General features: G+C 47.1%; 1 protein-coding gene, 1 long non-coding RNA gene and 2 pseudogenes across 3 annotated transcripts in view; 1 reads left to right on the top strand and 3 right to left on the bottom strand.

The window, feature by feature from the left end:
• Positions 1-40,335: 40,335 nt before the first annotated feature.
• On the bottom strand, positions 40,336-116,583 carry LOC144158570 (uncharacterized). Of its 2 annotated transcripts, none has more exons than XM_077689530.1 (11): positions 116,538-116,583; positions 88,403-88,546; positions 86,268-86,475; positions 78,707-78,813; positions 77,930-78,129; positions 74,564-74,732; positions 73,184-73,355; positions 63,155-63,255; positions 59,045-59,189; positions 57,545-57,817; positions 40,336-42,057 (listed from the first exon to the last, which is right to left on the bottom strand). In XM_077689530.1, the coding sequence occupies exons 1-11, from the start codon at positions 116,544-116,546 to the stop codon at positions 41,921-41,923; spliced, it is 1,665 nt and encodes a 554-aa protein (XP_077545656.1). In that variant the 5' UTR covers positions 116,547-116,583; the 3' UTR covers positions 40,336-41,920. The 2 variants fall into 2 exon arrangements, with proteins under 2 accessions (XP_077545656.1, XP_077545657.1); XM_077689531.1 differs by lacking the exon at positions 116,538-116,583 and adding an exon at positions 90,443-90,669 and having other exon boundaries at positions 40,337-42,057.
• A 7,034-nt stretch (positions 116,584-123,617) lies between these two features.
• LOC144159844 (uncharacterized) lies at positions 123,618-126,753 on the bottom strand (annotated as a pseudogene).
• A 1,070-nt stretch (positions 126,754-127,823) lies between these two features.
• Positions 127,824-129,057, bottom strand: LOC144159843 (uncharacterized; annotated as a pseudogene).
• Positions 129,058-138,579: 9,522 nt separating this feature from the next.
• The window catches only part of LOC144158568 (uncharacterized), a 6,665-nt gene continuing 1,065 nt past the window's right edge, over positions 138,580-144,179 (top strand). The window contains exons 1-3 of the long non-coding RNA XR_013320129.1: positions 138,580-139,006; positions 140,523-140,792; positions 143,665-144,179. The exon at positions 143,665-144,179 is cut by the window's right edge and continues 1,065 nt beyond it. This is a non-coding gene — a long non-coding RNA (uncharacterized LOC144158568). The remainder of the gene's footprint in view (positions 139,007-140,522; positions 140,793-143,664) is intronic.

The raw sequence follows: 144,179 nt of genomic DNA, 5'->3' as shown, positions 1-144,179 counted from the left end.
CATTTTTCTTTGTCCAAATAAGCAGTCTAAGCTCTTAAAATCACTTTGGCGAAATCCTGAGCTTCGCAAGCACACTGCACACTAGGTACCATCGTTCAAAGTAGCTCCATGCAGACGACGTTTGCACCTGGCGGAGAGTTGCCGAAACAAGTTCCGAGCAGCCTGTGGCGGAGGTTGGGGAACCTGTCCCGTGAAGCTCGCATTTCTCCGGCGAATTGCAGGGCGCTCCGCCAGGTGCACGGATGTGCTCGCCCGGGGTTTCTCTGCTCCACCAGCGCGCTGTACCGTCGTCGCCATCACATGTTTAAACTAACCTTATAGGCAGGCGAATGCGGCATTTTTTTTTCAATGGAAAAAAAAGAAAGAAAGATGAGAAGCCTACAAACTATTCACGCGCTTGCGAATGTCTTGGTGTTAGCAAACTTCTTTTTACTTAAAAATAAAATTTTTACTCAAAGATAAAAATAGCGCGAAATGAGCACATGCCTTACATTTGTCATTCCTATTTCATTTACCACAGAAAAAAAAATAATTTATAACTTTTTGGCCGCTTGCATCCCGCGTCCAATATGGGCCATATTTGGGCTGGCCCAACGCCACCTCCATCCTTTAGACCTTGTCAAAAGTTTGACGACCTAAATAGAGTTGTTGTACACGCGGCTATAAACGCGTGTGTGACTTTTGCCTCACTCGCTAAGTGAGCCAAAATCAGCCTTTCTCTAAGTAACAAATACATCAGCACAAATATCGGCCGTCGTCTTCGTCAAGTGCGAAAACTAACGAAACTTCTCCTCTCCTAAATAATAGACTAGATTTTTAAAAGTTCAATTCCCAAGTGAAGTATTTACTTTGAGCGTTAGATTTAGTTTATTTGAAAGTAAAATGTTTTCAGCAGCACCTGTCTCTGGTTAAAGTAGAAAACAGTGGCAGATAGGAAATGTTTTCGTGCTTTAGTGCATCATTTAGCTGTGGAAGCTGGCTTATCGTTTTAGATCCGTTGTATAATTCGTTTCCCGATGGGCAGCAAGGCAAAAAATACTGGGTTGATATTTACGAAGCTGTTTGCACATAATGTATGGTAAAAATAGTGATCGATCGCAGCCCGCGTGCGGTTTGTTCCCTTCAAAGAGAGCGACGTGATAGCTGAAGCGTCGGCTATAACAAAAGCTCCTTTTCGAAATCGTACGGGCAAGTAGCGTTGTAAGTCAGGGTCCGCTTTTTTAGTAAAATATGCTGTTGGGCTAGTTGGTTCATTGCTTAAGGAAAATCAAGCGCTACAAACGAGGACAGAAAAAACGAAGAACGACGAGACAGATGCGCTACTAACAACTGATTTATTCCAAGGAAAGACAGCGATACAAGTAGCTTGTCTACAAACGCACAAACATACACAAAGGATAATAGATCTGAAAAAGATACTATAAAAACAAAATAGCCACAGCTGAAGACAACAATCACACCTTTTTATCGCATGTTGTCTAGGATCCGGTACTCCTTCGAAAACAGGGATAGCGATACTTCACTGATACAGCCTGGGCTGTTTTTTTTTGGATAAAATACGCTTCGCGCAGTTCTTGCGCCACGGTGTCACGACTCTTTCCGATAATGATTGTCTCTGTCAGTCTCGGAAGGCATCCTTTGCCACACTCGCGGCAGTGATGAGGCAAATGGGACCCGGTGCCATTCTTCATGGAAAGATCATGTTCCCTGAGGCGGTCATTTACGCATCGGCTGGTTTGTCTGATGTACACCTTACCGCAGAAGCAGTCATCGAAGTATCTCAGGAACACCTTGGGTATCGGCTAAAATAATTCCAATGCCTTGCTTTAAATTGCTTCCATTGTAATATTTGCAGTCGTGACTGAAATAGATGCTCCCATAGCGGTACCGAAAACTTGCCTGTAGAATTCGCTTTTGTGCGAGAAGCAAGTGTTAGACAGGCAAAACCGTAGCAAGGTGCAGAGCTCAGTGACATCGAACGGCGTGCGATACACTAATGTCATGTCCTTGTGGAGGAACTGCCTGGAAGTGGAGCCCTTGCTCGTGTCTTCAGAAAACGTGGTGTGCAGATCGCGCATGTGCAAGCAAGCAAGCAAGCTCAAGGGTGACTTGCTTAACATAAACATAAAAGATCCTCCCTCGGCAACGTTTCCCTGGTGTGGTCTACAAAATCCCATGTGCCGACTGCGAATCGGTATACATTGGTGAAAGCGGAAATTTCTGCCGGCGTCTTAAACAGCACAAAAATGACGTCACCAAGGGCCACACCGTGGCGAATGCACTTGCAGAGCATGCCGAGAAGATGGGCCACAAGATAGAGTGGGACCACGCGCGCATCATAGCCACGGAGTGGAGTGGATAAACTTTATTAAGACGAGCTTCAGGTTCCCGCCAGGTGGGGGGCCTCCTGTAGCCCGGGAAGCTCTGGTCCGCGCTGGCTGCCCTAGCCCTCTCCACCAGGATACGCTGGACTGAGAGGTCGGAGCTGGCCAGCTGGTCCGCCCACTGCTCGTACGTTGGGTGAGGATTTTGGGTAAGAGATGGGGTTTTCTGACACTCCCATACCATGTGGTACAGGGTGCCTGGTTGGGGACAGAAATTACACGTTGAGTAGTAGAGGGTGGGGTACATGGCATGGAGGAAAGGCAGTCACCTGTGCTCTGGATAAATGGGGATGTGGTGGCGGGAAGCGTCGTCGTTCGTGGCGGTAATGGGCGAGGATGTCCGCGTATGAATTCAGAGTAGCGGGCTTGGGAGAGCGAAGGGGCTGCGTGACTTCGCCTTATTGAGAAACGGCCCGGTGTGTATGAATGCGGGCAGCGGCGTGTGCCGCCTCGTTCCCCTCGAAAGACTCATGTCCGGGGGTCCAGATGATGTGCATTTCCGGGAGCTGGTGCACACTTTGCAGAATGTTTGAGGCCGTGGGTGTTATTCGACCTAGCAGGAAGTTGCGGCAGGCGGATTATAGTGAAGTAGTCGTTTCCAGTGGTGGCGGCTAGAGCGATGGCAAGTCCTTCTGCTGCCTAAATAGATGTCGTGTCTACTGTAGCGGCCGTCAGTTCTGCACTGTTGGGTCCAGTGACACTCACGGCATGTTCCGGTTGTTGGTGGTATGGAGAGGCATCCGTGTAACGAGTACAGGGAGAGTTGAGGAAGCGTTTTCTAAGGGCTCGTATCCCGGCTGCTCGGCGTGCCTTGTTATAGATGGGGTGCATATTTCTGGGAATGGGTGCGATTGTGATGTACTGTCGGATGGTTAGAGGGATGCGTTGCCTCTGTTCGCATTTTGGGGGAGGCCTGTAGCCGAGCCGGGTAAGTGTAGCCCTGCCGGTTGGCGTGAGCTTAAGTCGCGTGAATTGGGAGATGCGATGAGCTTCTTCCAGTTCCTCCCATGTATTATGGACGCCGAGCTGTAGAATTTTTCTTGTTGCTATTTTTGGAGGCAGAGCAAGGGCGGCCTCGTAGGCCTGGCGTATGGCGATGTTTAGCTTATCTTTCTCTGCGGCTTTCAGGGCCAAATACGGTGGCGTAACCTGGCTAATAAGGAGGGCGTGAATGATGCGCAGGGTGTCAGCTTCTTGTAGCCCAAGTCGCTGATGGGAGATCCTGCGGATGAGGTGAATGAGCTGGCCAAGAGTCCGTTGCAAGGGAAGGATAGTCTGAGCGCCTGAGCCATCTTTTGGTATGGTGAGGCCTAATATGCGCAGGTGTGGGACATTGGGGACGCGTTGCTCATTAATGGTAAGTTCTGGATCTGGTATGGGATCTGGACGCTTCTTATATGTCCTTTTGCACAGGGTTAGAAGGGCAGATTTTTCGGGGGCACAATCGAGTCCTCGGGCTTTCAGGTATTGTTGGGTGACCTGAATGGCTGCTTGAAGTGCATCTTGCTGGTCGCCCGGAGATCCAGTGGGGACCCAGAGCATTAGGTCGTCCGCGTATATTGCGTGGTGAAGATTCGGGATGGCTTTTAGTAGGGGTGGCAAGTCTTTCATTATGAGGTTGAATAGTATTTGGGATACTACCAACCCCTGCGGAGTGCCCTGTGGCAGGGTTTTAAATGCGTCGGATCGACGGTGCCCGATGCCCACTGTTGCTGTGTGCTGGGTTAGAAAGGAGACAAAGTATTGGAATGTGCGCTCGCCACAGTTTGTAGATGCGAGGCCTTGAAGGATGGCTTGGTGAGAAACGTCGTCGAATGCCCCCTTAATGTCAAGGGCCAAGATGGACCGCTTGCTGTGGCTATTGAAGTCGTCCAGCACTTCCTCCTTAAGCTGAAGTAGTATGTCTTGGGTTGACAGATGTGGGCGGAAGCCGTACATCGTGTCAGGGAACTAGCCGTTGTCTTCAACGTGGGGCGAGAGCCGGTTGTAAACCAGGTGTTCAAACAATTTGCCGACACATGAGGTCAGAGAAATAGGCCTCAAATTCTTGGAGTTCAAGGGTTTGCTGGGCTTGGGGATGAAAGTTACGTCTGCGTGTTTCCACTGTGGGGGCAAGGAACCCGCCAGCCAGCACTCATTGATGTAGACTAGAAGATTTTCTAGGACGGCATGGTCGAGGTTTCGCAATAATTTGTTAGGGATTTTGTCTCGACCCGGAGTGGTGTTTCGGGTGAGGTTGTACACTGCCGCCTCGATTTCAGCAATGGAGAACCGCTCGTCCATTTTCGGATTCGGATCGCCTGTGTAGTCAGGTGCATGGGTGGGTTGGACGTGAGGTGGGGGTGCCAAGGCTTGCTTAATAAGTTCGTCCAACAAGTCTTCTTCTGTGCCCGGGTAATTGTGGATTAATCGGCGAAGCTGGTCTGCTGCGACCGCCTTATGTTCACCGGGGCCCATAAGGGAACGGAGCAGGTACCATGTGCGGCGGGTTCCCAGCGTTCCTTGCAGCTTGTTGCAGAACTGCGTCCAGTTGTGTGGGCTCAGCTCACGGGCGTACACTTCAGCTTCTGCCGTAATTTCCGCAATGCGGATCTCCAGCTTGCGGTTCGTCTTGTTCTTTTTCCACCGCCTGATTAGCCCTCTACGGGCGTCCCAGAGGTGGGGGAGATGGGCATCGATGGCTGGGTTATCCTGCGTAAAGGAAAGTTCCTTGGTGTGTTTTCTTGCCTCTTGAATGAGCTTGGCAGTCCATTCCTCGAGACTGTTATCTGATCAGCGGGGGTGGTTTCTCGGAAGTTCTTCCAATTTGTTATGCACGCAGTGCCAATTTTTTGGCTGCTCGCTCTTTGATGGGAGATTTGTGACTGAATTATGTAGTGGTCGCCGGGAAAGAATTTCGCAATGAGGCTCAATCTTGAATCGCTAATAATTCAGACAACAAGCAACACAATCTACAGATAATCTGGCACTCTAAACCATGTGTACTCCCGTACATTACGTCATGCGCTCAACGCTACTTAGGAGCCTGCTGCTAAGCCATCAATTCATTATGAACAAGGGATCCATACGGATCCCGAAACGTCAATTTTGTTGCACCATTTATACAAATGCCTTTACCTGACCAGATGGCATTCCGTCGAACTCTCGACAAAGACCGAGATTGGCTTATAGGTTTATAGATGATGCAGCTACACTCTCACACCTACCGACAGTGCTACTTGGGAATGCCACATCAAAGGGAACATTAAGGCGTCTCTCGCAGCAGAGCGCACATGCAGCAAGCTACTCTGTGAAGCACAGCTCAATGGGTAGGCCACGCATCACACATCAAACAGCAACTGTATGTCACAGCTTTGCTTGTTAATCATCTGTACAGACTGTGTAGGTGAATGTTTTTGCCAATGCACTTAGTGAGAGATGTTGCTGTGCTTTGTTTGTGTGGGTGCTGCTACAATTGCTGAAGTTGTTAATGTGAATGTACTGAGTGATAGGAGTATGCATTAGCCTGAAGTTGTGTTTTTATGGTTCGCATAATGCCACCTTTTTAAGGCTAGGACGCAGGCTCCTGCTTGTGATTCTTGCTTTTGATGTTTTGTACGTGCATATCTTTGTGGTGCAAACAAATAAACTTTGTTGCAAGTCAAGCACTTGTCGTGTCCTTCTTTCAGGCCTGTGGGCAGCAGAAATGCCACAAGGTGTAATATGCGCAGAATGTAGCTCACTCATTTCAAGCACGAAGAACTACACTGAACTTTTTCATGTTTCGACACTTTTTGCACCTCAAAGGTTGCTGCTATGCTTAAAAAGAGAGAAAGAGGAAGTAAATGTATTGGGATGCAAAAGCGACATAGCACAGGAGCATAGTTCAGCACATCTGCCCAGGAGGGACCTAATGAATTTACGGTACAATACAGACGCCTAAAGAGACACTAAAGTGCAAATGCAAGTTGGCCAGCATCAGTAATTACAGTGTTGTGAATACAAATAATATGCGACTTGCAGCAGCAGTACTTTATTAGTGCATGAAAATTCGCAAAGCGTCGTGAAAACAGGCACGGCTGCCCTGTACAATGTTCTGTAGACAACTTGTGGCATCACTGATTGCGAATGGCAAGACAAGACTGGTGGGACTAGTCGAAGCGTTCTTCTGAAGCAAACACTGATGCAGGGATATGAATGTGTGCAAGAACTTTTCCTGGTCTTGTGCTTCTTCAAAGACAAAAACCTCATCTAGCAAACATAAAATATGATGCCTCATCCCACACTTTGTTGCAGTGTCGATTTCATCAGAATGTTTTGCCTTGCCTACAAGCACAGCCACAAAAATGCATGCATGTGGGTGCACTAGAGACTAGTACTGTACCTAGCTAGTAACTTAGCCCATACAGATAAAGCAGCTAGTGACAGCAGGGGATTATGAGCACAATCAGCAGGAAACAAGACGGCTGTGAAATACTTTGATCAATGGCGCAGGCATGTTCGCGTAGCAGCTTTTCCTAGGTGGTGCCACTGCGGGCGTTCCTAGGGAAGCTTTGCCGATGTCACAATGCCCTGCCAGCAAAGAGATGGGGCTGAGTGGCCTATTTTGCTGTACGCCGCCACACCAAGGTAGTATTAGGCAGAATGTAACAGAATGACAGAACTTAAATTTGAAAAGTGATGGGCAATCAGAAAAGTTTTTAAGAAGGCAGTAACAACTGAATTGTCGGGCTTGGCTTGCTCTGGGCGCTTTGTGACGTGCCCTGATATGTTTCCAAAAAGCGAAAGAGAAAAAGCTAGTTCGATGAATAAAAGAAAAGGCTTTGAAAAATTGTGGTTTTTCTGCAGACCAACTATTACAGCCATTTCAGCACTGTTAGCTGGCCTGCAGCAACACATGCATGTCTATCCAGTTGCCGTATCATCCTGGTTTTGTATATTTGTCTCACGCGCGCGCAGTGTTCTTATTGCTTTGTGTTATGTGTTTATATTCACCCTTCTTGATATTAAACTTTAATTATTAAACCATCGGCTTTCCTTGTGTTCCACTTCCTTTGTGTTTGTTTTGTTCACACTGGTTTCATACAAGATTAGTCCTATCTGTCACCTCCACCTATCTCTCCCTGTCATCGTGCCGCTGCTCCGTGCCGGGCGGTTGCAGGAGCGGGTTTGGTTTGGCCTCTAGCTCTCAGGCGAAAAACTGGTCACCCCGCGAAGACTGCCTGATGTAGCGTAGTGTAGCTTTCGCTACAAAAGTCGAGCTCCGCTTAGCGCTTCTAGGGGTGCAGCACCCGCAAAGTCTTTCACGCATGTTAGCTCCGGACGTTCGGCTGCTCCCTCGTCTACGGCCGGACATGGCTTCCCTCAGGAGGAGAGTCGACCTGGCCGTGCTTCGGCGGGGTGGTTTTTGCCGCGCTATTCTAACTTTCGATGTTGAAATCGTCGAATTTCCGGTTGTTTGGCCCATGCATGCGCCTTTTTTAAAGGTCATATTGCCGCGAAACATGTATGGGTTTGTTTATTTATGGTTTGTTTTCACTGCCCGGCTGCGCCTGGCTCTTTTATCTGTGTCCCAAGCGAAGCGCGTGTTCCTTTCTTTATTTTTACGGCAAACGGGCTATGTCATTCAGAAAAGGAGACTGTTTCGCCCTAACGTCACTAGGCTGGAATAATCTTCTTTAATCTACAATGTGTTCGATGTATATCGACGGTTCGACAACCACTCGCGCTGAAAGATAAAAAGCCTTCAGAGCAGATGCCGTGGTATTCGACTCGCCGACGCTCGCCTGCACACGTCACTTTGTTGACTGCTGCTTAGCCGCCTGTGTATTCTTTGAGATTTTAGGGGAGCGCAAGTTCGCTCTAAACAACTTGTTTTCCTTGAACACAACTGCGTCGTCTTTACTTCGTGACAATTTATTGTTTCTTGCATTCTTTGTAGGCAGCATCCACCAAAGTGGAGTATTGAAGAGGTCTAAATTTCCAGTGCAGCTGGTCTTTAACCTAACGGCCCATAATGCGTTACGGCGCTGAGTTAAAATGCTTATTTCATAGCCCGCAGGTTTCGATGTGCGGGCGACCGAGCATATCGGAGCAAAAGAATGCGCTGTCTTCGCGAATCCCATTAGCTATCTTATCAACATGTGCAGTGGCTTGCAGAGCCAAGCCTCGTGTCCCATAACCTGAGAAAGTGTTTTGTGATCAGGCATCGAAGATCGCAAAACACACAACCCTATCAAAGACAGCACACGAACGCAACACTGCCAAAAGGTCTATCCGTCATCTTTTTGCGTTTTCTCGCACTGATTTTCTCCTAAATATATCCCAATCGGCCCAGCTTCAATATGTGATGCGTTATCATACCGCCACCATGTAGCCCTCTATTTTTTATGTATACTTTGACACAATTCCTTGCCGAGTTAAGGACACACAAAGTGATTTGACTGTTACACTCTCACAGAAATTGCGCCAGAGGTTTCTATCCAGCAGCTAACAGGCTTGACTGCTTGTTTCGCCATATTAGGAACGAAGATGAACGCAGTTTCCCGCGGGCACATCTAACCAGTAGGGTGGCACATGCCCGCTCGGGGTGTTCGGATGACCGTCACGGCGGCTCCATTGAAATCGTTCAATTTTATTGGAAAATCACCCCCTGCGACTGCAGCTGACCACCGAGCGTTCTTTCTAACGTCACCAGGAACACCAGGATACAATCCACATCTCTGTGAGTTCAGAATTCGCAATTTGACAAGCATCTAAAGAGGACAGGCGCTAAGCCTAACGCCTCGCCAGCGAGGCAACCACGCCGCAGGCTCATTTGCCGGCAAGCATGGCGTCAGCACGCCCCCCCACCGACGACCCAGTTGCAAGTTTGTCACCTCCTACAGACCCACCTGAAGAAATAATGGAAGCGAATGACACAGACACTACATCCCCGGCTACCACGGAAACCGAAGAAGAAATCCCCAGCCCATGGATTGAAGTAGTACGCCGCTCGCTTCGACGACGTACTCCTCCCCCGTGCAAGCCTGCTCCCGAATCGCCACTGCCACCAGCGCTCCGCCATCGCCCGTCAACGCGTCAACCCAGGCAACCACCTCTACCCACGGACGACTTTAAAATAGGCATCCGCCCAAGAAACGGCCTACAGCTTTCCCGTGCAGACCCGATTTCTCTCACTGCGTCAATCGCTCGGGAGATCGGGCTCCCCACTTCACCAGCACCTTCCCAGCTCCGCGTTGGCGCGGAGCAGAACGTCATAGTGGTCAGCACACCTTCTCCAGCAGCTGCGCGAGCGCTCAAGAGCCTCCAGAAGATTGTGGTCTTCGGCAGCAGACACGAAGTATCAGTCTACCCGATCACTCCGGACAACTCCTGCCATGGCGTCTTATACAACATCGCACAAGAACATAAAGAAGAGTACGTCAAGTCGCTCATTACCGCTCCCGGCTACGAGGTGCTTACAGCTCGTCGACTCGGAGACTCCAAAGCCTTCGTCATTACGTTTCGAGGCAAGCGAGTACCGTACTACGTCAATGTCAATCAAGCCCTCCTCCGATGCTACCTCTATCGCCGCACGGTCGCCTTTTGCACCCTCTGCCATCAAGCGGGCCACCGAGCGGACGTTTGCCCCACGTTTCCCGCCACGCCCAAGTGGAAGGCATGTGGCGCCTCCCTCAACGAGCTTCAGCACATCTGCACACCGCGGTGTGGGCTTTGTAAAGGCCCACACACAACCGCATCTAAAGACTGCCCTAAACGGTACCTTCCCACCGTGTAGAAGGCCAAGAAAACTGCAAACAAGTCCACATGAACGAGTACTGCCGGTCGCACTCCCCCTCTCCTGGCTCGCGGCGCAACCACGGACGTCATCGTTCGAGCTCAAGACCGCGCCGAGACCAGGGTCACGGGCCACAACACGGGCGTTCAGCAACCAGGGAGCGTCCAACCACCAGGGAACGCCCGCCCAGCCAGGCACGCAATCGAGGTACGACGCCAGCGACGCAGCGCAAGCCACCCATGGACCAACGCTCGACAAGCTGCTCAGCCAACACAGGCACCGGGCACAAAGAACCACACCAGGAAGACTCTCCCAAGGATAGGGGTAGCGTCCTCCAGAGCTGAGGATAAATACAGCGCAATCATAACACAACTGCAAGCTGAAAACGCCGCTTTAAGACAGGAGCTCGCAGAACTGCGGGCCTTGTTAACAAAAACAACAGCTAACTCCCCTTCGCCTTCTCCGCAACAACTCTCCCCCGCTATCAAGCACCCTCGCACTTCCCTCCCACCAGGCGGTGGGGAAACCCCGCCTCTTCCCACAAACCTCCCCCCCACGTCGGGCCAGGTAACGCCATCAAATCCCACGTCATTTATCACTCGAGACGAGGTGATGGGTATACGTTCTTTCCTGCAGCAGCTGACCTCCTCGCAACAAATGATTACGGTGCAACTCAATCAGACCATGCAAGCCCTCAAAGATTTGCATGCCAGATTCGACGAACGACTCGCGAAAATTGAAGCTTCTCCCAGACAGTGCAGTCGCGTCACTAACTGCCTTCCTCCTCCACCCAAAGATGCCATGGAAGAAGATGGGTCCTCCTAATAACGATAGACGGAACCGCGGCGAAATAGTAGTTTGGAAGTGGAGCTGCCGCGGTTTCCGCGAAAAACGCGCAGAACGTATCCAGTATATTACAACTCAGGAAAAACCCCCGCACGTTATCGCCTTACAATAAAACAACTGATGCGCTTCGCTGCCTGGATATATCACCTTTCATGCTGATGGCACTCGAGTGTTACACACGCTGGTACCCAGGTCAGTCACCGCTATACAGCACCCCCTACCCCTCGCAGGAGCCACAGGCATACTCCTAGAACTACTGCTCGCCAAGGGCTCAAAGAACTCCTTACCCATCTTCCATCTCAACGTATACTGCAGACCCAAATGTTCCCCACAGGCCCTAAATGACACGCTAGAAGTGGCTCGAAAGAAAGCAGGCAGGCATCAGCTTATCGTAGGTGGAGACTTCAACGCGGCGCACCGCTTTGGGGTTACGCTTACGCGAATCCAAGGGGCAACTACCTACACAATTATATCGACGGGAAAGCCTGGGTGATAGTTAACGAGCTCAACATACCCACTCGCACGGGCACAAGCACCTGCCATGATACAACGCCAGACCTTTCCCTGAGCAAGAAGCAGGTGACGTGCGTATGGCGAAACAAGCAAGCGGCACTTGGCAGTGATCATTCTATTATTGAAAATGTCATTTCAGGCGCTGAGCTGGTCCGCTCAGTGGGACGTGCCTCCTTAACAGACGGGGTTGGTTTTAGGAAAATGAGGGCACCACAGCACACAGAGGACATCCCAGATCCGATGGAGGAAGACCAGTATTCCGCGTGGATAACCCAACTCATTCAGGACCAGGCCGCTTGCACTACTAAGTTACATACAAGTACCGACAATCCCTGCGTGGACGCACACCTTCTACACATATTGGACGCTAGACGCAGCCTTCAAAAGCGCTGGAAAAACAACGACACAATAGAAAACTCCGCAAGCGCGTTGCGCAGCTCACTGAAAAGGAGCAGACTGCGCACGTGAAGTTTGCCGTGACAGTTGGCTCTCCCTTTGTGACGCCATGGGTAATCATGTCAGCACGCCAAAAACCTGCAAAATTCTTCGCTACCTCCTGGACCCCTCTACCTCTAAGACAACGTCACTGAACCAACTACGGGCCCTCCTGCACGAGCACTCAACAGACACACTTCTGACGAACCTTGCAGCAAAATTCTTCCCACCTGGTCCTCAACAGCGCCACATAGACTACGATGGCGAGCCAAACCCCACACTGGACCAAGAAATCCTCATCTCGGAGGTACGAGAGGCGCTGGCTCGCTTACGGAAAAACACTGCACCGGGTCCCGATGGAGTTTCCAACAGGCTACTAGCCAACCTCGATGACGACTCCCTCGTGTCCCTCACCGCGTGCCTCAATAGAGTGTGGCGAGAGGGCAACATTCCTGCCGAATGGAAGCTCGCCGACGTTCACCTCATTCCAAAACCGAACAAGCCCCCTCCATTGACAACCTCCGACCTATCTCGTTAACATGCTGTGTCGAAAAACTCATGGAGCATATCGTCCTCGCTCGCCTCCAGCGTCACATAGACGATGGGGATCTCATGCCGGCCTCTATGTTTGGCTTCAGACCTCACCTCACCACGCAGAACATCCTCCTCCAGATCAACGAATAGGCCATGACCTCGGCCACCCGGCACTCCCCCACAGCGATGCTGGCATTAGACTTCAAGGGGGTATTTTACAATGTGTCTCACTCAGTCATTTTGGCCCACCTGCGAGAGCTGCAATGCGGGGAACGCACGCATGCATACGTGCGAAAATTCCTCACAAACAGGCAAGCAGTGATCCACGTCGGTGAAGTAAAGTCCCACCCCATCAACCTGGCGAGCAAAGGCACTCCACAAGGAGCAGTACTCTCACCAACGCTCTTTAATATCGCCCTAGTCAAACTGCCAGACCGCCTTGCGGCTCTTCCAAAAATTAAGCATGGTATCTATGCCCACGATGTGAAAGTCTGGACAGGCACAGGCTCATGGGGGGACATGGAAGCTCGCCTTCAAGAAGCGGCCAATGTGGTCACTGAGTAGGCCAAATACTGCGGACTCTCTTGCGCCCCGAAAAAGTTGGAACTCGTCGTGGTCCAACCAGGGAGACCCAAACGGGACCCACTCCCACCGGTCGAAATACATCTAGAGGTCCACACTATTCGCCCCACACCGGAAATCAAGATCCTTGGAATGATCTTCCAGCACGACAAACAAAATTCCACTCTCGTAACTCGCCTCAAACACACTACGGACGAGGTGTCTCATATGCTGCGCAGGATCGTCACGAAGAGGCGTGGCTTTGGGGAGCATGCGGCGGTACGTCTCGTGCAGGCCTTCATTTTTTCCCGCATCACTTACGCAGTCCCATATGCTCTGCTCAACAAGCACGAATAACAATGCGTGAATACAATAATCCGAAGATCATACAAGCGCGCACTGTGCCTTCCCCCGAACACACCCACCTCACTCCTCCTTCAACTCGGCATCCATAATACGTCGTCGGAACTAGTTGAAGGACATATGCTACAGCAATACCAACGGCTCTCTCTCACCAAGGCTGGCCGATGTGTCCTGTCAGAATTACAAATAAATACACCAGGCTACAACGGCTCACTTCCAGAGCCCCTACCCCGATATACTCAAGAACGCATTCAAGTCCGACCGTTTAACATGCACCCGGAACACCACAGTGGACGACGCAAGGCTCGCGCGGAGGCCATCTCACGGCAGTACAGTCAAGATGCCGATGCCGTCTTCACAGACGCGGCGGCATACCCCTCCTACCCAGCGTAAGCCCTGGCAGTAAGCCCCGCCCAACGAGGACCGACTATGACTACCTCTATAAAAACACGCTCACCAGCTGAAGCTGAACAGGCGGCAATCTCGCTTGCCATCTCCTCAACCAAGGCTACTACTATAGTGACGGACAGCCAACAGGCCTACCGGCACTTCCAGGCCGGAACGGTACACGCTGCTGTCCGCGAAATACTTCTATGGCACCCCCCGCAGCGACAGATCCAGATTGTATGGACTCCAGCCCATCTGCGAGTGAGAGGGAACGAGACGGCCCACGACCTTGCGCGAGAAATGACACGCCGCACGAGCAGTGAAGACGCCGCCTTGGAGAGATTTACTCCCCTTCTGGCATACAGAGAAATGACCCAACATCTACGCCTGGCCCGACGCACCCTTCCCCCACCCCACCGACACCTATCTATAGAGCAGGCACACCACTACCGTGCCTTGCAAACAAACACTTTTCCCCACCCAAAAAGACTCTGCCACTACTCGGAACAAAATACGTCCCCTAGCGGCCCCTTCTGGGGAGCAGATTGTACTCTTTTCCACATGGTTGGTGGATGCCCCTTCCACCCTCTCCCCAAACCGAACCCGCACAACCCTCCCGAGCTCTGGAGGCACGCCCTGTCCAGCTGATGCCTGTCTGATTAGATTCGACTGGTGGAGTGGGCTGTAGCGGCTGGCAAAGCATATGGGGTCCTGGACTGAGAACTCCACCTCCTGAAGATGCCACACAAAATTTACTACACAATAAATATGTTTATCCTGCTCCTTCTCTAACCAGTCGTTTATTGGCATGTGAATACCAAACCGCGGTCCTGTAGCCTGTAACCGTAGTCTGTGCTAGTGTCACTATGTAAAGTGTCAGGGTACCGCTACTGAGGCCCGTAACTCAGCAACGACAGTCAATTTGTTGTTTATAAGTATTGCGAGATTGAAGCATCCATAGCCTCACCGCCGGCTTCGACCGGGTCGTTTGCTAGCAACACTGCGGAGGATGCAGTAAACGAGATTCTTCGGACACACTTCAGCGGCTGAAATCTGCTATACGTGTTATCTTTGATTCGCGTTCGGAACGACGTCTATCGCGCGCAGCTGCAGCGCAGGGAAGACAAGCTAAGCCTACTTGAGTAGACCGGCTAATAAGCATAAACAAAATGGCGGCACCCATGAACCGTCGCAGTGTAAACAAAGTTCACGTAATGTGAACTGGCAAATGATCATGGCGGCGGCAAAGAACAATAGGAGAAAAGAGTGTCGATACTCACTCCCTTATTCCAGTGACACTAATCTCTGCGTAGCCTGTTAGAAAGAGTGCCTAATCATGAAATAACTTCGCTGCACCGAAGAAGGTGAAGTGCGGATGCTGCGGTTGCGAAGAAAAAAAAAAAGGTGTTAATATATATAGAATGGTGAGCTGGGGCTTGGTCTGGTAGAATATTAGAAACCGGTATTAGTTCTTCAGGAGAGAAATGATGCAGCCTCGCGTTAATTAGGTGAACGTCTTCGTTACCCGCCTACAAACCGTATACATTAAAGGAGTTCATTCTCTCTTTGACATTAAATTGTTTGAGCTGTAAAGCTACTGCGTAAAATATGTCTCTGGTGTGTTAAGTGTGTAGTGTGTTTGGTAGTATGTTAAGTAGTATTTTGGAGGTAATTACTAAAACGTCACCTTTTGTTATGCCTGTTTAATTGCCAGACACCGGTCATAACTACACCGGCCAAGTCGCCTACACGGACTACAGCACGTGCATGGTTGCTATTCTTCCCCTTCCACCGGACACCGGTAAGGTCGTTATCCAAGATGCATTCACCCACAGACGTATATTTTGCAAACATTTCCTGCTTTTTAAAGAGAAAAAAATATAGTATTAATGTCTGAATTTTTGCTTCTACCCACCCCAAACTTCGTAATAAGTTGAGAATCAAATCTTACATTGCTGTAAAAGTTTGAAGAGATGAGAGTTCATTTTGCTCTTTTTACCCTAATTAGAATACACTGGACTCCGTGAGAAAGATTTTATTTCAGTCGGGCTTCTCGCAGTGTATAAAGGAGAAAAAATGAAATATCAAGAGAAAATAAACTCGAAAATAACCCACCGTTGTCTAACCAGTCGTAGCTTTTGACGCGCTTGCGATTCGATGCGCGATTTGAAATATCCTCCCAAAAGATTACATCAAGTAATTGCAATTTTACTGTTTCCACAGATAAGGTGAGGAACTATAAATTGCCAAACTATACTATTCTATCACAAGTTTTATCCCAAACAGAGTTACCCTCTTCAAACTTCCGTCCATTCAGGAAAGCTTCTCAATAACTTCCACCGCATCACAAAGAGGCATAATATTACTCCACACCTTTCAGTATTGATTTCATCATCCCTGCATACTTTGCTGACATCCCTGCGAGTAATGCACAAATTCCCCAATGTTTTAGCCACGGTGGTGCACACAAAGCCCGGTTCTATGACTTTTCGTTGCCACAAATCGGGCATGCGATCCCTAACCAGTCGTGCGCTTCACGAGAGGCAGGGTGTCTGCATTAGAAATAGCTTCGATTCAAACGTGCACGGCACACTCGCAAACGATAAAACCCTTGCGAGTCTTTTCGATTAACTGTGCAAGAAATCATTGTTACGATGCACCAAACACGTCATTATATGGCGGCTAGTGACTGCTACTTCCTATTGTTCGATAAGACCCTGCTCCTGGCCCGTTGGCCCATGTTGTCGCCCATTTCTCGATACAAATGTGCTGAAATTAAGAGGACTCTCCATTACTTCACACCGTGCTTTCTTCGCTCGTCTTATTATGACTCTCTTTATAAAATTATTTGGTTATCAACCGACATAGGCTGCGTTTATCCACTATTTTATGGTATCCCTTTGTGAAAATAGAAAGAGTTGCATTATTATAGCAAATAATCTTTTTAGCTTCGCCAATTGTGTATTTTTGTGCTGATACAAAGCGAAGAGAGCATGCTTTGAGACATTTTGCATCTTTTATTCGTAATGCTGCCGTTTCTGTGCTGCATTGTTTTTTTTGTCTTCCCGTCGTAGGGCAGTGTGTAAGATTCCCATGTGTGATTCGTATTTTTCTGTATTTTTATTTTTCGCTTTTTGAAACAACCTTCGACCGATTATTACCGATTTGCGCTATCCTGCGGTTGGAATGTGTTAAGTCAACCGATTATGTGCTGATGTGCAATGGTAGTTGTTCCGTTTTCTAAATTTGTAACCGTGTTTCCGCCGACTTTTCTCGAGGCTTTGTGGTGTTTGTTGTGTGGGGGAGATAGTTAGGATGCATTTTTTTTTTAAATGTAGAAGTGACTTTTACACCTCTTTATATTTTTGCAGTTCTTTCTGGTTAGAAATGTCGTGAGGCGAAGTGTCTCCATTTATGCTATTATAAAGGATTGGGTTAAGTTCCCTATTTATACATTTTTTGTTGTAATGCTAGGCGTTACATGGCTGGTTCATTTTTAAAATTTGTTATTCGTGTTTCTCTGAGTGTTTCAAAGATTTTTTAAGTGCAAAGCACTTTATGACCTCGCAATGTCCGGGCCGTTCTCTGGAGTTGTCCGTGCGCACAGCGTTGTAAGCCATCTATCGAGAGCGGCGCACACTGATGATGCTTAGCGGCTTCCCCTTTGTAACGGGGCGGCGTTGCAGAGCGGCCTTAGTCGCAACGCCACTGCACAATCACCTCGCCAAAAAATACAAAAACACAAAGAAATAATATTATATAAATAAAAAGAAAATACAATAAAAATACTTCTACAAAATTTTTGTGCTAGTCTGACTTCTTTGTCCACATGTTTTCGAAGATTGTTCTCTGCTCTTTTTCCACCAACATTCTAACCTTCTTTTACTAACCTCTACTGCTGTCCAATTTACTTTTCCGCTAACCTTAAAGCGAAGGGCTTCCGGAAGCCGGATGGCTCCCTCACTAAGGACAGTACGAATATTTTTGCACTCCGTTACAATATGTCGCATGGTTTCTGGCTTCTTTCCGCAGCCTGCGCATAGTTTTTCCTGTACCGGCTCGCGAATAAGGGTTTTTGTCCGCAAGCAACCCGCCCGGGCTTCAAAAACAATGCACTTCCTTTGGTATTATCGAATAATTTTTCCCTTCGGATCTCCTGCTCCCCAATCCTGTAGATATCTAAGGACTTCTTCGCATCCATCCTCTTTTTCCAGGTCGTTGTCTCTGTTTCTTTTACTCCATTTTTTTTGCCTTGGTCGTTTCCCCTACACTTCCAGGTTTCATATACTTTGTCCTGAGCCTTCTGGTTCTTTTCCTCTACTGTGTGTCCACGGTTTTTATGTAAAAATACCGTAACACTTTGGCCGCCCATCTCTGATCACCCATATTTTTAAGTGTTTCTTCAAAACGCATTTTTCTCTGTGCTTCTCTCACTTCGAAGGATGCCCATCCCATGTCTCCCTGCACTGCCTCATTTGTTGTTTTATTGTGTGCTCCTAATGCCAATCGATCTACGGCCCTCTGATTTACTTCTAGCCCTGATTGAATCTCTGATTTGACACACACTACTGCGCCATCTGTAGTGCCTACTGTAGTGCCATTTGCGTGCCATCGGGGGAGAGCGCCAGAAACTACAGTAGCAAAGAGCGCGAATTTAAATCTATCGAGAGCGGCGCACGCTGTAGTACCATCCGCGGCCATCTGGGGAAAGCGGCGCCAACTGCACTACCAAAGAGCGCGAATTTCAAAGGGTACAAAATGCAACTTGTGTCCCTGTGCTTTGCACCTTCGGCATCGTTCATGCCGTGGAGATGTGTGATATTTGTTTTTTTTGTCTTCATTTTGGGGAAGAGATGCATATGACTCACATTTTGAATTTCGTGAGTTCGCTGGTGTACGTTTTGCTTTTTTTGTTGTTCTTTTTGTTTTTAAAGTTATGTGTAACAGTTATCTACAGCTACGATGCTATATGGATTAAATGCGTCCAGTCCGACAATGATGCAGTTTTGTAGAAATACAGGACATTACACTATTGCGGGGAAATGGGATAGTCGGCAAATAGTCAGTCGCAATGAAATTTGCATGAGAATCACTCGCACATCTTTTGCTCAATTATTCTTGTAACATCCGCCTTTTTCTCCCTAAAATTATTGCCGGGGGACACGAACGCACCCTTGTTTTCAAACATTTTGCAGAAAGTTTAGAGAGGCCACTGGAGCAACATGGTGGCGTAGCGATCTGTGTCGTGGGCCGCTTAGGAGTTCTATTAAAAAGGTTTCGAGAGAAATGAGAACCAACATGAAGAACTTAGGCATAATAATCATATTCTATTGCTGGCTGGAACTATATCCTATAGAATTTATTAACTTTTAAGTGAACCAACCGCCTATCTAAATGTCAGGAAGCACAATATGCCCCTGTTTGTCATTTTCTAAACTTTCATTTCCTATATTGCGCTTGCATTTCTGTAATCTGCGACGTCAGAAAAAACTGCAGCAAGAAACTGCTGATGTATTTTCTCGTTTGTCCTTTCAGTGTGCGTGTTGTGGGTGAAGCGGTTGGCGGCAACCACCATTTCTCAGAACTGCCTCGATGCCTTTCATAAAACGTGTGGGGAAGGATATGCTGACTTCAAACCGGAGCTCTGCAACGGAATTTATGCCAGCGGAAACCAAACGACCAGAGCTGCCGGAAATCAAACTTCTTTAAATTAGTCCGCCCGAATATGTGTCATACACCACTTTTTCTTTCCTATGCTGCTTGTTCTGCGTTTTAGTGTTTCCAAAGGCGCCGAGAAAAAAAAAACGCTCTGAAGGTTTGTACAAAATTTTGACCAAAGTATGAAAAGGTAATTCTCCATCAGCATCTTACAATCAAGCCCGTACGAAGTCATGTTCCGCTTACATTATATTAGCTGAAGCGTAGACAGTTTATGACAGGCCTAATCCCCACATTGCGCAAACCAGACTTTTGATGACAGAAGCTGTCACCACAAATCGCTGCATCGCAACAAAACCTTCCACATAGTACTTGCGGGTCCTACTTCACTTTTCACCAGTAAGAAAAGAATTCAAGTAGCGCTAGGCCTAAAACATCGGTAGCAGTTGTACCACCGGATATTCCACAACCGACCTAGAGAAGGAATGAAGACTTAATAGTTGTAAGTGTCTGGTATTTAAAAAAAAACAACTAGCGGACATTACTTTCGGCACTCTAAGCCGGTTGGTTGCTGATTGAACTTTTTTCGTCTCGTTTCCGGATCTTTTACAATTACAGTTAGCAGCTTTGCTTACTTGACAATCTCTAACGAAGAAAAAACTAGAGCAAGAAGTAGAAACCAGAAATTCTCCCCTTAAACTCGTGTACGGAAACAATGCAAATCATCAAGGGATGTGAGGGGTAGCAAAATGAGGAGAATGGGTGCCACAGAGTGGAAGCAATTATATTATTATGCCTGGAACTGTCATGAGCTGCTGAATACGCCGATTCTCGTGCGATCCAACCATTAGGGTAGTAGAGAAACGTGAAAAAAAGAAGTTTCACTTAACAGGAGCACGCATCATAGCTGCACTACAGGAATGTCAGTGAAATCAGAGCCGGGAGGGCGAATTTGATTAGCGCATGCCGGAGATTTTTGAGGCTAAATGTTCGCAGAGGGTGGCGAAAATTGTGTTATACAACCCTATGTTGCGATGCTACAATCAGCCATGAAATACATTGATTGCGTATTATAGTGATAGCAATATCAGAGTGCTGTTGCTTTTGGCCTCGTGGACGTCGTTTTTATGTCTGCCCTTTGTTTCTTTTTTTATATAATTTTGTTGCTGTATTTAGGGTTGTGGCATCATTGACGTGTTCTAAGTATTGCGGACCTCAATAAATATGCTCAGTTTTTGTCAGCACTTGTACTGTCCATGTTTTTCAGACTCGACGCCGCGTTGTTTTCACCGACATATCAAGCAAACAGCTTGCCCATATTCAAGCTGTGATCTACATTTTGATCGGAATGTTTTTGAATTTCCGTGAAGCGTACACTTCGATTTTAGAATCGATAGGGAGTGAATTCTCTGACGCTGTCATGACTGCAAATTGTATTACAAACGAGACCATTGATTAAACGTTATTCACGTACTCATGAAGAAGGTGGCGTGGCATCTATGCAATCAAAGATAGCGTTGCTTCTGGTTTGGTACTTTTCGGCATATTCTTCCAGTTTTCTTTTTTTATGACATGGTACCAGGTACTCCACTACTCGAAGTGCGGGATCAATGAACGTAGTTTAGCCTTGGTTGAAAACGCTAGTAATGATTGAAAACAAGCGTGAGTCCAAGAAAGCCCAAACGCCCGCTGATCTCGGCCATTTTCTACTCCTCCCAATTTTTGTGTAAGCTTTTCTGTAGTTTTGCTTTTAATTAAAACTTTTTCGGATTGAAAGCAGGGAAGCGTGCTATTTTGACGCAGTTCTCAACGCGTAATGCAGAAATGAATAGAGTAGTGTGACTTAACTTGAGGCAGCCCAGGATTTCCAATATAGGCTAGCAGCACTGTGTTGGCCAAGACAAAGAGAGTAAGCCCTATAACGTAAAAAAAGGCTGTTGTAGCTACAAATGGAGATTTGTGTGGAGGAACGACTGGGAGGAAATGGGCACAGCTCGAACTAAGGAGGTTATAAACATATTAGCAAGGCCACCCGGAGTACAAACAGCCTTTTCGTAAAGACAGAGTGCGCCTGCCTTTGTTTAATTTAAACGCAACTTTATAAAAAGAAGAGCATTGCTGCCCTACTTTATTTTAATTTTTATTTACTGTTTTATTTATTTTATTAACCAGAGCGCGATATGGCATTACAGGGGGGGGGGTGCAACGAAACATACAATAAGCAATACAGCCTAAACTTGAGCAGCTTACACAACCTGGTAACGCAACTTCAATGTTTCAATAGAGATGTTTTAAAAAGTGCTAACTACGCAGCAAGCCATCAAGGAGGTAGGCGTGTCAGCAATGTAGCAGGGCGTTTTGACATTGCCAGAGCCCGCATGATAGCCCATTACTGAATGAAATTCGAACGTGGCGATGTTCACCACTACCACGCCTACAAGTGAGGGTGGCTCCGTAGTGTCAATATTTGAAATTTACAACAATGAATGGGGATCTTCAGCTTGTGATTTACTCAGGGAATTTCAGAATGGAATTTTACTCATTGTACAACATATCCTTAAAAACCAGACTCCCAATGCCTTCTCACAAGCGCAGCAAAAATTACGTAGTTCATCTGTGTTTTAACACCATCATGTTTATGTATTCCCAAAAACTTGAAAAAATTAAAAAACTTGAAATTGGTCCCGGGACATGCTGGGATTGCTGGAAATAAGGTGGAAGATAAAAGCGCCACTTCTGAAGCACTCAGAAACAGAGCAGACATATTAACGGCACCCTACTTTGTCTTCAAACCACACATCAGACAACACCTTCGTGAGACATGGCAAACACACTGAAGTGAGCAGACAGACAACCAAATACGCGTAGTATGAACCCCACTTGGGACCCTACACCAGTCACACACGCACCCGATACACAGAAATCGCCTTGGGTAGGCTATGGATAGGGAACACACATGAAACGCGCTAGTATCTGCTCACGGGACATTAAGGACCCCTGCGTAGCCGCTGCGGAGAGGCCCTACACGTAGTTCATATATTAATTACATGCACGGCACTCGACATCACACTACAAAAACACTTTCCTGTGCTATACAGACAACATATCCCGCTACACCCATCATTCTTTTCGGGCGGCAACCCGATGTTTTCTATTAAGCGACATTTTCCAGTTTTTAACCGACTACAAGTTTTTACAGCTCCTATGCGTAATCGTCCTGGCACTATACAGGAGCCATCTTATTTATTCTGTTTTATTTGCGTCACAGGTGTTAGAATTTACAGTAATATCGCTAATTAAATACTGTATTTGGCGCTATTGGCCCTAGTTGGGCTTGCGCCATAAAACATCAAGCATCATCATCATTCAGCTGGTAATGAGGTTATCACAGGCTTAGCTTTATGGTCTTAATAGGGCCGCATGCTCGGCAACTGACGAGATCCAAAAAGAAGCAAGTTTCTGGTCATATCTTTCAGTCCCGAAGGAATACCACAAAATATTAGGGATTGTGCATTCGTGTGAGTATTGTGGAATTAAAACAGGCCAAAACAATGTATTATGAGCATCTCTTTTCCTGTGGACAAAATAGCTCCAAACAGATCTTGAGGGCCATTAAAGAAATAAACAAAACGCAGACCAAGCGATTGAAGGGTATGAACGTTGATCGAAATAAAACTTGCGCCCATGAATAAACACTTTGTGCATGCGGGTGAGATGTAAGGTTAATGTCATAGTGAAAGCTGGCCAATCCGCACACGCGATGCGGAAGTGGCCAGTGCAATTTTATCCAGTATACTGATGCAGCAGAGGTACGTCCTCGGATAATTGAACTGAAGAATACTTCTGCTCCTGGTCTTGGTGGCATTACACCAGGGTTCATTAGGCACCTGGCAAACGAAATCAGTGATATGCTTGTCCACATTAACAAACTTATATTATCTACTGGAATGTTCCGCGACAAACTATAGCTTGCACGTGTGACACCCAATCACACAAATGGAGGATTAGACGAAATATTACACTATCGGCCAATATCCATCCTGACAGTGTTGTGTAAAATGTTTGACGGAATAATTTTTGACAAAGTATCGATTTTCTTCAAAAAGCACAACATTTTCGCCCAGAGCAAGTACTAGCTTTGAAAAAAAAAACAAATCTGCTAAGAGCACTTGTCAGCTTAGAGACAAAATAATGAAGAACACTCAAAAAGAAAAATGTATGATCTGTTGCTACTGCTCTTGAAGAGAGCACTGGATACCCTAAACCATGAAATTTCCCAAACTAAGCTAGAAAAGTATTGAAGGCGGAGTATTGAAAACAGTCCTTTTCAAAGTTACTTATTAACACAAAAAGTGGCAGGTGACGTTTACGTTGAGGTCTTAGGATGTATGACGCAATTATGTTACTTCTCGTTGAGGGAGCTTTCTGAAACGGAGTTGTTGCAGTTGCCGTTTATGTTTTCCCAGCACTCAGGCTGAATGACGAGAGCTAGAATAGCCACAGCAGTTTTTAATCACCGCGGTTGAAGAAACTCAAAGGTCATCTCCACTCGTGTGGCTCAAGATGTGACCGTGAAAAGTTGCGGCGATGGGGTATTGATTACTTTGGTCAAGAAGGCGAAAGTGTCAGTGTTTAAAAGTGTTTATTCTCTGAAGCATATTTACCCGCTGTCTGCAACTATATCCCATAAAATTTACTCACTTTTCAGTTATCCAAGCACATAACTAACGGCAGTGAGCAGAGAATGCACGAGTGTTTCATTTCCTTAACTTTAATTTCCCATATTACGTTTGCAGTTGTGTTTTCTGCGAACGCCAGAAAGCATATAGCAAGAAAATTGCTAATGTCTTTTCTCGTTGGCCCTCTCAGTGTGTGTGTTATGGATGAAGCGGTGGGCAGCAACTTCCATTTCCCAGAACTGCCTCGACGCCTTTCATAAGACCTGTGGGAAATGATATGCTGACTTCAAACCAGAACTCTGCAATGGAATTTATGCCAGCGGAAACCAAACGACCGCAGTTGCTGGGAATCAAACTGCGATGAAATAGTCCGCCTGAATATTTGTTTCTTTAGCTACTTATTCTTTACTATGCTGATTTTTCTGTTTTGTAGTGTTTCGAAAACCGCCGAGAAAAACGTTCTGAAGGTTTGCACATAATTTTGACTAGAATACGAAAATTGAAGTCTCTCGCAACATCTGCCAAATCAAATCCGTGAGAAGTAAAGCGCTAATTACATTATATTAGCTGAAGCGTAGACAGTTTCCGACCGGCCTGATCCCCACTTTTCGGAAACAAGGCCTTTAATGTCACTAGCTGTCACCACAAATCGCTGCATCGCAACAAAATCTTCCATATACTGCTTGCGGATACTACTTCACTTGAAGTCAGTAGGGAAGTAATAGAAGTTGTGCTAGGCCTGAAGCGTCGGTAGCAGATGTAGCGGCGAATATTCCTCAACCGATCTAACGAAGCAACGAACACACAAAGGGATCATTCAAACAAAATACAAGTTTTTTTCTTGGCAAGATTAAGTGTCTTACTGGGCCCTAAGCACTCATTCGGCAGCAAAAGGTGCTTTATTCGCAGAGAAATTAAATATTTGAAGTCGAAAGTTCCATTCTACCGCTACATCGTGTGTTTTTGTCACGTCGACAATGGCGTACTAAGAGCGGGGCCTTAAAACTAACTATAGCCTGCTGACCAGGGCTGCTCGCATCTCACAGGCGCCTGTTCGAGTATCGTGTTTATGGATAGTGCAGCAATACTGCTAAGTGCTAGTGATCGACCATTACTTCTGGGCGGAGTTATACACCTGGAGTATTGTTATTACGGTTCATACCAATGGTTTCCTAAACCTTAAGATATGACTTGAGAAACATGGTGATCTAAGCGACCATACTGCTTGTCTCAGTTGCTCAGTATTGTTGCAGACAAGTACAGCGCGTCCGTCAGCTGTGTTAGCGGTCATTTGGGAAAGTGCCGCACTAACGGCTTCGGTGTTTCCGTGTTCGTTCGTAACTTCAATTGTTCTCCCCACAATTCTTACAGCTTTCAAAAAAGAATGTGCACTACATTAAAGCGCAAATAGCCCCTTCGGCAAGGTTATCAACCCTGCGTAATTTGCATTTGCTTTTGCCGGCCTCAGCCAATCGCAGAACAGGGGTTATGATATGATAGGTTCTGTAACAGGAAATCAGCTAGTGGGTCGCATGACCATTCCCTTTCCCCCTAATAATGTAGCTTATTTGAGCGAAGTTTACTTTAAAAGTGTGGTCAGTATGATTCTAACCAGGATCTTTGGAATGAACCAAACTCGCGTTTTGTCTACATGGCTCCTTTAAGAGTTGTAAGGGCCAGGTATTTTGAATAACCAACCAGCGGCCAATTCCTGCCGCAGTCAAAGCAGGTTGGTATATGATTTAACATTCTTTGCCCTGTTTCCAGATCTTCTACGATTTAAAGTTGGAAGATCTGCTTACTTGACAATCTAGGCCGAAGGAAAAAGTAGAGCAAAAAAAGAAACCAGAAACTCTTCCACTATACTCGTGTACGGATACTGTGAGGGCTAACAAAATGAAGAGTCTGAGTGCCCCGGAGTGAAAGGAACGAAACTTTGATGCCTTGAAGTATAAGAAGTTTCGACCACGCTGCTGTAGAAAGACGTCAAAAGAAAAGCAATTTCACGTAATAGGGGCACGTATCATTGCTACAGTACAGACATGTCAGTGAAAGCAGAGCCGGTACGGCGATTTTGATTAGCGCATGCCGGAGATCTTCGAAGCGTAAATGTTCCTCTATTGCGAAGTTCCTCTATTGCGTTCCTACAAGTTCCTCTATTCCGAAGGAAACGCGTTCCAGTTCCACTTCGAACATTCTAACGTGTCGTTACATTTAAAACTCAAATCGAACTACGTATAATATAGGGTTAAGAACAGAGCCGACCGGAATCCAAAGAAACGCTCCTAGACGATTGTTTTTTGAGGGACTACTGTATAAACTCCAAACATGCCTAACTGCGATTTTGGTACTGGTTTATTATAGGTGACATATATGGCACTTCCCACTTCGGTCTTACAAATGCGTAGTAAGGTTACTGCGCTTCAGATATGCGGATAGAAAGTTACTCACAAGCGGGAACGCAATTCAATGCCGTGCATTAGAAACCGCGTCGGAAGGAAGAATACATAGGCATTTAACGAATGCTGATTTAATATTACAGTTTATATAAAATACCTTAGAGGCCCCTTTCCAGGAAATTTAGTAAGGGGGTTACAAAAGTGGATCTTTGCGGATCATACAGCAGAAGTTTGCGAGTAACAAAACAGAACATAACAAGTAATGACTTCGAGGTTCACAATCCAAGTTTAGGTCGGAAGACGTAAGAAGACGTAAGCAGAAAAAATAAATAAAAGCCAACAGCGTAGTCACACACGATATCTACGCGCAAGAATTACAAAGCATGCCGAACATGACCAGGGTAGTAGGTAAAGGAAACAACCAAAGATAGCCAAGTATGTGGACCCGACGCACGAATCAGTTGCGGCGGTTTGAAATACGCATAAGGGAAAAGCCCAGGAAATATGCTCCGGAACGATCGCCGGGTGGCGCTGCACCTTCCTTCCGCGGGAGTACGCCGGGGCTGCCGGCGCTTCAGCACGTGCTTTTTTCGCTGCGCTCGTGCTGCATTTATCGCGCTACGGTGAGGTCCGCGTAATATTTTCTTTCGACTTATGAAAGCATGCACATTAGCACGTGTCCAGCAAGTTCAGTTTACACGTAGAGAAGCTACTGGGTCCATTTTTGCCGGTGCTTGTCTTGTCGTCTGCTAGAGACGCGTCGTCTGCTACGCGCCAGTCGAACGGCCGAGCGCCCGGGCGGTTTCACGGGATAAAGAGTGCTCTTGTGGGCGACCCTTGGCTGGTCTAACCACCTCACTCATCGCAAAATGACTGCGTCTGGTGAACGGCTTTTCAGCGCCCTAAGCAGACGCCCCCGGCCCGCTCCTCCGCATCTGGCAAGTGCACGTGCAGTTTGGGGTGGACGCTGTATCCCGCAGCGCCTGAGGCATCCAGCCTCCTACTCACGAATGCGAACAAAGCGACCGCCGGCTGCGCGAGCCACTTAAGCCAGCACATACAAAGGGCGGCGGGAACACTCCTCACTCCCCCGAAACGAAAAGATGAAACTGAAAGCGAAGCAAACCCCCCATATTGTTGCATGGTAAGCTGCCACGACAGTAACACGGCGAAAGAAGATGATCCATTCGTTAAATTCTGCAGCATATTCCCCGCGAAATCGCACTAAAAGGACTTGGATCACTGCGGTTCGAAAGGTGCTATAAGTTGGCACATTTTTGTTTGTATCTGTGTGCTTTCAGTTAACATTACCCGGCTTTCAAAATGCGAACTAGTGTTCTAACGAGTCCTCCCCTTTTTAGTGCATGCTGCCAATGATTGTTTTCCGCTATAATAAATGAACTTCGGAGTTGTTTAGCTGGTGCCGTTCGATATCGCCTATATATAACACAATAGGTTGACATTTTGCGTGGGGGAAAAATAGTTTCTAGCGATTTACCTGGCTGTAGTATCTCTGGTCCGTCTTGTCATTGTGACTTGTGTTCTGAACGGGATTGCTGTGTTGTTCGTTTTTCCCCCCAAATTTACAAATACTGGTAATTAAAAGAGGTATACACCAAATTTTGTATAATAATAGTAATTAAAAGTTATACGCCCCAAGCTGGTCTGTTGTTTCCGCGAACTGTCACTCTGTTGTTTCCGCGAACTGTCACTCTAACCCATACTTGTGCTCCAAGCGGGTAACAAACATTGCGAACAAAAATTTCTTCAAGGACAAGTAAAATGGAAATGCGGCGCTGTCAGTTCACCTCTTAATTAGCGTGTGCCTTTCTAATGCGCTTTTCTAAGATGCAGCTGATTGTTTCAAGAGTAAGAAATAACCTATTACCATAATCAATCACGTTTATCTTACATTTCTTGCAAGCCTCAGTGTTGCTGCAGTCCAGAAAATCCGGATGTCCGAAGCGCGAGCATGGCAAGGGAGTAACAAACAAGAGAAAAGTACTCTGTGACAAGCTGAACAGCTGTCGCCTTGCAGACGAAAGGACAACAGCCGGCGACCGCCGAACAACGCGTTTCCCCCTTAAAATCGTCGGGGCACTCTGCCGGTCGATCGGCGGGTCTGTAGCAGACGACAAGACAAACGTCGACAAAAATGAACTCAGTAACTACTCTATGTTTAAACCGAACTTGCTGGACACGTGCTGAAGCGTATGGTTTTATAAGTCAAAAGAAAATTTTACCCAGCCCTCTTCCTAGCGCGAAAAATGCAGCACGCGCGCAGCGAAAAAAGCACGTGCCGAAGCGGCGGCAGCCACCGCGTACTCCCGCGGAGGGGAGAGTGCAGCGCTGCCCTCGCTCGGCAAACTTTAGCATCGCCTCTCTATAACGCGGAGCCTAATCACATGCGTAAAAGCTTTTACACTATAAAAATATAGCTGGACAAAAAGTGCGACACTATAAAGTAAAAGAAACAACCACACAGAAATAAAAAGTGATTGGAAAATTAGAAAACACGTGCCGTGGTAGAGAAACGACATTTCATGTGGTTCTTCAAGCATAAAAAAAGTTAAGTACATAACGGCTATGTAACCATCCTTACCTACTCTCAGCAATCTTGCTGGAACTTTCTGACCGGATGCCTTTCACCTCGCGCCCTCAAGCTTCTCCAGACAATAAAGACTTTGCCCTACATCCAGATTATGTGAACCCCAGGTCATGCCTCACTGTCAGGGAATGAGGCGGCGCATGCCGCTGCTCACGATATCCTTCTCCGGGCATTCCCATCAGGGGCGGGCGACTTGGCAGCACCGTCTTACAACCTTCCCGTTACCAGTCGCTACACCGATATACTGCACCACGACCGTCAGAGCCGCCGCCTTACCCACCCCGTCATACCTCCCTCAACACTTGCGACGCCCGAATATGGCGCAGCCTCCTTACGGAAACATATTTAACACCCCTATTCTTCACCATATATCCCCCACTACATACCCTTACAATTGCCTTACCTGCCATACTCCCAATACGATTTACCATCTTGTATGGGCATGCGCCGACCACCCGAACCTCCTCACATTCCCCACCCTGGAGCAGTGGGAGTGCGCGATGACCAGCTTTGACTGAGGAGCTCGGGGCTCAGGAACACCTGATCTCCCGGGCTAGAGCAGCAGCAGTCGCTCGCGGCTTTCTGGAAAGGTTTGCCGCCCGAAGAAAAATATCCTCGGGAGCGGACCACGTGGGAAAATCTGCGCTGGATGGCTCGGTCTCCGCAGCCAGCTGTGTCTTTATGTCGTTGGTTGCCTTTTCTCGCATAGGGGATTCATGATAGCTTGGGATTAAGCAACTGACGACAATGAGCTCGTGCTTCCTTTTGAGGGGTTCAAACCTGCAATCCCGAACAATTCTCTGTGACCCGGTGACCGTTCGAATGACCTCACAGCGAGTGCAACTCCCACGACGACAACGCAACCGCGGCTTGCTCGCACTAATGCGGTAAATACCCCTGAGAATATACTGTGGTTTCTCAAGGTACCTGCAGCGCTATTCGGACGTAGATACCTTTCCCCGGCAGGGAACAATTCTATCCGCCAGACGCACATCCTGGCCTCCCCAGACACACGATGAAAGGGGAAAAGAAGTCTCTCGGCTACGCTATTCACCCGTCGAACGCCACGCAAGCTCATTCGGCATGAAAGCAATCACAAGCTGCGGCCCGCTGCGTGGTTATTCTTCTGCGTTTGACCTTCTAGGAAGCACGTTCCGCTGAAGGGCGGGAAAACTGGCCATCTTATGTGAAGAGGAACACCGTAGCGACTTGGGGATTGTTGTACTCGAGCCTTGGCCTCAAAGACAGCCAATTCCTAGTGATGTAACGTTCGCAGAAGGACCGCCGTTCCTTCCGTTCTTTCAAAAACCTAACGAGTTACCGTTACAGTTCAACCTACCCATAATGTAACGGTGGCGTTCCTTCGTTCCTCCAAAAAGGAACTAGTTCCAAGAACAGTGTTCCTTGGAACGCCGTTGCGTACAACACTGGTTGTTACCGACATGTCACGCAACGAACTTGCCTATATTTAAGCTGTTGTTTACGTGGTGATGGGAATATTTTTGAATTTCCGTGTAGCCTATACTTTGATTTTCGCATTGGCAGGCAGCGAAGTCTCTGACACAGTAAAAAGTGCACATTGTATTCCACACGAGGCAATTGAATAAACGTTCGCGTAATCACGAGGAAGGTGGCGCGACGGCTTTGCGAGCACTTAAAGCGTTGCTTCTGATTTTGTACTTTTCGGCATAATCTCCTCGTTTTACTTTTTGAATGACACGGTATCTTCAACTCGAAGCCTGGGATCGATTGATTTAGTTCAGCCCTATATCAAAATGCTCGTAATGTTTGAAAATCAGCGTGCGTCGAAGGAAGCACACATTGCAGCTCACCACGTATATGTTTTACTCCTCCCGTTTTTTGTGTAATCTTTTTCTCTAGTTTTGTTTTCATTTGAAATCTTTTCGTATTGAAAGCAGGGAAGCGTGCTGTGTTGAAACAATTCTGAACGCCTTACGCGGAAATGGATAGTCTGGTGAGTAGTGCGGCTTAACTTGCGGCAGCGTGATTGCTCGTTTGCGCTAGCAGCGAAGTACTGCTGAATACAAAGAGAGGAAACCCTGTAAAGTCAAAAAGGGTGTTGTAACTACAAATAAAGATTGGGGTTGAGGAACGATTGGGGTGAAATGGGCACAGCTCGGACTAACGAGGTTACAAACATACCAGCAAGGCTACCCGGAGAGCATACACCCTTCCCCTACGCCCACCCTTGGTTTATTTAAACACAGCTTAACGGAACAGTGGTGCTGCGAGACGTTATTTTTAGTTTTATTTCAGTACGCACAAGGTTATGGGTATTACAGTGAGGGGGGGTACTAAGAAATGTGCAATATTCAATATATGCATAGTCATAAACATAAACAACCTACACAACCTGATAACACAATTTGAATTTTTCAACACAAATGTTATAAGTACCCACCACACAGCAATCGAGCAAGGAGGTGGGCGTGTCATCTATAAAGCAGGGTGTCTTTACAATGCCTGAGCCCGCCTGGTAGTCCATCACTGGATGGAATTCGAACGTGCGGATGTTCGCCACTGCCGCACCTCGGAGTGAGTGCGGCTGCTAGTATCAACATTTAAAATTTACAGTAATAAATGGGGTATCTTCAGCTTGTAATTTACTCAATAAATTTCAGCATGGAATTGTACTCATTGTACAACACTATCTTAAAAACTAGATTCCCCAGTCCGTCGTCCATACAGATTATTAAGTGTTATTCGCGTGCTGTCATCTCACAAGCGCAGCAAAAACCATGTTGTTCATCTGGGTTTTAATACCATCATGTTTTTGACTGCCCAAAAACTTGAACTTGTACTGCGCCGGGTCTCAGGACACTCTGGGATTGCTGAAAATGAGGTGTTAGATGAAGGCGCCACTGCTTCGGCACTCAGAAGCAAAGCTGACATATTAACAGCACCCTACACTGAGCTCAAACCCCACATAACACAACACCTTCATAAAACATGGCAAACAAATTCTAGTGAACAGGCAGACAACCACTTACACCTAATAAAACCACACTTGGGACCCTACACCAGTGACACATGCAAAAGATACACACAAGTGGTCTTAGCTAGGCTACGGATAGGGCACACATGCAACACACTCGTATCTCCTCACGGGGTCTTCAACACTCTGTGTAGCCGGTGCGAAAAGAACCTCTCCGTAGTTCATATCTTAATTACATGCAAGGCATCCGACATCACACGAAATAAACATTTTCCTGAAATATAAAGACAACATATCCCGCTACACCCGTCATTCCTTTTGGCCGGAAACCCAATGTTTTTCATTAGGAAAGTTTTTTAGTGTTTAACAAACTTCAAATTTTTACAGCTCCTTACATATCGTACATAATCGTCCTGGCCCTATACACCAGCCATCTTATGTATTCCGTTTCATTGAAGTCACAAGTTTTATAATTACAGTGACATCTCTCATTAGACAACTGTATTTGGACCCTTTGCCCTTTGCCCTTTGCCCTGTGCTTGCGCTATTACACATCAAACATCATCACCGTTAAGCTTGTCACGAGGTTTTGACAGTTGACAGCTTCAGGGTGTTAATAGGGCCGCCTGCTCGCCAGCAGGCGGCCCTATTAAGGCGGTGAAGACGCTGGTGGCGAAGACAGCTAGCGGCGAAGACGCTGGCGGCCCTAAAGGGCCGCCAGCGTCTTCGGCGCGCGCAGTGGCTTTACCAAATAAACTTGAAAACACCCAGGGAACGAGAAAATGGCGATCGTCTCGAACGCTTGTCTCTCGGCGACCCCCCCTTTCCCCGGCAACCGCAGTGGCTTTAGCCAAAAAAAAAATCCTTAGGGCTGTCAGCACGCGCATGTAACAAAACTCCAGCTCTAATGTTTAAGGATGGAAAGACATCCTGCTCGGGAGAAGTCTACACGGCAGCTACATTCTCTAGAAGCCACTAGGGATTATTGGAAACATGTCTACGACTGTGCCAATCCTTCCCGACACGACTTGCAAATACCACCAGCGCTGTCTCGAGTCGATGAAGACCGGGTTGACGTCCGCAATGCTGAAGATGACTGTGCATTCACCACTCACCGCCACGAAGACAACGACTTCCTCGTTGGCTATGACAATGGCTACTAACGCGGGAAATATGCAAATAAACAATGATACGGGCACTTAAGCCTGTGTCCGGCAATGTCATTAACAACAGCTTCGCCATTCAAGTCTTGCGAGTGAGTTCAAGCTTTTCTGAATATTTTCCTTCCTGTCCGCTATTCGGCACTAAGTTGTGATCAGCGCCATCGCCAATTTGTGACGCCTGCTTTAGTTCACATCTGCGACAATAGTCCGTGCAAACTTGGTGTGTGATTTGGGGCAACCTAAACTCCAAACATGGGTTCAAGAAAACCAAAGCAATCTAGTGGTATTCCTGAGTATAAAAGCCATATTGTTTTGCTCTCCACGCTGTGATCTTCACGCCATGAAAATGAGCCTTACTCTCAATCCTGACCTTTCTCTTGGACGCTGCTGGCTCTGCCCTGCTTGTCTTGGCACCCCAAAGACTACTCTGGCATGGTTGAAGCAATGCTCTACGTTGCGTCACCGTGTAGCAGGCACCGGTATCACCAGGTCTGCTCTGAGTAGCCGCCAAGGAGAATTTTTTTTTTTACAAATATAAATGTAATGGATCAAGCCAACTAGGCTCTGCTTCTTAAGCGGGTACTGCGCAGGTGGCAGTAGAGAAAGCGACCTTGCCATGCCTGAAATCCCAGAGCGAACAATTTTGCTTTTGGTTGTGCGGCGTTTTTTGAGCTCTATTTAACCGCACCGCAACAACAGTCAGGAATTCTGCTTTTGACTTTCCTTCTACTTTTCTGTTGCCGAAATGAACACACTCTCTCTCTCTCTCTCACACTCTCTCTGTCTCTGACTCTTTCTCATCATTTTTCTCCGGTATTCGTCGGTAGAGTGCGCCCACTCAGCCCAGCATGCATCCTCTACAGCTGTCGTGCACAGGTGCAGTGCACGCGGCTGCACTATTAATAAATGTTTTCCGTAACAACCTTTCTTTCATGCCCGATGTTTCAGCCATAAATACCACTGGTTTTTTTTGCTTTCAGGGCTGTGGAGTTTGCATTAAGGGTGTTTTATTTGTCAAAAAAGAGACGTTTTTATAGAAAAGTAATTGGCATGCCAGACACAAACCGGTCTGTTCGATATCTGTGCACATCGTCTTAAAACACTCCATCTTTGAAACCATTTTCGTAGACAAAGAGAGCCCGACCAGAAAAAATGCGGCTAGGCATAAAGCTAAAGGGGATACATTTTCTGAAAGTGTGAATAAACAGGAACATGGCAGCATCACCACTCCGTCAATGATGGCGAGGGTGCGGAGTACGGGGACTCGAAATGACATACAAGTTGTACCCCGAGTGACCCCCCACTTGCGCCCCGACCGTCATTCAATTTGATACGTGAGTTGCACCTTGATTATGCCCTAAATTAAACTTTAACTCAGGGCTAAAATCGACTTTTGCTTGATTTTCCCTTGATGGTCGTGCGCGCACGGATGGACGCGGACGGACATTGGGAGGTCTTAAGGTACTCCACACCGTTACAGGCGAGGGAGTACTAAGCGAGGGAGTACTCTCTGGTACTAACTCTAGGTGGTAGCCCAATGCGTAAGACGACTGACGCTAATTCTGTCTGGTCTACCAGAAATAGGCTCCAATCCTGCTGGTGCCTATGTGATTTTTTGCGATTGTAAATGCTATGCGCACGGGCGCGGATGAACATTGTGCGGTCCCAAGGTACTCCGCACCTAATTTCTAAGACAACATACTTAGCGTGCGCTTATTAAATATCGTTTCTCTGCCTTTTACGGCGACGGTGCCCTACGTGCAAGACAGTTTTAAAGACAGTTAAAAAGAAGTCGCGGCCATTTGGCCATTTCCAAGTCCATTTCCTATTCTTTTTTATTCCTTATTGTCCTATTCTAATTACTACATTCGCCGAGCGGGCATTTTTTAAAGAGATACATACAAAATTTGCAATGTTCGGAATCAGAATCATCAAGCTCGCACTGAGGCGAAAAATACACGACCATGAAAAGCAACACAGGAATTTTTTACAGGCTTGAAGCCAAGAGCATTGTAGAGCACGAAACGACAACAGAGACAAAAGAAAAAAAACAGAAAAGTAAAGCAAGACAAAAGGCAATGTGAGAAAAAAAACAGACATCCCATAAAACCAGTTAAAGTGGGTATAATGTATCGCAATGAACAGCACTACACAGCAGCAATAATGGATACAAAAAAAACAAATACAAGGCACGAAACAGACCACGGCAATTCAAGTAAAACTTTTTTTTTGTCGCCACATGAGCGCTTTAGAGCGGTGTGAAATCTAACAGCGGATGCGCAAACAACGTTTTCTGGCAGCCTATTCAAAACGTTAATTGTGCATGCAAAAAAAAAAAATAAGTTAAAGAGCGAAATGCGGCAATGAATTTACCTTATGTTGTTGCTACTGCCTCTCCTTTTTATACTGGAGAAGGCGGTTGTAATTCAGTCAGGCTGTTAATACCTGTTTTTCCGCTTGGTCTGTGGTTGATGAACTGTTGGTGGCATACTGTGCGGCGAGTTTGTAAGCAGTGCCGGACCCGTGCCTTTTTATTGCAGAAACACAGGAATTCCTCCCGAAAGAACAAGTGACAAAGCGGGCAGCACGGTTATGAATAGATTCTAGTTCGCTAACGAGCCCCTTGGTGTCTGGATCTCATGCAGATGATGTGTATACCAGTATGAGGAGCAGATAAGTCACGTACAAAGTCTCATTTATTTCCCGTGGGGCATGCTTGAAATTTCTTCTAATAAAATTAAGTTCCCGGCCAGCGTTAATTGCTACCAATTCAGTATGTTTAGTTGGTATGTTTCAGTATGTTTAGTTGGTATGTTCAGTAGGTTGGATGAGAACGTGAGGCCCTGGTACTTAATATCATCTGAAGATTCAATGCTTTCCCACTTTAAGTCGTAATTTGTTACTATACCTGACTGCGTCTGGCAGAGATGCACGGAGCTGCATTTTTAGACGTTTATTCTCATGTTCCATGTATCGCCCCAGTTAAGAGTACTGTTTAGATCAAACTGTAATTGAGCAGCGTCATTATTTTGAATACAGTCATTCAGGAATACATTCTTTTTCGGAAGAATGTATTCAAGTTTCAAAGGTTATTGCTTTCGGCGAAGGCAACCAGCGTTTCACCGCGGCTGTTTCAAACATCGAGGCCGAATTTCTGCAATAGCAATTAAAACAGGCTGTATGTTTTATTCGTCTCATAAAATAAAAATCTCCTCTTTATTTTTCCTTCCTCTCCGATAGGCAGCTGCGGAGTCCGTCAAGATAACCGACCTCTTGGTGTGGTTGAGTGCGAGTGCAATGGCCAGTGTTTCAGCAATCTGCGAAGATGTTTAATTGACATGTGCTAAGCCCCATCTTGACAGTAGAGTAAACTTGAGCTTTAAAACTTGATGTTAGGCCCAAGGCACACTATGGTGCCCAACGTCGCCAAGCGGTTCTAGTCTTTGAACAGCTAGTCCTTTTACACGACACTGTAGGTATCGTGTGTCGCCCTAAGATCTGGAAGTGACGTGTTCGCCAAAGCCGGCGCTGACCTGATAGTCGCTCTTGTCATTCCAAGAAGGTGATACTTACCCACACAGCAACACATACCCGCGTCGGATAGCGAACAATGCCCTATAAGCCTACGTGGTTTCGCACCATCTTTTGTGGTTGTTGCCGCCAAACGATGCGTCTGGTATTTTAGTTTACGAGATCAGTAATTCTTAGTCTCCGGAGATTTGCTTTCATGAGTTTATATTGTTATTTAGGGCTTCACGGCTTAGCCTAATTATTTTTAGATGTGCTAGTGACACTTCCTTGCTCAGAGTTTGGTGTATTAGAACGGCGATGTATTTTTGCTCACCGTGCCTTTTCCATTGCAATATTTACTGCTTCTGTGAAACGTATTTTATCTGTTATCTTGTCGGGTTAACAAATAAGCTGATTTTTAGAGTAGCCGAATAAACAGTTCTATGTTTGTTAGTAAACAGTTCTTCCTGCTCTAGTGAGCCTTAGCTTTTCCATGTACCGTCCGGTTTTTTCAGTTTGGTGCTGTTGGCGTCTGAAAAATACATTTGCGAGAACCAGTGCCGGTAGAGAATTTCGCGTTTTTTACTCATAACTGTGTTTTGTAATTCAAATATTGTCCTGGAAACACCGTATTTGAATTTCCTGAGAGCACTTACGTGGGCTTTCTTTCTTCAAATCCTAAACAATATTGCACGGAAAGTGGTTCATCGGCCGCGGGTCAGTAATTCAAGTATTCACCTTTACAGGCCAGTTCCTCTTAGTGGTTATGTGCTGACGTCCCAGCCAAACTGGAGAAAGTGAATCATCTGTGAGCTGCAAGGAATAAATCCTTCATGCGTTTTAGGCAGTACGAGCCCCTTCACCAGCGACCCCTCCGATGCCGTTGGAAACTTGAGTGACAGCCCGCGCGAAACCATCCGCGCTGTGATCCGGAAAGAATTCCAGAAACTCTTCCCGACGACACAAAAAGCCGAAGTTCCTTCTCTCGCCGTAATTATCAGCGGCGAAGTCAACAAGCACTGGGGAGTTCCCCGTCGTTGCAGGCAATCCACAGAAATATACTCCACCACAACAAACATATGCACACGTATACGGCTGATGGAGATGCAGAGGTCGCTTCAAAACAATCAACTTCCGTGAATCACTTGGCAATGCCCGACCCACACTGATAGAAGTTAACTGAGCTAATGCACTGTTTGAAAACACCTGTATTTTGCGGTGGTACAATGGTCAGTGGAGGAGAGAGGTAATGGGGCCAGTTCACAAAAAAGAATGGAACGTAAGTGTGTCAGCCATGCGTCTTCGACGCTACATCGAAGAAGAATTTGTTTTTTTCTTTCGAAAGCGATGAATTAGTTTGTTTTGATCTTGTGTGTGTGTCTTTATTTTGTGTATATCACGCCGCAGTATCAAGTTGACCCCCTGGGCACGCGTCTGTGGTGGTAGTATGTATTTGCTTGTTTATGACCAATAACAATCTGCTGCGAGTAAGCGCCGTTGCGTGTCTCCGGTTCTATCATCCTCGTGCACCGAGGACAATAAAGAACTACCCCAACTGTCCATTCCAATGTACGGTCGTCCTATGCTCCAGCCCCAACATCTCCGTTGTAACACATAACCCCTAAGAAAGGCGACGTGTGGATAACACTCGATCGCCGTCCGCTGAGCTACCATTGGGGACAGGACAGTCACATCTGCTGTCAGTGCTACTACGAAAACTGTCTCCGAGCTTTCTCAGTCGACGTCCCACGGCGCCTACTCCTGCACCGCCTGATTAGATCGAAAACCAATATAACAGGCGCTAAAACAGGGCGGAAATATTATGGAGTTCGACACAATATAGACGCATACCCCTCCCGGACGGCCTGTTTTCCATCAGGCAGCAGCCTGTCCCCTCCGCCAAATCCTTACGAATGGCCCAGCGGCCGCTGAAATGCTAACTTTGTGTTTGGAGGGTCACTCAGCCCACGCGTAAGAACTGAAAGAAGTATCTCCGGGAGGTAAATTAGTAATGCTGCGAAAAAACGGAAACCTCCAACTACGCAACCACGACATAGACTTAATCCCCACGACGCGTCAGCTGCCCTCGACGCCATGGGCAAGCCCTGGCGTAGAGTCAAACACGATTATGACTACATGCTGGAGGGCTAAATTAAAAGAGACCAAGTCCTCCAAGACTAACACAGCGGCGCGCAGTTACCGCTCAGCAACAAGAACAAGCCGCGCTGGCTCAAAAACTACAACCACACAAAATCAAAAACTACAACAGACATACGGCTAAACGTTGACGACTTCGACATAGTCGCCTATATCAATAGGGGAGCCGACTACCTAGTGACGAGTGGATCATGCACAGAAAAATTAAAAAAAAAGTTGGAAGTTTTCACAGACCACACACACACGTGCAGCGGAACGTGTAAGTGGAACGTGTAAGTCTGAAATAACAAAACACGGCAACGCGTTTCCTGCTGAATTTATTATAATTCTTAACGCTCCGGTCAAGATATTGCTACGTTGCGCTGGACATGAACAATGAGATGAGGACGATGTTTTCTACACTATTTACGTGCCGGCTATCGCCGAGCTCGCACCGGCTGCGCGTCAGCCACCTCCTCGTCGTCGTCGATGGTGGGACATCGGGAACTGTCCCGTAACAATATTCTAAGAATAGAGTCTCCGACGCGCCGCGGTGCCGTAATTGATCTATAGGTGCAATCAATTACTTTTTCCGCAGACGAACTTTGCATCGAAAGAAGACAAAGTACAACGATCAGAATGGCTTCTGACCATATCATCCCGCTTCTACGTGCACGCATCGGGATCGCTGCCTGATATCAACATTGTTTCTCACACCGATGCTATAGGTCATTCACAACGAAGAAGTTAGATACACTTTAACATGAAGGTGCAAACACAGCACTCGCCATTAGTAGAATTTGCGCACTTGCAGTTTTCCTTCCCTCTGTGTAGTGCCATGGTTCACTGCCAATCGCTTCCTTCCAAAAACATGGAGGGCACGTGTAGCGCCATATTTTCCTGTTAACGACGCCGCCGGAGCTCATGCTGGTCATCGCGAAAAGGAAGAGAAAAATCTTTGGAGCGTTCCAGAATACAGGAACATGCGAAGGCCCCATCGCGCTGCCCCAACTGGCGTGATTCTTTCATTCACTCGCCCTTTTCGGTTTTACCGTAGAGCCGGCCTGTCGCTCTATATATGACAAGTGTGAAAACGCAGAAAAAAAGAACGTTTGCATTTAGCGAAAACAACCTTCGCTCGGAACGTATGTCTCGGTTTGCGTTCCATGGGAGCACCACGTACGTTGCTAATGCCACTCTCGAGTACAGCAGTACCTGTGAAATCTTGAGTTAAAAGTTTGTGCTGCGCAAGCGGATTGTTATAACAATACGTTTTCAGCGTACGCTGAAGCAGCACCACGAAGGAAATCCTACAACATATGTGAGGTTCGTAACTTCAACTCTCAATAAATATACCGTACGTAAAATTTCAGTCATCCACAAGTATGGTAATCGCAGTTAAGCGATCACGTCAAGAATAAAGGAAATTTATTGCAGAAAATCTACCAAGTAAAATACACGATAAAATAAGGAAACGTAAGAGGTAAAGATTACCAAAAGTTTTTATCTCACATATACGCCCGGAGAGAATTCTGCAATGCATAATACAGAAATAACAAACAAATTCTTGCCTCAACACTTTTAGCCCTAGCTCAAGAAAACATTATATGTGCTAACAATGCTTGAACACACTATGTGAGCGTTAAAAATCTTCACTGCAGGCACTAAGTTTTATTTTGTGATTCACGTGCGAGCATGCTAAGCGTTAATTGCCATGCATATGCGACTGCATGTCCGATTGACAACAACCAACACATGGCCGCGCCACCATGTATATTATACTGTCGCAATGCAGCGCACATCAAACAGACCACAGATGATTACGTGGAATAGGTGTGCGACACTTCGCGCGTCAGCTATAAGGGAACTTGCATAACGCTGAGCACTGCAGTTCTCTCATTACAGATCTCATTATGAAGAAGCAATCAGGGGAACATACGACTTCCGCACTGATGAAAAGGTCTTGATATACACAAATTCTTGCGCCCACAGCAAACCATTTTAGTGTATGCTAGAATACCGTCTTACCGTCTTAGAATACCGTCTTAGTGCATAGCGTCACAGCCACCAGGCTTTGCTGCTCTAAGAGAGTATAGAAATACAAAAAGCCTCTGGGCAGTTTTATGTTTCATAAAACGCATGAACAGAAAACCAGACAAAGCACATCACTCAAAACAGCGGCTAAGTACCTTATTGTGGGATTTTTGTGTTTCCATAATTTATAAAAAATGTCTTACACCACTAAGTGGTATGCAATGTTCCCATTCCAAACGACATGCGAAAATTGTCAAATTCGCCAACAAGCCGCACTGCTGGCGATCGCCGATGTGCACAGGACCAGCAAAAACCGCAGTGGGAAACTCGCTTTAAAAGCCCAGCAATGGCGAGTGACATCGCGTCATCCCACATGGTCGCGCCCCGTAAACAGTGTAGCCATACAAAAATATTGTATGGTCGGTTATAGAAAATCCTTTTTATGGTCGGCTTTAGCTATTTGGCCCAATATTCTTTAGACGTTTCTATGGTTGTCTTTAGCGAATCGTATCGCCATTCCTATGGGTGTCTTTAGCTTCTTCTATAGCCAGTTCTGTGGTTGTCTTTAGATATTCGTATCGACATTCCTATGGGTGTCTTTAGGTTCTTCTATAGCCGGTTCTATGGTTGTATTTAGCGATTCGTATCGCCATTCCTTTGGGTGTCTTTAGGTTCTTTTATAGCCGGTTCTGTGGTTGTCTTTAGATATCCGTATCGACATTCCTATGGGTGTTTTTAGCTTCTTCTATAGCCGGTTCTATGGTTGTCTTTAGCTTCTTCTATAGCCGGTTCTATGGCTTTCTTTAGGTCTTCTTTCGATATCGCTATGGCTATAGAAGAAGCTAAAGACACCCATAGGAATATTCATAGAAATGGCTAAAGACAGCCATAGAAATGTCTAAAGATAATTGGGCCAAATAGCTAAAGACAACCATAAGAAGGATTTTCAATAGCCGACCATACGATATTTTTGCATGGGTATAGCTCTTGGTGCTTTAGGATAGCACCGACGACTCGTTCTGTGCGTAGGCTTCCTTCAGTTTTCGACGGCACGGTTTTCCTGTCTCCGTCTGTGGAATCATATCCACGAACTGGACGCCACCGTGCAGCTGCTTGTGAACGGCGACGAGATCTGAAAAGATTGATATAGTAGTAGACAGTATGAGATATTTTCTGTCCTCGACATCAATAAACTATGACTCGGCGAACACCAACGACTTAGAATATTAGACTGAACAACCTCACTGGACAAGGTATTCCCATGTTAGTGAGGTTTGCCTAGCTTTAGGATAATAAGCTTGGGCAACAGATCAAGTTCCTCAACGTTTAAATGCGAAAAATGGCTTGCAATCGCAGCTTTCGTGAAAATCTAAAAAATTCCCCGCATTTCCCCGAGGGGAAGAATGTGAAAGTGCGAATGCACAAGTTGAATTTGCGCGGTTCGGTAATGTTCGCGAAAGAGAGATCACAAACACACACACACAACTACAAAGAAAGAAAGATGCATTTATTCACAGACACCTATTTGTGTTGTCGTTGTACTTGATTGCTAGAGCGGATCTCAGCTTTGAAATTTCGTGTCAGTACTCCTTTAAGCAGGTGCATTAGCCCTTCTCACGCCCGATTCTTGGCCAATCCCCCACGTGGGTATGTGCCATGTCAGCGGCCAGCATAGGTCGGCGTACTCACTCGTGAGTACACTCATTTGTACTCAAACTCATGAGTGAGTACGATGAGGAGTGATCACACACCGAGAAAAAAACAGTGAGTACGATGACGAGTGAGTACAGGGGTAAGTCCACTACTCGTGAGTACAGTACTCATGAGTACACTACTTATGAGTATGAGTACTCATGAGTACAGTATTCATGAGTATGAGTACTCATGAGTTTGAGTACTAATGAGTATGAGTACTCACGAGTACACAGTACTCACGAGTACACAGTACTCATGAGTACACAGTACTCATGAATACACAGTACTCATGAGTGTACAGTACTCATGAGTACACAGCACTCATGAGTACAATACTCATGAATACTGTGTACTCATGAGTACTGTGTATTCATGAGTATATGCACTCCTGAGTACAGTAGTGCAAACAAGTTTTATCACGAGCTCGAGTCCGGACGCGCGTGTACGAGTCGCAAACATTTAGCGGTGCCGCTGTGCAGCTTAAAGGGACCCAGAAAAGCCTTCTGTAAAAGTTACAAAAGGCCTGTATGGTCACGTAGCACCAATATAGCGATGCAATGCCGTTGGAATTATTGATCTACATTCAGTATTAGCTGCGCCAGAAGCAATTAAATGCACCTCTCCCCACTTGCCGATCGACTCCTCCTCCCTCTCTGCCTCCTTCAAAGCAGCTAGCTACACTCCTGCGCCTACATTCCTAGGCTCGCGTCAATCACTGCGGACCCGCCTTTGCCGCCTTTGCCTCGGGATCGCGCAGGAAGGAGGAAGAGCAGCCGGAAGCCAATGGCAGTGACGCCGCCGGCGGCCGACCTTGCCGGCGATTGGGCGAATCAGGGGGCGCCTTCGCCGTTGCGTCAGCAGCGATCGCCGTTGCGTCACCCGCGGTCGCTGTTGCGTCAGCCGCGGTCGGCTCGCTGTGGCGTCGCGCTCATCGGCTGAGAAAGGCGATCTTCAAAAATTGTTTACAAATTATCTGTACAACGTATGGGGCTCACACTTGGCTCAAAAATCTCCCGTTATGTGTTCTACCACCTGAATGCATTTGATTGCCACCTTCACAAAGCTTTTCGGGGTCCCTTTAACTGTCAAGGATGGTAAAATTAGACAACGAAAACTGCACTTCCCTCCTTTCCCGGTCCCTGTTTGGCGCGTTTTTCGGCGTGCGCTCGCAAAGGGGTCAGTCACGGTGAAGAGGGAAAAAGGAGGGGGTGAGGGCCCGGCGGGAAACGCGGCCTCAGTTGCTCTTCTCTGATGGGACTTGTTGACTGCCGCAGTTATTTTTGTTGACGCGGCCTGTGAACGCGTGGCGGCTTCATTGCGCTTGCTCCCTTGCAATTGTTTTATGGGGAGAGGCGGTGGACGCTGCTAACAACGCACGAACTAGGCGCACTGAAGTCCCTCTTTTTCGGTCTTCAGAAGTTTCCGTAGACGCATGTCACGCTGAGTAGTATTTTCGTGAGCCGAACCGCTCATTTCAACAGTCGCAGTTAATTTACGTAACTCGCGTCAAACCGACTGCGTGGTTTGTAACGTTCGCTGTGCGTATTCGAGCGACAGTTTGGCTGATGTACGTGCGCCCATATGGTTTTATTAGGTTCCCGTTTTGAAACATTTTGCTCAGGTTCGCTAGTAATATGGTCTCGTGTAGTGCCATTTACAAGTGAGCATATAGCCCCACCGTGCACTACGGCGTGCACGCGCGGCGATGGAATTTGCCCCAGCAATGGAAATAAAATATCCGAGTACACCTAAGCACGTTTGTGAGTTGCGAATCGGACATCATAATATCCAGTTCAACGCGTGCGGCGCCTTGTTTAGCCTCACATATTTTGTCGAAGAGCTGTCATCTTGCCGCTGGAAGAGTGTTTTGCTTTCGAATGGCTTTACTTTCGAGTGGCAACCCGATTCGCCGCTTCTCGTTTATGCCACCGTGTAATGAGGGCGCTGACGATGATGGTGAATTTCGGTGGTTGTTATTCCCCTACCTTCACTACTGTTTACAGGCGGGGCGACCACCCCTCGCTAGAACTATACCGCCGAGTTTAAGCTCGCACTGTGAGAGGCCTCGTGAAGGAATTGTTTTGAATTGATGAACGCCAACGCCAGACGCCGGGATTGTCGCTTAAGCTCTCATTTTGGAACGTCTCGTAAAACATGTAAATTGCACATAACGACGTCACCGCACTTTTTGATCGATCGCTGCCAGCTTAATCCGCGTTGCTCGAGATAAGAGCTGCAGATTTCCACTGTGCAACCAACCCACCAACACGGCAATACAGTGACGTCAGTGCAAGCTATCACGCCTCCGAAAAAACTCCCAAGCATTTCCCCGAGGGTGAACATGGTTAAGTGCGAATGCACGGGGTGATGCTATGAGGGGGAGTAAAGTTAAAATCCGTTGGCATTCGCCCGTGAGAGCGCGCGAGCCGACCCACGGAGGTCTGGCAGTTTATCGCTGCATATATAGGGGGGTACGCCGCGCCGAGCGCGCCGAGCCAGGTGGCTGAGAGAGGAGGCGAGCGCAAGGGGAGAGGGACAGCGGCGCACGGCAGCTGCAGCCGAGCGAGGGGGAGAGGAGAGAGTGTGACGTCACGGTGGAGAGAGAGGCGCGCGGCAGCTGCTGGGGAGAGGAGGCGCGCTGTGACGTCATACTATGACGTCACGGCGCGAGGAGCGGTGCGGGGAGCGGCGCGCACCCGCGCAGCCACGGCGAGGAGGCGGAGCGAGCGCGGTCCCGTGGTGAAGTGACGTCACCGCGCCGTTGCTACCGACGCTCCTCTCCGCTCCACGCCGTTGCTAGGGAGAGGAGGACTGCGGACGCCGCCGCCGCCACCGCCGCCGGCGGTGGAAGGTTTGGGGTCGCTTATAAAGTGCATTCGCACTTGAAACGCGTCTACAAACTTTGTTCTCGAGTACACGAAGCACGGCAGAGCAGTTCGACACTGCTTTAACGGCTGCCAAGCACCGGCAGCAACTGGGTGCCCTGCGGCCCTCGACTGCGACCGATACCCTCTCCCCCCCCCCCCCGAACACACACACACACACACTGTTGGGACTGGGCCATTCTAGCTCAGTCACCACTGTTCGATTCACTTCACTTTATTTCCTTAAAGACCCCACAGGGGGGTGTTACATAAGGGGCGCGTTGTACAACATAGATACAAAAGCCACAGGTTAACAATACAGATGCATAGATGTTGCGACGTTGCCCTGCTCAGTCCGCCATCGACGCGGCGCAGAGGAGAGCGATGAAGTTGTCGAGCCGACGGTGATTTTAGGCTGCATTCATATACAATATATACAAAGGTAGCAAGAGCGTTATATGGCTCGCGCAGAGGCACTTCTCAACTCAGGGCCTCCGATGAAATGCCGCCGCACAGCCGCTGCTTCAAGGCTGGTTTTATACCCCCGGGGTTCCGCCGCAGCCGCGTGCAGTTCGAATCTTTCCAATCAGGACTATCACTGGCCGCAGTTTGAATCCGGCGAAAGCAGGCGAAGTGATAGCGTCAGCCGAGCCACGAATGGGAAAGGGGAGGCGAATCAGCGGCGCCGTCTCCACAGTCTATTCGTCGCTGCGTGTCTTTTGCGGGCCGGTCGTCCCAAGCATGATTTGGTGCGGCCGTCTCGATGGGAAAAGGAGAGTAGACTCGGCGGCGCCGTGTGCCGCCAGTTGCGGCACGTCTGCCGCGGGCTGGCTGACCGAGGCGCGAATCGGGCCCATCGTCGGCGCGTCGCCAGGTGCAGCAAATTTGTGTCGGGTGCTCTGGTTAAGCGCACACACACGCATAGAAAAATTAGTAAGATCAGACCCGTGTGGGTTTTGGCCTAGCTGTTAACGGAAATAGACACAACGACGCGTAGCGCCCGTCCAGTCCCTTTTTCGCGGCGGGACCTCCCTCTTTGGCTTTTCGCGCGCTAGCCGGTTTTCGTCTTTCTGTTTATCTCTTACTTTGCGGGCTGGCGGCGGTTGTGAGGGGTACGGTTGCGCAATGTTCGCAGAATTCGGAACAGCGGCGGCAGCGTCTCTTTCCAGATGGTTTTAAAGGAGCCATGAAGAGAAAATACAACTTCGTTTAATTTGAAAGAACTAGGATTCAGTATCTCACTCAGCTCCATTACAGCCACAAAAGATGTTTTTTTAACGAAAAAAACGCAAGAAGTATTTAAAAACTTTCAAATTTTGCACCACAGTGACGTGTTATGAGCAAGAATGACGTCATACGGGCCAACAGTAAAACAATTTTCAGTGCGTTAACTGCACGTTAGCATCCAAGTGATGCGCTCAAATGGAACTAGAGGCCCCATTACAGACGTCCAGTCATGTGTCGTCGCGACAGTTCCTTTTCACCCGAACCACCTAAGAAGAAGAAGAACAGGTCAGTTAGGCGGCCGCCAATCGCACAAACAAGGTTCCGTAACGTCATAGAAAAGTTGCGGGAAATTGGCTAGGGGGTCGCGACTGCTTCACACGTTTTCTTTAATATCTCCGTTATTTGTTCGAAGATTGCGATGATATTGGTATCATTGTTATCGGGACTAAGCCGTCTTTCTAATACACCTAACTTGTATTTTGTCTTCATGGCTCCTTTAAAGACGATAGTCTTTCTTCGGCCACTTGAGCGCGACAATGTTGGCCTGTCAGTCTGTCTGTGTCCGTCATAAAGATAATTCATTATTGCAACTTAATATCACGCCCCGCTGTACACATGGGAGCTACTGGGGTCACCGTTTAGCTTCATGTACATAATGCGCCCTCTCTACAACTGGCCAACTGCCCCGCGATTCAAAACGCGAGTGCGTACGTCCCGTTTCGCTCTCTCCCGTGTACGTGCCTTCGCGCAGTGGGAAGCCCTACGACAATGCACCGTGTAAGACGTTTTCTTCTCGGGCTCCTCTGTCCTGATGTATATGTAATCTCAGTATTTCTAGTTAGTGAAACATTTTATTTTTTTCTGTTAAGCCTTTCATTCGAGCCACGACCTAGCTAAGATGTTGCAGTCAACAGGATCATGATTTAAGGCCACGGGAGGACGAACGGACGAACAACCTGGACGGACCGCACCATGACTACGAGAGTGCAGCACGCAGACATGGGGCACCGACGCACTCCACGCCAGCGGTGGTCGACACAGTGCTGACTTCAACGGAACGCTACGTCCTATGCTCTGCGAAGAAACAGCAGTTCGTGAGCGCACTACGATTACGAGGGCTACCCTGCTCTGGCCGTAAGGACGACATCATCTTGCGTCTTCTAGAGGACAACGAAGAACGTCGCCATCTCTCCAAACGAACGAATGTGCCAACGCTACTTCAGGCTGCCTCCGACAACAAACGGCAGAGGACCATGCAAGCGGCGCTGTTTGAGCGCAGAAGGCTGCGTGATGAACGAGAAAGTTTTCTGAGACAACTGGCGAGAGTCGGCCGCACGTTTTCCACGGTGCCTGGACTGCACGAGATCCGAGCACAGGCAGAATGCACGACGGCACGCACATGAACGAGACGACGCATGCAAAATTGTGATTGCGTGCGCACCGGACCTTTCCCAGGTAATCGCCACGATTACGGAGACGCATCGAAGGTCAGCGCATTTCTGGCGAGATGACGAACACACGTTGCTCTGCTACATCGCCCACGAGCTACATCGCCCACGCGCAGGTCATTCCAGCAACGAGCCACGAGACGCGCAACGTACGCAGCGCGCACGAGCCAGAAGGCACCACGTTCCTAGCACCCGCTCTTCCGCCACAGACGTACACGAACGGAACGCTGAGAGCACGGAACGCAACGGAGCCGGTACGTACATTTTCCGCACGTGCTGTCCCGGCGCGGGTCCACGCAACCAACGACATCGCATCCGGATTGGTGGATATGGCCACGACAAGCGAGCAAGACGCACGGCGCCCGAAATGCACCATACGTGGCGAACGACCGCACCCCAATTATAGGGGAGTTTCCTAGATAAAACGAGACGCACAGCGCACGAAACGCACCAGAAGTGACGAACGACATCCAACTTCAAACCAGTGGAGCTGACCACGGAGAACGAAATGCACAACGCACGGAACGCCACCAAGCCGCAGCACACACGGAGGAAACGAGGAAACTGCTGTTCGCGACATCCTCCGCTCCCACTGCAGGTGCTATCCGGACTTGGCCAGCGAATGTTACAAGCGCAGAAATCACCTGGCTACAAGCAACAAAAGACCCAGCGCAGGCGGTTTAACCCTACCGGAAAGTACGAGCTCTCCGACACCCGCTGCTCCCGCCCGAGTCCAGCGGACGAACGACATGACACTCGTGCAAGTGGGTCCGTCAACGAGCAACGACACGGCCAGCGCATGCGGCATGTCCGAGCCAGAATTAACAAGATCACCGGCACCCGCGCTCCGATCGAGACTCACATGACAAACAAAATTTCGTACAAGAGGACACAACCGCGAGCAAGCGGACTCGCGATAAACGGATCCTGCTTGTATGGGAGAGATAGCAATTATAGCATTCTCGAAACAACGGGCAAAAGACGAGGTCTTGAGCGACGACACGGACACGGCAAGAACGGCAACGAATGAACCCGATCCAGACGAAGCATCGAATGCCCTGACGATGAAGTCACGCTTGCGACGCCGAGGAATGTGGGACCGAACGGACGGCACGAACTACGCCCGCTTCCCCACCACAACGGTTTCACTTCCGAAACAACCACGGCGACTGCGAGCACGGAGCCACAACGACTTTGACCGATCAGCCATGCCACCCTACGAAAACGCCCCGCTACCGCACACTAAACGAAAAGCCAAACGGCTCCCGCACCATACGCAACGCACGCGTCAATTCAAGCAACGTCCTCAACGCGCCGAACTATGCCATCCCTACACAGCGCAGCTCGCCACCGGACAAACCAGACGTCTACGCCCCCACATGCATCAAGCACGCAACGAGCTACACGAACACAATCGCCGACGGAAGCGGCGCAACCAACGCAACGCTGTAAACACTGTCAAGTTCAGGTCTGACGAAGTGAATCCCACGGCACACACACAATAAAATCAAGCAGATTTGAAATTCACCGAAGCTCAACGAGACGAACACCCTCTTAACGAAGTTTCTAGTATCTGGAACAACAAAAAACAAACGCCAGCACCGAGCATCTGTGAACAAGCGGACAGTGATCTGGATACGAACGGACGTCAATCTACGCGAACGCTTCATTGTGCCAGGGGGCAGGCGCATTTCGGATTCAGAGCACGATTAGGATACGTATCAGCGCGCCCGGAAACGAAAACGGGCGACAAAAGCTGCCACCCGAAGACACGCAGAAAAACAGTTTACGGCCATGGCCGCACCGACAAGCCCCGAGCTCCCCTGAGCCCGACCCGGCCTGAGAACAAGACGAGACGCCAGGCGCAACGCGAGTGCTTACGTTCCGTTTCGCTTTCTCACATGTACAGTGTACTTGCCTTCGCACAGTAAGTCGCCCAACGACAGACGTTTTCTTGCTCTGTCCTGATTTATATGTAACCTGTGTTTTTCTAATCAATTAAACAATTTATTTTTTCTACTTAGTCTTTCATTCGAGCTACGACCTAGCTAACAGTGCAGATAAGTTGAGTATTCGTGAGTAATACAAATTGAGTACTCATGAGTACTGATTGAGTACTCATGAGTGCAGAATGAGTAGTACTCATGAGTGCAGAATGAGTAGTACTCACGAGTGCAGAATGAGTAGTACTCATGAGTAGCACTCATGAGCAGTAGTACTCATTGAGTACTCATGAGTACAGATTGAGAACTCATGAGTACAGATTCAGTACTCATGAGTACAGATTGAGTACGAATACTCGTGAGGACAAATGAGTTTGAGTACAAGTGAGTACGATTACAAATGAGTATTTGATGAGTGAGTACGAGGGATTTTGTGAACAGACGAACTTTTTGAGTCTGAGTTTGATTGAGTACAGCGTAAATAAAAAAAAATGTGATTGAGTTTGAGTGAGTTCTTTCTGTTTTGCCGACCTATGGCGGCCAGGCAGCGCGCGCCCATCTCCCCCCGTTGCCAAGGAAGACGAGGAGAATCCTGGCCACTCCCCCACGTGGGTATGTGCGATGTCAGCGGCCAGGCTGCGCGCGCCCATCTCCACGTGCGCAAACATCGCCGGTGGACGCAGGTTCAGGGTCGCTTAAGAAGTGCATTCGCACTTAAAAACCGCATTCCTCTCCAAAAGCTTTTTTACCACACGGTTCATAGTCTGTTCGTGCGCTGTTACTACTAGCAATAATAATAACAACGAATTAGTTATTTTTTGATTGTTTTAGCTGCTTGGTTACGATTAGTACAGTATTTTAGGCGAAAGCAATAAAATGAATATTGAGCGAGAAATGCGTCGCGCGGGGCGCCTAGCAGCAAACAAGCTTCTACATTTGCGTGAGTATAGCCGATGGCGTGAATGGAATAAATGAAAAGTGTTTGAGTCGTAAAGGCTATTAGATAAATTAAAGACTGGATGGAAATGTACTCCCGGGTTTAAGGTACGTCGGATGAGTCACATCTCCGGCACCAGTACAGCATCATCGATCTCTCGAGTATGCTCTGTGGCGTGCGATTTAAAAAGAGGGTAAGGGTACGAGGTAACTTCCGCGTTCCGATAATGGTAGCAGCACCGAACATTTTTTTAAACGTCTTGTTTTTTAGGCGATACGAAAACTGGCACCTGTTAAGCTAAGGAGGCGCGATGATGATGGTGATGATGACTTTAAAAGATCGTGCATTTAGCCAATAATTGATTTCTTTATTTAAAACCTTAACTGAAAATGTTAATTTGCATGAAATACGCCACGATGAGGTATGTCCGTTAACTGCGCTTGAGTTTATTGAGGACACACTGTTTAAGGAATACAGACGAAGGACATGGACAGCGTGAGCGCAAACAACTGGTTTATTAGAAATGAAACATTTTTTACTTAGACATCATAACGTGTAGAAAGAGCTACAAAGTACAACTAGAAATATGAGGAGGGGGAAATGAAAGCACAGTTATAATAAAAACAGGCGCTAAACGTCGTATTCTGTTCAAAGGCTGTTTATCTCTGTTTATATAAATCAGCTCCAGCGTAATCTTCGCTTGACGAGCTTGGTTACCATGCCTTCTTGATAAAAACTGCTCTTTACCAATTTTATTTCAGGCGGGGCCAGCACGATTGAGCATGAGCTCACGCACTCCGTCTGCTGTGCTGATATGAAAAAGGCTTTCCAAATTTCGCGTGAGGTCGTGTTGTGTTATTTTGCACAACTGAAGTTTCCTCAAACATTGCGTTGCACTCGAATTTTTTGCAGTGGGTCATCAAATTGCCTAAGGGGGCCGTCTGCTGACATGCGTAATGGTGCTATCTATGCCTCTTGTTCAGGCACCTCCCTGTCTGCCCCACTTATGCTTTGCCGCAGTCCGGAGGATTGTTGTACACTACCCCTGCTTCACATTCAACGAGCCTATTTTTATGTTGGGTTCTCCCAACTGTTTAGTGGCTTCCGGCACAACGTTTACTTTTTGGCACAACTCTTTAAGTGTGACTGCGCGGAAAACACTGTATTTTTAAAACCGTATTTCTAAATCGACTGAACAATTTCCCCGCAATTACTTCTTCTAATTTATTCAACAGTATTCTTGCACGCATACACACCATAGCACTATTACTGGCTTGTGGTGTTAGTGCATGTGCAAGAATGCTAACATATAAGCCGACATGCGACGACATTCGACACTCAACAGCCGACGAGAGCCCCCAATCGATCACAGCCGACATTCGCGCGGTTGTATAAACAAAAAATACATTTTATACTGCTGCACGTGTCGGTATGTTCGAACATGCACTATGAGCTTCCAGCTCTGAAGTCATTAGGAGCTTCTAGCAAAGTTCATAAAATTATCTTGCGCGTTTTGTTTTATTGTGTGTCTGGTGTGCTACAGCGATCGTAAACATAACCAAAAAGCGGTAGCAGATTTGGCCAGCTGTGAGCCAATACAAATGATCCCACCACCACCAGGTAGCGTTTTTTGTCATCTTCTTTCGCATAGAAAGCTCATTACCGTAGGGGTGCAGGGATCGTACCAGGATATTAGGTGTACCTTTCACGACATTCTTGCAATTATTTATCAATGGAGCAAAAAGTTATTTGGAAGGCAATCAAAGTTGCCTGCTTCACTCTAAGGCCAAGAGAATTTAGAGCCATGGTTTTTAACATTGTTATTTTCTCTTGTGCTTCCGAGCTATCGACCTTATTTTGCCCACACATTATTTTGATGTCCGAAAACTTAAACTCATTATCTCTTAAGAGCTTCCGGCGGAGGCATGAAATAGGCGAATATGTCACTCAGGTACTCAAGCTATTTTGCCGTTCAACATTAATAGACTGGAATTACTTCCGTACATAACTAAGAAACATTGCGGGTTGTGTTGTATATAGGAAATGTTTAGGTAGTACAAACGCAGCATAGAGCGAGTTGTGTGCTTCTGTTGCATTTGTAACAGTGCTCATATCTCTCACGTTGTAGCTGCCCCTTCCTCTTTAATTTAACCCATCATTGATGATACAATAAAAAACTGAAATTAGATCAAATGCATTTATTCTTTAAAGGTTTGCACCAGCACTACGTGGATTTTTAATGGAATACAACAATACCAGTATTTGCAGTGTTACCATTTTTGTTAACTTAGATGGGGCTACAATAGCAATAAATTCCAACAATTGCTGTGCGTTGGCAGTACACAAAAAATGCGACGTACACAAGACAGTTACTCTTAGTCACCGATTTATAGATCATGTAAAAACATCAGCAGGATATAAAAACGTTCGCCATCGTAATCTCATTTTTCGTTTATTGGTGACAAAAAATAAGCTATACTGGCCTATCAACTCTTCATTGTACCGTTGTCAGTAAGCCATGCAGCTGCCTCTGTTAACAGAATGAGACCTCACTGCACCTCGCACTACGCTGTGTATTATCTAGACACAGTCTAAGGACACTTCCGTAAAACGGTTTGTTAAAAACATGAATAGAGTTAAGGCGGGTCCTTTCTCGCCTACAGTAAGCCGATCAATGAAAGTGGTGCTACCTGTGACACAGTTCGGTCGTTGACACAGCAAAGCACAGAATGCTTGACAAGCCATGCAGTCCAATAAGTGTTTTGTGGTTGATATTGTTTGGTACCTTGCATAGAGTGCTAGGGCTCTGGCTGAAGCAGGTCATACATGCGGGAATGTTCTTCTAATGCCACAGCCAGAGCGCGATTAAGGAGCATGTCATATTTTCGCGAGACATTAAGAAGCAAACTCTGGGCCGCAAGTCATTGTGACGGGTACTTAGCTCTGTATATTCGCGGGTCTTCGACCGATGCCACCACGACAACCTTCCACCAGGAGGGGTTCAGCTTGTTTCTAAGATTCAGATAAAAGTACAGTACATCTTCCGCACACTCTGAAAGTATGTAACACTTGCGGGTTGAGGGTTGCATGTAGCAAGCCGGAATGGTTTGCTGCACGTCGGTCTACTAAGCTGCGGAGGGCCGTTTGAGGATCCGCGTGGGTTACAGTGCTTCAGCAGATGTTCCCATCAAAGGAGGTCATAAGTTAAATTTTTATTAGACACATTTTCACCCAACTATGACGACAACCAGTGATGTACGGTGCGCCCACACCGCCGCACATTTTTAGACAGGAAAGAATAGGTATTGTCTTGGTGCAAGTGTATGGCTACAAAAAAGTAATCTAAAGGAGCATTGCCAAAAGAACCGGGCACGTAGGCTCAGGTACGCGCTATTTCAGTGAAAAGTACATACGCTTAATGCAGCGCAATAGGCTCCACACTGGAGCCGCAAGTAACGCTAGGGAAAGACAAAAATACCTTAATTCTTCCCACACAGCGCCGTTTTCCTCCGGTGTTTTTCTTCCGAGTGAGCCAATAATGCGCCCTCAATTGTTTGGCCCACGATTTCAGGTCTATGACACGAAGTGTTTCAGTAACTTGAGTCGCGTTCGAGCTCCGGACTTTCTTGTTGTTACGTGGTTTCTAAGGGGGATAGCTCGGCTCTGTATGTTTGCCGATTAGCAACCGTTCCGAAGGTAACACGAACGTATAAAAAAGCCTGCTGCAGAAACGAAGATCCGAACGACATCACTGCCTATTATGTGTGGCACTACCATTCACTCTGTCATACTCGCTGCAAGTTAGTGCATTAAGAAGAAATGCAGGTTGGGCTTGTTGGTATGGGTTCATGATGGGGACAGCGCAAAACTAGCTGCTAGATTGTAATGTAGAAGTTGTCATGACGATGGCTTTCATTGTGTGTGTATATATGTGTGTTTTTACGATGAAACGTTTCAGTTGCTAGCAGTGCTTCGTCCCGTGGTCTTTCTTGTACAAGTTTTGTTTACCGCTGTCTCCATCATAAAAGCTAGTGCACAGGGGATTGCGTTGGTGGAATTTGTAAGCCCAGAGAAGAATAAAACGGCATTTCTTGCGAGCGAGAAGTGGTTTGGGAGAGTTTCAAGGTGATGGCGGTTGTTTGAACGAGCGACACAAGACGCGGCACAGAATCATAAAGTTCGCTAAACGCCGTCATCTTATCTATGGCCAGCGTGTTCTCGGAGTTTCTACTATGCACGTGGGACCAATCTCTCCATAAAAATGCTTCGCGTTGAAGACACCACTCCTAGCATGAAAGTATACCGACGGGTGAAGAACGTCTGCACAAAGATATTGTTTTTGGAGAGGAGGTACACTGAGAAAATTATAAATTTTCGGTGTACACTGCTCCCTCAGAAACTATATCAGTGGCCTGTGAGCAAAATTAATGCACAGATAAAGCAACGCCGTGTATTTCACACCGAATGCAAAAAGCAGATTTCTTAGGTGAAATGTTAAAGGGTTGATACTTTTGTAGAAAAAAAGCTAGAAGTACACATTTTTTCCCGGAAATCCGGCAATGTACAAGGAAATTAAATGAATTTGTGGTGCTGCAGGAAGAGATGGAGATTGCCAAACGGTGTACAATTACACCGCAGTTTTATTCCATAAACTCGAAGCACAAAGAAAACTTTTTGTTTAGTTCACTGAGGATGACTGCCTACAATAGATGCTCATCTGACAATCTGACAGATTCGAAAATGACTATGGTATCAAAAAATTCAGTCATGCTTGAAGCTGTTAACAAAGCATGGCATCACCATAGAGCTTCATAGAGGTTGTGAGACACGTTCCTTTAATAACATAACGTGATGATCAACTGAGTGTTGTTCACAGCAGGGTTTAATATACGTCCAGGTGAACTGTAGAAATGTGAACTTATAGGTGGTGCGTCGGTTTTATGTTCAAGCAGGCTTGGGTAGTTTTTTTCATTTCTTTCCGAAAATTTGGCGTAATTACATGGTCTACACTGATGAATGGAGTATTGGTACCTTCGATGGGTCCCGCCGTGATCTGTAATACGTAACGCGAAACCGCCAGAAGCTCTCACTTGAGGGGGGGGGGGCAATACAGAATTTACGGTGAACTATGACGGACCCTGATATACGTTGATCTAGACAGGCGCACATAGCACTACCTCAGCTAGCACAGAAATGTTTGCCTACAGTACAATTCTGGAAGTCATGCATTCCTTCTCCTTGGTTGTTCGTAAACGATGCTGTGTCGTTGTATACTTAGCAGAAACGCATTCAAAGTGGCGCAAGCCGTGGTTTTGAGCCATAGAACACCTGGAACCTAGTGTACAATGTTTATATTGTTTTTTGGCCTAAGGACTCCATGGAGGTTATAAGCGCCCCTTGAATACCACTTAAACATTGTCTAATTACGTGTGTTATAAGAAGTGTGTAGCCAAGTCCCGAAAAGCGATATCTCCACCTGAACTGCGTATGCTTCACGCAACAATATTTTACCTTGTTACTGCGTATAAGAGGAAGATAACTGAAATGGTGAACTGAGTGAGAACTGGAGCGTTGCGTAACAGTGACTGACACGATATTAACGGTACCGTAAAGTTTCATTCCGGAAATCATAACTGCGGTTGCTTGGAGTCACAGTTCAGGTATGCTAACTGTACGCTTTTTCCAGTTGTTCACCAACTCGTGATTCTCCTCGACAACATCCCCAACGATGGTTTTGTCTTTACAAGATCAAGGGCCACAATTATTACTTCGGCTGTCCCAGGTTTTATTTTAACCTAATGTGGGCTCTTCCAATCAACAAAAAAGCTGTTCTGAGACACAGGTGCGGAGAAATTCCTGTACAGTTATAGCTTGGGCTTAGAGGACTTGTAATTGAGGCTGTTTCTGCAAAAGACGTTTCCAGTACTTACAGAACGAGACCTCTGTTGAGAGGCAGGTTTTCTTAACAAACCATGGGGACCTAATAACCACTCCTTAATGCTGGATGAAATACAAGTGAGCAGACCAACCACCAAGTCAATCCGAGGGCACGGTCCACCCGCAAGCACATACACAGCATCTTGGATGCTTGAGGCTACTTTTCTCTGCAGTCGAAGCACCAAACTTTCTTGAAATTACGTTCATTTGAAATATACCCCATAATAGAAAACCCATCATTGAGGCTTAGTAATTTTAAGCATTTGGTTATTTTGTCATCTACGAGAACAGTAAAATGAAGGTGAGAATATCCAGAAATGTTCCCATTGCCCGGTACGTGCACTTCATTTCACCTGGAAGTAAACCGTATTGAACGTTATTCTCGTAACACGAGGTTAGGATAAACATTTTCCACATTTTGCTCACTAGGTTGCGGTATTTGATCTCAACTCACCTACCCTCAGGTGTTGGTATAGAGGATTGCATGGCTTGGAGGTTTGTCTAATGATGCCACTTTTTCATTGCCCGGTAAGTTCTTGTGTTTCAGGGTTAAAAGCATGCAACTTACTTTTCACAAACTCCTCAAACTCCCGCCTCTTTTTTTCTGTAGCTGCTTCAGTAGAAGGTCTAACTGCTTCATTTAGCACAAGAAAGGCTCTGGCTGCTTCTCCAAACTCGGGATGCGGTACTCCCACAACTGCTGCCTGCGTGACATCCGGGTGCCCGTGGAGAAGTTCCTCGAGTTCCGCAGGCGCCACTTGCTGGTCGTTGCACTTGATGAGGTCTTTCATTCTGTCTAGTACATAGAGCTGCCCGCTTGCGTTGTAGTAGCCAGTGTCGCCTGCCATAATGAAGCCTGTGCATTAGTACGGCGCTTTCGGAGTGCTGACTCGCCAATCGCAATAATGAAATGTCGGCAATGCCCAAGGAAAGTGCATGCAATTTGAAGGTAGGCACGAATATTCTGAAAGCGAGGTCATTTAATCTGAAATTAATACACATGTACTTAGGGAAATCAATTTATGCATCACTTGTCCGATTTTAAGGCGGAAAGAATTACCACTCATGCCCTTCCGCTGGTACCTTTGGCGCGTGTGCTAGAGCAAGCACAGATAAAAGTAATTTCTTATTTTAGTATTTGCCTCAATTCAAATATACGATTTTACACTCTATTCAGCTGGGTGGCAGACTCCTTTGTGGCACTTCCTGTCATCATGAGGACCGCGCCGTAAATTGTTGCTCTGATGGAGATATTTACTCTTCAACAAATAATCATTTTTTATACTCCCTGTAGCCAACAAAAGCACAATTCCAAATTATCACTGGAAAACTCGGACTCTCTTCTCTATTTGAAAGGTGGTTAGACCTCAGATATCCACGAAATATAGCATACGGACACACGTTTTTAGGCAAACATGTATTTCAATTACCTTCCAAAAAACTCCAATAAAACTTAAGTGTTTGGCTTCGAGACATGTATAAGGGCTACCCTTAGAATAGTTAGGCCACGTATTCTGCGACATCTTTTGTCAATATCCTCTATCATGTGCACCTGCTAATCGCTTCAGACAAAGAAAAGCCAATGAATCAAGTTGCATCGTCCTTGTTTGTGTTTGATGACTTCTGACATGAAAAATGCATTGTTCCTCAAAGTTTTGTTTTTTCTTACTAAGAATATTACTTTTTTAAAGTGATTTCTACCTGTTCATTTCAACTTCAGAATGATACTATACGAAAGAGTTTTGTGTCTAGCGTGGTTCTTAACCTATGCATTCATATGTGTTCTCGCCTATTTTCCTGTACTATTTCTAGTGTACCTATTTTGGTTCGTCTTTCCTATTCTCAAGCTTCAGAGCGGTGAACGTAAAAAAGACAGGTATAAGCAATTTGGAAATTACAAAGTACTATATACCCCTAAAGTCAAAAATATATTTGTAATGCTATCATATTACAGGCGATTAACGAGCTAGAGTAATAACAATGTATAGTTAGCAGGTTTCGGACATTTGGATGCTTTGCTATGCTGTAAGATACAAAAAGTAACACGCATTACGAAACCAGCACTTGCCTGTCTTGAAAAAGCCTTCCTCGTCAAAGGCGGTGGTCGTGGCTTCAGGCATGCCAAGATAGCTTTTGAAACAAGTAGGTCCCTTGACGCAGACCTCCCCATGCTCGCCAGGGCCAAGCTTCTTGCCCGTGTCTATGTCAACAATCTTGAAAAAAAAAGGCCATTGATAGCGCCAGGTGGTGTACTACTTTGTTATGACGAATTTGCACAGACGCTTTCCCTCGGTGACCAAATACTGCGAGTTCATGCCCCACAAGGCATCCAACTGTACCACACAAGCCTTTTCGCTTGACTATGACCCTTCCAATTGGCGGCTAGACTATTGTGCCTATATGGACAAAACCACCCACACTGGTGGTTAAATTCCAAACTATAATTATGGCCGTACACGCTAAGAAGGTTGTCTGGAAGTGAGGCAATTCTTCATAGTCCGCAAATGCCTGAGGTATCTTCTTGATGGCAAGTGTGACATCTAATGCTGTGTGGCATTTTATCAATTTAGTTTTGTCCTTGGGAGGTCGAAAACCTTGGCTGCCATTCATGGGTTTGAGCCTACCATTGCAATGAGCTCCTATCGCACTATAAGTGTGATCACTGGTTTGGAACTGCACAGTTATCAGGGCCTGAAGCTAAGCGGACATTGTTGCTCACAGGAAGTAATCTCATGGCTTTGGCCAGTGTTAGAATAGTCATCATATTCACTAATCTCCCAAAAAAGGTTCATGCATTTTGCAGCTACCCAGGAAGATTTCCCATACAATCCCAGTTGTAGTCCCACACAAGGAGTCCGGGGAGTCGGTTGTACTTGTGTTACCGTTTGGTTCCCGGCGCCACTTAGGCAGATTATGACTTCCACATCCTCGGTGGACGCTCATCTCGGTAACCGTCTGTGGCAGGACAAGCCGCCAGACTCATTTCTCCCCACAATGCGACAACCCGGCACGATGGCCGGCTGCACCGCTAGAGGAACAAGGGTCAGGGTAAAGGCAGCTTTACAAGCGTGAAATATTTTCCTTTTAAGGGTCCGCAATCGACCAGGAGTGCCTCTACCCATTAAACAAACCGGTGGGTGCCCGGCGGCACGTATATTCGAACCAGGTACCTCCCGCTTGCGGGTTAGTGCCGTACCTCTAAGGCATCGCTGCGGTTTAAAGTTTTGGCCCCTTTACCGGGGCAATAATTAACAATGGCCATTATCTCCACCCACACTTACGATATGCGCACTTATTACTTAATAACCGGCGCCTTGTCCCCGCTCTTTCTTCTTGAACGTCATTCAAGTTCCTGTGTATTTACTCCGGGAACATTGTTTAGCGAGTTCATGCTTTCAAGTGGGTCTGCGATTCAGTTCTGGGAGCGTTAGAAACAACACCAAATGTTAAAGATACGGTAAGTGCACATTCGAGGATGTACGTTACGCTGAAATATTTTTCGACTTTAGGGTTAGTTATCGTTTTTAGGCAATTTTTTCTTCGCTTCTAAACGCTGTTTTGAATTGTTATTTTTTGTATTCTTGCAATATTGTAAATAAACTCGAGTAACCTTATATGTCAGGCTTTATAAGCCAATGTAAGCAACGCTGGGTTTACTATTGCTGAACCTTTCTTTGGTTTATTCGTAATATTCCTCACGTGATTTGGAGGGTTGCGCCAAGCTTTGGCCCACAACTGCCATTGAACCTGAAAGCTCGCGCTGGGTAAGTACGCAGTTTAAAATCAGGTACTTTTTGGAGATATTGAAGCGTACACATCCATCTCCAACAGCCGCAAATCCAGAAGGTGGGAACGCACAGTATATTTTCTATGCAATACTATGTTGTCTTATCTGCATTTCATCTTGCAGTATGCAAGCCGTCTTTCTTGTAATACAATGCGACAGGCTTCCTGGAATAAGGCCTAATTGTTTCTCAAGGTGTGTACTTCTATCACTAAATTTTCCCAGCAAGGGTAGTGCTATTTGTTCTCTTGCTGGAAAGTTCAACTCGCTGGAGTTTGGGGAAAGAATTCTTTATGTATATGTGTAAGCTTACAAAGTGATGGGAAGTTTAAGAATGTCTTCCGGCAGCACACCACCAAACTGGGGCATCTATCTCGGGCATCTTGGGCATCGCTTCTATATATTGGCCAAATCATAAGGGCTGGTCGCAATTATTAAAAGGAAATAACCCGCCGTATAGGCATGGGGTGGGCTGCTTTTCATAGGAATGTTATATCCTGAATAGTAACCTCCCTCCGTCACTCAGAGAGCTGGTATACATTCAATGCTTTCTTCCAGTGCCGGTGTAAGGGACGAAACTGTGCATCTCAATCAGATATTTCAAAGAAAAGTTTGATTGGCTCAACGGGCTATGGAAAGAAGAATACTCGGGGTCACGCTTAGGGATAAGATAACGGCCGCTTGGATTAGTGAACAGATTCGTGTAGCAGAAATTCCAGAACATATTAGGCAAGCAAATGGGCATAGGAATGTCACCTGATGTTCACAAGAGACAACAGGTGTACCATCCGTCAGACCGAGTGGCTGCCAATTAACCATCAACGTGATAGGCGTCGGCAAAGCATCCGATGGAGGTACGAGCTTCTAAACTTTGGGGCCAAAGGGTGAACTGAACTAACACTTGACACACGTGGCTGGAGATCTTTGTTTGGTAGCGGACACAACCAGGCGGATGACGATGAGAAAGAATATCATCGCAACGCTGCTAGTTAATACATCGTCATCTTAAAATCGCAATAGAGTAAATTTGTTCAACTCAGTTATATGAGGCACTCAAATGAGTTAGAAATACTGTTATAGTACTTAACAAGAATTAGGCTTCAAAAGCACGAGCGGTTTTCGACGTTCTACGAGCAGTGGAATCGCAGTATTCATTAAAAACAATATTTTGACTTGCCTTTCTATCTCCCACCACAATCTCGCCTTGGCATTGACGTTGGCTCTGATAATGCGGTAGTAAGTCAACACAGCTGGCTGTTTCGATCAATAGCATATGTTTAACCGGCGTATCACTTGCGTTACTGAGCAAATCGTGAGAACCAACGGTGAAGTATGTGAAAACGAAAGGTCGAAGGCTGAGGTAGCATTAAAGCACCTTGGAAACAGCTGTGTGGCCTGGCGCTAGGTTTTGAAGCCACCCATAACGGAATATGGCATGTTTTGGCAGCTTCAAGCGGTACATTCCGGTAATTATTCAAAATATGTAACCGCTGACTGACCAGTGGTCTCTACAAGTCAGTGTGATAACCTGGACCGACTTCTGTCATAAACGCGGCACGTATGTCTCCACGAAGTCTGCGAACTTTAATTTACCGGAATCATAGACTCTCAGATGCTATTCGCCATTTCAAGTGATTTGAACCTTGAACAGTGATATTTCTTTCCATTATTCCCTCCCTTCCTCCGTGTCTCTCTCCTTCCCGACCCGGGCATTCATGCTACTTCTGACAATAAAGGTATTCCTTCTCCTTCCATCTTCGTTTGAGGCAGTTTTTTGTCGCCATCATCATCCCCATCGGTATTGCCAACGAAGTGTGCGGCAGGACGAATGCACCTCTTATTGACTTAGAATTGCTCCTGTCCTATGGCGGCCAAATCAACATTTTACCCCCCAAGTTTATTAGCTTATTCCTCCATCGAGATTAAGGCGTCTCCGCCATATCAGTTTCGTGTCTCGATGGCCATTGGGCCATCCTGGTGGTTCACCTGTTGTCCTTCTATTTCACTACATGAACAGCCCGAGCCTTTTTTTAATTTAAAAAGAATATATATTCCACCGAGTTTATTTCTTGATCCAGGGCATTATTTACTATTTCATGGCGTTTCTCCCATTTTAATTCGTTGCGTTGCCCGTGGAGTCGACCTAAGCTCTGTTTCCACATGTTTTGTGAGGCACCATATTTCTGTCCCTAACGTCATTACTGGCAGTACGCATGGGTTACGACTGAGTTAGCTTACTTTGCTTAAAGTGAGAGCATTTGCAGGGTGCCCCACCCATACCTGTTCTGCTACATTTTTTTCTTCTGGTTAGGATTAGCGTTGGGAAGGCTCCCACACTAATTATAGTATCCTACTTGTAGCATTTTGTTAAAATTATATAAACATAAAACCTACCTTTATATTCACGTAAGGTATTGGTGTTCCTATTGTCTTGAAGTCATGACAAGTGTCTCTAGTGTACGTTACAGCAAGGCAAGTTTCCGTTAAGCCGTATCTTATAATGGGATCAAGACAAGACAAAAATTAGGTTGGCAGAATTTTTCTTGAACTGCTGCGAACCACCAAGTGCAGCATTGTATGCCCGATTAACTCCTTCCTGAAGACCACGGAAGAGGCGAAGTGCTCTTGCTATAGCTACTTTTTGATTGACCGCGGTAATGAGGCGAATATTCTAACGAAAAACAAGCAGGGTTGACTGTTTCGAGGTAAATGTTCGTTGATGGGTTTCATTGCTGGTATCTGCTTTATTGTCGAAGAACAACATTCAAAGTACGCAAAATCAAAAGCCATCGCCAGCCCAACAAACACGTGTCACCTTCTCTGGCCAGTCCATAAAATCATATCGGTATCAGCGAAGTGTGCAGCCATAATTTTCTCTGCACAGCTTTGCAACAAGATGCACCCTTCGACATTTGTTATAACGTGATGGTGACTTTGTAGGAAAGAACTGAACAGTTACATATTCCGGAGTACCGAAATTTTTAAATATGAGTTTTTCAAGAAGTTACAATTTTTAAAAGATGTTCGCGTGCCTGTACACGATGCAGGGTAATTCGGGTAGTCACCCTGTTTCATCGCTTTCGTAAAGCATGTTGTGCTGTCTTTCCGAGATTGTGTTCGCCTTCAGAGCGAGAGCCGAACAAGTTTGAAGTTTGAAAGTAGTTTGAATAACCAAGCTCTTCCGGTTTTATCAGTTCGATCTGTTCAATGTTTCACATTTTTCTTCAGCAACATTTGTAGCAGAAGGTGCACAGTGCAGAGGGGCAGACATGAAGTAATTGTTGATATCCCGGAGCCGAAGCCTTGAAGTCTAGAACTGATCTTCTGCTATGAGCTTATCGCCCGGAAGGAAATTCTGATTTGTCATTTTAATAGGGTTGAGCACATGCAGGAAGGTTATATGCGAGTGAGAGCAGCTACTATGCTTGTATACAATATTATAGGCTTCAGTAGATGTAAAGAGTGAATCTGCCACGCGATACCACATGAGAAATGTGCAGTGAAGGAATGGCTAATAGCATATTGCTTTAAATGAGTAGTCTTATTAACTCATTTTTGAACTTCCCCAATAGTTTGGCTTAATTGAGAGCGATATCCGTCTTCATAGATGTGCCTATAGTTTCCATATAATGCATTTTTGAAACCACAAAAAGTGGGCCCGTGTAATTTTTTGGAAAGGTTCCCTACATAAGAGGCTATCAGTGGAAATGGTAAGCAGATAACTTCCTCGTAAGCAAATTTTACTCAATTTACGCCATCTTCGTGAGGAATGCTTTTGTAAATGGATTAATCATGTGGCGCCAAAAAGGCTTTAAGGATATATGCATACAGTAATTATTTGAGAAAGAGAGATTGGGCTTCGTCGTTAGGGAGACAGCCTTAGGTTTCTCAGTAAAGTGGAATAGCAAGCACAGCAGCTGTCACCGTAGGAGACAACACGAATGGTAACAGCATGGTCGCCGGTGTAAAGAGAAAATGAGTAGGGTTTCTGCCCGATTTGAACTTGGGTTGCCAGAGAAGCAGCGATGTGCTTTAACCACAGCTCTAACCCGGCACGCACTGCCAGAAAAGGGACTGAATAAGCCTGATACCGGCCCTTGGTCAGGGAATTGTGCTTTCACGTGTGTAGAAAAAGGGCACGCAGGGTGGAGCTTTTACTGTGGGGAAGCAGGAGCGTTAACTGCCGAAAGGCTGCCTGACCGACAAAAAATAAAAAAAAAGAGACACGAACACGTTTATCTGACAGAAGCATTCATTATCGCTGGGCTTTACCCTTCAAACAAAGTCAGCAGACTTGAGCACCAAAAGAAGCCTTTGTAGGAGGGGGAGGGCATGGTATGTTTTTTATCAGTCGGGCCACATAACCGCCTACGTAATCAATGCGGGGAAAATTACTGAGTCCCCTGAGTGGCCGGGGTTATTCTGGTTGTCCATTATTGGCAGAGGGATGTATGGGCCTCCTGTTAGACGTGTAGTTAAAGCGACCGCACACAATTTCATTTTTTCTCCCTAATAAATAAATCAATTGTTATTTTATCATAAGGAAAAAACGTTTGGATGATAGGTCCAGTACAAGTTTACAGGAGACATTCCTGTCCAGATGTATTTTGGCTGTGTTCAGTTAATCTGATCCGTTCATGACTACAGTGCCTTTTTACTGGCCTACTATTTAGCCCTTAGGGTGTGTAGACGCTTCATTACCTCTTTTACACCAAGGAAAATGTTTCTGCCACAGGGGAACATTTTGGTGTACGACGCGAGACAGTGTCAATTCAGTTTATTAATTTTATTTTACCAGTATTTGTTACTGGGTGGGTGAGATAAAAGCTGTAATATCAGCTGACGACGCCCAGCAACGAGGCCCCACACTGCAGTGACACTCACTATCTGCTCAGAAATGTTGTTTCCCGTGTTTTCTTTGTGATTATCATGCTATTGCCATGAACACGCTTCTGTTGCGATCTGCAGATATCGAGACCAACCGAGGGCCTGATAGCGTCGCTGAAACTTCCACGCAAACGAAAACCATTGAAACTTCTGTCCTCCTGGAAGCGATACAATGCATTCAGCAAGGACAACTGCAGCTACGAACAGACTTGTGGGAATGGAAAAAGGGCATTGAATTTAAGCTGAAAAACAGAGGAAAGGCTGTAGTGCCTTGAACAGGAAAAAGCCAATTCCTGAGGCCAATTCTTACGGTGTCTAACATATTCTCAGGGCAACGCCCCCACTCTAAAACAATACTTAGGGTTGCCAAAGCGGCGGCGGATGAAGCCGAGAACCGATTGCGCAGGAACAACCTTTTATTCTTCGGGATTCCAGATAGCCAGTCAGAGACATGGGCTGAATCGGAGAACGCCGTCGTTGGCCACAAAACCGCCTACGTAATCAATGCGGGGAAAATTACTGAGTCCCCTGAGTGGCCGGGGTTATTTAAACAGTCTTTAAACATAACGATTGACAAATGTCAACTGGAAAGGACGCACAGAATCGGTAGTTTGCAGCCGCATAAAAATCTACACTTGTTGCAAAGTTCGACCGCTTTAAATATAAAAATTTAATCTGAGCATCCTGTACTAAACCAAAGGATACATACTTTGCTGTTCGCGAAGTCTTCGCGGCTTGAGTTCGGCATGCACGATGGAAACTTCCTGAGTGTGCAAGACAGCAAGATGGTAAATTTCAGCTACGTTTTCAGAAGCTACTCCAATGTGGGCGTACGTACGTCTATGATGTAGAAAGTGACATGGTGGTTCAGGCAAAAAGATAGCTATATGATCGTGCAAACGTATCTGATACCACCGTGCGTGCGTGAAGTACCTCGGGTCGAGATGGCCGAAACCATCAAATGAAATTAAAGGTTTTAGTTGTAAACTGCCGGAGCATTAAAAATAAGAACGATTCAGTGGCTGCTATATTCGCTACAGTTTAGCAGATATTGTAATCGGCACCGAGTCTTGGCTTGACGATACCTTAAGGTATTCTGAAGTTTTTCCATCTTCATTTGATGTTCACTGTTGCGACCGTAATGCGCATGGTGGTGGCGTTTTCCGTCTAGTGGATAAAAGTTTGCACAAGACCCCTCTGGCTCGTGCCAACAGTTGCGGATCTGTTTGGTGCAATGTTTCACTCGCTGATGGCGAACATATCGCATCTGTTTCCTTCTTTGTTCCGCATTTGTTTCCTTCATTGTTTCATATCGCATTTGTTTCCATAGCCCTAGCTGCACTTCTTTAATGTCGTTTAACATGTTATCCCGAAAATTCACATATGAACAACGAAGTTTCTTCTTGGCGGCGACTTTAATAAGCCTAAGATCACTTGGGTAGATATCCTCCCCCGTACTATCCTCTAATTCGGAACTTTCCTTGGAAGTCATGAATCTGATGGCTATTAACGGAATATACCAATATGTGGACTGCCGGAAACGTCGATATAGAGTTCGCTTCAACGCTTGATCTCTTCATTTCGAATTCAGACGATTCAGTGCAATTGCACTGAATCGTCCGAAGGCACAGGACATATGCATTAATGCATATGTCCTGTGCCTGGTACAAGTGACCATGATGCGGTGTTAGCAATAGTCGCATGTGTGCGTCCGTTATCTGTTATCGGACATCGCGCGTAAAGTGTTCATGTACGAAAGAGTTCATTTACGACCTAATGATACGGGCCCTGGAAGAGTACCTTCAGGTGTTTGTCGAATTCAGTTTAACACATAACATAGATCAGGTTTCGAAATGTTTGAAGGACAAGGTATTGAACTACACGGATTCTTCAGTCCCATTCAAAACGATTACTAATACACCCCAAAAACAAATCCCTGGTTCACCAGGAGAGTTACAGCTCTACTAAGTAAAAAAAAGCGTGACCTTTTTTTGCAGGTATAGAGCGGACACGAATGAAGAGTTGTTTTGCACTCTTGTTGACAAAGGACAACAAGAATAATGTAGCAAAACATGCGTTTTTTTTTCATCGTTGGGTAACAAGCTCAAACAAAGCCCTAAAAATATGCGGAACATTGTGAAACCGAACGGCAAAGGGGAAGGTTCTATACCGCTAATATCATGTCCCTAGGTGGCATCTCTGGTAATACTCAAAAAGCTAATCATTTAAATGACAAGTTTAGATCGGTATTTTCCGCCCCTATCACTGACGTATATGCTTTGCCCCATCCCAACTATACTGAATAATGCCTGAAATCTCAGTGTCGTTTGAAGGAGTGTGTAAACGTTTGTTTAAGCTAAGGTAAAACTCAGCCACTAGACCAGATCATATCCCGTGCTTCGTTCTCAAAACATGTGGTTCCGTGATTTCTAGCAACATTGTTGTTTTGTTTAGATTGTCTCTTGAATCCAGTGAACTTCTTTGGGGTTGGAAAACTCCGAATATCATTCCAGTTCATAACGCGGGTCTCCTAAACATGCACGAAATTATAGACCCACATCCCTTACTAGTGGGTATTGGAAAATATTAGAGCATGTGTTATATTCAACCATTTTTCGCCACTTAGAGGAGAACAATTTTTTCAAGCATGCCCAGCATGGCTTTCGTGTGGGTTTTGGTTCAATTCTCCCTTTTTTTTCTTCGCTTATCTTTTCTTCGCTTAAAGCTGTCAACAAGTTCACTGCATTTTATCAGACTTTAAAAAAAGCCTTTGACGCTGTCCCTTATTCTCTATTACTCCTTGTTATGACCTACATTCGCCTTCCTGATTCCGTACCCGGCTGGGTGCGAAATTATCTGTCGGGTCACTCACAAAACGCGGTTATCAAAGGCTCTGAATCAGATCTCACGGCTGTCACTGTGGGGGTCCCACAAGGATCTGTTTTAGAACCACTTTCATTTTCCACCTACATCAATGACATCACCGTGAATATTACATCCAAAATAAGGTTATACGCTAATGATTGCCCGGTTTATAGGGACATAGAGAAGGACGTCGATGTTTCCTCCCTATATTGTGATCTTGACCGAAAGCTTGCATGAGGGCATAAGTGGCACATGTTCCTTAATCCCAAAAAATGTAGTAATACATTTTTAAATATATTACTTAGGCAGCGTTCCAATTGAGAAAAACTAGGTCACACAAGATATTTTGGTGTTCTTTATCAGAACTTTTATAGAATAAACATGTTGAGTATGTAACCTTGAAAGCTGGACGTGTTCTTACTTCATTAAATCAAATTTCTTAACTTCATTAAATCAAAGGAGTCGAACAAATATTGTACTTTTCTAACAAACGTTCGATTTTAGAGTACACTGAAGTAGTATGGGCGGCATGCAATAAGATTCTTATAAATGAACTGGAGGCAATTCAAAATTGTGCTGCACGATTTGCACTAACTCTTACAGTTATGAAATCAGTGTTACCGACCTCAAACATTTACTCGCATGGGACCCCCTACAACAGCGACGAACCTTTTATATGTGTTGTTTTTTGAAGCATATTGTGTGTGAGGACGTGGAAATAGATCGATATCAGTACCTTCATCCACTCACGTATATATCTAAACGAAGGGACAACACTAAAAAAATAGCCGAATGTTCTTGCCATACATCTACATTCCAAGCGTCATTTTTCCTAGATCTCCTAGATCTCTAAAGAGTAGAACGCCCTACCCGACATTACTTTTGCTGCTCCCACGGAATTGTTTTCCGCCGCACTCTTGCAGCACTTCCGCACGAGCACAACATTAGTTGAATTGTTTTTCTTGTTTTTTGTTGCTGCTTTATGCTGTTATCTACGTTCACCTGCTCTGCCCGCTATAATATCTGTATGCGAAGCCATGAGAGCACTTCAGTATGGTGACATTACCTGAAACGTGCTTTATCCCTCTTTTGTGTTTTTTAGTGTCTTACTGTCGTCTGTTGTTTCCGCTGTTTTAGGTGCGGAGTACCTTGGGACAGCACAATGTCTGTCCGCGTCCATCCGTGTGCACACCACCATCAAGCAAAAATCAAGCGATCTTCCGTTTGATTCGTGAGTGGCAGTTTCATTTAGGAAATAATCAAGGTGCAACTCACGGCTCAAATCGAATGACGGTCGGGGCAAAAATCTGATGTCTCTTGGGGAGCAACTTGGATGTCATTAGGAGTCCCCGTACTCCGCAACATCTCCATCATCCATGGAGTGAAGATGCTGCCATTTTGTTTTCTTTGCATTTTCTTTTCTTGTTATTATGCCGTGCCTGTGATTCTTTGTGTTTATTTTTCAATATAACACCGTCTCAAACAATGCCTTGTGGTGAATATAGGTATGTTAATGCATAAAAATGAGTAATATAAATACCCAAGGATTCATCTCTTCTTCTAGATATTGTAAACTGTATTGTGAATAGAAGTTTCACTTAGGCCTTTGATTTTCAAGACCTTGGAAATGTTTGCTGACCCGTAACGACCGAAAAAGCTCTGTACGCTGTTGCACATAAGAAATGTATTGACAGGGTCTGTCACAGGCCATAAATTTAGGCGTTTGAAACCTACTGACATGGATTAGTACCAACATTTCCTTAGATCATAGGCCGACATTGACAAACTGCAGTTACGTACATCCAATGTTCGCGATTGAAAATATTGTTACAAAATTCACTATCGCACTAAAACATGGTAACTAATACGCTGCGCAATCTACCGCCGGCAATCTTTCTTTGGGTACGTGCACCTTGCTCGGGCTGAGGAGTTAGGCAGCGGATAGCCTGGGCTACGGAGCAGCAGAAAAGGTATTTCGGCTGCAGACTCTCTCGAGCTCAGCCTTTTCTTTCGTATCTCAGGTGCTGTCACTCGGCTGTGTTATTTACGAATAGATTCTGCATTTTGTAACCAGTGTAAGAGCCCATCAACTTTGTGATTTATAATGGCGTTTCAAGTGCCAATGCTACACGGGAGGTTAGGAGCGTCATAGTGCGTGGCTCTTGATTAATTCTTAACACCTGCTGATCTTTAACGCCTGCCGAATCTACAACATATGGGCGTTTTTGCTGTTCGCTTCCATCAGAAAAGCGGCCGCCACGGCCGGGAATCGAACCGATGCTCATCAACTCCAACGTAACATTACTTTGGTGGGGGTGCTGGGTAACGCGACAGACAGCCGTCGTATCTGTGCAATCTCCCAGTCTCATAGGTCACCGAATAGCCATACTCTTGCAGGCACAAGACCCATCGTCCGAGTCGTCTTTGGGATCTTCCAAGGTGGAAAGCCAGCACAGGGCATGATGATCTGTTACTCTGGAATTCGGCTTTCTGTACAAATATGAAGGTACTTGATAGCGGCCCATACAAGATCAAGGAATTTGGCGTCTGTGATAGCACAGTAACGCTCGGAGGAGGGCAAGAGACGGCTGGTACAGGCTATCACTCGGTCGTGGGCGTCTTGCTTCTGGCCCAGTACAGCACCTTTCTCTCGACACCGCTGTCTGTGTGGCCTTCAATCGCCGCTTTATTATCAAAGTTGCAAATTTCTGGCTGCACTAGGCAGTCCATGGGATTAGAAAAAGTGGAAGCTTGCGCGGGGCCCTACCAAAACAAGGCATTGTAGTTAAAAAGACCTGACGGCACCCAACAAAACACAAGAGAATTCATCGAAGCGGTGAGAATGGCCTTCCTAAGAAAATATGCGCGAGCGCAGCCTCGTTGGCGCTACGCAAACAAGAGATTGGCTTCCAACGGGGGAAAGCTTCCACATTATTCCATGGCTTTTGGGCCGCTTTTTGAATGGCCGCTTTCCTTGTGTGCATAGTCACGGTGTTTTCTTTGTCCTTTGTTAGGCGAAATGTCCCATTTATTCTGTTGTTTTTGCGCATGCCTGGATAAAACTAAGTCACAAGAGACCTACAAGTCATTTGTAGGTCTCTTCTTTTCATAATCGTCGCTGTTCACCACGCAAAAAATCACATATTCCTTGTCATTGTTGTCAGGCGCCGGACCTCTGGTCGATGGCTCTTGAAGGTTGTATTGCTGAGTGCACGAGTTACATATCGTATCGCTCCAGCAAACGACCGCAGCGCCATTTGGTTAATGCTGAAATATGTGTGCTTAGTAATACTGAACAACGTATTCCCTCGTCTTTGCATGTGACTTAGCGAATGCATGTAAGAAAAACAGTTCGGTAATCAGTCGACCGCGTTCCGACTCGAAAGCATTATATTTGTAGTGGAGAAATTCCACTGGCTTTTCCTATCCGTCTCTCATCCTTTTCTCATCCTTTCTCATCTGAGGGTCTGAACAAGCGGCGCATTAAGCATTCAACTGGTTCCTAGGATCATTTTTCTCCTTCCGCCCAAAACGAGTATGCCTTCACTAATTTCTTGCGCTTCAGGAAACGGATGGCACCGCACCTGTATAAAGCGCGCTAGGATACCTTCTTTATTGTAATTTTCCGAGTTGCAGTTGTTATCTTTTGTTGTAAATATATGGTGATACGTTGTCTGCCTCCTCTCGAGCAAGGCGCGTGACGTCTCAACGGAACGTCACTTGTTTCTCTCTTGCTTGACTTTCCCCGCCGTTTCTTTATCACAATACACGGTTGCTTTTCTTTTCGCTATACTAAAACGCGCTGTTCGCTGTTTGCGCACGAATAAACAGTTCAGTCTCAGTGCCGGGGTCCAAACGCGCCCACCAAGGTACGCGCTGTGTGTGGGCTGATTAGGAAATATATTCCTCTTACTATAAACTGTCACAAAATCACGTCATATTCTCAACACTTCTGGGATAACGAGAACCAGAAGTTTTCGTATTGCGTTTGAATAATGATAATTGAATGCACATGTTGACGTCGAGACAATATTCTCAGGCTCATAATAAAAAATTGCCTAATAAACACAATTTTAACCACAAAAATATAATACGTTAAAATGTTACTACGCATAAAGGTTACAATATCTGGTGCGATATTCCTATAACAAAATTCGTAGAATGATAACGCCTAAACAAAGCGAGCAAGAAGCAAGAAATCACTTTTAATATTATTGATTATGAAGTTTTGATGCGCCTACGCTACACTGATGACAAGGAGCGCCGTATTTCATGGCTCCGTATTAATTTTGACCGTATGGGGATTGCTAACGTGCGCCAAAAATGTCGAACAAGCGGGCGGTTTCGCTTTTCGGCACAATCAGAAAACCGGCCGCCGTGGGCGGAAATCGAACCCGCGTCCTAGGGCTCAGCTGCATTATATACCACAACTGCTTCACAAGTTCGCGTTTTCTCAATGTGTCAGCATTCTCGGTGCTTATGATGAAATCCGCGCACGGGCCATTCCGTCTCTGCATTTCAAAGGTACGCATAGTCTTGTAAAGCCGGCTCGTTCTGAATTCTGAGATTAGGTGTCCGTATTTTACTGGGTCTCTATAAAGAGGACAAAAATGACTCAGGATGTTTTAAACCAAAAGCCCGCTTGGGATGGGCTCAAAGTAAAATTCTCACCGTGAATGATTTTGCAGCCGTTGAAGAGCTGAGCGAACGCTCGCATTGCCTGCTGAGGGATCGAGCTTCCTGCAATCAGCACGTATCGCACGCTGCTTATGTCAATGACAGGCGGCAAGCCACGCTGGACGATTTGGAGGGCGTGCGTTGGGTAGATAAACATATTGTCCACCTGGAACGATCAAGCACCGCACTGTTCAATCGAAAATATTACACGCCTTGTGGGTTGATACGAGCTTCATATATAGTTCAGTTATAGCTTTGCAAAGCAGTTGAAACATTTTTAGCCATGCACGGCGCTAAGTGATGGGTTAGATAAAAATTTAAAATAATCCATTGGTAAAAAATCTACGGCTAAAAAGCAGTGGCCGCGGTATTTATCTAAAGGTTTATGACGAAGTTATCAAAGTGTTCTCGAGCTCCGTGGCGTGGCAAAATTTCTCTCCCCTTGCGTGCCCCTTTATGCAAATATAATGAAGATACAGAGGCCTTTCGCTTGGGTGTATTATATGTAAGTGAAATGATTTCAATGCGACTTTGCAAAACCGCCATCAATGGAAAGGCTTTGTCGTCGGCCCGACGTTGACGCCTTCGCTTTGCGTCGCGGGCCCGATCTTCAGCCGTGTCGGTGGAACGACGATGGCAGGTGGACTTTGGCGCTGTTTGCGGTGCCGCTCTTCGTACGCGGCGTTAACTCTCCACTTCCGCCGTCAAGCCTGGCTCCTGCTCACTCCTCGCATCTTACGCTAGTCAACACCACTCTTGAAAAGAACCAGACTTTCTTTCGACCTTGTGTTCATGAGCGCCTGTGCAAACCCTAATGCTGCAGATGCTCGCGTTTGCACGACTTTGGTTCGAAAGCATGAGCTAGAAATGAAGTTTCTACGCAATTTGAAGCCGTAAAGAGCGCGTTTATTCTTGTGCACGGTGCTCTAAAAGAAACGTCCTGCCTTCGGGTGACTTTACTTGGGAGAGGGGCCTATTTTTGCAGTAGCGGCTGTCGAAGCAGTGCACTTTGGATCCTGGAATGCAGCCCACTGCACAGCTTCACAGTAGTGTCGTTATCTAACCTCGCGCATATGGTTTCCCACTGTGTCAAGGCGATTCTCCATCGCAATTAACTAACGTGCGATAAAAACGCTGATGCCGAAAATGTGTTGGTACGGGGCAGTTTAAAGTGCAGTCAACATGCCTGTGGAGGAGAGCTTGATTCGCAGGGTCCCGTAGAGTTTACTTATAGTGTCATCGTTGAAACCTTCCAACGCAAATATTAATCTGACTTGGCAAAATCATGAAAGAATGCCATTTACACACACGCAAATCGCAGAGAAGCATACGATCGTAGCTCGGTCTTCGCTACTGAGGGCGGAAACTTCTCACCTGGTACTTTTCGATCAGATGGAGAACAGAGTTGAGGTCTCCGGGCGAGGGAAGAACCAGTTCCACTTGTTGCGCAAGCATCATGAAGAGGAGCCAAAAAGGGGCAGCGTGCATAACGGGCAAGTAGAGCAGGAACACTCGCGAATCCCGCACGCTCCTGTTCTTGTACCTGCGGGGAGCAGCCAGAGCGTCCGGGAACAACGAAGCATTCGCAATGAAATTAAAGGAATTTGTGCCCATTATACCTACCCAACACGGTGGTTTGGCCATAACTATAACACACGAACATACATTGTTATACACACGCAGTATATTATGGAAAGCTTCCGAGTTATTAGAATTATAGGCTACCGGAACCTCGGAAATTTGGAACCTTGGTTGTGAGTGTCGTATTTATTTCTGAGAACAACGTTTTCTTCATCCCTGATCTGTCATTGCAATGCCGGCTCCTTACAGAATGTCAAAAGAATGGTTTCTGTTGTCTTCCTTGCTGCAGTTTTTTTGTCATGCCCTCATTGCTGGTGGTTCTGTTACACCTATTATTGTAGAAAAGTGGTAGAAAAGCACACGCAGCAGTGTGTTGGACACAATCTTTATAGAATATTTTTTTCTGCACTGCGCCTCGCTGCAGGGGTTGTTTCCCGCGGTTGGTGACGCATCCCGCACTTCAGCATTTATTTAAATAGTGCGCAGCCAAACCCTAGGGGTGAAAAACAAGCACTCTGTGCCTCCTAATGGAATCTCGTGGGCATGGCGCCAAAATATCAGTGTTACATACCGTAAAAGTACTAGAAACGCACAGATGGGCATTGGTGATCGGCTTCTAGGATGGAAGATATCACACCACTTTGCGGGATAATTTTTTATAGGTGCAGCCCAGCTGTCTGCCATTTTTTTATTTTCGCTTACCCAAAATTACAATACAGTCAAAAATCACAGCCCTCGGTTTCTTCACTATGTGTGAGCAAGGAGTACATGGTTTCCAAAGCAAATATTGTTACCAGTGGGCACTTAATTAGGGGAAAAAAATTGGGTCCAATTCATGCTGCAAAGGTGCTTGGAAAGCAAAGAAGCTGCAACCCAAAACACAACAATTTCCCAACCGCAACACCCACAACACTTTCCCATGAGATGTCACTTGAATGCACATATGTGGCTTTACAAAGAATGATACCAGAGATACCGCCCAGCGCTCAATTTTCGATTGGGAGCAAAATCAAGGTTTGTCTGTCCTCGAAAACCGTGGGACTGCTGATCGCTTCCGACTCTTCCTGATGACGTCGTACCACGGGCCCAATGAGGGCAGCAAAACATTCCGCGCTCCGGAAGCCTTAAGCCCGCGGCTGTCTGTCCTGCGAAGCTACTTTCGCGTTTCTCGACGTCATCGTTCGGCGGAACCATGACAACTGCTCCGATACAGCGCCGACAAGTCGGAGAAGGCGGAGACCGGGGAACCCACCTGCCCGTTGCTGCGTTGACGTGTGTTATTAGGGCTATTGATACGAACTCTGCCACATCTTTAACTGTTGGTTAACAAGGCGGCAGCTAATTGCAACATCTACCGCGAACTTATGCCCAGAGTGAGTATAAGCGAGATAAGCCTGATAAAAGAGAAACAGTCCCATTAAAGAGTTTTTCACAACGGCCAGTTTTAAAAAAGAATGCTAACACCGAAAAAGAACTCGGCCATCCAGCAACGCGGCGAATTTCAAGATTTCGGCATACAATCTCTGTGCGTCACCCAATATATCTATGCGTCTGTAGTTTTGGTGGTTGTTCAGAAATTTTGGCAGTGATACGGTTTCTTTATCAAGAACCGATCACGCAGATGAGCCCCGTGAAGCTTTTACTACAAAACAGTTCGCCCAAGCTATGTCGTTTAACTCATAAAAAAATCATGCCATATCCACTAAGTGAATGATGTTGAGCGGGGCGAAGCTAAAATGCTTATCAGTGAAACAGTGAGACATTGTTATAGATCTTCTTGACGGCGCGCACCATCTGAATGAGTGAAGGACGTAACGGGCGTTCGTAGCCATGCTCGCGTCTCGGTTTGTAGTGCAGTGGGAATTGTGCCACGTACCTCCCGTCGCGCCAAGATAGTCGTGGCATCGAAACCAGGCGCCGCAGCGTCAAAACCACCACTCCTCGATCGCAAAGCTTGAGACTTCCCACCGCTCCGTTGACAAGCCCGTCGACGACGTCGATGTTTGTGGGGATTATGTAGGGCTTGTTTGGGACGATGAGAATCTCCATGGGTAAGTTGGCGATTTCGGTGTGTGACATTTTAGCCACCTTGGGCGTCGCCTTCTGCAGAGCGTCTTGCATCGCGCACCCCCGGTACGTGTTTTGAGCTCGCAGGCGACGAACGACAACCTCTTCTTCTTCCTCTCCTCCTTGTTGTGTAGCAACAAACGCGTTGAACGTTTTGACCTCTTCGGCCAATCTTTGGTCGGCCAATCCCTAGGGGGATCCTGCCACAATTATCATTAATGTGCCGTGTACAGCAGCAACGAGGGACGGGACACGGCCCGAGCAAGAGGAGCTTCGCCCCTAAAAGCTATCTAATGATCGCTATCCCCCCACGCAGGTCAAGTTCATCATGAAAGGAATGGACCCTAGAATTGCAGTTGTATTTGGAAACAGCTTTGCAGCAAAATTATCTTGGTTGAATTTGTCTGATGGGCGCCGATTGTTGCTGTAGAAGAAAAGTGTCACTGTTCTTCGATGAACGGAATGGCGCTTCACAGTGCAAAAGCCCGACCCCACACGTTTATAAGCTCGAGACGAAGTGAAAACCCTGAAGCTGCCGTTCACTCTGCGATGCTCACTGACTTCACAACTTCTGGCGTCCACGCCGATATCGACCAAAAATAGACAACTCCACATTAAACGCATAAGCACGATTTTGCACGCGTGTTAGGGTAGCGCGCCACGCCGAGCAATGCTGAGAGTCGTCCATATTATCACGGCCAACGCAACTTTAAAGGGCACACAAGCGCAAGAAGCAAGCAGTAATGTCTATCCTCTGTTAGCACCTCCTGTTACGTTTTTATGTTTGCATTAATGAAAAATTCGACACGAAGCATCAATTACGCTCGTTTGATACAATGACATATAGAAGGTATTGCAAGCTCAACAATTCGAATGGTCCGTGTAGTCTTCACGTTGCGTCGTGCTACCCGTAGCATTCAGTTGTGACGAGACGTAAAAATTTAATAACGTGTTTATTTCAGAACAGATCCTGATCATTGTTTTGCGTAATTGTCTGAACGGTACGAAGAACAGAGGCAAGGCCCGTAAAGCACCTGAATTAAAGCAGTTGCAGTGGTCCTTAACAAAGCATGGCCAAATGTTGCTACTTACGTGAAAGCGACGAGCTCAGCTACAAAATTTCGGTGAGTTATAAGAGATCCCTTGGGCAAGCCAGTCGACCCGCTGGACTGGAATACTGTGAAAATGCTGTCTGGACCAACACATGGCGGCGTCGTGAAGCGACCGCGAGGTGTAGTCTTGAGTTTTGCGAAATTCACCATTCCGTCGCAGTCGCCTGTTGCCACAAGAACCTACGCAGCGCGCCACAGATCAGCGTACCGCTGAAAATATCCGTTTTTTTATGTTCGTGAAGCATCAGCCTTGTTTTCGGAATAGCTCCTTGTGATATTGTGATATTCAGAGTTGAGATGCGTGGACGAAATAGTTATGGGAAAAAAATTGAGAAAGTAACCTAACATAGAGTAACGAGGGGCTTTCCAGTGACTTTTCAAGGCGGAGGACAAGGTTTAGGCCAGCTTACGGGAAACACCTTTAATAAATAAAAATCAATTCACGACAGGTAATTTATAGACAGAAACGCAACTTTTGGTATGAAAAAAAAAGGCGTTGAGTAAGACAAACGCGGAAAATATTGTCCTGCTCTTCTCTTGTGCCTACGTCCCCCAAGACGAAAGCTGAGATGTGGGGAACGACAACGATGTGGCTTGTAACGGTCTTTTGAATACTGGTGTTATGGGGTAAAACTATCGAATTGTTAAATGAGAAAGTCATCTGAAAGCGTCACAATTTCAGATGCTTAGCGAAACCGTTTCTAAGCTTGACTGTTAATGCGCAATAATATTCTCAGAAACGATAATGGTTACAAACCTTCACCGACGCTACATCTTGGCAGGCCTTTCTTGCTTTCTCGGCACTGTTCATGTCGCAGAAGACCAATGAAGGTTTTGTTAGGTTTAGCACAGCCTCAATCTCCCCTGTTAAATAGAGAAAAAGTTCACTATCATTAGGACGATACAACTAAAAAAGTCGAGGCAACTGTATTGATTCATCAAGGACAGTAGTTATAATGTTGCGTCCCCAACCTGTGGTATGAAAACCTGTCACGAATTAACACGGGTACTGCTTTGTTGTGGGTTCGCGTCTAGAAGATCCATGATTTTGTGTATATTGTGTATAACTGTGTGTAACTGGTAACAGTGAAACTGAAGGCAACTAGCATGTTGCGTGCCGACAAAATTTCAACTGCCATCTAAGCCCTCTCATCGTTTATTCGGCGGTGAAAGATGGGTTAGGGCGACACTGAAGTGATTTTTAAACATTGCGGGATTACTGGCGCAAATTGTATTCTTGAGTCTGTAGGCCATGTTTCTACAACTGTGGCCGCGTTTACGCGGCTTTATTTAGTGTAAAAAATTCGACAGCGCTGTCCTCCTCGCTGCATCCTCGTTGCCAATTTCCTATGCTGTTTCGTGTGACGCCAAATCGATGTGGCTTGGCTTGACTATGCTACTGCACGGCTCACCGGGCCTCCAACTTCTAGAATGAGTCAACCGGGCGTTTAGTCGGCCGTCCGCCGGCGGGTCTTTTAAGTTCCTTCCCTCAGTTGAAAATAAGGAACCACACGATTCGTCCCTGGAGGAATGTGCCTTTGGTTTGCTAGTTTGTAGTCTATCACGTTCTAATTACAAGTAGCTCCACAAGAGCGCACATGCGACGTTCTCTGACTGACATGCTAGTAGAAACGTCTAAGGCCAATCAAGGGTGGGAGAAGAGTCAGCGAAGCCAATATAAGTGTTAAGGAATCAAATTCAAGCGTAAACCTAAAGTGCGGGAAAATTGGGCATCGTCGAATCAACAACGCATCTCGTATTCGCGTCACGGCTGTTAGTTGCTGTGGCCGCCGCAATACTCGCATGGTATTATTTCTTCTTTCGGGATTTGTTAAGTTCTGCTTTCCCGACCGGATAAACGCCGAAGAGTCGGTTCGTGTGAGCCAGTCAAGGCAATGCCAAGAAAAACAGAAGTTTGGCAAATTCACTTGTGCCTTTAGTGTTAAAGCCGACAAATTATCCAAATGTAAAGCGCTTATCATCCCTCGCGCCATTTTATGTCGTTTCGCTTGAAGAAAACGCAGCACGGAAGCCAGTGAGACAGCGGTGTGGTCTAGCAGGAAAAGAAAAACCTACTATGTGAACCATCGAGGCCGCAGGAGGCGCTGGTCGCGCGTTGGGCGCACACTATAAAACAGCTGGGCCGCTCTACAACTGAGTGTACCTGCCGCTCTGTGCGCGTACATACTGGTGCCTCAAGGGACGTGATATGGTGGTTAAACAATGTAATTGTGCTGTACGGCATTTCACATTACATACGAAACGTCCAGCGGACAGTGCAACCGCAGCAAGAACGACAACATGGCCGCTCTTTTGCAAATGGTAGCCCTCTCTTCTTGAGATTTGCGGCCCGAGCCTCATATGACTTTACCCCGGCGCAAGCCAAGAAGTGTTTTATAGCGCGCACTACATACCCGGTGCGGGATTGTATCGTCATCAGTGATCATTCAGAAACATAGAAGCACAATTCAACCAGAGGTGTGCGCCATCTAATTTCATCGCGAAGCAAACGCGAACACATCAGATACACAGCTTCGGTCCCCTGCCGTGGCTGAACGCTTTTTTCGGGCAGACAGCGATGTCACGGCAATTCAGCTGTACTTGAGGGCACTGGGAAAACAACGCCCCGCATTTAAAAAAAAACACAGGAGCAACAACTTATTCAATCAGACGAAAATAACTGTCCAAAGGAATGCGGAACCGTAGAAGGCCGACTCGCTGCTTGCTGCCATGACGTCATGGCGTCCTCGTATACGTCTGCCGACGGCACGTCCAACATCAGCACGGCTTCAATTATACCTGTACATTTATAATTGTTTAGGACTTATAAAAGTTGACGTGCGAAGAAAGATTTTACGTGTTTCTTTGAGACCTTGCGTGCGCGCTTCTTGTTCTGATGTTTGTCACGTGACTCTTGGCACACCCGCTCAGTCTCTGTTTACGACAGCTTGCTGGATGACTCATAGCTTCACGTTTTGAATATTGTCGAGATTATTTTAAGCATACGGTCCCAGACACTGGTATATTGGTTTTATGGGTGCGCCAGTTTATCTATCTGGACAATCTTCTGTTTCCTCTTTAGCGTCCTGTTGGGCTATGTTAGAGAGGGCAAGTATACTACACACCTACATCTCGGAAGTAAAAGATTGAAACCAAGTGGCAAAACTAGAAGCATCGTCCTATCAAGGTTCAAGAACGATGGTGTCCGCACTATTAGTCCGCCTGGACACGTGGCGCCATCTCTGAACTGGCTTTGTGACAAGCTAGAAGCAAGACGAGATCCCTTCAATGCTTTTTTATTCCCAAAACGTCTGCGTAACGCTATGGGTTATCTTCGTGTAGTGCCTACAGCTCCTGCGCATCGGCTCTACGAGTCCGGTTCAGGTAAAGTAACTGGTCCAGGCGGCTTCGACGGCTTCGACTGCGTTATAAGTGTGCTGGGTCGTGATGTAGCTGTGGTGTTTGTTGCGCGATATACCTTAGGTCGCTCATCGCGAAGGGCAAACCATGCCAACTACGATGCCTCAAATGGGCTGCGTGTCTGGTTTCCAGTCTGCGTATCAAAGGGCGTAAGAAAAGGCGTCACTGTTCGGCTTCCCTAGCGACCGCAAACAGCGGGATACGTGGAAGCGAGCCATTCCACGACGGGAGACGGCAAATTTCAGTTGTGAGTCGAGGTACGAGCGCGTGTGCAAGAAACATTCCGACTGAACGGATCTTATCGAGGCGATGGGCTCGCAATAAGCGCCCGATCTGTCTTTCTCCACCGCGAGAAGCCCAAGCTCCGGGTTGGCGCCATCCCACGAATATACGAAAACGTGCAGGCGTCTCTAACGGACTCAAAAGGCGGTTGCGTAACAAAGAGTAAACCAACATGCATAACAACATTTGTTGTCGCGCCTAACAATCGTGAAACTGGAGCTACTCCACAAGTGGTCTCTTGTGTGATATTTCTATGATGTTTTTTCAATTCCATACATCCATCGCGTCGCTATTGCCATAAACTTTTGTAAATAAACACCTGTACAGAAGAGTCGTGCTACGATTGTACAGTCTTTTTTCGACGCGCTTGGCAGCTTCAAGCTCCACCCAGCCAGCGGTGAAAGCTTGCCGTCGTCTGTGTTGCGCACCCGAAATCTGCGGTGGCCCCATTTTGATAGCCCAATCAGTTATTTGAAGTTCTGAAAAGTGGAACGCGGATAACTGTGCCTTCCTGTTTCTTTTTTAACTTGCCTGTTGGGTGGCACGCGCCCTACGCGCGAGGTTTTTGTTTCTTAAGGGCAGCCTACATGCAGAGAAATTTGACGGTGAAGTGCTCGCGCCGGGCGCCGAAGATCGACTCACCCCGCAGCTTAACCTCGGCCCCAACCTCCACGCAACATGAAGTGGCGAACGCAGTCAGTAGTAATAAGTTAGCTCTATGGGCGAACGTCCCTGCCAGCGAGGTTGTTGCATCGAGGTTGCCGGATGTAAAATTCAAAACACGATGCGCGTAAACATAACCCTGCTTTTGAGTTGTCTAAGACAAAACGTGACTATTGGCCAATAAAATTCGCTTAAACGACATAAATATATTTCATTTATTTCTTTATTGTGGGAGGGGTGCCTTTTTAAAAACGGCTGTCAGGAATAGCAAATAAACTTTTACAAATGGTAACAATGGGTATAACTGTTTGCGCTGTGTGTTTGATTACTAGCTTTGCAGCGACTGTTAATGTTTTGCGCAGTGAACTTCGCTGCAATGACCCTCTTTTTTTTCCATTTCGGCTACAGTTTTACCCATTGCTGTTATGTGGATATTTCCTGGCATGTTTCTGAACGTGGTGTTGACGAGAAAAAGGGAAAAAAAAGACGCGAAATAGTGCATGCATATCGCCTCCGGACTGCGCAGGTGCTTTGGGCAGACAGGAAGTGAAAAGCTTTGGTTGGCTGCAGCTGCGAAATAAACTTTTCCGCGTCCGTTCGGCTTCGCCGCCACGCGCGCGACATCTAGACCACACATATCATCTACAAACAGCTGTTTTTACGACGACGCCGGCTCATCGGCCCCCGCGGGGAGGGAAAGAGAGAATGCAGTTTAATGATGCTGACGAGGTGTGTCCAGCAGATAGCCTAACATGCCTAACACGCCCAACATGCCCCGCCGGGAGTCGTTCGCCACACCTTGGCTGACATTTCGGTGCACGGAGGTTCCCCCTAAGATATCGTACCTATGCTGTGCCTGGCGATTACCCCAGGCTCTAGTATCGGTCCCTCCTCATCCTACGTACCCACTTATTTAGTGTGTTTTTTCTGCCGTACATGCTGACTTTACAACTACAGATTTGTATCATTGTTTTACTGTTAACGCTCTATAAAATCACGAAGATATAGCGCTACACAAACGTGCGAAGGGGTCGGGTTATTTGCTCAGCGTACCCCATCACGGAGGGATCTATACCGCTTTAATTCCAGCGCTAGTTAACTGGTACCATCTAGGCTGGAAATCAAAGGCTAATCGACAACAAAAACGGCAACTGTTCGCCCCCACACAGCGGAAGCTTAGCCGTGCCTGTTGCAATGATCGAGCACCGCAACATGCCTTTCCAACACGCTTAAACTTGCCGCTATCTCTCAAGCAAGCTAAGTGGCAATAAGAGGCTTATAACCATAGATAGTGTGCTCGCGTGTTTACTTGTGGAAATAAAGAGCAGAACAATGTAGGCGTGTTGCCAATGGAAGAGAAGCCGACCAGCAAGCGCCGCGTAAAGCAGGCGGAGCCTCCTCATTGACTGGGGCGATTCTAGCGGCAGCTCTCGTTCCTGAATTGACCTTTGTTACTAGAAAAAAACTTGGGCAAGACTGCCAAATACAGCGGCACTAAACGCACATCACCTTCGTGACTTGACCTGACGTTAACTAAATTGTACCTTTTTAAATTGTGTTAATAGTACATCTAATGTTACCTGGTTCGAGCAGCTTTGCGCACTGTTTTCACCCCAACAAGCGCTGTAAAAAGTTCTCGAGCTTTGAAAACGTTGCATAGTCAGTATAAAACGAAGTATGAGTATTAGAACCGTGTGTTGCAGCTAATGTAGATAATTTATTACTGATTTTCAAGCGAATTTGGTTTACGTATTCGCATGATTCACAACGAAAGGTCGCTAACCGCAGTGGGTCCGTAAGACCTATTCAATGCTCCGCGAAGCCCTTCCGAAACTGTTCTCATATCCTTTTCTTCCTTTTGAGAAACCTTTCCTGTACCGCAAAAACATAATTGAATTACCCGTTAGTTTACCGACTCCATTTGCATAAATTTTCACTTCGTCTCTTTTGCACAAGCCATCTGTTTCGCAAAAGGTAAAGATACCAAAGCTGCGTATATAACAGATGTTTGGGTGACTTCGACTGCAAGAGAAAATTGTTTGTCAATATTACACCTATCACCGCAGATGTTAGAGACAAACACCGGACGTCCAATATGTGCATGGGCGACTTAACGTGTAAGGCAAACTGTTGGGGACTGTGACACGGATAAAGATAGCTCATGCAGGGGTCCGATATCACTTTTGCAAGGCCAAAAGGTGTCACCTGCGAACCCTCGGTAAAGAAACCACTGACATAGGCCTTCCAAAAACCAACGCACAAAATCGATTGATTGATTGATTGATTGTGGGGTTTAATGCGCCGACGCAACGCAGGCGATGAGGCGCGCCGTAGTGGAGGGCTCCGGATTAATTTTGACCACCTGGAGATTTTTAACGTGCGCCGAAATCTAACGCACAAAATCGGCAAAGAGGTAAAAAATATTTCATGGGTACTTGCTACTACAGAAATATCAAACATATATTGCAACGACATAGGTTACACTTTTCCCCGTTATATAACAAAGTGGAAAAAGAAACTTTGCTGCTTTGTAAAATCTTAATCGCACACGTGCGTCACGAACAATTTTAGTGACGCCCATGGTTCGGATATGAAAAAATTGCTTGCGCGAGTCAATTTCTCGCACGCCATGATTCAGGCGTCAAGAATTAAATCCAAATCACATGTACGCGGCCTGGCAAGACGGAGTTAATTGCAATGTACTATCCCTATAATTTTCAGTCAGCTTCTTCTTGCGGCCACCTTCTGTCGCTTCGACGAGGTGGATAAGGTGATCTGTATTTCCCATGAAATGTGAAGAATGATCTCTTATTGTGGGCGCGCCTTATCAGAGGTGAACCCCCCCCCCCCCAAAAAAAAAAAAAAAAACAAGGCTAAAGAGTCAACGCAACTTGGCTCGCAGGAATTAGTTGAATTTTATGAGGTCGCATCAGCGGAAATAACAAGGACAGACATTAAGATACCCGCAAAAGATAATACTGCGAAATCTCGGTAATTTGAACTTCAATAATTCGAATTTATGGACAATCCCAATCGTAAGATTTCGTCAGGCCAAACTCCTTTGGAAGAAAATGTATACTAAAAGGCGTTACTTCAAGGCTGGGGGGTTCAGCTGCCAATAATTTCGACTAGGAGCCACCGTGCCGTCACATTGAGGCCTGGCCCATGGCTATAGGAACGCACCCGCTGCCTACACGCCACTCTGCAGCACCTCCGGAAAGGAGAGAAAAGCGGAGATAACAGGAATCATGTAAAAGCAACCTCAAACACACATGGCGGATCTTTTTCGAACAAACTTTCTTCCGGACGGCGTCGATGTGGACAAAACGTAGGAATCTGGGGCATGTTAAAAAGTGCCATCCATTACGACGTTAGACGAGTGTAATCCGTGGCTGCCAGAGGCAACGCGGAGGGTAAGAGATGGCGCCAGTGCGGCCATCCTTGTAATTTAATGACCGGTTAGAATGACGCCCATATTTTTCGAAAGCAGGCCCTCCGCTACATCCTTTCGTTAGAGGAAAAAAAGAAGTTCTGGCATTTGCATTCAAGAATGAAAGGGAGGCTTCAGTCGCGGACTTTCTTATTCAATTCAGTGCTGACGTGCTCTGCTGCTCCCAAGTCCCATTGTACGCCTCTGTTCTTCAACTTTCAATAATTCGAACGGCGGTGGCGTTTTTTTACCGTTCGAAATAATGAGCGTTTTCTGCATGTTTTCTGCCTGTAGTATATGCAGCACTTGTGTATGGGTACAACCCAGAACAACATTGCTAAGAACATAGACGGCGACAGGACCTTGAGGGGGCCGTTTTCGGGATCAGCTCACACTCAAGACTGTTTTACCAATCGGAGACCTTATGAAACTACCTATGTAAAATTTCTTGTACTTCCAAGGGCGAGTTAGCTGGGAGAGGTACACGTATTTGAATTGTACAAAACGTTTTTCCGTATCTTACTTTCATTAAATGTAGCTTTGGCACAGGCGATTGTGGCACCGGCGAGCGTCGTAGCGACAAGCGCCATTACCAGGTCTACGCTGTTAGACGAGACAAACGCAACAGTATCTCCGGGCTTGACACCGAGGTCCTGGAAACCAGCTGCGATACGTTCGGTGGTTTCTTCTAGTTGGTTGCAAGTAATACGGTCTCCGTTGGCAGCGTCAATCTGCAGGAAACGGCCAGAACACTAGTTTTAGATGAATACTACGAAGAAAAACAGCGCAAAACACAGGGCAAACTAAGCAACCACCTACCACAGGCGCTCACGAACAATTGAGCCCTTTATTGCAGCAGGAACACATGTATACAAAGCGAAAAAGGATCAAAAGAAGAACAAAAACATCTCACAACCAAAAAGCGATAGCCCGTGAAACAACGTCATCCACCAGGTGCCGATATAGCATCAAAAAGTCAAGTACCATTTCCTTTACCAAAAGTGAAAAAACAAGTGACCAGACTTCCGTGCGTTATATCTTTGTAGTACAATGTACCACCTGGCCCTTCAGAAACCATTCTGTAAGATGAATTGTTTGGTAAGGTTTCATGTGAAATTTTTTTGTAAAAGGTGACGTAACGTTACAGGGGGTCCTAAATACCCTGCTTTCCGAGTAGTAACATGTAAATGCATTCCGGCGTATTTGAATTAGGAGGAGACGTGAAATACACAGAAGGACAAGCAGCGCACAATACGCTCTCCAGGAGAGGCAAATATTGCACAAAGAATATTACTCATGACTTTATAACAGCGGATTAGGGCAAAGCCGTTCCAAAAGGAATATTTTTTTCGAGCTAACTGAGGAAGTTCCAACAGGGCGCTTGCTTTTTAGCCGTCCATAAATGTTTGTACAAGACAGAAGACACGCAAAAAATGCACCGCATGATCAGGTGCATACATTTGGTTTGAACTCTTCAGTGTCTTACGAAAATGCATAGGATACACAGCCGTATGCTTGCCTGTCAAGTGATGTGCTTATCACTAAATAGCCATGCAGTACCATTTACGGCGGATGTGTATTTTGGTCAATCACAGGAAAAAAGGACATAAAAAAGCATATAATATCAAATTGACGCTCTTTTTTGCCTTCGCAATCGGGAGGTGAATACATATTTCTTTCTGCCGCACGATTTTAATTGTTTCCGTGTTCAATATTTTATTCTGCGTTGTATAACTATTGAGCGATAGAGAGTGTATAAGCACTATTATGGAGAAAAGTGTTGTTTACGCATTGTTTATGAATTTTAATTGCCGAGATGTCAATTGGGTGTGCCTCCCCTCTTAAGGTGGAAGCCATGCAGGTGCTTAATATTTGTATTGTAACTGCATCTTGACGGTACTCACCTAAGGGCCAGAAACTTGGAGGCTCACAAAGAGGATTCCACTTCAATTGAGAACGACTCAGCGAGCAATGGAACAGAAGATTATAGCAGTAACATTAAAGGACGAGAAGAGAGCGGAGTGGATCAGGGAACAAACGCGTGTTAAGGACATATTAGTAGAAATTAAGAAGAAGAAATGGACGTCGGTAGGGCATTAAATGCGAAGGGAAGCTAACCGTTGGTCATTAACGGCAGCATTGTGGATCCTTAGAAAAGGCAAGTGTGCCAGCGGGCAGCAGAAAGTTAGATGGGCAGATGAGATCAAGAAGTTTGCGGGGATAAATTGGTCACAATTGGCACAGGACCGGGGTAATTGGAGAATAATGAAGAAGGCCTTTGCTCTGCAGCGGGTGTACCTAGGCTAGTGGTGGTGATGATGATTGTAACGGTTTTAGCCAACAATGCGCCAGCTAACATCAGGGCGACCCTGCCTCCCGTTCCTCGTATGACAAATGGTGATGAACTCACTAGATATGCATTCGAAACGTTAGTGGGAAGAACGTTTAATGGGCACTGTTTCTAAAGAATTAAAAACTTTCGCACCACCTACTGTTCATTCCTCTTGGCTCGCACACCAGGAGGTGGATAGAAGGTTTGCGCACTCATGAACAGAAAGACCACCATTTGTTTTATTCTCGCAATCACTCACCCGAAATATAAAAGCCTATTGTCTTCACCAGGAAACATTATATAGATTGAGAAAAAGCTTCACTTACAATGGCAGTCGCTCCGGGAGCTTTCTTCCAGGAATTTCTCAAAAATGTTGGAACGTCGACGACCGGAATCTCCAGATTTCTTACAGTAGACTTCACAACGAGGTCCTCGATGGCGACATCATCTGCCAAGCCTTCCATTTCGTTCTGCGTGCAAAATTAAATAGAAACATTTGGAAAATAAAGCGTGTGCTACATTTGTGCCGTAAGAGTAGTTTGCCTGCGAGAGCAGTACGACACCATCGTAGTTACAATGTGCCTGAGTAATGCTCGTAACAAACTGGGGTAAACCGAATGGCCGGGCAGATATTCGCGCTCATGCACACACACATTGAAAACACACGGTTAAGTACAGGTAAAAGGCTCAACACACAGAACACAAATAAGCCGGAATGGGAGTAAATGGCTTGTTCAATACCTCAGTACCGATTCGGAGTTTTCAAAACTCCTTCCAATGGGAGTTTCGCCTTACTCCCATTATTTCCCCAGTTTTTTTAGTAGTATATGCGAGTTTCCAGGGGTACCATTGGAAGTGTATTGTTTCCACCAACTGGGAGTTTTCAGGGGGCGCGTTGGGAGCAGTGTTGACCTGCATTCGAGGTTTTTTTTTGTCTTTGCGCGCTTGATATAAGCGCTGCAGAGGAATTTATTACTGTATTTGGGAGTTATTAATGAGCGCACAGGCCGAATTTTCATTTCTCGTTTAGGATTTCGTAATTTCTAGTCTTTTTTCGCTTCAAACGTTGAATGGCGAAACGTGAAAAGTTTGTTTTCTGCACAGTCAATTTATTGCGTAAAAATTACATAAACACGATTTACGTGTGAACACGTTAATAAGGGAATAAAAACACTGGATCAACAAAACAACTACATCAAGAACACAAGGTATCTTGGTAAGAACTTTCTCTACAACACTCCTAAACGAAAAAAATTTAAGCAATTTGCAAACAATGAGGTCAGCATGTGGTCGGTGCGCTGTTTGCTTGCACCTGCCTCCCAAACGCTGACGTTGCTTCACCTCCTGGAACGTTCCCCAGGAAGCGATAGCAGCACATGCATTAGAGGGATAGCAAAACGCTTTAAATCTGCGGAAACAAATACCGAAGCATACTGGGCATGTGACCTGAAAAAAAAAAAGAAGCGGCACTGTAAAGATGCTTAACTTGTCACTCTTGTGTCCAACGGTCCGTAACGTCTGAATGTTTATTTAAAGCTACGCAAAATTCCACTTCCGTCCGAGAAACCTGAGCTCCCTAGTTCGTCAAAACAGAGTGCTCTGCTGTTCAAAAGGGAGCGCGACTCTTGTGCCGACCAACTTCTGAAAATGCTTCCTTTCCCTCTTATCCTTGCGTGTAGTGTTCTGGGAGCGAGCTTCAGGCTTTATCACCCGCACTGCCCCTCTCTCCCCTCACCAAAAGTTAAGGAAAAATTTCGGTCGGTGTGACGCCTGCGCCTGCACCCCCTTCAAAAAAAAAATAAATAAAATAAGCAGTCGTCCGTCGACTCTACAGAATGCTCCCTCGAATGGCGTTTGTTGGTTATAGTTACACGCGCCGAGCGTACGAAGAGCTCCCACGGGGCCCCGATCTTCCGCTTTCCAGTGAAAGCCACTAATCGCGGGTGGCAAGCGGCAGTCCCCCTCCTCGTAGCAGGCCCGGCTGGCACCACACGTACTTCTGAAGAAAAGCGGCCGCCTGCGTAGTTTGACCGGCCAACTTCACATTCGCCTGTCAGTAAGCCACAGGCACAGCCTAACAAAAACACCTAACAGCCGTTCAAAGTTCGGACAGTTTTCATTCTGCTCACGAGTGTCAATGAGTGAGCGTTGTGCTCGAGACCCGCGCAAATACGCATTGCTTTCACACCAATCGGCCTCCCCAATGACTTTCCGAGCATGGCGCCGTCTTTCACGAACAACGCTCACCTCCAGTGGCGGAGAATCGCCCGTGCAGTGGCGCGGGAAACACGCTGAGTTTATTTGACACTAGAAGGCACACAAGTCTCCCAAAATGTTGGGTACAATAAAAAACGTGAAAATCTTACCTTCAACCACCTCGCAGAGGCACAACCGCGTTGTTTGTAACGAGCCACTTTCAGCGATCACTGCATTTAGGCCTCGCGTCGCCTCGCTGGCGTATTCCGTCGGCTCGAAGGTCGGTAACACGGAGGCGACGTTGCAGTGTGTCGCACGTCAGTGTAGGCTGGTTCCACAATGTTCGCAACGAGCTTCGATTGTCGGGAAGCACTTCACATCTGTTCGTGCGGCAGCAAGTTCACATCGACAATAAATGTTCGGGTACGCTGGAGCTCACACGACACACGACCCCAACTGGCAGCAATTTTGTAAGGAGGCGTAGAGGAGGAAGTGGTGAAGCAGGAAGAGAAGGAAATGGACGAGGCGTGGGAGTTTTTAATACTCCCATTAGGACAAACGCAGTATTCACAGCTAGATACTGCGTTTTGTGAAAAGGTGCAATCGTCGTAAATGCGCCTATTTGCGACGGCTTGTGGCCCTGGTGTAAACTGGCAGTTTTTCAACTATCATACTACCACACATGGGAGCAGGCCTCCTGCAGAAAGGAGTTTAAAAGACGTATTCCAGCCGAAAAACGCCCATTCAGGCTAACTTGTGTTTTGCGTGAACGTTCTTCTGAAGCTGCGCTGTTACTTAAAACCAAGCGCTATTATCACGAAGCTTTTTTTTTAAATTTTCTTCGTGGCTCTTGATACGCTGGTGCAGTCCTGTGACTAGGCCTACCATACGCATGGTGTAAAAGGTTGTTTGGATGAGGCACTGAATCTTCAGCGTTCCTCCTAAGTCTTGCTAGATGTGAAGTCTTTGTTTGCTGATAGCTGGGACTATGGCACGTCGCTGCATTTACGGTTTAAGTGTATTTTGTTGGGCTGTAGTGTCTTGCGGTGCGGCGTGGAACTAAGAATTATGAGGTCAGACTACACCGGAGAGCTATAAGACCGCACTGACTGCATACTACTTGACTGCGTCCGACCGCGTACTGTTAGTGCGTCCTGCATGTCCCGTCTGACCCGCTAGTAGTACAAATCTTGTTGTCATCTCCGCAAGGCGCATGTTTTGTGCCCCAAATGGTGTTGGGATGTTGCCGGAGCCTTATTATGACTATGCTAAATATTATTGGGGGACAAACGGCTTGTTGCGGTATGCCCAGGCTGAGCATGGTTAACAAGGCCGTTCCTAGTGTTCTGAGCTTACCGTCGCCACGCGATCTGTGAGGACTGCCTCAACGCTTTGAACACGTGTTCGCCACAGCTCACATTTTCGAGGATGGAACTTTTATGACCATGCGGCACGGCTCACTTTGTGAAGCGGTCTTTTCAAATCGAGAGCAAGGACGACCCTGGGGGAGCACGGGAAGAGTGCGCCAAGACGCCTTTTGTTTGAAGGGGGATGTCATGAGTTTACTGATGGGGCCGGAATCTGAACAGTGTGGGGGATAAAGGAATTAGGCTTCCATGTATGATTATAGGCGGGCGAGGATTCCAACCTTAAAAAGCTTCCCCTCGCACGCCGTTAGTGATGCGACGTGAGTTGTATACGGCTCTGTAGTTCGGTTTTACTTCAGAATAAGCCCCATTTTGTCGGGTTTCAATTGCGGCGGTATTGTGTCCTGTTCCCTACGCTGATTTAGGTACTTCGTTACGGCTTGAAGGCGTGTGTCGTCAAGGTCGTGAGGAGCTCGTTTCTGACCCCATCGTTTCCTGGACAAGTGTGGCAGGTCAGGACTTTCAGTGCCTGCGATTAATCCTGGGTCAATATTGACTTCTCCATTTAGGGTTGGGAGGGCCATTGTACGTTGGAGAAGCGCGTGAGGGGAAGCTGTGCGAATGTATTTGTCTTTAAAATCATTCAGTGTCCCGTTGTCACAGCTACGACGGTAGTGTGGGGAGAGCTGGGTTTCTTTCTGATTCTCTACATTACCGTTTGTGGAGTCCAGCATATGGTGAAAGAGCATCCTTGCCTTTGGCGACCGCAGCGTGCCTGGTAAGCTGACGCCAGTTTCGTGGCGTGAGCTCGGCTGCGATCTCCGCTGTCTTTCGCATAAGCTCCGCTACCGTAATTATGTATTCTGTTGATGTTTTGCCTCTTCTGTCTTCGTTGGGAGTGTCTGCGTGCTTTCCCGATTCGGACGAGGTGAAAGACTACTGCTGGCGCCTGTGTTGAAACTGCGATGTCTTCCAAGTAATTATTTACGTTTTGATGAACGGCTACAAAAAATTACTCAAGTGAGTTCGTGAAGGTTATGACACTTGCGGTTCTGTGCTCGCGGAAGGTGGTGCGGTGGGCTATTTTCGTGAACTTTCATCCTTCTTCGTAAAAGAGGGTGGGGTTGATAGGCTCGATGCCGTAGTGATCGCTACCGGTGGCTCTTAAAGTTGCCACTCCTCTTGGATGACAATTTTAATCAGCGTGATGTCGGAAGTAGTATTCTTTGTGACGCTGTTGTCTATTTGGGTTGGAGACGTTGGATCAATAAGAACCGTTAGGCGGTGTGTCCGAGTGGTAGTGTCCAGCTCGCGATACTGTGGCGAGCTTATAGCTCCACGCAGGATCTGGTGCATTCAAGTCTGAGTATTGCAAGCTCGTTGCTGCCCGCCGCGCTTCTTCTTTTATTTTGTTTCAGTATTCTGCTCAAACCGCTCAACATAAGGGGGTAGTAAAATTCAGGGGGTAGTAAATACGCCGCGTGTGATATAGCGAAAGAATTATATTTTTTTACTCTGTGTGCTCCTGTATGTCTAATGGTAGGTGCGTAGTGACTATGTCCTCTTCGGTTGGGACATTCAGTAGTCACAAAAGGGGCCTATATGTCGCCCTTTTATTCTTTGCGCCGTAACTATGGTGGTGTTGTCAGCTGGTTGTGGTTTCAGCTACGGCGAGGAGAAATATGTCTTCCTTCGCAGTACGGTTTTTTTTGTATTTCCTGGCATCTTCTTCTGAGGCGTGATTCCGCGGGCGACCATGTTGCACAGCTGCCCCCTTGCTAGTCGCTTCAGAGTGTATAATAGTAGAGACAGCACGTAAATATAGGAACGCTTTCAGTGTTGTTACTGGCCTATCATTACCATCGTCATTACCTTATTTCGAATGCGCCGTTTTGTTCCCTCCAGTATCATGACTGAGTGCATCGGTCAGTCCAAATTTTTAGTAAAGCATATTGTTACGTCCCGATAGACGCAGGCAAAATCGGCTGTACGGTGTTACACCGATTTATTAAGGGCGGGGCGCCTAAAATGGGAAGGCGAGAGAGCACGTCAAATCTCAGCAAAAAATGGCTGACCGTCTCAGAGAAGCGCGCGGGGCCCGGGGCACGCGTTTGCGTCGTCGTCTTCGTGCTAGCCGGCTGTCCTAGAAACACGGCGCGTATCCATCACTTTGAGATTGTACCAAGTGCAATGACCCTTACATACCTTAAACAGGGGATTGGCCTGCTTAACACACAATTCACGTGACATTTTGCCCCCCGTCGAAATAGCATCGCCCCGATGCACGCAGAGTTATTTAAAATGGTAGATGCACTTATGGTGTTGCCCAAAATGAGTCCGTCAACGATCGAAGTATGGCTTCATGCGCACTACATGAACGACGTCAGGGCAGCGGTTACGGCGGCGTCGAGACACGAGGCCATCGTCGACAACTTCGTACGTTACGTCTGTAACCTGGCGCAGCACCCGATATGGTCCAAAGTACCGTTTAAGAAGTTTTTCACAGAGTCCTCGACGTCGGACGGGAGTCCATACCCAGACTCTGTCGCCAGGTTTGTACACAGCAGTCCTGTGGCGGAGATTGTAGCGGTGGGAGTCGTACAGCTGTTGCCGTCTTGTTCGAACGCGCGCCAGCTGCCGCGCTTCCTCGGCTCGTTCCGTGAATTCGTGCAGTTCCGTGTTGTCGCCGGTGGTGTCAGGGGGCAACATTGCAGCCAGCATGGTGGTGACAGGTCGGCCATAAAGAAGAGAGAACGGCGTCATTCTTGTCGTGTCTTGCTGAACCGTGTTACAGGCGAACGTGACGTATGGCAACACAGCATCCCACGTCTTGTGTTCCACGTCGATGTACATGCTGAGCATGTCCGCTATTGTCTTGTTTAGGCGCTCAGTAAGGCCGTTTGTCTGCGGGTGATACCCGGTCGACTTACGATGGGAGGTACCGCTGAGCCGCATGATTTCGTCGACGAGGGCAGCAGTGAATGCTTTTCCTCGATCAGTAATAACGATAGCAGGAGCACCATGGCGGAGAAGAATCTTCGTAACAAAAAACTGGGCGACCTCGTGAGCTGTTCCACGCTTCAGGGCTTCCGTTTCCGCGTACCTAGTGAGGTAGTCCGTGGCAACTATAGTCCACTTGTTACCAGCGAATGACGTCGGAAATCGTCCCAAAACGTCCATTCTCACCTGCTCAAAAGGTTTTGCTGGAATCTGAACAGGGTGCAGTACACCCGCTGGTCGGAGTGGCGGTGCTTTACGACGTTGGCACTCGTGACACGTGCGTACGTAGTGTCGCACCGTGGCTGCCAGCTTGGGCCAGTAATAGGATTGCTGGATCCTGGCCAGGGTACGGGTGTAGCCTAGGTGACCCGCTGTCGGCTCGTCGTGGCAAGCCCGCAAAACGTCGTTCCTGAGGGCAGCGGGAACCACAAGAAGGTAGCTTCTGCCACGTGGGGAAAAGTTTGTCCTATAAAGAACTCCATTCCGGAATCCGAAGGATGATACCCCTCTCGAAAACAGCTTCGGTACGGTGGAGGTCCGTCCTTCCAAGAATTCGATGAGTGGCCGCAGCTCCAGATCTGCTTGTTGCTGCTCCGACAGAGAGGATGCGTCCAGAACGCCAAGGAATGCGTCGTCATCGCCGTAGTCATCTGACGACGCTGGAATAGCTGGTGCTCGCGACAGGCAGTCGGCGTCGGCGTGTTGTTGACCGGACTTGTACACGACAGTCACATCAAACTCTTGAAGCCTAAGGCTCCAGCGTGCTAGGCGTCCGGACGGGACTTTTAAGCTCATTAGCCAGCAGAGTGAGTGGTGATCGCTGACCACCGTGAATGGACGACCATATAGGTACGGTCAAATTTTCAGCACCGCCCATACGACAGCCAGACACTCCTTTTCGGTTGCCGAGTAGTTGGCTTCTGTCCGTGAGAGTGTTCTGCTAGCATACGCTATAACTCTCTCAGCACCATCTTGCTGTTGCAGAAGGACAGCTCCAAGTCCAACGTTACTGGCATCCGTATGGAGCGTGGTTGCGGCGTTTTCGTCAAAATGGCCGAGTACTGGTGGCATTAGCAGCCGTTGCCGCAGCTCGTCGAACGCTCTCTCTTCTCCGTCACTCCAGAGGAATGCGACATCATCCCGCGTAAGACGAGTCATGGGCGCCGCAATGTGGGCAAAATTCTTAATAAATCGCCGGTAGTAGGAGCACAGGCCTAAAAAACGCCTCACGGCTTTCTTGTTGACGGGCGTGGTGAACTGGGCGACCGCTTCTACCTTGCCAGGATCAGGACGAACTCCGGCAGAGCTGACCACATGGCCAAAGAACAACAGTTCCTCGTATCCAAAGTGGCATTTCTCTGCTTTCAGCGTACATCAGGCAGATCTTATGGCCTCGATGACCGACTGAAGACGTTCGAGGTGTTCTTCGAACGTGGTCGAAAATACGATCACGTCATCCAGATATACCAAGCATGTTTGCCACTTGAGGCCCGACATCACGGTGTCCATAAGTCTTTGAAAAGTAGCCGGGGCTGACCACAATCCAAAGGGCAAAACCTTGAATTCGTAAAGTCTATCCGGCGTCACAAAAGCGGTTTTCTCGCGATCCCTTTCGTCGACTTCTATCTGCCAATACTCGCTTTTTAAGTCGATGGACGAGAAATAGCGGGTGCTTCGCAGTCGGTCTAACGAGCCGTCAATTCGAGGCAACGGGTAAACGTCTTTTTTTGTCACTTGGTTGAGCTTGCGATAATCCACGCAAAACCGCAATGTCCCATCTTTCTTTTTAACCAAAACGACTGGAGACGCCCAGGGGCTGTTCGACGGCACGATGACGTCATCTTCCAGCATTTGCTGTACTTGCCTCCGTATCGCGTCGCGCTCCTTGGGAGCCACACGGTAAGGGTTCTGGCGTATGGGTCTTGTCGTTTCCTCGGTGATTATTCGATGTTTTGTCAAATGTGTCTGACGGACACCAGACGTGGACGAAAAGCGATCCTCGTAGTGCTGAAGGAGGTCAAGGAGCGCTCGGTGATTTTCCGACGAGAGGTTTCAATTGACGTCGACTGTGCATTTAGCGCTCGTCGTTGTGGTTGGGCTGGTTTGAAGCAGAAAACAGCGTTCTCCTTTGTCGATACCTTCAAAAAATGCTACTGTAGTCCCTCTCGCGATGTGCCGGAGTTCGTTGGAGAAATTGGTCAACAAGAGATTGGTGCGGCCGCCTGACAGGCGCACAAGGCCTCTTGCGATGGCAAAGCCCTGGTCGAAAAAGAGCGCAGTATGCAGTTCGGAAACCCCGTCGGCGGTGCAGGGATCGTCGCACGCTATTGACACGAATGCGCAGGATCGCGGTGGCAGGCTCACGTCTTCATCGGCGATACGAAGGGGCAAACAGCGCTGGTCGGTAAGCTGTTCACGAGGCAGGTTTGTAGACAATCTCACCAGGCGCTCTCCGATATCTATAACGCCATTGTGCTCACGCAGAAAATCCATGCCCAATATCAGGTCCTTGCAGCACCGCGGAAGAACGACGAAAGTACCAACAAAGTCAACGCCCCCCAAACCAATCCGTGCTGTACACTTCCCAACTGGCGTCATGAGGTGACCTCCCGCAGATCGAAACTGTGGACCATCCCACGGAGTCTTGACCTTCCGTAAACGGTCGGCAAGTTCTTGGCTAATGATTGAATAATCCGCGCCGGTGTCGAGTAACGCGGTCACCTCATGCCCGTCGATGGTAATAGGAAGGTCGGCATTCTAGACTCTGCCAGTATTCAGTGGCGTCGTCGTCGTGTACTTGCATTGGGGTGGTAATATGTCGGTAATCCGTCGGGTCTTCGTCGCTATATCTTGAGTCGTCGTCTGCGTCGCTTGAAGGTCTTTACATTTGCGATCTTCAGCAACCTTGCCTCCGGAGGTTGCTTCGCCTTGTTTTCTTGCCGGGGGCTGGAAAACCTCCCCGGGCGGCTGTCTCGAGGGTTACGACGGGTCGGCGAGAAGTGGGCTGCGGGAGACGCCGAGCGTGATCGACGATTGTCGGGAGACGTAGCGTTTTGTGCGGCGAGATAATCGGCGATTTCGGCAGGCCGCTGTCCCAACCGCGGACGACGAGCTGTAGGAGAGAATCCCGGAAGACTAATGTCGCGATAGGGGCAGCGTCGCTGTATGTGGCCAGGTTCACCACAGTGGTAGCACAATGGCCGCCCGTCTGCCGTGCGCCACAAGTCCGTCTTTTGTACTGGCGGACTTACAGCAGGTTCCTGTGTGGGCCAAGGATGTACCGGCAGGGGTGACTGGCGACGTGGCGGGACAGCAGGTTTCTGTGCGGGCCAAGGATGTACCGGCAAAGGTGGGTGGCGACGTGGCGGGGGTGGTGGAGTCGGCAGTGTTGGAGCTTGCTGACGAATAGCCGCAGCGTAACTTGTAGGGAAATGTTGCGTCGGCGGATCGGGTGGTGAGAACACTTGGTGTACCTCCTCGCGCCCCATCCTGGCCAAAGAAGGAGCCGACTGCTGGGACGAAATACCAAGATTATTTAGCTCTTCGCGAAGAACCCGCAAGGAGCTCTCGGCACGGGTCATACTAGCGACATCGGTGCGACTTCTGGTTGTAATACGGGCATATTGCCGGCTACGCTCCTGCACCGCCCGCTCGACAGCCGTGGCCTCCTTGATAAACTCCTGCACCGTGCGTGGTGGGTTTCTAACAAGCCCAGCAAACAGCTGCTCCTTGACTCCATGCATAAGGTATCGGAGTTTTTTTGGCTCAGACATGGCTGGATCAGCGCGGCGGAAAAGGCGAGCCACGTCCTCTGAAAACATGGCGACACTCTCGTTGGGCTTTTGAAAACGTGACTCCAGCAAACGCAGCGCTTGGTCTCGTCGATCGGTGTTCGGAAAGGTTTCCTGGAGCTCCTGACGGAAGTCGTTCCAAGTCGCCAATCTCCTCTCGTGATTCTCAAACCATATGCGAGCACCGTCCTCCAGCGAGTAGTAGACTTGCCGCATCTTCTCGCGATCGTCCCATCGGTTGAAATCGGCAACACGCTCAAAATGCGCGAGCCAGTCTTCAACATCTTCGAACACCTCACCATGGAACGCGTTCGGGGTGCGGGGCTCATTAAAAATCACCTGGGAGGTGGTCATCACCGGAGGCGGTCGAGATTGAGGCAAAGGTGTTAACACCGGAGGTGAGGTAGCCATCACCGGAGGCGGTCGAGATTGAGGCTGAGGTGTCAACACCGGAGGTTGACTGCGGGGCACGTTGTTAGGCAGGCCCGAGAGTTCTGGGGACAGACCGAGCGTGCGGCGACTGGTCCGATGCACGGGGGTGTCGACGAGACGAGGCCTTTCGGGGCTGGTGTCCGACTGCGATCCAGGCATGGGTGTACCCGGCTCCTCCACCAGTGTTGCGTCCCGATAGACGCAGGCAAAATCGGCTGTACGGTGTTGCACCGATTTATTAATGGCGGGGCGCCTAAAATGGGAAGGCGAGAGAGCACGTCAAATCTCAGCAAAAAATGGCTGACCGAGAGAAGCGCGCGGGGCCCGGGGCACGCGTTTGTGTCGTCGTCTTCGTGCTAGCCGGCTATCCTAGAAACACGGCAGGTATCCATCTTTTGGAGATTGTACCAAGTGCAATGACCCTTACATACCTTAAACAGGGGATTTCCCTGCTTAACACATAATACACGCGACAATATTGTCACGTGTACAAGAAGTTTAAAGAGGATGACGACGAAGGGAACGCCTCCAGCGCGTGCCGATGAACTGTCGACGACAACAAGGAGGAGCAGAGTGTCTCGGGCAGTTCTGCGCGAGATCACGTGGGGTGAGCTGGGCGAGCTAGAACGCCAGTCTAGCGCGTGGTGTGCTGGAGGAAGGTACTGGTTCGCTGAGTTGCTAGGAGGCACAATGTCGCCTTATTAAATTACCATCACTCATCCGGACTATTTCGTCCTTATTCTTGCTACGTGGCACTGGTAGAGGTGCGGGGTAAGCCCCTAATGTCTAAGACCCCTCCTGCCTCTCGTCTGTCTAGCCCCAAGAGGTCTACTTTCGTGGACACACCAGTTCATCGCTCGAGTCGGCGCCTTTTAGGCTTAGCTCCCGAGTTCAGCGCCCTGCCTGGACCACGCTCTGCTCGTGGCCACCGAGTGATGGCGTCAGCAAATGCAGCTCAGGTGACGTTCCAGCAGCCTCGTGAACCCAACTGCTTTCACAGGGAGCCCTTCGAGGATGTAGAAGACTGGTTGGACCATTTCAAACGTGCCGCCAGATTCAACCTGTGGGACAACAACCACAAACTGCATAACGTCTACTTCTCTCTTAAAGACGGCGCAGAGACCTGGTTTCTAAATAACGAGGCGAGTATGCGGACGTGGGAAGAATTCCGTGAAAAGCTTATCGAGAAGCTTTCGAGTACAGACCGGCGTGACTACGCTATGCGTTTGCTCGACTCCCGCATCCAAAAACCAAATTAAAGTGTTGCCATGTTCGCCGAAGATATCGCACGTCTGTTCAAGCGGGCTGATCCTGCGATGGCCGAAGCTAAAAAGTTCTGCTACCTGATGCATGGGGTGAAAGAACAACTTTTCGCCGGACTGGTGCGAAATCCTCCTCAGACGGTGCAGCCGTTCATTAAGGAAGCCACTGCAGTTGAACGCGCCCTTCAAGACCGGTCTCGCCAATACAACAGACATACGAACCATGCATCGAGCAACGTTGCCATGCTGTCCACTGTTAGCGAGAGAGACCTGCGAGACCTCGTTCGGACCATCGTCGAGGAAGAACTAGGGAAATTAAAAGTGAGTTCCCCAGAGCCGGTAATCGCTTCCGCCTCTTCGATAGCCGAAGTTGTACGCGAGGAACTCCGACCGACACTTATTACCCTGCAACACAGTGTAGAAGCGCCCCAAGTAACCTACGCAGGGGCCCTCCGTCGCCGCCAATTCGTCCCTGCAGCGCCACGTCAGGAGCCGCAAGCTGACTTTATGCCTTCCCCACGGCCTACCTTTCGTCCTTAGGTCCGCAAGCCCGACGTGTGGCGAACCGTGGACAACCGCCCCCTGTGTTACCATTGTGGAGAACGAGGTCATGTCATCCGTCGATGCCCGTACCGCGAGATAGGGCTGCCGGGATTCTCGCCTACTGCCCGCCGTACACGCATCGGAGAGCGACCATCAGCAATCGAAGATTACCTGGCTAATAGGCCCGCCAACGCGCCGAACCATTATCGGTCCCGCTCTCCGTCGCCGGCTCGCCCCAGTTCACCCTCTCGCCGCAGCGAGACATGACGACCAAGGTCGGCGAGCCCCCTTCGGGGAAACTAGAAGCAGCAACCTCAGGAGGGATGGTTGCTGACGGCCTAATTACAAATGACCCTCCATCAGCACCGCGATGCGATCCATCGACGCATTCCCACGAAGAGGTGAGCGCGGACCTATCGGTATGTGTCGACGGGCACCCGATAGTTGCTCTAGTGGATACCGGTGCAGAGTATCCAGTTCTGAGCAGAAAACTGGCAGATCGCCTGCGGAAAGTAAAGTCCCCATGGACTGGACCCCAGATCCGTTCCGCAGGGGGTCATCTAACGACGCCAATTGGAAAGTGCACCGCGAGGATTGCCATCGGTAACTGATTTTGTTGCCACCTTCCTCGTTCTCCCACAGTGCTGTAGAGACATGGTCTTGGGAATGGTCTTCCTGCTGGAGCACGGGGCCATCATAAACATTCGTGAGCGTTCAGTCATTTTTTCGCCAAACGGTGCGTCCACAGAAAGTGAAAGAGAGCGAAATTACGTGCCCTTGCGCATTGCTGGCCGTGACGTACTAAAGCCTCCTAGGTCATGTGCGCTTGTTTCAGTGGTCTGTGACAATCCGCAAAGTGGTGATGGCATAGCCGAGTAGATAAGCACCCTTCTGCTCAGCCAAGGAATTGCCATTGCTCGGGGTCTGGTGCACCTTACCGAAGGCTGCGCGGAGGTGTTGCTCACGAATTTCACTAGCGAACGTCAGCGCATCGCGAAGGGAACTGCAGTAGCCTGGTTTGAAGAAATAGACGACGGGCAAGCCTGCTTTGCACTACACATCGATACGTCTAGTGTTGTACATCTCCTGCCGCTGTTGACGTGAATCGTGACTTGCCACCTGATAAGCAACAGGTTCTCCACGAGCTGCTGAACTAGTTTTCCGACTGCTTCTCTATGACACTAGGCGTCCGTAAAACGGCACTAGTGAAACACCGCATCATAACGCACGAAACTGAGAGACTCATTCACCAGAATCCATACCGTGTATCCCCCAGAGAACGCGAGGCGATACGGGACCAAATTGAACAAATGCTTAAGCACGACGTCATTCAACCGTCAAGGAGCCCATGGGCGTCACCTGTCATGTTAGTCAGGAAGGAAGATGGCAGCCTTCGTTTTTGCGTGGACTATCGCAAGCTGAACCACGTAACTAAGAAGGACGTATACCCTTTGCCAAGGATCGATGACTCCCTCGACAGGTTGCGCCATGCGCGCTATTTTTCATCCATGGAAGTAAAAAGTGGATATTGGCAAATAGAAGTGGAGAAGCGTGATCGCGAAAAAACAGCCTTTATCACGCCAGACGGTTTGTACGAATTTAAGGTTCTTCCTTTCGGACTATGCTCTGCACCAGCAACATTCCAAAGGATGATGGATTCCGTTTTGTCCGGGCTAAAATGGCAAACATGTCTGGTGTATCTGGATGATGTGATTATATTCTCGCCGACGTTTGACGAGCATGTCAAGCGGTTGTCCGCAGTGCTACAGGCTATAGGGTCCGCCGGACTCACACTGAAGCGAAAAAATGCCACTTTGGATTGAAGGAACTACGCTTTCTTGGACACGTCCTCAGCCGTGATGGTGTTCGTACAGATTCTGATAAAATTGCAGCTGTTTCCAAGTTTCCCACTCCGATTGATAAAAGGGCTGTTCGACGGTTTTTAGGACAGCTCCTACTACAGGCGCTTTATCGCAAACTTTTCCCGAATAGCGGCCCCACTTACCTTACCCGAGATGACGTTGTTTTCCAGTGGACCGACAAGCAGCAAGTCGCTTTCGACGAACTTAGACACCGCCAACAGACACCACCCGTCCTAGCCATCTTTGACGAAGAGGCTCCTACGATCATCCACACCGATGCAACCAACGTCGCACTTGGAGCCGTTCTTATACAGCTAAAGATGGAATCGAATGAGTGGTTGCTTACGCAAGTACATCTCTGTCCCGGGCGGAGATTAACAATTCAGCAACCGAGAAAGAATGTCTAGCGGTTGTTTGGGACACAAGCAAATGCCGTCCATACATATACGCCTGGCCATTCAGTGTTGTAAGCGATCACCACTCGCTCTGCTGGCTAGAAAATTTGAAAAACCCTTGTGGACGTCTCCCACGCTGGAGTCTGATGCTGCAGGAATTGGATATGGTTATCTAATACAAATCTGAAAAGCAGCATAGCGATGCTGACTGTCTCTCACGAGCCCCCGTTGAGCCTGCAGGTGGAGAAGACGACGTTTCAGTTGTGTGTACGGTGCAGGCGACAACCGCTGCCGAGCAACAGCGGCATGACCAGGAACTGCGGCCGCTAATTGATTTCTTGGAGGGACACACTTCGGCTGCACCTAGGCTATTCTCCGGAGGCTAGGCTATACATAACGTTCGCCTATAATACGCACAACAGGAAACGACGGGGATGACACCTTTTCAGATTATTTACGGTCGAGAGGTTTCTACCATGCTGGACGCCATGCTCCCTTATGATTCAAGGGACGACGCTGTGCCTTCCTTCGACTTCACCCACTGCGCCGAAGACGCACGCAGTTTGCGCGTCAGAGGATACGGCAACAACAGCACTTTGACGCTGCGCGTTACAATCTGAGGCATAGACACGTGCAGTTTGTAGAAGGCGACAAAGTCTGGATATAGACGCCGGTTCGTCGACGGGGCTTATCGGAAAAGCTGCTCCGGCGATTTCTCGGGCCCTGTACAGTGCAAAGGAAGTTAAGCGACGTGACTTATGAAGTTGTTCTGACCTGCCCTTCTCCTTGAGCACGCCGCCGGCCACAACCTGAAGTAGTCCACGTGGTATGCATGAAGCCTTATCTCTCTTGATGACGGCTCTTGTGACCTCAGCGCTACGTGACCCCGCCATCTACGCTGCATACCATACGGTGACTCTACGCATCGGGACGATGCTCTCTTAGGAGGGTGGCAAATGCCACGTGTACAAAAAGTTTAAAGAGGATAACGACGAAGGGAACGCCTCCAGCCCCACCTTTCTTCAGCGCGTGCCGACGAACTGTCGACGACAACGGGGAGGAGCAGAGTGTCTCGGGCAGTTGTGCGCGAGAGCACGTGGAGTGAGCTGGGCGAGCTAGAACGCCAGTCTAGCGCGTGGTGTGCTGGAGGAAGGTACTGGTTCGCTGAGTTGCTAGGAGGCACAAGTTCGCCTTATAGATTACCATCACTCACCCGGATTGTTTCTTCCTTATTCTTGTTACGTGGCAATATACTCTATTTAGGTTCACGCATTTGCTACATTTTTATTTACCATGCTCAGGTTACTTATGTAGGCCTCCAGTGCTGGGCTGTGTGTTGTTATCTTAGTTATTATCTTTTTTCTTTGCGTCGTATTGTTCATTTCCTCGAAGGGTGGTAGATAAACTTGCATTAAGAGAGCATAGGGTGAGAAAAAAAAGTAAAATGAATCAGTAAGTATTACTCAATGGCGGAATGACACACCCTGCTTGGCCCTACACACAAGCTTTCGCCGTAAGCACTCTTGGCGACCTCAGTTATCGGAATGCTTAAAAAGGCCATCCCGACAAAATACAATCTTCTTTTATTCGAAAGATTTCATTTTTTATAGTTCCCCAGCGCTTGGCTGGATGCAAATAACGTTTTATTCGCTGTGAAATTAACCAATATATGTTAAATGTTTGAGTTTCTCGCGAAATCGTGTGTTTTCAGGATCTGCAATGAGATCACAGGAACCGACCGCACTGCAGCCGATTGCAAAGACTTGTTTACCGTTAGTGAACCTAGATGGCGCCACCTTACCGTGGCCATCCGTTTGCTGCCTGTGGTTTATTTCTGACCGTATTTAAACTTGGCTTATTTTTGTTCACGCAGAAAATACCCGTTTCGCAAAACAGTGCTCGCTCGACAAATATGGTCACGTAAGATACCGCTGCCTGCGTCAATCGCCCAGTATCGTCTAAGACAACCCCAAAGCTGCGCAGTCCTATGCAGCTAATCTAAGCGTAGTACCAACAGCACAAAGTACCAACAGCTTCGGTGCTTCTATGTTTACGTGTGCTTTCGTAGCTTCCACTGCTTGTCCCACCATTCTTACTTCTTTAAAAACAATATGCAGTAAATGTGAACGCAAAGAGTTCGTTCAGGAAGCTTATAAGCTCTGCCTAATTTCCGTTTGCATTTGCCGGCCTCCGTCAATCGCAGAGGTGGTGGTAGGACATCACAGGTTCTGTAGCGAGAAAAGAGCTAGTGGGTCGCATGGCCATTCCCTTTTTCCCTAATTACATGGTTTTATTTGAGGGAAGTTTACGTTCAAAGTTGTGTCAGTATGATTCTAACGAGGCGATCTGTTGAATGAACTAAACTTGTGTTTGGTCTTCGTGGCCCCTTTAAGAGCCTCCCGTAGTCCTAGAAAGCTGTGATTGTGTCCTCAACAAAACTACCGACGTGTTCCTTTGTCTGTGCGCCTTGTTTTGGTTCTCTCTCGATTTTTCTTATTCTCCTGGTAATAAGTAGGTACCCACGAATGCGCAAAGGTTTTATTGTCGTCTTTTGTTTCCTTTTATTTCTGCGCGGAAGAAGAGTCTCGCACAGACAACTATCTTCATCTGCCAGTAAAAATTATATAAAAGGATACTGGTACGCCATTCATCACTATCAGCAGCAGTAGCAGTTGCGGCGCTGTGACCTCGTCGTAGCCATGCGCTTGACGTGCAAATTGGTCTTTGGCCGTTTCTTAGGTGCTATGCTGCTGCACTATTCCCTCTTTAGAAAGCAATATAGGTACCCCTTTAACAGATGTTGAATGTGCTGAACGTTTTAACTTATATTTTAGTGGAGTATTTACCACTGAACAGCCATTAGGAAATTCTATAACCACTGAGCAAATTCCGATAGCCTTCCCAGTTGTTCCCCTCGTTGTCACTGAAAATGGTGTAGCTCGGGCGATTGACCGCCTGCCTCACAGCACAAGCCCGGGTCCTGATGGTATCAGTTCTAAATTGCTAAAATTTACGCGTCATCTTTCAGCCCCTATACTTACTCTAATCTTCCAACAGTCAATCGACACAGGATGCATACCTGAGGACTGGAAAATCGGCCATGTAGTCCCGATTTATAAATCTGGTGATAGCGCCCAACCCAGTAATTACCGTCCTATATCACTAACATCGATCTGCTGCAAGCTACTCGAGCACATTTTTTATCACCATATCATGGCTCACCTGAACAAAAATAACCTTTTGTTTGAAAACCAGCATGGTTTTAGGCGTGAGCGATCATGCCAAACACAGCTTTTCGAGCTTTTGAATGACCTTCACCGCTCATTGCATTCTTCACGTTACGTCGATGCTATATTCATTGATTATTCTAAGGCCTTCGACCGTGTGCCCCATAAGCGATTACTGCTGAAGCTCTCCGCTCTTCAGCTAGACAGCCGCACAACAGAGTGGATCGAAGGATTTTTAACTAACCGTTTTCAGTTAGTCAAACTCGATAATCATGTATCTAATCGCATGCCTGTAAAATCCGGTGTACCACAGGGTTCAGTTCTAGACCCTCTACTCTTCTTAATATATGTAAATGACATTGCTCATAATTTAGCCTCAAACGTCCGCCTTTTCGCAGATGATTGCGTTATTTATAGAGAAATAACACATCCGGCTGATATAACTGCGCTCCAAGCAGATTTAACAGGTTTGTCAGAGTGGTGTTGCACCTGGCAAATGGAGATTAACACAGATAAAACTAAGCATGTAACGTTTACTTCCTCTAACAATTTCACCCCAAATCAGTACACTATTTCGAATACCCGTATAGAGTCAGTGCTGTCATTTAAGTATTTGGGTATATTTCTTAGTTCAAACTTGACCTGGAACACTCATATAGAATACCTAACAGGTAAAGCTTTTAAAAAACTGGGCCTTCTAAAACGACGCTTACACCTTGCAAACTCCGAAAATAAACTGCACGCATACTGTTCTTTAATTCGTCCTTCATTAGAGTACGCTTGTATTATATGGCACGCGCACCAGGAATATCTAACAGCCTTACTCGAGTCAGTACAGAACAAGGCTGATCGGTTTATTCTTTCATCATATTCCCGCTATACCAGTGTTTCGGCAATAAAAGCGTCCCTCAAAATTCCGCCTCTCGCAATTCGAAGAAAATACTGTCGCTTATCATTTTTTCATGCTCTTTATCACAACGGTTTATTGCCTTCAAGCAGTCATGTTCATCCGGCAATTTACGTATCAGCACGCATCGATCATGCGCATAAAGTCAGGCCCATATTCGCGAAAACTAACAAATACCAAAATTCACCATTACCGCTTAGTATTGCCGAGTGGAATCTGTTGCCTGCCAGTGTGGCAAACCTAACCGAGTTGTCCTCGTTCCAGAGTGCTCTGTTAGCGTTTTTAAAAAATGAACATCCGCTCTAGTTATGTATCCATATTCTCTTGTACTATTCTCTTGTACTTTTCTCTTGTACGCCATTTATGTTTTGTTCAGGCTTTTCACCCTGCAATCATTTGACACATGTGACTTGTATGCAATTTTTTGGTTGATTTGCAATCTCCCCCTATGTAATGCCTTTTCGGCCCTTAGGGTATCTCAATAAATAAATAAATAAAATATTCCTGCTGAATGTGTTTCCTACACGGCTAGCCGTTGGATTTGCAATCGTTTTTGGTGCTTATTACGCTTCTAGCATCCTTGCTGACACAAAGATGACGACTGCAGAGTTGGTGAAAAAGCTGGCACTGCTTGGAGTCATCTTTCAACAATAAGGTGCCGCCTTTCGCAGAGAATTTGACTCCTCTATTCAGCGGAAATGTTAGGTACCAGGCCTCGGTGAAGACGTTACTTTGAGGGAAAGTGTAAATATTTTAGGCAATACGTTTGATGAAACGCTTGCGAAGCAGGATGAGCTCGCTGCTTTGAATAAAGCCCTGAAAGCGTAGGATGAGCCCCTCAAAAAGATGCTGATTGGGAACGATGCTCGCTGACAAACAACACTGAAATGAAAGCAGTGCCTTTACTGCGGCTGGGAACTGCGCTTCTATCGTTAAATTGCTGACGTAGTGTGCTTTCCTCTTTCCACAGGCGACATCGACACAATACATGTCATTGCATCAAGGTCCAACGACACGGTCTCGTAGCATGCTTTATCTGCAGACACAATGGAACGAATTTAAATCAAACAGGAAAGCCCGCAAAGCACGGGTGCAGGCCAGTCAGATCGATTTATGTGGAGGCTATCAGAGGGCCGGATTTTTGAAGGGCCATCTCACCATCGAAAACAAGCCATGTTATTAGAAAACACTACCGCTTAAAAAGAACATCAGCGAAACAGTCTTTGTACTGAGAGTTACCAAATATAAACCTCGGGCCTCCGCATTGTTAGGAAGCATCAGGACAGGCACTTGTTTTTGGCCCACCTTTTCACGTTCAGTGTTTGGCTCGATGCCTCCGATCTACCCATTGGCCTTACTTTGTGACAAAAACTGCTGGCTTTTATTCCCCTTCGCTAGGCAAATAAGAAACCAAAATGGCGTACCATATTTTCTTTCTTCTTCGCATCATTGAATATTGTTTATTTGCTTATACGAAACGTGGTTTTTACGAAGGGCTGAAACTCTCATGGTTTTCTTTCTTACATAGCTGAGTATTGCAATTGCGCGCACAATAGTCTTGGAAGTTCTGACATTTTGAGTTTTCCCCAATATCACGGGCATTCGAAAGTGGAATCAATCGACAGACGTTAATCGGTGTAAATAGGTGTGGCTGAAGATTCGTTCATCTTTTTTACCATCGACAAGGTCAACTCTGTTGTGGGCTACGTGTATAGGCTCCATTAGTCTCCGTTCAGCAGTTTATTTCTGCCCTTTATGTCACACTCAATAAATTTCCCACTGAACATAAAAACGTCAAATTTATTAGATATGTAAATAATAATTTTGTGGGCTTAACACGAATGCACATGGAACCTACACGAACTATTTCGATGGCTTTATAATGAATCATTGTTTAGCTCGCCTCCTCGCCACGCTACACATTGGGCTGAAACAGTTATTCACCGTGTTTTATCCAACTCGCTATCTGCGGGAATTCCTGGGATAGTGGAAAAAACAGCACCACTTACTAGCCCATCTTTGTCCCTCTTAACACGCAGCCATGCAGTTAAAACGAATGTTACTTCACTTAGTGTTCACAGAACAAACGTTTATAGAAACGAGTACCGGTACTGATTTAGCAGGGAGCAGTCATGTGCGTTATCCAATCGAAACTCAGAATTATTTTCCATAATGATTTATGGGGGTTAACACCTGTACTAAAATTGTACGATACAACGAACCAACAGCGAACATCCTCACGCGTTCTGAGAAGCGAGGCCCACATTCTGCTCTGGCTACATGCAAGCGTTAAACGAACTAACACTTAGTGGCTCGGCCCGAGCTGGAAGGGCTGCGGTAGCCACATGCTGGGGGGTCCAAGGAGGGAAACTTGCTTCTATTCGTGCTTGTCACGGTTAACCCTTTTGAATGAGCAGCAACTACTCCAAGTACAATAACACAAGCAAATTATGCACACCTACCTTCGTGTTACGACGACGATGGTTGAACGCGAAACTTTCTTCTGGCGGATTCCTTGGTTGGCCAATCCCACACTGCGAGTATGCGCTGCGCTGGAGGTACGCACCTTTCACATGAATACCGACAGCAACTCTCAGGTGGGCACTCCGTAGGTCCAACTTTTGAGTTTGGGGTGTACAGCGCGAATGGCTACCTGCTGCTTGGAGTTCCCTCGACCATGTCGAATTAGAGTAATCGGATAGACGCGGGGGTCACCGCCAGGGGGCCGCGCAGGGTGGCAGCAGTCTACATGGGCTCCGTGATTTTTGACCATCGGTGGCGAAATTCTGGTGTTACAAGTAAACAAATACCTGTTTCCTATGTCCGAAGGTGAGCGCTACCCGATGACATCATTTTTTTGAAGATTGGGCCGAGGGCCGTCAAGTTACGGCGAGATCTCCGCCACAGGCGAGCCGAGACTCGCCCTGAGGTGACGGTGCCGACGCTTCTCGGAGCTCGCCCCGGGCGCTCTGACCGCGGAATGGAGGTCGTGGAGGTTGAAGGTGAGTTAATTACCCCGGAAGAAATCACTAGAGAGGCGGGATGGATGACGAGCCATCGCCAGCGGGCGCAAAAGCCCTGAACGAGCTAAGCCTTACGCGAAAGCAGAACAACAACAATGATCGCGCCGGCTCCGGTGCTGTGTAAGGAAGTGTAGACGGGCGCTTGAGGGGCCGCAAGAAGGTGCGCGCTCTGTGCCAGCTGGATCTTCCAAAAGAAGATATCAAAATAGTATTGCGACCGAGGGACGGGCTCAACGTCTCCAGGATAAGCCAAGCGCTCCTCAAGGACTGGATACTGCGGGATGCAGCACTGAGAGCCGAAGAGACGACGGAAGGTACTTTTGGCACCAACAACTTTAAAAACATCATCGTCGCGAGCACCCCCAGCATGGAACGCGCAGCGATGTATAATAGGATCACAGAACTGTCCATTGGCAGACAAACGCACGAAATCACGACTTACGTAACGCCGCCTGAGGACTGCACCAAGGGTGTGATACACAATATTCCGGTGGAAGAAAGCGATGATGACATCACCCAGAACCTAGTTTACACAACAAACCCAAAGATCCTCCAAGCAAGACGGATGGGGAAAAAAACTCAGCCGTCATAGTTTTCAAGGGTGATGAGCTGAATATCGCTGCTGCTTGCAATAAAAATGCCATAAAATATGCAAAATGTGTGGAAGACTTGGGCACCGAACTGATGTCTGCCCTACACCAGAAATCCAAGTATGCAAAGGCTTTGCCACCAAGAAGCCGCCAGAAGATCACAGATGTGATCCCAAGTGTGCCCTATGTGGTAAAGATCATCCAACAGGAGACAAGAAATGTCGTAAGCGATACCAGGTCCCTTATCTTCTGAAGAAACTTAAGTGGGAAAGGAAAAGAACACAGCAGCGTCAAACAGATGGCTACAGCAGACAGAACCAAGGGCAACACAACGTTGAAAAAAACAGCACAGGCATCCTCAGACTAGAAAGAGACAGATGAGGCTCCTTCCTCCGCCTACTTCTGTTAGAAGATGTGAGTAACAAAACAAAGGAAGAAGAGAAAGGAAGAGCAACGAGAAACGGCGTCCGGGGCACCCCGCCCTCCGGCAAACGAACCGCAAGATCGACATCACGGCTCCGAGATGAATCCAGCTCCAGATCCAGGTTCAAGTCCCTAGAACGGAACGGGAACAACGTGGCATCACACGGAGACGACCGTAGCGATGAAGAAAACCACCAAAACAAGGTGAGCTGGGCAAGCGCCGTCTCCCACAGCTCCACACAACAACACAAACAGAACGTACCATCAGGGGAAAATGAGAGCCAAACTGAGTTAGCGGCGATTAAAAAAATGGTGGAATTAGTCATGGAAGAAAACAGAACTCTGAAAGCTGAAATCGCAAGACTAAAACAAAACGGGTAGCCCAATATGCACAGCACAGCCATGGAAGTGGAAGTGACGCAGTAATCAGACATTCAAGGGTCGAGGCAGACCACAGGAGCTAGGCAAGAAGGGGTACCACCCCCCATGAAAAGGAGGGCCACAACCCAGAATACTCAGAAAGAAGGCGACAACAAGCCATCACAGGAAAGATACATAGATGAAGAAGTATTAGGCAAGCTCCTACAGTTAATGGAAGAGGCGATAGACCGCAAACGTAGAGCCCTACACACAAAACACAAGTTAGGCTGAATAGGAGTACTGTGAATATATAATCGACGTGTCCACGGGCGTAAGGCTACCTCTAATATACAGCTGAGAGTCGCAAGCGCTGTGCGCGTTTCCAAAGTAGGCGTGCTAACAAGAAATAAAAATTTCTCGCAAGCGTTATGCTAACAAAAAATCGAAATTGCTAGTACGGGACGTGGGTACCGGCACAACTGAAATGAGCAGCCGCCCATGCTGCGACGCTCACTAAAATGGCCTTTCAGAGTTTTGGCATTTTGTATTGCCATAAATACACTCCATGCAGCTGCACTTGGGAATGAAAAGCAATACACAGCCGCTGGCAATGCACTGATGTCAGCTACGGTGGCAACAGAGGGGTTTATTTGCATGTGGGGGAGAGCGTCGCGACCTCTACAGCACCGGCTGGGTAAAATTACCCTCGCTGAGGAATTTCTGGCATTCAGATGACATTCAACTCAAGGCAAAGTTTGTTATTTCCCATAACGGTGTACTCTGTTATCGCAGTTCTGCAAAGAAGAGACACTAAAGTAGAGGGTCGGCTGCGGTCGTTTGTTATCAACTACAAGCGGCGGTGTTGCTATTTCGGTTTGAATTAATGTCGGCTGGAGCGAACACCGGTTGCTTAGTCACAGGAAAGAAAACATCCACCGGAAAATAAGTTAAACAATACATAAACGAAATTTTGTTCTCTGTAACACGAGTACGTTAAGCAATGAGGTTTTGGATTAAAGATGCAAGAAATATAAGAAAGCTTTAATGTAGCACCAGAAAGCTGAAACAAATTTCCAACAAATAAAAATTCCAGAAACGTCTGTACCTTTACTCAGGTGTGACGTGACTTCATTCATGCAAAAACCAAAATGAACACTCAAACCAGTTCAAAATTATTAAACGTATCATATATAATACAGTAGGCTCTTCGGCTATCTTCTTGCCAGCTGCAGAAAATTGGCTTCTGGTATTCAAAGAAGCAATTGCGCTCGATGTTAAGGCGGAGAGGGACATTCCATTTCACGTACCCAAAGGGAATAAGCGTGGTCGCGCTTCGTACGCAGCTCGTGGATAGAAGACGCCTGCTCGTAACAAGTGGAAGATACCCAACTCACGTCTCTTCGAACCGCCCCCGCCTGTCGCTGAATCTTGATAGCGCATACGTCACTAGCCCCGATTGCTGCGGGTAGCGATTCGGAGTACTGTGTGGGTACTAGGGATAGCGGTTACTGGGACAAGAAATTCTGCCTTTCTTTCCGATAAGGTGATTGATGGCTTGCTTACGTACTCCGGTTCTTTGCCCAGACACATGCTATAGGCTCCCCATAACTCGCGCTGTCTCTTTTCAATTGACCTCAGGAGAACGGGAGTTTTTTATACTCCGGCATGCATTCCTATCTGTCACAATGGGTTGCTAAATTTCTGGGAGCGTTTCACAACACTAACGGGCACTTACGCTCCCTGAGCCTTTCGTTGCGGCAGCGACCAATCAGGCCGACGCATGATTGTGAAGCCTTCTGCGCCTGCCTTCGTTTCGGTGGTGGGAAATTTTATGGATGTATGGCAATGCCACTTGACAAACTCCACTCCCCTGGAGTAAGTAAAACATGCTGCATACTAGTCGCTGCCTGAACAAAAGGCCCAGGTAGCATTTGTGAACATTCACTCTGTTAAACACACCCAGCAATCGGAATGCATGCCGTTGTGTAAGAAAACGCCCGTTTTCCTGAGGTCAGGAGACGACAGCACACAGCGCGAGATATGTAAAACATACAGCATGGTGTCCGGAAAAGAAGGGCACTACGTGAGCGTGCCATCGATCACCTCATCCAGAACATAGGTAAAATTCTTAATACCGCAAGAACTGAGTATATCCCCCCCCCCGTAGCGTGCCCATGTTATTTATCACACGTCTTTTAAGAAATGTTTGCTTTTGTTTTCCATACAAACTGGGTAAATACACGTTCAATATGTACAAATAAACCTGTTGCTTGTTGCGCTTCGTCTCGTGTTGTCTTTCTGCTTGCTTTTGCTAACTTTCCACTTTTGGGCGCTTTCAATTCCAGCTGTCTAGCACCAAGCCCCAATTATTGCCCTTTTAAAGTTAACTTGTTTCGGGTTTGTTCCCGCATTAAGAAAGCTCGTTTCCTGATTGTTAGTGTAACTCCTACCATCCTTCGTTGAAAGCACGTTGACCAGACAGAAGCATTTTTTGTGCAGGAACGCGTCCAGTTCTGGTCCTCTCTTCCAGCACCGATTGGCTGTATAGTAATCTTTTCAGTGCACAGGTAGCTTTCTTTTCATGACTTGGAGGTTCCCGTCAAGTGCTCACGAGCCCACGCCGATTCTGCGCCGGGTTTTGTTCTCGGGGTTTGGACCTCCTTTGATAACCAGTCCGTTGTAGTATATTGTCGTATTTCTTCTAACGTTCAGTTTCTTATGCTGAGGATGCACCTTCAGCATCCATAGTTATCATTACTTTACTTTACACAATACTTCTGCAGCCCGTACACAAAAATTCTCAAGTGCTTGAAATAATCTTCCAGGTTTCCTGGAGACTCGCGGAGGAAGGCTATGTCGTCTGCGACCCTCAAACGCTTCTAGGATTTTCGGTTTCTCCGTAATGGTGCGGTTTCCCGGACAAGCTACCTGAATAACCCTTCCACGAATGCTTTGAACAGCACAGGCGAGATGGTATCACCCGGTCCTATGGAAACAAATGCTTTCACACAGCCTGTGAATGCCACATGCACGAGTTCATTACACTGCTCAGAATTCTCGGTTTCTGTATTGATCATTCACGTGATATAGAGTATGCTTTTTTAAATCAATCGTCTTCCCCGCGTTTTCGGCGTCTAGGCTGTGGTTTATGTGGTTAACGGCTTCAATAGGTAGCTTCTATGCAAATAAGACTAGGATGATGGGTCCGTAATTATTAAGACCTTTGATATCTCTCTTTTTAAACTTAGGGCGGCGTTCTGGAACTGGGTGACCGACTGCAATCAAACATAAATGGGCCGTTTTTTTTGTTGTTAGTTTGTTGTACCTGCGTGTTGTTCAGATCAAAACTTCGTGATAACGTCGTGCAAAATGAGAGGATAGCGCATATCCAAATTAATTTCCAGTTGAGAAGAAAATGAAGCAGTACAGATACATTTTCGAGAAGCTTAGCATAAAGCCTTCCGATGGTAAAACAACTTAGTTATTTAACTCTACAAATAGTGGGTGCGACGAAGATAGCACAAACTATTCACCATCATCATTCGCCTGGTTGTCTGCAATCCATAGGATCTATTCTTTTCCCCGAAGATTTGTCCTGCATCCATCGACCGAGTCTTTAGTCGATGCTCACCGAGGGTAGGGCCTATTGCCGGCATTGCCGGGAAGTCCGTGAAACGTATTGTCCGCGTGTTGTTCCTCACGCGCATGAGGTGTCGCATTAGTGCCCTTTTTCCTGTTGTTTATTGAAACACTGTCTCCTACACGAGTCTGTTTAATAATCGACGCAGATTTTTTCTGATCGCCAAGCGTGACCCCTAGCCCTGTATTGTCCTATTGTCCTTTGAACTAGCCAGTGAGGTCCCACGTTTCTGCCTCATACGTCATCCTGGAAAAACGCATTGTTCATATCCAGCTCTTAAGGGACAAAAGACGCGTATTATTCAAGTCGAATACTTTCTACCGAATGTAGCCGAGCACACATACATTCTGCCGTAATTTTCTCACAGTTTTTGGGATCAGCACTTGTGTCTCGCCTAAGGTAATTATGATCGCTCAGTCTTTGCAACATTTCGTTACCTAACTCAAATGCGTCTTTTTTCCCCTGTTTATGGATCGTAATTTTTGGTTTTGGCTGTTTATTTCAACTCTGCAACCAAAGCACCCTTTGTAATTGAAGACGCTGTCGTCTACAAGCTTCAGGTAGCTTATATATCTGCCGTTTTTTCGCACCTGTTTTGGTCCACTTAGGCTTCCTGAAAACACCCTTCAAGCAGACTATAAAAGACTGCGGGGATTTTGTGCCCCCTTTCTTGACACCGTTCCGTATGGAAACTTGCGAGTTTTTTGGTGGCGGAGCATATTTTCTGTGCAATCGTCGTGAATACTTTAAAACAGCGCAGTGTATGGCTTGGCGACTGTAAGATCATGTAACACCCAAATTACCTTCGATGTAGACGCAAAACTGCCAGTTTTATTTCACATACACTTTAAACTTCCGTCTTGTCGCTTGGTGTAACAGTAGGAGTAAACAATTACTGTTTGGTATTGGTAGTGAAACAACATCTTTATAAGTTGTAAACTGTTTTTAAACTTACTCGTACTATCATAAGAAATAGGCAAAGAAATGATGAAAAATTCCGGTAGAATTTTGAATTCTGGAGGAAATTTTAGAATTTCCGGATAGCCTCTGTTCTTTGCCGCAATACTTATTTGTAAATACATCTCCTGTAATTTCAGTTAGGGATACTCTTGTAAGAATAATGTTTCTTATGTTTCCAACTTTATATGCGATGAGCCAAAACAAATTGCTGAAAAAGTAGTGTATTGTAGCATGTGCATGTGGAATTATATGTACAACAGAAACGGTCCTATATATATCCGTTTTGTGTCATTTTTTCGATACGGGTTAAGGTCACTAGTGTAGTGCAGAATCTATCAATAACGAATAGAATTGTTTTTTCGCTGGAAAGCCAAACAACCATTGGCGGTAGCAGTGGCGGAGAAAAAAACGTTATAAGCGATTCCGGTATTTCTCAAAACGTATTAATATGATCGTAAAATTTTTGAAAGTCTGAAAATATACCTGAATCATTGCTTCAGGTTCCTCCGGCCGTCCGCCCACCCCAAGCTTCGCGAATCCAACGGTTGTACTGGGTGCAACATGCAGTAGGAACATTTTCCATATGAAGGAAAACAAACGCTGCGTGAACAGCTGTTTCTTTATCCCGTTTGTATGTTTGGCATGCAACAGCTTTCGCAGTGTACTCGGTCGTGATTGTTGAGCTATATTTATGCAGCTATGCATTACTGCTGCATACGCTGCACGCGTCGAGCGCAGAAAATCCTGCAGGCGAAATACGTGTTAAATGCTACTAGAAATTAGGGCTAAGGCTTAATACGAAGCTATGCCAGCGATGGGAATCTTCGCTTGAGCGATTACACTGTTCTTTATTGCTTCCAACTTATCTAACACAAAAGTTACTTTCATTACCCCTGTTTATGAACACTTTCTGGACCAAACGAACACCGAACTTGTTTTATCTGATATGATTACATGTAACCTAAAGTCAAACAGTTTAATTATTAGCTACAATGAAGCAGCATTTCACAGTTGAAGTGTTTAATAGGAAGAGTTTGGCAAATTACACAGCAATAAGGATCCAAAATGAGGATGTTTGTTTGGGATCATTTGGCTGTTACTAATTTATGTCAATGCTATTACAAGTGTGCTGGGATCATAACTACTTGTTATGTACACCTTTTGTCTATACTTTCTAGGCCAGACCTAAGCCTACCAGACCACGAAGAATTCAAAGAATAAGCTTTACCTTAAGATCTCACAAAATTATTTTAGGACAGTAAGAAAGGAAGGTGTTTTCGCTAGCTTTCCAACATAAAACGCTTAAGCCTCGCTCGGGACGTAAACTTGTACATTGAAGTGTTTTGCGTCCTGTGCACATTCGGCTTGTACGAGAAAATTTGGCAAAGGCTGTACGTAGATAAAAGAAACGCCCAAACGAGCATTCCAAAACAAGCTGGAGTGAAGCGCAAAAAACACCATGTACCTACTATTTAGGCCATGTAAGAGAGAGAGAGAGACTAAACATTTTTATTGTTTCTTATTAAAGAGTCCTTAGGGTGGCCTCCTCATTCCAGGAGTCCATTGGCACGGGCCGCGTCTTCTGCCCTCTCTACCAACTTGCGCTGGACGTCGAGGGAAGAGCTGGCCAAGGCGCTCTCCCAAAGCTCATAGGTGTGGAAGGGATTGGGCGGGTCAAGTGGGCTTTGTGTACAGCCGCCGACCATGTGAAAAAGTGTTCCAAACTCCCCGCAGAAGCGGCACAAACGGGGATACAGGGTGGGGGCTATGTGGTGGTTTCTGCTAGGGTGGGGGTAAGTATTAGTTTGCAGGGCACGAAGTATTCTATCGTGACCCTTGGGTAGTTGTTTGTGCGGTAGGGCGTACGTTTGTCTTTGGAGCCGATAGTGCGTTGTAATCTCATGAAACGAGACTAGAGGAAGCGGACGCAGATCTTCTTCTTCAGGTGCTCGGCCGGTCAATTCTCGAGCTGTGAGATGGGCAATCTCGTTCCCTGAGAGTCCAATGTGCGCAGGCGCCCAGATTATCTTGGCGGGTCTTCTTAGTGGCTTCTGTTGAAGTATTTTAAGTGCAATTTTGTGTATTCTCCCGCTGGAAAAGTTGCGACAAGCCTGTTGAGAGTCAGTAATTACGGTCTCAACCTGAGTTTGGGTAAGCGCTAAGGCAATGGCCGCTTCCTCGGCGAGTAGAGGGTTGGCTCGGTCCAGTGATACGCTGGTGCGGTGCTCTTGGCCTATAATAACTGTTGCTACTGAGGCCCGCCTTCCGGGATAGAGGGCCGCGTCCGTGTACGCCACGGCAGGATGGCTTCCATACCGCTTTGAGATAGCACGGGCTCTTGCTTCTCTGCGGTCGGCGTGATGCACTGGGTGCATGTTTCGCGGTAGCACAGGTACTGTAATGTGGCGCCTGATATCATGCGGGATGTCTGTGACTTCGGGTGTTGGGTGTTGAAGCGGAATCGATAGTCCAAGTCTCGAAAGAATGGATCTGCCGGTTTCTGTAGTGCCTAATCTTGCCCTCTGATGGGATAGGTGTGCCTCTATGAGTTCATCAGCTGTATTGTTGAGTCCGAGACGAAGCAGTTTGTCTGTCGAGGTGCTGACTGGTAGGCTCAGAGCCTGCTTGTAGGCTTTTCGTATAATGGTGTCCAGTTTCTTCAATTCCGTTGTTGAGAGCAGAGCATAGGGTATTGCGTAAGTGATCCGCGAGATGACGAACGCCTGCACGAGTCGGAGTGTATCGGATTCACCCATGCCCCTTGCCTTAGTTGTTATGCGCTTGAGCATGTGTGTGACTTGCTCGGTCATGGTCTTGAGCGTGTTGATTGTTATGATATTTTTCTTGTCCGCCTGAAAGGTGACGTCCAGTATCTTGATGCTTTGAGCAAGGGTGATAATGTGCCCATCTATGTGTATGGCGATGGTGGGTGTCTCAAGCTTTCTGTTTAGTTGGAGACACGAGCAATAGTTCGCATTTTTGAGGGGCGCAGCTCAGCCCGCATGACCTTGCGTAGCCATTTACTACGTCCGCTGCTTCCTGTAGGCGCTCCTCCATTGCTCCCACTGAACCCGTGGTGGACCAGATGGTAATGTCGTCCGCGTAGAGACCATGATTTATACCCTGAATAGAATTAAGTAGTGCAGGGAGTCCTATGAGAGCAATGTTAGAGGAGGGGAGATAGCACAGCCCCCTGGGGAGTTCCACGTCCTCCTATTGGAAAGGGGTCCGTGGTGTGGTCCCCTACTTTGAGTATGGCTTTCCGATCTGTGAGGAAAGACTTGACATACTGGTAGGTCTTGACTCCGCAGTCCAGGGTGTTCAGCTTCTCCAGGATGGCCGTGTGTTTTACATTATCGAAAGCGCCCTTTAAATCCAGTGCCAATATAGCCGTCGGAGAATTACGAGTTGCGGGTCTCATTGCTTCTTCTTTGAGCTGGAGCAGTATATCCTGCGTTGATAAATGGGGTCGGAAGCCCACCATTTCTGGGGGCAGTTTTCCCGTGTCTTCGAGGAAGGATTGAAGTCTTTTGAGGATGATATGCTCCAGGAGTTTTCCTATGCACGAAGTAAGAGATATGGGCCGGAGGTTCTCTATACTGGGTGGTTTTCCTGGTTTCGGAATCAGCCGAACTTCCGCGGTCTTCCAGTCCTCAGGTATTGTTCCTTCCTTCCAGATATTATTGAAGTAATTGGTGAGCTCCAAGAGCGACGGGTCGTCAAGGTTAACAAGCATCCTATTAGAAATGTGGTCCATTCCTGGAGCTGTGTGTCTTCTCAAAGTCTGTATGGCTGCGGTCACTTCGTGCAGTTGGATGTCTTCGTCGAGCGCCGGGTTTGGTGCTCCTGAATATGGTGGTAGAGGTTCTGTTGGGTGTGTCTGGAGATACCTGTTCTTGAGGGCTGTGAGCAGGTCTTCCATGTCTCCAGGAAATTGGTGTATGATTTTAGCCATGTTGTGATGGGACTCTGTTTTGCTAACTGAGGAGTTGATCAAGAAGCGGAGGAGCTTCCATGTTTTTGCAGTGGTGAGGGTGCCGCGCAGGCCATCGCATAGAGAAAGCCAGTTTTCCCTGCAGAGAGAGTTGGCGTACTTCGCAGCTTCTTGTGTTAGCTGTGCGATCCGTTTTCGTAGTCTTCGATTGTGTCTCTGCCGCTTCCATCTCCGCTGCAAACTAGTCCTCGCTTCCCAGATGTGCAGTAAATGAGAGTCGATGCACGGCGTGGCTGTGGTTGTCTTTATTATTTTGGTGTGTGCAAGGAAATCCTGATGAAGTTGTTTGATCCAGTCGTGTAACGAGATTTCGACTTGGGTTTCTTCGGCTGGTGAGCGGTTGCTCCGTTCCTCTCTGAGCTTCGTCCAGTCTGTGAGGCGAGCCCGACCTATTACTGCTTTGTAGTCCGATCCTATTACAGTGGTAGATAGAATGGCGTGATCGCTGCCTTGATATTCGCCCGTGTGGATCCATTGAACTTGAGGAATGTTTTTCGTAAAAGTCAGATCGGGAGCTGTGTCTCTGGTGACGCTTGTGCCAATGCGTGTAGGCCTACTGTGGTCTGTGACAATCGTGAGGTCTTGAGATTCTATCAGCGAGTGTAGGCTAGTGCCTCTTGGGTTGGTGTATGCGTATCCCCACAGAGGGTGAGCAGCGTTGAAATCCCCCGTAATGACAAACGGGTTGTTGGCTGCTTTGAGTGTCGCTTGTTCAATTACTTGCTGAAGAATGAGTGGGGAGCTTTTAGGCCTGCAATACACATTCAAAACGTACAGCGAGCGGGCCTTCTTGTGGACATGTGGTATTATTTCAAGTAGAATGCCAATTTCTTCGGACTGCTTAAGTGGGTGTTGAATCGCCACGTATCGTTTGCTGACCAGAGTGTGCAGGCTTTTGTCTGTGCCTGTTTCGTACGTAATGTATCCTGGAAGGCGAACTGGTGTATTAGTTTCTTGCAGAGCTATAATTGCTGGTATCGTCGTGGAAGAGGAGATGTATTGGGAGAGTGATCCATATTTGTTCTTGAAACCTCTGCAGTTCCACTGCCATATAGTTATTCCTTGTCCGTGAGACAATTTATTACTGGGTGGATGAAGGTCCATCTTGATTCATGGGTGAGGAGAGACATGTGGGGTTGGCGTTATCTGTTTTGGTGGTCTTCCTGGTTCGGGTATTGAAGTCGGCTTCCTCGAGAACCTGCACCCGTCCCTCGAGCCTCGTTAGGTGGGAAGTTATTTGTTTCAGGGTTTCCATAATTTGAAGGCTTTGCGCACTTTGGGCTGCTTGCATGGCGTTGATAGCACGCGCCACGTTTACCTGTCTGTGCCTGCTCTTCCATTGCGCACTGTGGGAAGATAATGTTGGAGTTATTGTCTGGCTGCAATAGGTTATTCGGCTGTAGGGGTTCTTCGGCTGGTTGTGGCGGTATGGTCACGGCGCGATTGCGCTGTTCTGGGGAGGGCATTTGTGTGTTTACAGAGCTGGACGCTTTCCGGTAGTTGTCTAACTCTTCCTTCATTGCCGCCATGTCTGCGCGCATGGCTGCTATCTCATCCCTAAGCATTGCATTTTCTTCTAGCAAACGTTTCTCTGTTGGTGTGAGGGAGTTATGAGCTTTGGGATCGACAATCTTTGCCCAGCTCACCCGATGCAGCGATGTCTGGGAGTTTTGGGAGCCTTCTCGGTTTCCTCTCGTGGCGCTTGGGGAACGGCCTCGGGAGGAGGCCCGCGACTTGGACTCCGAGCGCAGCCTGCAGCCACTCGAACCCCTGTCGGGTCCTCTGGAGCCGCCTCTCCGCGTTTGGGATCTGGAACGGGAGCGGTCCTGGTTTCTCCTCGGTCGTGAAGATGGGGACCTGGAGTGGCCCGAACGGGGGGGCTGGCTATTCCCCACTTGCTTCCGCCGATTCACCGGGGCCAGGAACCGCTGTGGGCACGCCTTAGACGCTGTGGTGTGGGCGCCGCTGCAGAGAAGGCACTTTGGGTGGCAGTCATGTTGGTTGCTTGTCAACGGGGATCCGCATGTCTTGCACTTGGGCGTTTTCGGTGGGTTGGGACACACGTCGGCTCTGTGGCCCACTTGGTGGAAAGTGTCGCAGTATGCTACCGTGCGCTTGTACAGGTAGCATCTCGTTATTACTCCAGCGACATAGATGCTGTACTGTACCTTCTTTCCTTTGAACGTGAGCATGAAGGTGCCGGTGTTTCCCATCCTTCTGCAGGTGAGAAGTTCGTGGTTCGGGGCCATAATGGCTTCTTGGACTTCCTTGGGGGTGTAATTCAATCCGATGTTGTAGATAACGCCCTTGCATGAGTTGTCTGGAGAAACGCCGTAGGACGAAACTTCGAAGGTGTTATTGCCAATCGTGAGTTTCTTGATAGAGTTAAGTGCTGCAGCGGTCGCCGGCGATGGAGTGCTTACTATGAGAACGTTCTGTTCTTCATCGATGCGGATCTTTATCTCCGCAATGCCACATCGGAGATTGGCTTCGCGTGCGATAGCTTTCGTCAGGTCTATAGGGCTCACCTTACTCAGCTGGAGGCCGTTTCGTGGACGGATTGCCAGCTTGTAGTCGTCAGCGGGAAGCGGTAGGGTTTTCGGCTTGCGCGCCACGTGGCTTTGGCGGAGGGCCGGTTTTAGTGGCGTCGTGGTAGGGAGCTGTTGCATCTTGCGGCGTTGCGACCGGCTTGTAACTTCTATCCACGGGATGTGGGCATTCTCATCTTTTTCCTCTGGCGGAGGATCGTCGTGAACGTCACGCATTTCCATTGCTTCGTCTTCGGATGGGCCTAGAGACAGGTTGGTCGCATGTCCAGCGGCCCCGTCGAGCGGCCTGTCGGCCATCTACAGAGGTGGGGCTGGCGTGGCCGTTGCTAGGCCTAACGTCCGCTTCGAAATTTCAAGTGGCCGTAAAACTCGTAAAAGTCGACTTACTGCCCGAGGTTTGGTTCCGGCGCACTCCTGATGACTTTACGTATGCAGTCCGATGGTTGTAGTCGGTCACCAAAAAGATTTCACCAGAAAAATTGAAACATTTCTGGAGCCAAGGCGAATTCCATCTAGGTGGCGGTGATGATGATGATAGCCTCCGTAAGAACAACATGAAGAAGACGCTACTCGTTATTTTATTACTGTGACAATATAGGAAGTGAAGGAGCAACAATTTGGGGGTGTCTGGTTTGAACAAAAGCTTACATGAACTAAAGGCATCACTAAATTATTCAGCGGGTTATGTCAATGTTGCGTTGTAATATTTAGACTTGCACATTTCATAGTTGTTTGGCCGAAGCATCATCATTACAATCATCATCAGCCTATCTACGCCCACTGAAGGGCAAAGGCCTCTCCCATAGATCTCCAATTATCCCAGTCCTGTCCTAACTGCGACCAATTTATCCCCGCAAACTTCTTGATCTCACCCGGCAAACTCTTTCTTTGTAGGAACAGTTTGGAGCCCTTTGTATCAACAATAAAGGGCCCTTTTTGAATGTCTGTATCTGATTAGAGAGAGAGAAACAACTTTATTGACAGTCCGGCATGGGATGGGGGTGGGGTGAGACGAGCGTGCTAGACAGCCAGGGGCGGCAGCCTACTCATGCCAACCCGTGACGGTGACGTTTTCGGCTGTTGTCTCGCCAGGATGTCCAGCACGTGCTGGGCCACGTCTCTTTGGTCTTCAGGGTCTTGGCTTGTGATCTTGGTGCGCATGGCAGGAGGCATTGCATCGTCTAGTCGGTCTGGGGGGGGGGTGCAGTTACAGAGCACGTGTCTCTGGGTGGCTCTTGCTTGTTGACATTGTTGACAGATGTCTGTTGTATATATGGCGGGGCATATGTTTCGGGCCAGTACGGGTGTCCATATAGCCTGTGCTTGTATTTGTCGTAGTGTAGTAGCTTCCTTACAGGTGAGGTCTCGATGGGAGGGTGGGAAGAGGCATCTATTTGTTCTGTACTACTGGAGAATGTCTCCGTAGGAGGTGATGGAGTATTCACCGTCATTGGACCGAGGTGTCAGGTGAATCGAGGGAGGGGGTGGGGTGGGGAGCCGCGGCTGGTTAGCGCGTGTGCCTCCATGTCTGCCTCTTCATTCTGGTTTGGTCCTGTGTCTAACTGCCCAGCGTGTGTGGGGAACCACTTGATGGTAATGTTGTGGCCTGATGGTATGGTGGAGCATATTCTGGCAGTTGTATTATTGACGTTGTTTGTAGCGAAGTTGAGTATGGCCGTTTTCGAGTCGCTGAGGACCGTGCGGCATTTCGGAAGCGTAAGTGCCAGTGCAATGGCCAGCTCTTCGGCTTGTGTGGGTGTCTTGCACTGTATGCTTCCAGATGTTTGGAGTATCCCAGTGTCGGATGCGAGGACGGCTGCTACATACGTATCTGGTTGTTGGGGGTATTGTGCTATGTCCACGTAGTAGGCGTGTGGGTCTTTGACGTGCCACTTCGTAAGGGCCGTGGCTCTCGCCGACCGTCTCTCTTGATGAGCCTGTGGGTGCATGTGCTTAGGTAAGGGGGGAATCCGTAGGCGTTGGGTGAGAGTCTGGGGTAGCGGAGTTGCTTTCTTTGGAGCCGTTGTGGGTGTATTGAGTCCGATTCTTTGTAGTATTGCTCGCCCTGTCCTAGTATGGGACAGTCTGTGATACTGAGCTGTGCTTTGGGCTTCTGCGATTTCGTCTGTCGTATTATGTACTCCTAGTGCGAGCATTCGGTCCGTATTGGTGTGGGCGTATAGTCCCAGTGCTGTCTTGTAGGTTCGTCTGATCATTGCACCTATCTTTAGCTTTTCGGCCGCCCTCCAGTTGTGAAAGGATGCCACGTAAGCGATGTGACCTAGTGCAAGGATTAGGTGAGTCTAAGTAGACTATCTTCTCTCATGCCTTGGTATCGCGTGGCCACTTTCCGGAGGAGTCGAGTGGCCATTGTGAGCTTGGCGTGGAGTTTCTGCACTGTGACGTTGTTGTGATGCGAGTCTTGTATGTGCAACCCGAGCACTCTGATCGTTTGGACTTGTGTTATCAGCATTCCATCCTGGGTGACCACATTGACGGGGGTGTGTTGTTCGGTTGGCCTTCTCGTTCCTGGTGGTGGAATCACTTGAAATTCGGATTTTGTTGGCGAACATTTGAGTCCAGTGGGGCGTAGTTGTTCTTCGAATGCAGTATCGGCTTCTTGGAGGGCCACTTCTATCTGGCTGTCACAACCCCCTGTTGACCACAACGTAATGTCACCTGCATAGATCGTGTACCGGATGGTAATAACTTGTTCGAGTCTTCTAGCGACGCTGATCATGACTATGTTGAACAGCAGAGGGGAGATTACGGAGCCTTTTGGGGTGTCCGTGCTTCCCAGCTGCTTAGGTGGGAGTGGCAGTTCCCCTGCCACGAGCCTTGTCATTCGGTTGGTCAGGAAGGCCTTGATATACGCGAAAGTTCGCGGTCCCATATTGAGGTTGGACACTTGCTGAAGTATTGCCGAGTGGTGTACGTTGTCAAAGGCTGCTTGAAGATCTAGTCCAAGTACTGCTCTGTTGTCCAGGGTGAGGAATTTTCGATCAATGATTTCGTGCTTGAGGAGCAACATGGCGTCTTGGGTGCATAATTTGGCTGGAAATCCCAGCATCGTGTCTGGGTGTATGTCGGATTTTTCCAGGAACCATTGCCAGCGATTGAGGAGTACGTGTTCGAGCAACTTGCCTCACAGGATGTTAGAGATATAGGTCTCAGGTTGTCAATGTGGGGTGGCTTGCCCGGTTTGGGGATGAGTACCATTTTCGCAGTCTTCCATTGTTGCGGGAGCTTGCCCGTGCGCCAGCACTTGTTGAAGTATTTGGTTAGGGCTTCTATTGCTGTGTCGTTGAAATTTCGGAGCGCCTTGTTGGTAACTTGATCTGGGCCGGCCGCCGATTTAAAGTCAATGGTTTGAAGGACTGCACGCACTTCCCATTCTTCTATATCGGCGTCTAAAAGGTCATTGGGTGCGCCTTCATAGTTTGGGAGAGGGTCTGGTGGTGTTGCAGGGAGGTACTTGGCGTCCAGGCGTCTTTGTACTTCGGCTTCTCCCAATTCTCGGACGGCTTTGTGGATGGTGCTGTTTAGCGTTTAATGTTGAGCGCCCTTGATGGTCTGGTCGTTTAGTAGGTGGCGCAGGAGATGCCACGTTCTGCTTTTGTGAAGTTGGCCATCGGCCTCTTTGTTGTGCTGTGCAGAGGGTTGTGCTGTTGTTCTATGTCCCGGTTGAGTTGAGCTATGCGTTTTCGGAGCTTTTGGTTGTGGCGTTGGCGTTTCCACCGCTTCTTCAGGGAGTTGCGTGCTTTTAGGAGGTAAGCTAATCTACTGTCTATCATTGGAACCTCTTGCTCCGCTTCTAATGTCTGAGTTGCGTCATTGGTTGTAGCGTTTAACAAGTTGGTAATGCTTCTATGTCTTCGATGGTATCCGTTGTTCTCTCGTCTAGCTTTTTCCTGTATTCTTTCCAATCAGTGAGGTGCTGGCTCCATGGTTTCTGGGTAGCCGTGGCGATGGGTAGAGTAATTTCGAGTATACAATGGTAGCTACCTAGCTTTTCTCCAGTGTTCCTCCAAGTGATACTTCGTGGTGCAGTGGGTGTTCTTATGAAGGCGAGATCTGGGTTGGTGTCTCGTTGTGCCGACGTTCCATTTCGAGTAGGTGCGTTTGAGTCGTTTAACAATTGATAGCCTGCATCCATGGTTTTATCATAGAGGCTGTGGCCTTTGGCTGTGGTATGGGTGTATCCCCAGGCTGTATGTTGTGCTTTGAAGTCTCCGCATAATAGGGTGTCGTTGGGGCCGGCAAGTTGTTGTGCTTTGTGGACGAGGGTGCGAAACTTCGGTTGGTAGTGCTTGGTGTTGCTGTATATATTGATTATGAACGTGCTTTCCCGATGTCTTCGTTTCCCGGTTACTATTTCGATTGTGGTGTGCTCTATGGCGCCGTTAGGGAGGAGGTCGTGATCGATTGAGGTGAGATTCTTCTTGACCAAGGTACAGACCCCTTGCCCTGCCCTTTTTCCAACAGTTCGAGCGCTGGGTGGCTTCGCAAAGGATCGGTAACCTGGCAGGGTTGGTGGGTTTTCGTTGTGTGTTTCTTGGAGTATTATTACGTCTGGTCTCTTGGGGCTTTGCTGTATGTATTGTTGTAATGACGCCTTCTTCTCCTGAATGCCATTGGGATTCTATTGCCAGATGAGGAGGTGATGTAGTGTTGTGGCGTTGTGTCCTGGGTTAGGTGTGGCTGCTGATGCTATTCCGTCCATTGTTGAGGATGGATTAAAGATTGTTGCGGGTGAGTTCCTGACGTTGCTTGCACTTTTATGAGCGATTCCATTGTTGCCTGTATGTTCTGGATCATTGCCATCATTTGTTGGCATGTTTGTCTGAGAGCGTCGAGGCGTTGCTCCACCCCGTCGAGGCGTTCGCTGTTTGCTTTAACGGCCTGTTCGAGTCTGTTCTGGCGTTCTTCGAGGCTGTCTAGTCTTGCGTTGATTCTTCTTTCTCGTGCATTTTCGAGTGCCCTCTTCTTGGGTGCTGGATCACTTGTCTTAACTGTGTTCAGCATTTCGGATTCTTTGCTGCTAGTGTCTGTGGCGATGGGGACTTGTGTATCCATGGCTGAGGTGCCGTTATTTTTGCTCTGTGCTGTAAGTTTTTGGTGGGGTGGCATTGTCGGTACCGGAATTATTTGTTGTTGCTTGGCGTTGAGGAGCTGGTCCAACTTGGCGTTTATGGCTTGCATATGGGCATCTTGTTCGGTGATGCGTCACTTGAGCTGGTCGTTCTCCGCTCGCAGTGCTTGGATGGTAGAGTCCCTTTGTGGAATTTCGGCGTTGCGAGGATTATCGTGCGATGTTTGTGGGTTAATCGCCTGGGCCCAGCTGATTCGTTCGCCTTGGCGTGGCTTGCTGTGGTTGGTTTCCATGTGTGGGTTCCGATTGTCGTCCGTGTTTCTGTTACGGCTTGCTGAGCGACCTCTGCTCTTATCTCGCTGCCGTGAGCGACTGCGTCTCTCTGATATAGCTGGTTGTTGGCGTGTCTCATTCTGTTGTTGTTGTTGCTTCTGCGATTGTGTGCGCAGCTGTGGGAAGTCTTGAGAAGAGAACGTTGACCCTTGTTGTGCGGCATTTCTGCGCTCCCATCTGCGTTTCGTGACTACAAAGGGCACCTTTACTTGTTTGTAGAGTCCATTTTGCCTGTAGAATGTGGTCCGTTGCATAGCTTGCAGTGGGGCCTGCACTGCATTGTGTGGTCCGCTGCTGGGTTGGGTGTGCCGCACGAAAAGCAGATTTTGGCTTCTGGTGTGGGACATACATCAGTGCGGTGGCCAATTTTCCCGCATGTCCTGCATACGTCATAGCGCTGTCTGTATAATCCGCAGTTGAGGAGCATGGAACCATATTTGACGTAGTTGGGGACTTTTGGGCCGGCGAACAGTACAATGACCGTGGTCGTGGTGCCAATTCGATGTGCCTCTAAGGCTAGGGGGTTCGTGGAGTTGACTACGTTATCTTGTATGTTCTCGGCCGTGTCCTCGATTGCGATGCTTCGGATTACTCCTTTAACTGTCCCGTGGGGTGCAGTGCAATAAGCGTGCGTGTCGTAGTTGCGGCCCCCAATGTACATGGGGGCGTACATTTGCGTAGTGACGTGCTCTAGTGTCATCGGGGGTGCTGACCACGATGATATTCTGCATGGGGTTGGTGCAGATTGTATCTTCTCGGGCTTCAGTTCTGGGAATACTGGCCACGGTGAGGACAGCGTACATTACGATGTTGGCTTCAATTCTCGCTAGGCAAAGGCCTCCGCTTGGGCGCATCACAATCTTGGTCTCTTCCCGCGGCAGAATGTGTGGCATGCGGGATGCTTTGGTGATTTTCGTTACCATGCGTTTGGTGTGGACTTCGCTCAATTGCGGGGTTGTCGTGGGGTTTGGGGTAGTTTCATATTTCTGGGGCGTAGTAATTCTTTGGCTTACTTGTTTTCCGGTGATTTTCCATCCTTCCGTGTCCTTTCGATCTAGGTAGTTGCCTTGGGCCACAATGGCGGTGCGTCCGAGGCTGCGATTAACTGCTTGGTCTTGCGAGGCGGTTGTAGCAGAATCACTGCCGCTTGCACAACAGTCCATGTCTTCTGTTGCCAGGGCCGCAAAACGATTTTGAGGAACTGCGTTGGGCTGCGAGGTAGCGGTAGACATCTCCTGTGATGAGGATCCGGACGTTGAGCTGTCGTGTCGGGCCGGGTGGCCGGCGCTGATGTGCGCAGAGGCCTCACTCGTGCTAAGCCTAGGCGTGGTCCGTTAGGCCTATCGTCGTGCGGGTGTAGAAACACCAAAATTTCACGAAAAGTTCAGGTCACCGGGCCACAAAAGGTGTCAAACGAGTCCGGGGATCGATGCGGACACTTTGGTGTTGTATCCTCGTCGATTAAGAGTACCTTAGGTGGCGCAATTAGTAAAATCGGTGGAGCCCTTGCGGAGCACGTCTGCTCAGCTCGGCGACGGGAGCGCCCCCCTGTATCTGATTAATCGACTACCGAAATTGGTCCCACTTGATAATAGGACGTTTACTATGTACGCGACAAAAGGGCGAATATTAATGATTTCGGAGAATGGAAAGATGGTCGCTACCCCAGCCATCCGGCTCCCGCCGTAAAGTAACTGCACATTGGCCAAGACACCAAGCTAGGTCTGGGAAAGCTAGAGGCATACGTGTAGACATGAAGTGGCGAGTCGACTGAATCGTATCATTAAGTAGAAGGAAGTTAAAATGCTCCACTCTTAAGGAAATCGTTTGTGTAGGGTGTTCGCAGTTAAGGTAAAAAGAACATGTAGAGCGCTCGTGTAGGCTTGCCTCGAGCGCACGTTGGTCAAGCTAGGTACACTCATTAAACTATTTGGCCAATATTGCCCAAAAAACTCCAGCGTTCGCCGCGTGCCTCGAGGGCATGTTCGTAAAGCCAAGAATACCCACTAAGGGAGATTGGCCAATATTGGTCAAAAAACGGCTGCAATCATGGACCGAAGCCATCGTGATGGCGGTGAAGGTTGCGGAGAGCTCCGCCACCTTCGTGTCTTAGAAGTTAGTGTGACCGTCTTGGATTTTTTCTGGCCGGTGGTCGTCACAATCTTGGCCAATCTCAGAGACTATGCTTGACTTGACGCTGCGCGGTCACGGCGAGGGACGCTCAGACGAGCTGTCGGATTCTTCTTGTATTTTACGGGCCTGACGGTCGCCGCGAAGAACAAGCATTTTCTTGGTTTGTTTTACCGGTGATCACGAAATTTAAACCATTTGCTAAAGAGATTTGCTGTAAATGTTGGTGAAATTGTAAGCTTCAAAGTTCCTAAAAAACCTTTAATAAGCGAGTTTAAAATGCTTTGTGATGATGTATGGTTTCTCTGATAGCGTAAACTTTATCTGTGTGTTTATATTTTCTTTTGCACAACTCTGCGGGTAGATTGATGAGCCTTGTTTGTTGTTTCTTATTACCGTGCATTCCTAAGTAGAATATAAGCCTTCTTGGTTGTGTTTATAAAATGTTGATGTTCGCGATGCAAAAATTTTTTTTCATTCTTCCGGTTTTTCTCTTGCAGTTGTTAGTGCAGCGCGTTTTACTTCTGCCTCGAACTCTCTGTGTATCAGTGCGTGTATGCATAGGCATATCTAGAAAAATACTGTTCTATTTCTGTATCTATATATCACTAAGATTGCTTTGTGACCGTTCTGTTGTTTTTTTGCTCATTCTCTTTGTCATACTCTCTTTCTGGCTGCTTCATCATCTTTGCTTATTACAGTGGTGGTGATAGCGATTACGGTGGTTTGTTAGTCTGCACAGGTGACTGGTGCCGCTACCGGCCGAGACTACTCTGGGGCGACTGCCTTCTCCAAAGTTTTGTTTCTGAACAGATCTACTGTGTTGTGCATTTTTGGAAATAATTGCTGACGCGCAGCGCTGCTGACACAATGAAGGCAAAAACGGCTTGACAGAGGCTAAGCGCCTCTGTGAGGCCGTATGTGCCCTTATTCCGAATCACCTGTCGCTTAGAACAGAGCTTTTTTTATTTGACAAAGGGTTGCTTTCAAGTAAAGATTGTCGCTGTCCCCACACGTAACATGACTAATGGTTAAAACGAAAGGATCAGGAAAGTGGCGCAATGGTAAAAGAAAGAACGTAAGCCTGTACGTTATTGTGCCAAAAGCAACATGTTTCTTGTAAATTCTTTTGTGGCTGTAATTCCAATATTCCTCCCAATTTTGTGCGTCTGTGGCAAAAGCTGTCTGGCCAGCAAACGCAAGAAAGCACTGAACGCGCAGGTGGCGACGATCAAGGGTAAATTCGGGCCTGCCGTGCATGTTTACAGCTATAAAGCAATGCGCTGGGTGAATAACATCCGGTGCACTTGCAGCTGCTCTGAATGCGAGCCCTTCATGCACGCGAGAGACGACTAAAAACCCCGAGCGGTGAAACTTTATTAAACGGGCTTATGAACTGAAACCCTTCCCGTTCCACAGAGGTATTACGGGTAAATTGAATACATTGAAATTGGATGTTTGTATTTAAAATTACAAAATGTGAAAAGGTAATTAAAGAAGATAATTACGCAGAACGTTACTCACTGCAGAGCACAGAGAAATACAAAAGATCTAAAAGTTGTTGTCGCGTTATTTGCCGCTGACTTTGTTTCTGCGTGTGTGTGAAATTGTGGCGAAATATTTTAGGGGTTAGTATTGTTGAATAGTAACGTTAATTAGTATTGACATTTCTTCTTATATTTTTCATGCTTTTTATGTTTAATTAGATCTGGCGTCCTTCTTACGAGATAATTTCTATTGATATTTTGAAGCTGTTTTCTGTGTTTGTATGTTATTAAGCAGTCCTGTAAATAGTGGTCGAAACTGTCTCCTGGTAGGTTGCATTTACATATCTTATTATTTGTAATGGCGAACCTCTGAAAATAAAATGGGAATTTAGCGTGTCGAGTGATAAACAGTGACGTGTAATAGTTGGTGGGAAACTGGTCCGGAAGTTGGTGAATAGTCTTTGTTCATTGGAATGTGTAGCTTTCATTTCCTTCTTGTTGCCGCTCAATATTCCAATGTTTTCTTAGATTAATATTGAGCTGTTTTTTGATAAATTGTAGTGAAATAGGCCAGTCATTTTTTTTCGCCATATTGTTCTGCTTTTTTAGCCATTTCGTCCACTATTTCATTACCGACATTGCCACTGTGACCTTTAATGTAAGTTAACGTTATTTTGACCTGTTTTGCTATTTCGTTTAGCATTTATTTATTTCTAAATATATTTGGGTTCCGTTTTTTTTTTTGAGGGCTAATTGCGTTTAGTGTTGATAGGCTATCAGTATACAACTGTGAAACTGGGTGATGCGGCAGTTTCCGCTGTATTGGGTCCGCGGCAAAGCACCGCCGACGCATACAAGTGTCTGGTGAAATTGAAGCTCAGGCATGTGACGTATGAAACAGCAAGGTCGGTGAAGAGTACTTTAAACCTTTCATATATGTTTTGTTATATATAAATGAGCCAGTGTTTGTATTGCACTTAACGTGCATTTTAACGGCTGATGTTGATTACTTATATGTGGCCGTTGCAGGTAACCGTGCTACATGAGATTTGGTCGCGAAAGCGACTCTGGGCCTTAGGGAGTTTCATGCCACTCTTCTAGAACTTATATCTGACGACTGTATTGTTCGACGCAATTTTTGGTAGGACAAGCACAGTCCCCCTTGGCTGCATTGCAGTAATGCACCTGAAAATTCCCTCCAATGTTTGAAAAACTACACCTGTATTATGTGTTTTGAGGGCAGCATGAATCGCAAGACATTACATCAATACACGAATACGCGGTATATTGTTTGCATCTGCAAAAGAAAACTGTATAGTGCACAGAGGACGTTGTGAACTTCCTAAGGCGAAAAACGTTTGCGTTACTTCACGGCATTCTCACGGGGTCATTTGCACTCACTGTGGAGAGACGTATGTCCTCTCTACAAAGTTGCCAGCAGCACAAGACGTTTCGTCACAGTTTGTTTCGGCGCAGTTTCGTCACACACAAATAGCGCTACTGCTTTCTCGTGCATATGATTTGTCAGGTTCGCAGATATAGGAAAGCGTGTCTTGCTGTGGACGCACAACTAAAAGCGAATTGTCCTGTCTCCAGGTCTATTCTCAACTCGTTTTTCCTCCCGGTTTCACATTACAGTCATATTAACCACAAAAAACTTGCAACAATCGCTCAACACAAAAACACAGCAGTTGCTCTAAGTCCGTGACACACGGGGCTTAGCTGGGACCTTGTAGTATCTAAGTCAGCTTAAGTTTTCCTTGTTCGCACGCACCGGTAAAATCAACAGCCGTATCAATCGAGACTCAAGGGTAATGTATCTTAACTTTAGGATGCGATGTACGCCACAATTTAGGCCGTTTTTGTGTGCAATTCTGGAATGACTGTGACTCAATATTCATCTCAATTTTGGGCGTCTATGGCAAAAGCTTCCTGTACAGTCCAACGCGAAAAACCACTGAACAAGCTTGTGGCAACAATGCAAGGTACTGTTGTCCCTAACGTGTATATTTACAGATTCGAAGCAGCGCGTTTGGCGGTTACCTTTTGGTGACGTTGCAGTTTGTATAACAGAGCTTCAGGCACGCTACAGGCGCCTCAAAACCCAAAGCGTTGAATCTGGACGAAGCGGCAGTTTCCACTGTCTTGTGCTTGAAGAACCGGAAGAAAGGACTGAAGAACCGGAGTCGGGGGACGTCGTGCTCTCGTGGGGCTCGGGGCTTCTCGGCGCTGCCGTGGCTGCAGATTGCGGTTTTCTACATTTCTTCTGGCGGTACCTTTTCTCGTGCGTTTTCGTATCTCGGTGCGCTGGAATTCTCCGAATCATAGGAGCTTACTTACAGTACTCAGTTGTACTGAATCTGTGCTCACCTGTATTTTCTTGTACATAATCTGCACTAACATTTGATCGTATTCAACAATGTTTCTGCTAATTTGATCAAAGAATCAAACACTTGCATTCACGTGGTGAACTCCGACAATTAAGTCCAATAAGTAACAAAAGTGCAGAGACTACGATTGCGTACTTACTTCAATAAAAAGTGGAATAATAATGTGGTGTGGATTGCAGTGCGTTTTACTGTAGTTGTGAACGCGTATTATCTATGCAAAATGCGCATCTAGCAGTAAGTTGAACCTCATAAATTTAACAATTGTGAAGTTTTCGTCCGCACAAACTTTTTTCTGAAGGGCAACGATAGTAGTCGAGCCGAGACACGCTCTGAAGGAGCGCCGGCTCCAACTTCTGTGTCAATAAATCACCCGCGATCCTAGGTTGTTACCTGGCGTCATTTCCGACTGCTTCGTGGACAAGTTCCCCGTCACAAACTCAAAATTATATTTCACTCGTACTGCAAAAAAGACCACTGAATATCAATTCAAAACGCCACTCGTAGCAAACATTTCGCTTAAGTACATCAAAGACAACATTTTCTCGTGCCTCGACAAACCTGAAGCTTCCATCTCTTGGAGTCGTATCCTTAGGGTAGCGCTTGTAACGACAACAGCGCACCACAAGCATTCCACATACATCAGCAGAGATTACCGCACAAAACATTGTCTGTGGGAAAACGCAACAGCAGCCCAACAACCTTGTGCAAACATATTTTGAGGTATTCACGCAGGTGCGAGCCCAGGGCGTTGACATCCAGCACAGCGTCCGGGCAGGGCGATGGCACAGGAATCGCAAACTGAGAAATAATTAGCCTCTTCCAGTTCGTAGAATCGGAGGAGACAGCTTGTCTTCCTTCATCACAGATGGACAACAGGAGGTACAAGGAAGCAAGATAGAGGTATTGCGACATGGGTCGACAAATGGCAACCGTATTTATCTTCACAAAAACAACAGATCACATCGATGTTACCCCTATTTCGCTCGTCCATTCCACTGCGGCGGAAGATGTGGTTCTAGGAGAACGGCCACTGCGGCCACCGCTGTTTCCCAGTGTCTTTCAAGCGCCATCCCCTAGGTGTGAAACACCAATTATTTATGATGTGCAATTCCGCAATTCAATATCAGTAACAACTAAGCTTGCAGCCCCTTACACCCTTGCATGACCAAGTAAATCAAAAAGACTACACATGTGCAGACTGATTAGTGATTGCGTTTTTTGTTTCTGTTTATTCGTTGTATTAATTTACCGCCACGTGGGAGACTCATTTATGTGTATTACCAATGTTTTCTTCAAAATAAATCAGTTGTGAGTGCAGGGCTGTACTGTCTACTTCTCGTTCCTTTTTTGTGCGTGTTTTCTCCGCGCTGGTTTGTCAATCAAGAACGTTCACCAACTCGCCCAAATTACAGTCCTCTTGAAGAAATGGACAGCATTGGAGACATCCACCAGGCAGAGATGTTCGACCCTAGATGGACGTGGCTCACTAAAATAACTAGACTTAAAGGGCGTCGAGGAAGCGGCCACCACACACTAAACTTTTTAACACCCTTAAAGGTGCTAAAAGGGTGCACTCAACGTTTTGCACCCTTTTTGCACCTTTTAAGGACTAAAACATTGCTCCAGCACCCAATCATGAGGGTGCCACATATTAAGGGGTGTAAATCTTAACATTTTTACACCCTTTAAGGTGCAAGGAGGGTGTACTGAACATTTTGCACCCTTTTTGCACCTTTCAAGCACCCAAATATTGCTCGGGCACCCCACCTCGAGGGTGCCAAAATTCAGGGGTGTAATCAACAGTTTCATAGGGTGCTACGACCGTTAAAGGGGTGCTAAAAAGTATTTCTTCTCGATTGGGGTGTTACCACGGCACCTTATCGTTAGGGTGCCTAAAAGAACGGTGTGTGAATGCAAGCATGCAAAATTGCACAAAAACAGGCTGAATGTTTAAACCGCACATTGCACTATTTCACCGCCCGTTGAGAGAATAAATATGAACTCTCCACATAGACCAGGGGAAAGGCTCTAAAATTGCTGTTCGTAAATTGAACAAAACGTGCTGATTGTTTAAATTCCACTCTGCACTAATCTACTGCTTCGAGTGTATCACAAGGTTCGTTTCGATGTCTGGGTGCACGGGAAGGGACGGCTACAAAATGCCTCTTGTAGTCCTATAAATAAAACTTTTACGCGAGGCATCGGTGTCCTCAACGAAATCGAATTTACCTAAGAATTTGTTCCCGTATTATTATGCCCCGGGCAAAAATTCCAACAAGACTTTCTTGTTGGGCTCACAGCACGCCTGTGGGGCCAATACGAAGTTCTGTCGGCACTCTATCGTTCCAATAGCCTAGTCTTCCAACAGGGAGTTTAACCTTGATGGCATTTGTGGGGCCAATAAGAAGCTCTGTCGGCACTCTATCGTCCCAACAGCGTAGTCTTCCAACAGGGAGTTTAACCGTGATGGCGTTTACCGGCTCGCCAACACGATAAGTCAACGCCAACAGACGCCTCGTTCGTAATCAGCGGCGCGAGCGCGCCATCAGACAGAACTGACAGACGCCCTGAAGGTGGTTTTTAGGGCCTAAACAGCAGCGTCTATGTCTGGCATAGACGCTAGACGTCAACGTTTGTGTTCTGAATTTTCCCTTCAGTAAGTAACAGTCAGACGGACGATAACATAACTATGTGAAGATATGCTTTGGCTCATACCACGGCAAGCGCAATCGTTTGTGGCTGCAGCCTCGGTTGCTCTTCGTCCACAACAAACTGAATCGGCTGTACAGCTTTCTTCGAGGGCGTGTATGCAGGGGTTCTATCTTCCTTTTTTGCGCAGGCCGACGGGGGCGGTCGTGTAAAATCATTTTCGCTCGTCGTTGCCGTAGAGTTGCCACCTTCCTGGTTTTGGACCGGCCCGACCGGTTTTTTAAACAGCGGGCCGGTTGCCGGTCCATATCTAAAACCAGCCGTCATCAGCCGGTTTTTTGGCTTTTGTGCCGTGATTATGCCCGTTTTGGCGTTTTATAAGCGTCAATTCAACAACTAAGACGATAAATACGTGTCGACAAGCATAGGCGTGCGCACAGGGGGGGCAGGTGGGGCGGCCGCCCCCCCCTAATCATCTGAAGGGGGCGCCAAATTTGCCCCATGCCTTGCCGATGTAACACATGAAAGTAAAATTTCTGCTCAGAAATATTTTGTGTGTGTTGCAATTCCATCACATTGAAATAAAAATTTTATAACCATCCCTCTTTGCACTGCGTTCGCACCGCAAGGCCTTCAGTGAGAAGAGGTCGGGAGTTGCTCGGGGGGGGGGGGGGGGCGCAGCGGTAAGACTTTGCCCCCCCAAATTGAGAACTCTGCGCACGCCTATGTCGACAAGCTGCGCAAAGACACGCGAGCAGAGAAAATACGCGGGCGAGCGCGCTGCCTCAGATGGAGGGGGACCTAAGGGAAGAACAAAATAACGAAATTCTACCGCCGCGGTCAGCAATTGCGGTTACTTTTCAGTGAAGCACATGCAGAGCGATTAACCAAGCTCTCAATCACTTTCAGTACAAACGTTATGTTGATTTCTCTCTAAGAAAACACTACAATAAATGGCACTACATGTTAAAAAACATGGCGTCTTTTTTCAACACAATCCCCCCTCCCCCCCCCCCTCCCGGAAGGCCCGTTTTTTTTTCATGGAAAGGTTGTAACCCTACGCTGCTGTTCTGCCTACCTGCTTGCTGTACCTATTACGTCGCCGCCACCGCAGATCCCCACTTGTTACAAACTAAGAGGTTTTCGCACTGTTAGCAGTCGTTTTACACGATGGGTTTGATGCGCCTGACATGCCAGGAGTGACATCGCTTGTAGTATTAGAGCGACGTTGCTTGTCTGCAAGACGGTGCCGGTCAAACGAGCGTTATCAACGCCATAATTCTAACGGCACATTCCATTTATTTCGTGGCTGCCGTTGCTTGCGCAGAAAAGGTCGGGTTGACTGCGATAGCTTTTCTTGAGTCAAATAATGGAGCTTTGGCTCAATCGCTTGCAGCGCTAGCAATGCGGCCTCGTCTGCAAGACCGGTGCGTGAGAAACAAGCGTTAGGACAGCCAGAATTTCAAAAATGCAGCATAAACTAGACCATCGTTAAAGGAGGCGATGACTAGACAAAAGCAACAATATTCGTTGACAACTTACGTAAGTATAGAGTTGTTTTAGGCGCCTCGAACACCGCCCGCCGACATAGCTGTTTGTTAACGCGTCTCTTTACTGTTTTGTAGGTCAATGGTTCGATTCCTCGTCGAACGTGTTTTTTTTTTTTTTTTTTACGTGAGGGTTTCATTAGCTCCTTTTTTAACGACCAGGGTAAGCACCTGTTCCTTGCTTTCTATCACGCCGACATTTACCGCCCTCTTCCTAAACCCAAAGTAGCTCGTTTTCTCGCACGTTCTCTCTTGAGAAGCCCGCCGTGAAAACAAAACCAAAACAAACGTCAAACCTCTTTACAATATCAGTATATATGTCAATTGCTGTATGTGTATTCACTTTTTGTGTTTAAAAACCTTAAATTTAAGTTATAAACACATTTCAGACTTTGAAAGCAGAAAGATAATTACCAACATTACAGTAGTAACACAATTTTCGTCAAACATAGAGGTGCTGCATTTGAAGTCTGGCAACTATCTCTCACTTTTGTGTGTGTTTTTTCATGGCGTTTTGTGCCGAGTGGTTGGTGGCGTGATTTAAGCTGTTTTATCTATTTCAAGCTTAAATCATAGTTATAGAAGCTTTATGGGTGATGTCTACCCTTCTAACCTACGCGTGTGTTGAACATGGGGACCCCGGAAGAACGATCATCGCCGGATAAAATACTGCGCGTCAAAAGTGGATGACATTGCATCAGAACAAAGCGTGTTCGTGTGTCCGCGAGATGAAGACGACAGTGAAGGAGAATTTTACGTTGGAAACATCGTTTTTGCTCGGGTAAGTACGCATTTTTTATTATTCTGTATTTGGTTGGAACGAGTTCTGGTGTTTATGGGTCAGTAATTCGCTAGACCCCCATCTCGTTTGCTCTGAGAGCCTACGTGAGTTAGTATACTTGTTTGGCGCCCAGTCCACCGTTTCCGCAGAAGTCAGCATCAATTTACGCTGAAGCTAGACCTTGGCTACGATGCTCGCGCTATGGTACACGGCTGCTAATAATTTCACATCACGCAAGGCTCTTTAACACCGGGGCGTTTGTTTATGTCTCTCTCAAACAGTGCCTTTGCGGTTGCAGATCGCAGTCGCAATTTCGCGTGAGTGGCACAACGCTGTGATTAGTCCTCCCTCGTGAATACCCGCGGTATACCAAGAAATAACATGAACAGGAGGTTCCCTGGAAGTGCATGTGAAAACGCGTACACGTGATTCCATGGCTGGCGTCTCTCCCCCCCCCCCCCCCCCCTTCACGAATTCCGTGCAGTGCGCTTCCAAGCTATTGCGCTCGCGAGACCGGCGACCGTACGCCTCGCGGTCTTCGGGCCGCGATATGTGTGCTGTTCTCGTGAAGCTCGACAACAGCGAAATTGCCGTACTCGCTCGCCAACGCGCCCCGACAGCGTACGCGTCGACCGGGTGCTGACGGAGTTGTGCTGGAAGAAAAGCAGGCAAGAGATGAGGGCGCACGAGGTGTAGTTTAACATGAGAATTTACAAAGTGCAAGGTGGAGAAAATAGTATGCAAGGGCCGGAAACGGTGAGAGAGTTCGGGCCGCGCGCCAGCGAGCGAGTGCGGTAATTTACGTTGCCGAGTTTCACGAGTCCGGCACGAATATGACGACGCCCGTCTGAGAGTTCATAGAGGTATAGAATTCACATACGTGCAAATTGAAGGTGAAATGCGCGCATGTGGCCTCGCAGGGAGTTAGCATAGTCTCGGGGTAGTGGGGGAGATTCCACAACGCCTACGAGGCGCCTGCCGATTCTGTCAGAGTAGCTCTCGGGAAGTCTGGGGCTTGATATCAGAGGCATATGTATTGTTTAAATTAGTGCAGAAAATTGAGCCAATTCGCAAGTTCTCATTTTCGCAAAACCGCAGGCCATGCAGAGACTAACAAGAAAGCTGTAGGCACTCACTCAACTCGATTTATATTGGAGAATTGAACGTGCAGATACAAGTCAGACATTGAAATGGAGGAGCCTCAACTATCACACACCAATTCCGATTGAAAGCAAGGGATACAGATGAGCTGCTAGCATGCGTTCCATGCAAATTAGCTCAGTAGCTAGCTTTGCATATATCATGCATACCCCACTCACAGTACCTGCGGGACTAATAAATACATTCTAACTGTGACCTAAATTTCACTTGGGGTGTTCCGGGAATGTTCTTATTAGTGCCTTGGAGGTTACTGTCTTTAAACGATTAAAAATCTACTTGATGTAAGCATTCGTGCTTTGTGTGTGCTCTTCTTGTATTTAACAAGTGTCAGCACACTCAGATTATGCACCTGCAGGTGCTGCTGCTGGCTGTCCTGGGTCAGCTGCCTTCCAGTCCAGTTTCAAAGGCTTTGCCAGGGCCTCCCTTGGCCAACCGACACTGCACCTGCTGTACCCAAGTACTGCCTGGCCTTTCGTTGGTGCTCCGTACGCTTTGCCGCCAGGAATGGTCATTCATCCATCATCTGGCCGCTTGGACCACCCGTTCAGAAGTCAGGGCATTTGCTCGACACATCGGTCCAGGCACTGCTGCCATATCGGTGCACCCACCGATTATGTATTTTCAGGTTAGTTATTGCATGTTGTGGAACTTGCCATGATGTATACCTGTTAGCAGTGCTGTGGCCTCTGATTATTTGAAACATTTTCATGAAGCAGTGCTGTGCGTATGGAGCGTGTCATTGCTTAGCAGAGATATTGAAGAGAATCTGGGGCTGACGACTAAAGGGAAAGAAGAGAAATTGAACTGACTTTGAAGCACGTATTCGTATGTAATCGAGCCAAGTAAACATTTAGGATGTTTCGATATGGTTTTAAACTTGCAATACAAACTGGTCTACTTCAGATCATACTGGTAATAATCATACTATACCGAAAAGTACATCCCGCAGTCTGTAGAATTCTGACAGCGCTTTTTTCGCAGTCTCTCATGACAGGCACTAATCTCAATGGTTGGAAGATAGTCGAGGTAGCACCAATCAGGAGCGGTACTTCACCATTAAATTTCCCTAACAAGCACCATATGCAAGGTCAGGAAACATTTCATCCACTGTCAGGTCGCTAATTATTTATAAAATCACAATATCACATTCGAGTATCACCACGGTTTTCACAAGGGTTACTTGAGAAACACAACTTTCAGGATTTGTTCACGATCTACATTGATCCATTGACACAGGCTTAGAAACTGCGGTAGTTTTTCTCGATTTTTCTAAAGCATTCAATCGCATTGCACACCACAGACTACTTCTCAAACTTCACCCTAATGTCCTCACTTGAGCAAAAGATTTTCATTCTTCTCAAATGCAGTTTACTTCTAATAACTATATACTTCTTTTGCTCGTGCCACTTTGTTGTCCCCCCAGGCAGGTTGCTTGGTCTATCTTCCATGTTGCATATCCTCCCATGTAGGTCTATTTGCAGATGATGTTGTAATTTATCACACAATTTCTTTCAACTACTACCATCAATGCTTTCAATCTGATCTTAACACAATTTACTCCTGGTGCTGCAAATGGCTAATGTCGCTTATCTCTAAAAGAAAGTGCATGGCTTTAACGGTGGCAAGTCTCGGATTGTAAATACTTACTTCATTAACAGCCTGATTACCTCTTGAGACAAAGGTGTTTTGGTAGGCCGGTAGGGGAGGGGGGATTGCATGGTGGATTTCAAAAGGTACATCGATTGGGAAAATAAGACGTGTGATTAATATTTTCATTTGCACTCCAAAACTCGCTTTATTTCATATGTTTAACCCACTGCCGTGGCTAGGGTGGTGTGCTGTGGAGGCGAATGTCGGTTAGATACCACTTGGTGTAGCCGCTTTTCAGATGGAGGCAACACGTAAAGACGCCCGTGTTTGGAGATTTCGATGCGCACAAAAATACCCAGATGGTCAAAATTAATGCGAAGCCTTCCCCTACAGTGCTCCCCATATCCCAAGTGTAGCTTTGGCGTGTTAAACCACCGTTTTTTTTTTCATGTTTTTGGTATAGTACCAGCTGCTGTAGCAGGTGCAACTTAAAGGTAAAATTATACATAATGTTTCCAAGAGCTAAATATAAAGGCCATATTGAAGTGCGTTTATGGGTCTATCTCATAGCAGTAGTGAAAGGTTATATACTCTGGTGCAGGTTAAGAACGCCAATGGCTCATGTGGTGTAGTCCAGTGTTTGACGGAATGCCGTGTAGGCAGGTAAAAGCATTATTGCAGTGATGAAACGTAGGTCACTGACCAAGTCAAGAAAGCCATTTAACGGTTTGTTGCTTGTTCACGGTGAGCATGTGTCGTGGAAAACGAAGCTATATATTGGGCATTACGCGGCGCAATGAGTTTGCATAGATATGGTGCAGATTGCCATCCATTATGTTGATAATGTTGGGCGTCGTCTGAACAATGAGGGACTCGAGCAGTAATCGAGAAGATAGATTGCACTCAGTTGTCAGTAATTTTGTCTTGTTCCAGTCGACCACGTGTCCCGTCCTACCACGGTGCTCTGCCAGTGGACTTGTTTTTGCATGGCCCTTGTTCACTTCGTTCCAGTGCTGCATTAATCTTCTGTGCAGATTGCCCGTTTCGCCAATGTACACTGATTTGCATTCAGCGCATGGAATCTAATAAACAATACCCGGAAGCTTGGAGCGTGAGAGGGGGCCTCTCACGCTGACAATGTCAGAACGCAGCTTGCTAGTGGGCACATGCACAATGTATGCACTGCGTGTCTTGAAAATGTGTGCGAGAGTTTCACCGATGTGTGGGACGTAGGTAATTGCTGCACGTTTTGATGCAGTCGTTTTCCTGAATATAATGCCTAAAGCATTATATTCAGAAAGAAGCGAAGAGGGCGACTAGCAAGAATCCACATTGACATTAGCAGGCAGAAGCGTCCACAAGGCCTGTGTCAAAACGTGCTGCAATTCTCGTCCTACACATCAATCAAACTTTCGCACGCATTTTCAAGAAACACATTGTGCACATCGTGCAGGTGCCTACTAGCAAGCTATGTTCTGACATTGTCAGCGTGAAAGACCCCCTCTCATGCTTCAAGCTTCCAGGTGTTGTTTATGTTTTGAACAAAAAAAGTGCCATTCAAACGTGACACCTCCTTCCTTGCCGATTTCTGATGCCTGATTGTTCAGTTTGTGGGGATACGTTTAGCAGATTGCTCACATGTCTAACCTGTATTTGTGCTTGAGCAGTCAAACGCTGATGTTAGCAGTGAAGTAGGTGAAAATTGTAGTTTGATTGTAGTTGTGTGCAGATTACCTACATTGTGTTAATTCGTAGAAAAGCAAAATTGAGGTAACCCTGCTAACTGTTCCGCATTGCAGCATTTTATTATGCGAACGTTAAGGAGTTCAGCTGCTTGTTAAAGGTGAAATAAACAGTGGTACAAAAAGAAGAGCATCTACTAAACAGAAATATCTTCACAATCGCAGGATGCCAACGGTCCGCCTACCAACTTGTGTCCTGCATCGTTTCTGCTGGCTGGAGCGGTTCATGGAGCATTTTCCAGCTTCTCAAAGTTTGTGGTCAAGCGCTCCTCCAAGTGAAAGCTGCCGCAGAGGGATCTTTTGTTTTAATGCCACAATTTCATGTGCTCAGCAGCAAATTTACTCGTAAGGCTTTTTAAATATTCATCACCCAAGAGGGCATGTTACCTTCGTCTTCGGTGGAATGTGTCTGCACTCAGGTTATTTGTGACAGAAACAAGTGGACCACGTCATGAGAGTCATTGAGGCCTTGTTGATTGTGCATGCTTCTGAAATGACATTTTCATTAAGCTGAATACTTTCCACATATCACGATTTGTGAACAAATTATGGTAAAAGTCATGATTAGTTGTACTACACTGCAGGAAGGAAATGCCAACATACGTTTTAAGCACCTCTGATATTTCAGATCGTTGGCGGGTGAGCAATAAAACAAAACTGAACATTTTTTAAAAGTAAAA

Source organism: Haemaphysalis longicornis, unplaced genomic scaffold (genome assembly GCF_048455015.1).
Source record: "Haemaphysalis longicornis isolate Haplotype H1 unplaced genomic scaffold, Haemaphysalis longicornis Haplotype H1 scaffold_10, whole genome shotgun sequence".
Taxonomy (NCBI): Eukaryota; Metazoa; Arthropoda; class Arachnida; order Ixodida; family Ixodidae; genus Haemaphysalis; species Haemaphysalis longicornis.
This window is presented reverse-complemented; position numbering and strand designations above follow the sequence as displayed.

Excerpts from the sequence above, each read along its gene's own strand:
- LOC144158570 (XM_077689530.1), bottom strand. Across the intron at positions 74,733-77,929 it reads GCTGAGCTCGTCGCTTTCAC|GTACAAGAACAGGAGCGTGC; the intron begins GTAAGTAGCAAC and ends TGCTCCCCGCAG. Across the intron at positions 42,058-57,544 it reads GTTTGAGGAGTTTGTGAAAA|ATCTCGTCGCCGTTCACAAG; the intron begins GTAAGTTGCATG and ends CAATCTTTTCAG.